Below are 144,179 nucleotides of genomic sequence, written 5' to 3'. Positions count from 1 at the left end.
CATCCACCTGCCATCATGAATTGTAAAGCATTGGCTCTATCGACTTCGTTCTTTGGTGTTTAATAAAATACCTCGCCCTGCGAGCCTCCTTTAGACTTTCCAGCTATTCAGTAGGGGAAACATAGTCACAGAATAAATAAAAACTACAATTCTTTTATTCTCCTGAATTGATCTTGTGAAGATTTAACATCCTGTTGTCTCACCGATGAGTTGGCCAGCAGCTGCAAGCTGGAGAACAATGCTGCCATTTCACTCTGTGGTGACTGGGATTTCTTTTTCTGAATATCCCAGGCTGTCACACTGCCTTTTGTGCCAACACTGAGAAAAATCCAGCCATCAAAGGGCAGAATCCCTTGAATCTATTCTACCCATTCCCCATTTACATTGATCCAAGGGGAACAGATATCAGGAGCTGTGTGTTCACCTTCTCCATGAGATGATTTTTCTGAACCTCAAAGCCCATCAGTTCTTCTAACCCACACTGCATCCCAAAGGAAAGTCAATGTACGTGTTCACACCTGGATCTTTGAACTCTTCCTCTGTAAAAAAAAAAAAAATTAACTCTCCCTAGGACTGCTGTGGTCACCTGGCACAGCCATTCTACCCCCAAGGTGTCCATGAATCCTGCATCGTGTTAGTATCTGTAAGCCTAACACCTCTTCCTCCCAAAATACCACCGAATGCTTTACTCCCAGTTGTCTTGAGTCTGTTTTGAGTATTGATGCTCCAAATCCTCACACTGTCCCAAAGGGATAACTCACCAAGCATACCATTTGTGTTTAGGTTCCTATTACCTGCTAATGCATACCCACTGCCATCATTGCAGTTAGCAGAGGTCCTTCCCATTCCATCCCATCTCTTACTCATGCTCTCCTTCTCCCAGATGCCCTGAGTGCTTTATGACATATGTTATTTTCAAAGAGTGTTAATAGTGCTTGTCAGCTTGCAGACAGGCTTGTTTAGCATCCCAGAGTGGAGCACTGCCCAGGTCATATTCACCAACTTCCTGGCCACATGGAAACACACACCAGCTTCCCTCTCTGTCTCAGCCTCGTGAGGGAAAAGCTGGGATATACTCGTCCTATCAACTCACCTTACACCACTGCTACCACAGAGCTTGTTTTCAGAAGACATTTTCTGAGTTGTTTCTGAATGAAGCAGCCCTTCCCCCAAAACAGTTTTGAAAATATGAGGGCTACAGAAGCCTCTATGGGGACCAGGGAGGTGATCATGCAAAGAATATCAAAGAGGGCACCGGAGGACAGAACACCATGCCACTCCAGGACAATAGGTGGTGTTGCTGCTCACCATGCATCCTGGCAGCTGGTGGCCTGCTGCCCCAGCACAGGCCAGAGCCAATGGGGGCAGGCACTATGGGAGAGGCTTTCAGACTCACACCTTCAAAACGGAAATCTTGTCATCCTAGGACAGTTCGGACCATTTTGATTTCACTGGTACAGGATGACTTTGAGGACTAAGCCATTGCAGGTATCGGTCTGAGAAGTGATAGAAGAAAGTGGGTGGTGTCATTGTGAAGGCCAAGCCCAGAAATGGAGCTGAATTGACAATAGCTGAATGCCTTTAAGAATTTTTCTTTGACCTGTGATTCCAATCTCACATTAAATTTTAAAAAGAAGTGTTTGTGTCCTATAATCTTACTCCTGAGATAAAATATTGGTCATTAAAAGAAAAAAAAAGTTGGAAAGAAGAAATAGCACCAGGTCAGTCCTGCCAGGGTCATGGCTGTCACATCAAACACAAGCCATGAACCGTCAACAAGCCAGGGCCCCCACTGTCTCAGGTTTCTTTTCAATAAACTGGAATCCTGACCCCTGAGCTCCCTACAGGACTTTTATGAGGATCAATTGAGATAGCAAGTCAACAATGCTTTGGTGACAATAAGGAAATAAAACATGGTAGTATCATCAAGCATGGAGAACTTACACATTACCACATTACACCCACCAACATTATACGTTTGCAGTATCAGGTCCTCTCAAAGCTGCCATGCACCTAGGACAGGAGGTGATGTCTGATGACAATGATTACTCTTCCAGTTTATTTAAAGGAAGCTAGACTAATACTCAAAATCACCTGGTCCCAAATTAATCAAACCTTTAATCAGTAAAAAGTTAGGAAACAGACACACTCCTCATATAATTTGCCTCATATAAGTTCTGAGTATGTATAATGAAACTGGTGTTCATTACCTTATAAGGGTGTTGGGAACCGAAATTGCAAATGAGAACCCAGGCTTTGCTCACTGCAAAAACATTACTCCCTAAAATACTAACAATAATAATAATAACCACTATAATAACCACGCATTGAGGACTTATATGGACTAGACCCTGAGCCCAATACTTGGTGTTAACCTAAGATTCTCACTACGTAAGAGATTGCAGTGATGGTGGTGGTGAGCACAGTGATGTGTGATCTTTCAGAGAGCCAGATTCACAGCAGATGCTGGTTAATGTCTCCATTTTTCTTTTTTATGTTTAAATGTACAGAAGTACATTAATATTATCAATAGTGGTATTCATATGCTAACTATATTAACAAATCCATGCTTTGGAGAAAACCATTTTGAATAATGGAATCCTGGGACTGAGCTATTACCCTGTGGAATCTGGCACTATTTCTAGGTAAGATAGTGTCAGGATTGAGTTGAATTATAGGACACCCAGCTAGTGTGCCAGAATTGTTTGATGTGTGCTAGAATTAGTTGGAATCATAGGGCCCACTCTAATGACCTCATTTTAACTTAACTAATTACATATTCAATGACCCTATTTCTAAATAAGGTCACAGTCTGAAGTACTGAGGGGTTGGAACTTCAACATATGAATTTTGCAGTGGACACATTTCAACCCATAGCACCCAGGAAAGTCACAGCTATGAGCCCTGAGCGGGTGACATGCCCAGCAACTGAGTCGTGGAGTGTGTTGGCTCCAAAGAAGGCATCACAGTATCCACCTCCACAGCTTTCCCAAAAGCTTAGAAAATTCCTGACTAGTCAAAATTCAGTTTTCATTACATGACTGAAAGCTCTAAGCTTCCGTGAATTAAATAAACTATGTCCAGCCAATATTTCTATGTTATTGACATTTATCCTGCTGTCCAAAATAGATATACCATATAAGGGCATATTAAATCAGTCCATTTCATACTTACTTCAGTTTTAGAATTTTCCTTTTTTCCCTCCCTGCTTTGGGCTTTTAGAATAATTTTTGTTCTCATACCTTATAATATAAAATTTCATGTCATTTATGTTATAGTTCTTTTCAAACACACAAAACATAATTATGATCTGACCTTTAAAAATGACTTTTACATTTAAAAAGAGCTTTTTACTTTATTAAAGGTTCAGGTTACTGTTATTACATTATGCTCAAATCACTATTACATAAAAGTTTCTGAGAAAATCCTCTTATAACCAAGTTATTCTAGGACCTTGTTAACCAGATCATTGGCTGAGGATGAAGACAGAATCCCTTCTGTCCAATTTCACCCAATCCTAGGCAGCAATAAGCCATAATCAAATGAAATGGCAAGAGCACTAGGCGAGGAGTCACAAGGCTTGGGTTCAGGTATGGCCAGGCACCCACTGAGGACCCAGTGGAAGTTCTCTTCCCTCTTTGGTCTCTGTTTGCACATTTCAGGCCAATGGTAGGAATAAGGGTGGCTGCTTTGTCAAGAGTAGAGTTGGAAGTCCATACTCACCCTGGGAAACTTCCACACATGGTCACCCAGCATGTGGTCACCCAGGGGCACATGGGAAAAGACAGTCCAGACAGCCAGTGCCATTCATTCCAGTGTGTTCCTCAAAGTGTTTTAACAATGCTGGTTCCACTTACTGTGGCCGAGCTCTTTTCACTCTAACTCATCAGGACTGCTACACTGGGGTGATGTTCACGGGGGAGTCACTGCAGTTTACTGAGGGGCATTAGCAGGTTTTCATGCACCCATGTCCCCTCTTCTTCCCTGTCAGAGACCTGATTTCTCTTACCTGGACAGAGTTTGCCTTTTAGAACATCCCATTTACTCAGCAAATACCTGATTCAAAGAAATGAGTTCATGGGGGCCCCAAGTCAGATAGAATATATGCATGCATCAAGGTATGGGGCAAGAACTTGAAGCTTTCATGTCACTCTCCCCAAATCTCCGTGCACTCACCAACCCAGCCTTTGCTCACTGGGAAAACGTCCTCTTGGATTTTTAAGTAGGCATGATTGATTAAATCATTTGCCATTGTTGATTCAACCTGAAGTCACTCACCTCCCAGGATGTCAGGATATTCTAAACCTTTAAACACGTGGTTGCTACAGACCAGGAAGTTGCAGTTTTATTCTGGTCAGGGCACATGCCTGGGTTGCAGGCTCAATCCCCAGTAGTGGGGTGCAGGAGGAAGCCGATCAATGATTCTCTGTCTTCATTGATGCTTCTATCTCTCTTGCCCTCTCCTTTCTTCTCTGAAATCAATAAAAATTTATATTAAATAAATAAACAAACAAACAAACACATGGTTGCTTCTCCTGCCAATCAGCCCCCAATCCTTTAGGTGCTTTCCAAAATTCACCTGGTTAACATTACAAAAGACATCCTTATTTAACCAATTCTAATGAAGATCTATACCAGAACCAGGGACAAAGACAAAATGTATATTTTTTATAAATCCCAGTATTCATAGCCCTAATCCAGTAAGATTGGTTACCTTATAAACAGAGAAATTTGGACACAGAGACAGACAAGAATAGAGGGAAGACACTGTGAGGAAACACAGAAGACAGCCATCTGTAAGCCAAGCAGAGACCTGGAACAGATCCTCCCCTCACAAGGGACCAACCCTGCTCTCACCTTGACCTTGGACTTCCAGCCTTCAGACTGTGAGGCAGTACATGGCTATTGGTCAAGCCCCACAGCCTGTGGTAGTTTGTTACAGCAGCACTAGCAACCTAACACAGGGCATAGTCCTTTGACTCAGAGAACAGCTGCTCTACCCAAGGTTAATGCCCCCCAGGGGCAGTCATCGGTAATAATTGGCTACTGCAAGGATGCAAAGGCCCATCCACTGGCCTCCATCAGTGAGAACATGGAAGGATCATCCAGGGCAAGAGTTCCCATGGCTCCACATCTCGCCCAAGCCACCTTCACTCCTGTAGGGTCTCACTCCCAGGCAGACAGCTCTGCAGACCTGTCTCCCTCATAGAGTCTGTCTCCCAGGAACCCTCTCTTGACGGCTGACAGTAACTTGATTATGATGATGTCAGTCTCTATCAGGAGTTGGTTTTATCAAATTTATGTAGACACAACTGTCCTGGGTCAACATTACAAGACAATGGATCTGAACCCAGTGAGGATAATCCTCAAAGCTGTCTGGATACCCTCCCAGAGGGTGTGGCTGTGACTGGTGCCCTAAGGACAGCGGTGAGTCAGTAGCTCAAGGACCTGAAACGTGAAGGACCAATATGTCTGGTGACTAATAGGGAGGGAGGTACCTCTGTGCTGCCCAGCCCTGACGGATGGCTTCTCATTAGCGAAGGCTCCTTCAGAGCAGGAGGCTCACTGTTGCTTTAACCTAATATCAGGACACAGGTGGAACTGAACTCCACTTGTGCTGGCACTGAGGGGCACTGGGAAGTGCAAGGGTCTGCTTGGAGCCCCAGGGTGAGCTCCTCCCTCCTGAGGCTTCACCAGCTGGACACTCAGAGGAGGGCCTCTCAGGACAGAGACCGGGTCATTGCTCTGAGTACTCACACGCTAATAGCTGGTCAGGTCTCTAGGAAAGATACACAAGAGGGACTGACAGAGGGAGGTTGATCTGAACTCAAGCCCAGAGATCAGTCTCCTCACGCTCTTCTTTCCACACTAGACCTCCCTGAACATAGCCCCGTGGTTCCCCAGTTCAAAGACCAATGTAGAAAGAAGAAATTTGTATAGAGAGGAGTGTAGAAGGATAGTTACCTTCATGGTAATAATGGTTTTCCTTGGGGTGGTAACATTTCAAATGATTCTACCTTTCAAAGCAATGTTAATTAAAGCTATTGTTTAACTTTTTTGCAACTATACACTGAGAAAAGCAAAAGAAAGCTATTTTTATCAGTGGGAGAAGGAAGCATTTAGGGACCTCCAAAGCTACCCTCTGGTCACTGCACAAAAGCATTGGTTCCCCTATGTGTCACTATGTGGGCTTTGCCTCCAAAGCCTGCCTCATGTTCCTGGGGCAGAATGCAACGTGGAAGGGGGCCTGTAATGAGGGCACTACCTGATGCTTTAGGAGGCAGGCACTGCACAAAGTGCTTCCTGGCAGGAGGAATGTTCAGTGTCAGGAAGAGGGGAGGCAAAGCACTCTAGCAACATGCACCCCCTAGGATTTGAAAACAGACCCCAAGCACACTACAGGCACAGCACACTTTAGGCAGTGGTTCTCAACCTTTTGGCCCTTTAAATACAGTTCCTCATATTGTGACCCAACCATAAAATTATTTTTGTTGCTACTTCATAACTGTAATGTTGCTACTGTTATGAATCGTAATGTAAATATCTGATATGCAGGATGGTCTTAGGCAACCCCTATGAAAGGGTCGTTCGACCGCCAAAGGAGTCGCGACCCACAGGTTGAGAACCGCTGCCTTAGAGGGTTGTTGAGAAGTGTCACCCATGGCCCACCACCAGGAGTTGATGTCCCAGCACTTCTGTCCACTGTAGGTGGACATCAGGGTCTCCAAGGAAAACAAGGCAGCCAAACCCAGGATGGAAGAATGCTCTGCTTACATGGAGGTGAACAGAGCAAGGTCAGCTTCCCCAAAGAGCATTGGCCCCCAGGGCCAGCAGGAACCTCCTGCAGCTGATGCAGGATCATTGATCTGCACACAACCCTCTTGTGCTGTAGCAGAAGGACCCACCCTTCCCCCTAGGGGGCAGGTAGAGCAGTGGGGTTGGTCAAGCATCATATGCACACACTTAAGAAGAACCAAGGAGCCCACACTGAGTCTGAAATAGGGAATGATGTTTCTGCATAAGGTGGCAAGTCCAGCACTGATGTGAGGGCTCTATCCCTGAGTGAGGAAGTGCTCCAGGCCCAAGGCCCACTCTTACTTTCCCACAAGGAATCAAAAGACTGAGTGCATGAGACTGCCTCTCCCACTTTGTCTCAGTGCCATTCACCCCACCCAGGACTGTACACGATAGCCCTGCAAATACTCCCTCTGAGCAGGGAATGTACCGTTGGTCCAGTCCCCATGGATAGGAGCTTGGTGGGTGTTGTGCTGCTGATGGGCTGGAGTGCAGGAACAGGAAGCATTGATCAGAGCCTGCACAGAGCTGAGCTCAGTAGCATTTAGAGGTGAGGTAGGTGCAGCCACACCCAAGAAGATGGTGTGGTGGACCTGGGCTACCCAGAAAACAGCTGCCTGTTCAAAGGATCCAAACATCCAATGTTTGTGAGGACTGGCTCACAGCTGGGAGGGTACAGGATGGCAGCTGCTCCTGAGAGGTACAGAAATGAAGACCCCCGTGCCCACCTTCCCAGGCCTCAGGGCTCTACATGCATGATACCCCTCTACATGCATCACATGGTCATGGGAGGGTCATGTCACCTGCAGAAAGGCTTCCTGGAGGCCACCTGCCTGTCTGTAGCCTCCTAGCCTTAGCCCTGACCCTGGCCCTGGCTTTGCATCCACAGAAGGAACTGACCCCTGCCCTTCCTGGCCCCTCTGTGACCAACTGCAGCCCATCACTGGAGGCTGCATATGCCACCCTCACTTCCTCTGAGTGAGGCGGGAGGAAGGTTTGCTAAAGTCTCAGTCAGGAAGATAGATGGGGAAGGATATTAGAAAGGCTTCCAGGCGGGTTTTCTATGCTGACAGTGCTACCACTGAGAATGTGGTATGGATGGTAGGAAAGAGTCACTAAGGATCCAGTGAGCCCAGCTGGCGCTCCAAGTGGTGGCAGCTAGCAGGCATCTCTACAGTTCCTACTGTCACCGTGGTTGAGCCTGCTGCTGTAAGCCATTCCTGGTAGCACAGAGAGAAACAGCACGGAAGGGAAGAGCAAGTCAGCTCTGACACCCAGGGGATGGATGATAAATTGAAATGATGAATTTGTGATGCCAGGGTGACATCCAATAGGAGGGACCATTAATCACATTCACAGCACAGCCTATAATGGAAAGATCTTTAAGGTTTTCGGTTGGTTGATGGAGAAATGGAAACTTTGAGGATTTAGATAAAAATCTAGTGTGAGATGTTAATTTAGTAACCCATGCTTAGGAAGCAATTGAGCTGACTTATTTTATCCACGTATATCCTTTCACATTTATGGTGCCACATAAACGATTTATCTCATGTCCTGGTACACACTGACATGTCATTTAGTACAGCACACACTGGCTCCCTGGGAAGAGGCATTTGTTGTAAAATTTAAAAGCCTGTCTCCACGGTGCTTCTGTTCCCACTGCAGGTGAATCCACAGCGAGATTCTGGAAATGGTGGGATTGTGAGCGCACCAGGTGACCTGCCGCCCCACTCAGATTTCAGCCCCCTCTCCATCCCACACCTGTCAACAGGCTCTGGTGACTGTGCCTTGGGCTGCTGGACTTGTGTATTAGGGCACAGCCAAAGTGCTGTGCTGCTGTTTCCCCCAGCCCCAAGCCTGCCTCTTGACCACCCCATCCTGGCTGGAGGACAGCCTGCCCTGCTCCTGCAAGACTGTTATTATTTCCTACCCGCTCAAGACCCTTGGTCTTCTGTTCACTTTTAATTGGTATCTGGAGACACAAAGGCGTGTCTCCTGGTTGTGCTCTCATCCCTATGACAGAAAAAAAAAAACCCACAGGGTTTGTTCCTTCCCAGGTTATGAGGGAGAATCTGTCTCAAGCCCTCCCTTAGCTTCTGGGGGTTTGCTGGTCATCCTCGACTTCCCTTGGCTTGTAGAAGCATCACCCCAATATATTCTTCCATCTTTGAGTGGTGTTTTCTATGTGTATGTGTCTGTGTACAAATCTCCCCTTTTTATAAAAACACCCATCGTATTGGATTAGGGCCACCTTAGTGACCTTGCTTAGCTGGATCACCTCTGTAAGACCTTCTTCCAAATAAGTCCACACTCTGAGGCACTGGAAGGTAAGAATTCAATATGTCTTTTTTGGAGGGACACAATTGAACCCATAACAGCTGGTGTTAGGATAATGCAAGTGAGACCCCCTACTCTCAGGGTGGTGCCAGTGCAGGTTGGCCCTGAGAAAGAAGCTTCCCCATATGTTTGGCCTCTGGTTCCCTCATTACCTCACTTTAAGAACAGCCTTGCTGCTGGTTTTAATAAAAGAGCTTGCGCCACCCTCTTTGGACCCAGTCCATGGGGAACCAGGCCCGGGCCTTCTCAGAGTGACCAAACCTGAGCTGGACTCAGATGCCCTCATCCCCCAAGGGACTGAGACCTTCCTCCTCAAACCTTGGGTTTCCTCATCTCCTTCCTTCAAGGTCAGTTATCTCTCAGGAGTCTCCTCAGTTATGTGGGAAGCCCCTAATGACCACTCAACTGGCCAGATCAGTGGTCACACAGACATCTCTGAGTCCAGGTTGTGGTGGTTTGGTCCAGGTGGACCACCACCACACTGGAAAGGTGTAAGGAGAAGAAAGTGTGAGATTGATTCAGGGTCACCCCAAATGCATCCGTGTTCCTTAATGTGAAGAATGGAGGAGGGATGTCTACATGGTGGGAGGAGACCAAGACATTCTCTGAGCAGCCAAGGAGAGTTTTCATGGTGGCATGTCATAGTGCACATGACCAAGAGAAGAAAAAACTAAAGACAAAGAAGTGTTGGGATATTTTAGCTGAGTCTTGTCCTAGAAACCACCATAGAAAGATTGAGTAGGGAAATCAGAATGAGCTCGAGAAGAAAGTTTATGTTAACCACTGAGGTTAAGGGATGATCTCAACCTCGCCCTCCATCGGCACAAACAGGCTGCACTGAGGTGTTAAGGAGCAGGGCTCTGGAGCCATATGGCTCTGGAACATCTGCTCTGCCAATTACTCATTCCTCATGGCCTGGTTCACATTCTTTTGCTGCTCCATGCCTCCATTTTCTTATCTCTAAGATAGGAATAATAATAGCCCCTTCCTCAGTGGTTGATCAGGTTTCAATGATGTAATAGATATAAGTGACTTATAACAGCTCTCCACCATAGAAATGCCCAATAGCTCTTAGCTGTAGCGATTACTGTACACCCTTCTTTACCCTCAAAGAACGTTAAATGAGTAGATTTATTTTATTTTTAATGTCAAATACTGTACAACCAAGATTTGACTCTTTATGGAAAAGAATCCAAGGCAGGGCATCTTGTAGGGACATAGAATTATGCACAGAGACCTCCTGTAGACCTTACACTGGTTATAGGCAGGGAGAACCCTGTCTCTGATGTTGGGATGTTGCTTGCGCTGACACCCTTGTTTCTCTGAAGAGCAGGCCCAGAAAGCGCAGCGTTGTCCTGACCAAGGCTAGGGCAGCTGGGGCCTCCTCCCAACCCATTCAAATCTTCAGTTTTCCTCATTGCATTCTCCTGGATTGTTTTTTCTTAAAGCAAACACCTAAATGCAAAACTTCCTATGAGAATACCATGAAGATTTTCCACTTGGTTCTGAGTTTTACATTTAGTTTCTTTCGTGAAGGTTCAAGAAGTCTTTGGGGCACTGTTTTGCTTTTCATCTCATCCAATTCAATTCACTCCAATCCAATTCAATCTACTAGAGAGATGGAGTTATAACCCTTGATTCCACTTTGCTTTTACCGTTCTCATGGGGCAGACTGATGAGTTCTTTGCTGAAAGCATTTGAAGAAAGCAGCTTCTGACTACCTTGTGTCTGTATCTGCATGGCTCTCCACTACATGCCCCACAGTATTCACAGAGAGGAGCCTTTATGGTGCATACTTAGAAATGGAAATTATATTGCATAGATAAGAACTACATCAAGAAAAGAAAATACAAACAATGCACAGAGAGAAAATTGCTTTTGGAGACAGGCTAAGAAAACCAGATTAGACAAAGGCAGGCTGAGGCGGGGAGGAACCCTAAGAACCTGGAGCCACAGGTAAAGAGTCACATGGAGTCACATGCATGTGGCATACATGAGAGGTCGGTGCCATGGAAGTTCTTAACAACTAGATTTGCTCCATGTGCCCCAGGAGCCTCCAGGATAAAATAGGAGACACTTGCCCAGAGAAAGCAATGCTCATGTTTTGTTTTAGTCTGCTCAGGCTGCCCCAACAAATACCACGGACCAGGTGGCTTAAACAACACACATGTATTTTCTCACAGTTCTGCAAGCTCGACATCCAAGATGAGGGTATCAACATGGTGGTGTCTGGTGAGGGCCCTCTTCCTGGCTTGAAGACCTTCTCAATGTGTCCTCATGTGGATTCTTCTTTGTGTAGAGGCATCTTTCTTCCTCTTTTTAAAGGCCACCGGTCCTATTGGATTGTCACCTGTTGGAGTAAGTTTCTCCTTGATCCTGCTTGCTGCAGCAATTGTGGGAGTACTTATTCATTGATCCTGCTCACAGAGCCAATTGTGGGGCCTCAGTTCCCCTGTCAGGAATTGGATCTTTGTGGACGTTAGGTATTAGACAGAGAAGATACTAGCAGTCATAGGCATGAGTAGAAGAGAGTCTTTATTGCAGTTCAAGTAGATGTTGCTACCAAGGAGCCATTAGACAAAGCAGTTCTTCAAGGTAGCCTCACAAAGTAGCAGCCTCCAACACAGGAGCCATACAAAGTAGCCCTTGCTAATACAGTAGCAAACACAGGAACCATACCAAGCAGCCATGCCCTACATAAAAGCAGCCTTAGTAAACATAGGAGCTATCACGCAAAGTAGTCTGACCAGGCAGCCTCATACTGGCTAGTCAGTAACATTTTTTAAAAAATATATTTTACTGATTTTTTACAGAGAGGAAGGGAGAGGGATAGAGAGTTAGAAACATCCATGAGAGAGAAACATGGATCAGCTGCCTCCTGCACACCCCCTACTGGCGATGTGCCCGTAACCAAGGTACATGCCCTTGACAGGAATCAAACCTGGGACTCTTCAGTCCACAGGCCGACGCTCTAGCCACTGAGCCAAACTGGTCAGGGCAAGTAGCATATTTTATACTAACTTAGACAAAAGAGGTTTTTAGTCAAATAGTGACATCAATTTTTGGGCTACAGAAAGGCACGCCTGTGTAGTGTATACAGTGCCATCACTGTGTACTCGCATTTTCACTTGTGGATGGCAAATTGGCCTTGACCAAATGGTGTACTCTGGACAGGGCCCCCACACTCCAATTCCCCTTAAATATCTGGCGTACTTTGGACAGGGCTCCCACCGGACCCTACTCCTTATGAAATCATTATCCTATCTAATAAAAGAGTGATATGCAAATTAACCATCACCCCCTCACTCCGTCACAAAGATGGCGGTGGCCATGGAGCTGGAGCGAGCAGGAGTCTTGGGTTGCCCCGGCAATGGAGGAAGCCAAGCTTCCCGCCTGCCCTGGCCACCCTGAGCTCCTCTCAAGGCTACAAAGTTTCAATAAAAGAAGATAAATAAATCCCAGATACCTGCTTCGAGCCCGCAGGCATGGCCAGCCTGAAAACGGCCATCAGCCCCTCATCCAGGCTGGCCAGGCACCCCAGCGGGACCTCTCCCACCCTGAAAGGGCTGTGGCCAGCTGGAAAATGGCCCTCAGCCCCTCACCCAGGCTGGCCAGGCTGCTCAGAGGGACCCCCACACTGATCCAGGACACCCTTCAGGGAAAACCAGCTGGCTCCCATCCATGCACCAGCCCTCTGTCCTATATAATAAAAGGGTAATATGCAAATTGACCCTAAAAGCAGAACGACTGGGAATGACTGGTCACTATGTCACCCCCTGACCACCAGGGGCAGACGCTCAATGCAGGAGCTTTCCCCTGGTGGACAGTGTGCTCCCACAGGGAGAGCTCTGCTCAGCCACAAGCCAGGCTGACGGCTGCCAGTACAGCGGTGGTGGTGGGAGCCTCTCCCGCCTCCTCAGCAGCACTAAGGATGTCCAACTACAGCTTAGGCCTGCTCCATGCTGGCAAGTGGACATCCCCCGAGGGCTCCCGGGCTGCCAGAGGGATGTCTGACTGCCAGGGTAGGCCCGATCCCCCTGAGAGTGGGCCTAAGCCAGCAGGTGGACATCCCCCAAGGGGTCCCAGACTGCAAGAGGGTACAGGCCAGGCTGAGGGAACCCCCCCCCCCGAGTGCACAAACTTTTGTGCACCGGGACTCTAGTACCTTAACCTCCTAAAGGCCCTTTCTCCAAACATGTTGGGGATTAAGTCTTCAACATATAAATTTTGGAGGACATATTCAATCCACCAGGTGCTTAAGACAAGAAGGGAGATAAAAGAAGAATGAATGAATTTATTTATATACTAGAGGCCCAGTGCATGAAATTTGTGCACAGCGGGAGGGGGGGTGCCTTAGCCCAACCTGAACCCTCTCCAATCTGGGAGCCCTCAGGGGATGTCCTACTGATGTCTTTGGCCTGCTCCCCATGGTTCTCTGCTCTCTGTGGGGCCTGCCTGCTCCATACCAAGGCAACAGCCAAGCGGGCCCTGCTGGGTGCTGCCTGCTAGCTGCGCTTGCCTGCTCGTGGGTCGCCCCGGCGATGGCCAAGGGGACCCTGCTGGGTGCTGCCTGTGGGCACACTTGCCTGCTGGGCTCACGTTGCCAGGGTGACACCGCCAGCATCCTGCCCCAGCCACTATGGGCGCCGCCATCTTTGTCGCAGAGTGATGGAGTGATGGTTAATTTGCATATTACTCTTTTATTAGATAGGATATGAAACAATTAAGCCTGAAGATAATCAATAATGAGTGGTTAGATGTCATTTACCTGTTTCTGTTTCAATTTGCTTTCTTGGAAGAAACTTGTAAACATGAACTATGTATAAATCCCCTTTCTCAAAATTGTGTGCAACTCTTTTCCTGGACATTTAAAAGAGAAGACAAGCTTTCCAGTAGAATATGCATGTATGACTTTGGAAAGTTTTAGAGCAGAATCATAAAAATGAACACACTGCATTTGCTGCACACAGGCTTTTGGCCCAGTTTGTACAACCTGGGGTTTCCATGCATCCTCTCCTCCTGCCATTCAGCTCTGCAGGCTGGCTTGAGGGAAAGGAATCTTCACTTGTTCTCCCAAAACAGATAAAAGATCTCTGCCATATGCCAAGATTTAAACCTCCCAGACCAAGTTAGGGACTCAAATCAATCCGTCTGGAAAATGCAATAGAACTAACAATCTCAGTCAGCACGTGGTGGTCTGTGGGGAGTTTTTGCCTTGCTCAATATATTGGTTTTGACAAAAACATGGAGCATCTGCTGGGGAAGGCACCTTGTCATCTTGCTGCTCACCTCCACCGCCCTGCTCCTGACCTGGACCAGGTGTGTCTGTTAGCACTTCACCCAGCTCTTACTTTGGGAAGGACAGTGGCATGTGGCTACAAGTTGGCTGTAATTGAGGACACTGTCTACAATCTCCTGGTTTCCAGCACCCACAGGAGGTGGAGACTCTGCTGGGCTTCAGAGGGCAGCTTAGCATCTTTACCTCTGCTCTGTTTTTCCCAGCATCCTCTGCATAGTGCCCAACCTGGTTCATGGAAGCATGTCCTTTACAGATGCTTTTCCATGAAAAGCAATGCTCAATGTGATTTTTGCTTTACAAAACGTTTTATGGTCTCTCCCCACCCTTCCCTTGTGCCAATTCAGATTCCTAATTAGTGGTGGTACTTCTGGGTAGGTGTGTTTAGGTGTTATGTTTGTTTTGTTTTGTTTTTTCATTTCTTACCCTTAACTAGCAAATTGTAATCAGACCACTGAATCAAATTGTGCCTTTTGCATAAGTATGATTGTCATACATGAAAGTCATGCTTTATTCTTCTATAGAACAGATATTTAAGGTTCTGTAATTGTCAGTGCATTTTACATTAAGTTATGGTTTGGTCTTGTCTGCACTGAATCTCATTGCATCAGTTGCATCCCCACTATGATTTTTTTAAAAATATATTTTATTGATTTTTTACAGAGAGGAAGGGAGAGGGATAGAGAGTTAGAAACATCGATCAGCTGCCTCTTGCACGCCCCTACTGGAGATGTGCCCACAACCAAGGTACATGCCCCTGACCAGAATCGAACCTGGGACCCTTCATTCCACAGGCCAACAATCCATCCACTGAGCCAAACCTGTCAGGGCCCCACTATGATTTTTTTTCTGTTATTAAAAACCTGTTTGCTTATGTCTGGAAATTGGTTAGGTAACTCAATGAATATTTTAATTTAATTTGTAAAGGTCTCTTCTAGCATTTTATTGACCTGTGTGAAGAGAATGCCCTCTCTTTCTCATTCTCCAGCCCCATTTGTGTTGTCCTTCGCTTAATTGGTTTCTGCGTTTGGTTTTGTCACCAAGATTGTGCTGTCATGGGTGTTAGCCATGCATTCCTCCCAGCACCTCTCCTCTGGGAAGGATGACTCCCAAAGTGTCATTTCAAAATTTGCCCCAGGGAATCTTCTATTCTGTGTAAACACTCCAGGTCCAGGACAAACTCTCCTTTCCCACACGCACACACACAACACAGCAAAGCATCATTTCTCTAAATCTCAGTCTCCTCAAGAAAGAAGGATGAGATTTATTAAGTGCAGGACTCATCCATTTTTTAAATTGCTCTAACCCACTAACTAAAAGTTTGTTGAATAATGACTCCAAACAAAACAAAGAAGTTAGCTTTTGAAATTATTTCCCAAACTTATCTTTCTGGGGAATACATTTCAAAATATTTCTAAATAATCTTTTCCAACTCAAACACAATTTCTTAGATTAATGCAATTAATCCCTACACAAAAAGTTAAACATTTTGAATATATAATAACTGGTTTGTGGTTTGGAAAAAGCAAAATGGAGAAAAAGTTAAGACTGCTAAATTTTAGTCTGTGCTTTACGGGAAGCCAGCACTCATTCATTCTCACTCATTTATTCAACACTCTTTTGCTCTAAGCCAGCGGTTCTCAACCTGTGGGTCATGACCCCTTTGGGGGTCAAACGACCCTTTCACAGGGGTTGCCTAAGACCATTGGAAAACACATATATAATTACATATTGTTTTTGTGATTAATCACTATGCTTTAATTATGTTCAATTTGTAACAATGAAAATACATCCTGCCTATCAAATATTTGCATTATGATTCATAACAGTAGCAAAATTACAGTTATGAAGTAGCAATGAAAATAATTTTATGGTTGGGAGTTACCACAACATGAGGAACTGTATTAAAGGGTCGGAGCATTAGGAAGGTTGAGAACCACTGCTCTAAGCCATCAACAGATAAAAATTTCTAAACTAGGTGCTACCAAACATTCTTTTTGCATTAAAGATTTTTTCTGAGTACAATGAATGGACACTCAATTATGCTAAGGGGACATAAGAGAGGTTATGATCATATCAGGCATCAGCTACAGGATCTGTTATTGTTCTGTGTGAATCACGTGGCTGCATATATTCAGTCCTTTGCTACGCTGTGCTGCCCTGAGTTTCTTTTGAGTGATTTCCTGAGCATACATTCCCATGTGATGCTCACGGCTTCTTCCAGGGCCTGGCTGTGGCCTCTGCAGCCTCAGGAACCCTGTGCTCTTCATTCCAGAAAGTGCCCTCCTTGCAGGAACAGCCATGATTTAGACAAAAGGCCAGTAGCAGCACCTGAAAACAGAGTCTGAGCTCCTTGCTTGAGTGGTGAGGGCATTTCCAAGGTACCAGTGGCATTTGCATCCCATGATCCTCATTGTGGACATTTCCAGAAGCCATGATAAGGAATGTCCCCATGAATCCCCCACCCACGGCGGTGCCTCACTGAGACCCCGTTGTAGGGGAAACGGGTGTTTCATCCTTGCACTGCGGGCAGGAGCAGTGCCTCCCAGAGACATGACCGTGCTGCCTGGCTCGCTGGCCAGCAGAACACTGAAGGAACCAATGCATATTGATGAGTGGATGAATTAATGAATGGACACAACTATTCTGTCTTGAAAATGATAGGATTTTCTACCACCCCTTCTCTCAGCCTTTACAATGGTTTTCTAAGGACAGTTAAAAACTCAAATTCTCACATTCACCAAATTTTAATCATATAGTCTGTCTAACTCTGGCCATTTTAGTGGAACATGCAGACAGACACAGAACACGCATGAGGACAAAGGTGATGTTGGGGACAAGTACACAAGTATTGAGGGAAACCAGTTACTGTGATGGCTATTCGGCATCCCCTCTCACCCACCATGGACCCCTCCTCTATCCAGCTCTGCCCAGCTCTGTGCCCTGGTGGTGACATCCTTGTACTAGACTGCCTCAAAGTCTGGCTTGAGATTAGATTCAGCCAGGGAATCCCTAAGAAATGTGGGGCGAGGAAAAGAGAAAGATCCCAGCATTTTTTTTTCTCTCCTCTCCCCCTGCTCTGGCCACATTGTTCTGTCCCTTCCATAGCTCTGTCTATCATTAAAATGGAGTGGTGGCTGGGATCAGTTCCTATTGTGGGCCCTCCCTAAGGGCCTCCAGGGTAGGTGCGATTGTCATTACCCTAACCCCGTGATCGGCAAACTGTGGCTCGCGAGCCACATGCGGCTCTTTGGCCCCTTGAGTGTGGCTCTTCCTAAGCCTTAGGAGTACCCTAATTAAGTTAATAACAATGTACCTACCTATATAGTTTCAGTTTAAAAAATTTGGCTCTCAAAAGAAATTTCAATCGTTGTACTGTTGATATTTGGCTCTGTTGACTAATGAGTTTGCCTACCACTGCCGTAAGCCCATCTCCACAGTCCACTTACTAGGGGTCCAGATGGACACAGACCCCTATCTCTCCCCCATATCCAAATGAATTCAAGATTTGCTTATGAAAATTTAGACCTCATAAGCAGTAAAATAAAGTATAAAATAAACTAATGAACAAAATAGATCCAGAGATGTAGAAACATGAACAGACTGATGAATCTCAGAGGGAAGCCAAGGGTAGGTGGGTAGAAAGAGATGAACCAAAGAACTTATATGCATATATACATAACCCATGGCCACAGACAATAGTGTGGTGAAGGCCTAGGGTAGGGGGAGAGGGTGGGCTAGGTCAGTGGGGGAAAATAGGGTACATCTGTATAACTTTCAATAGCAAAAATAAATGACACATATATGTAACTCTTTGGGGATTTCAGGCATCAAGAAGGCTCTCTTATGCTAGAACTGGAAACTGTAAAAGAACACAAGAGAACTATATCCAAAAATTTCTGTACTCTGGAAACACCTTATATGGCAAATATAACAAAGAGCCTGTAGCAGACACATTTAGCTTTTACCCAGTATCTTGGGCCCATGCCTCATGATTCTGGATTCCTAACAGAATCTGGTTGTGTTCATGAATTCATTCAGCCAGAGTTTCTGGGAAAGTGGCTCACCCCAGCCCTGGCCAATTGGGGCATCCCCCAGCACCCTGATCTGTGGCCCTGGCCAGTGCTTTGTGTGACAAGGTAATGCACTCAGCCGATGGGAGCTGTTGGGAAGTCAGACCTCTCCTCACCCTCAAAATTAGGTTTCTCTTTCTCCTTTTTCTCAAAATGAAGACCATTCATTCATTTACCACTCACTTATTTATTGATTCCATCTCAACTACTTTGAATATTACCAATAAAGCCTTCAGTGTCTGCATCCAGGAGACATTTACTTATAACTGTTTGAGAGCAGACTTAACTTGAGACAAAGAGCTTCTCCACTAACGGAAATCAATCCTTTACAAGGAAAGCAGCCTGAAACATCAGTGAAAACCCCCAGCATCTCTCTTGACAGTGGTCATCTGGGCCGGGGGCTGCTTGAAATTATTTAACAAGATCAAAATATAAAGAAAGGAGAAAAAGAAAGCAATGGGCGGCAGCTCAGATTCTGGGGAACTCTGTGATATCTAATATGATAAGAAGAAAGAGGCAGAAGAGAGATGTTTTCTATTATTTATTAGCATCCCTCAGGCAGTGGAATCAAAGCTCCAGCTTCCTTAACAAGAGCAGATGTGTTGGAAGCGAACTTTCTGACCCACAGAAACGGATGTGGCCACTTGACTGCCAAACAAGTTTTTGCCCGTGGTCGGTATGGAGACCTTGCTTTTCCTGCCTTGGTGGAAACACACAGTTCCTTACAGTGCAGATTGTCCCTAGCTTTCAGGCAATAGAAACAAATAAAACTAAACAAAACAAAAACCCGAGTGCCCTGTTGATGCCAGATGATGCCATCCTGGACCCCCGGAGAGGATGAAACTGCCAAACACACCTGGTTCCTGCAGGAAAACATGGGGTTTCTTTAGATCAGAATTTCAGTCCCACCCTTATACTCACCTTGTCCTGCCCTTCTTCAGGTTTATTTCTGAGGGTAGGGCCCTCATCACCACCTTTCTGGTCACTGCCTTCTTTCTGGTCACTGCCCCATGGTCACCAGACACTTTAGCTCATTCTGGACTTACCCAAACTCCTGCTTTCAGTCTAGGCAACTTGAAAGCTGTGGCATCATCCAAATAGTTAAAAAGAATTTATATTTAGTACACAACTTTTTTAAAGCCATAAATAATTCAAATAGATATATTCTCATACATTATGGATATGTGTGTGTTCTCTACAACATAATTATTACTCATTTATCTTTGTTATTAACATGTGTAGATATTCTAATATACATTTTAGACTCTTTCATCTATCAAAGAGTTGATATTTGTAGCATTCAGCTAATGTCTACGGTTTTGCTTATCTCTTTTTTGGAATAGAATCCCCCCCTTTTTGGAAAACTGATCCCAGCTTCCATGTGGTTCCACTGGAGACAGAGAGAGGCAGAACACAGCAGGCTGGTGAAGAGTTTGGGCTCTGGAATAAACCCTATAAGGTGATAGTACTGTTATTCTCATGAAATAGGTGATGAAAGTGAGACATGAAGAGGTTATATAAGTCTCCTTATGTTAGGCAGGTTTTACTTTATTGGCAAGAAATGAATACAGACCCTGCTTCTCCCAGTTTTTAGCTATCAGGATCTATTCAAACCATACCTCTCCATGTTCATTCAGAGAGAAAGGTGGGGTGTGGGAGAGCTTTACTCCTTTATAATGCTGAATCATTTCCCCAGGGTTGTCATAACAAATTAAGACAAAATTGGTGTCAGCATCAAGGTGTCAGCAGGGTCACACTCCCTGCGAAGGCTCCAGGGGAGGATCTATTCCATGCTTCTTCTATTTCCAACAGCTCCGGGAAATACTTGACATTTCTGGGCTTGTCTACATCACCCAAATCTCTGCCATATTCATCCATCTTCTCTGCCTCTCTGTGTGTCCTCTCCTATCATAAGAACACGTCATTGGATTTAGGGCCCATCCTAAATTCAGAATGATCTCATCACAAGATCCTTAAGTTATTTACGTCTGTGAAGACCCTATTTCCAGTAAGATCATATTCTGAGGTTCCAAGTGGGCATATATTCTGGGAAAACACTATTCAACCCACTCTAAATGCTCACAGCTAAAAGATAGACTTCACTCTACTTGTCTCATCACACCAAACTCAAGTACAGCAACATGCCACTTCCTTAAACCCATGTCCACTTCTTTGGGGGCCCTTCTCTGACCCACTTTGTTGCACATTCACTCCCACGCTTGTTGAATGTGATCACCAGTGGAGGAGAGGAAGAGGGAGGGAAGAGCTGGTTTGGGGTGGGAGGTAATGGGAGCCTTTTCAGGCATGTTGCATCAAAACATCTCTCAGGAACACAAATGGAAATTGCCAGTGTACAGGCACATTGGCTGTCTGGAGCTCAGGGGAAAATGGGGCTGGTGATAATTTGGGGGAGTCACCAGTATATAATAGTATTTAAAGCAAAGGTATTGGACAAGAGCACTTTGGAATGAGGATAGATGAGGACTGAGCCATGAGGCTGAAAGAAGAGGAAGACCAAGAAAACAGTTCAAGGACTGAGCCATGGGGCTGAAAGAAGAGGAAGATTAAGTAAATAGTCTGAAAGAAAACACAGGGCAGAGGGTCAGAATCCTATCAATGGAAAGTTGAAGCTTTTGCTCTAGTGGAAAGCAAAGAACTATAGATGAAAGGGATATGCAAGATCCAAGAGGTTTATGTTTTATCTTTGTTTTTCTTAGGAATGACATTGAGCACAGTATGGCTTTTGGCTGATAGGAATGAGTCAGGGCAAGAGGAGATATTGATGCAGAAGAGACAAAGTATTATTAGGAGCTCAAAATTAGCAGTTAAGACCCACACAAGTGGAATTACAGGGAAGATGAAATGGGTACTTAAGTCCACAGGCTGACAAGTACTAAGATGGAGAGACAAATAAAAAGACTTAATGGATAAGAAAGAATGCATTGGTGAAAGAGGAGAACAACAACATACCCAAACTATGAATATGCACTATCCATAAGTACCTGCAGTTTTCTTAGGTACAAGTGTTTCTCCAGAAGGCATTCGTCCTACACAATTGTCTTTAAAATGCAAAGCCAAGACCCTGCTTCTTTGGATAAGCACCACACATTATGACATAGACAAGCAGCCGCTAGTTTGCAAATGTGTGACTCATGCAACAGGAAGTAGCCCGAGAATGAGCACACTTGTGACTGGATGGCTCTAATGGCCCTTCTGTTATGACACCCAGGGAAGCTTCTGGTGGCTGGGTGCAAGACTACCAGCAATGTTCATGCGAACTATATATTTATCAGTTGTTTGCAGCTTTTATGTCTCAGGAAGATATGTGTCCCATGGCAGAGTATGTAATTACTAACTGTCTTATAATGAGTTTCCTTGAATCTTTATTTCTTCTGGAACTAATATTCTTCTGTTTCTGGCTAGATAAGATGCACTCTCAGAAGACCGGGAGTGGAAAATGGCCCATCCACTCCCCAGCTCCGTGCCCCTGCATGTGTCCCTTCACCTCTCTTAGCTCTGTTTGTTCCTCTATAAATAGGTGCAATTGCACCTGCCTCTTGAAGTTGTCATTTAGATTAAGTGAGACAGCATGTTTGAAAACACCTGATGGAGTGCAAAAAAAATATAGGAGTTGCCGAATAAGGAAGATCTTTGTTTCTTAAAAGAGCTATCAAAGCTGGAGCAGGCTGGGTACCTGTGTTGTTCATACCAGCCATTCCAGAATTATTCCCAAGAACATTCACACAACAGTTAATTTTTTAGTACAGTCTTTTTTCTTGTGCGTGTCTTATACCTTCATAATTCAACACTCTGATGATCATCACATCACTCATATACATATTATGTCTGAGTATTTGGATTTTGAATGGCATTAAGTTCCCCTAGATATTAGTTGGAAAGCTGATTCTCTTTATTTTAGGTTTTTAATATAAAAAAAACTGATTTGATGTCAGCCTTTAGACCTTTACATTCTAATAAAAATGCACCAAGGAGGAATATGAATTTGGCATAGTACTGTTTGGTTTGGTTTGTTGACATTTACCTCTTCACCCAGAAGGATTTCTCAGCCCAGCACAGGCAGCATATAGGACTGGGAATCTGTGTCTTTTACTGGAACCCAAGAAAGGTGTGTGGGAGTGGCAGAAAGCAGTGGTCAGGAACCTGGGTCCTAGAAACCCTAGGAGAGGATTGAATTCCCAGTTCTTCCATTTGCTCTATTCTGTCATGTTCCAACATGAAATAGAAGGCACATTGGAAATTGGGGCATTTAAAGAGAATTTGTTACCCAGGGATTATTTACAAAGGTTCAGTGCAGGAGAACCACAAAGCAGGAAACTAGGGCTGGCAGCAAAAAGAGCTATAGTCAAGTTGAGACTGAAAAGATGAGGGGAAAGGGCAGGAACCAGGCCAAAGGAGGCAAATCCTGTAGATTTGGTCCCTTGAGAGAAACTGGCCCAAAGGGATCTCCCAGAAAGGATATCAGGAGAATATCTTACTTTCTGCTGAAGCTTTCTATTGGGCAACCCCAAATGGAAGCCGAGGACAGAAAACAGGGAACAGTGAGGACACAGGGCAGCAAATGGAAGGGACCAGCACACTCCCTGTGTGAAAGTACTAATTCCCAGCCTGGACTCGTTGGCCATAAAATTAGAATGGTGATAATGTCTGTTTTATAGGGTTAAGGTAACATTACATAAAATATAGACCTTAGCACATAAAAATACATCATTAAATTCTTCTTGATGATGTCTTCATCTACCTCCTCAAAGAAAGAAGATGATGCTATTGATGCAATGTTATAGGACAAGACTTGAAAAGCCAGGTCATGAAGCAGGGAAAGAGATATTATTCTTGTAAGCTACTGCCTGATCATGTCTCACATTCTTTACTCTGACTCTAGACTTCTTAAATGTAGCAACAGCAAGATGAAGCCTCTAGGAACTGAAACAAATAAGGGGAAATGTGGGGATGAATGTTGGCAGGCAGAGGAAGCGGTGTGTCCAAGGCTCAAAGTAGGAGACACACAGGGGTTTCTGTACTGCAAGTATTTCCAGAATGCTGGCAATGGTGAGGGAGGCTGATGAAAGGTAAGGCTAGCAAGAAAGGCAGCGGTGAGGTTGGGAAGTGTCCTGGATGCCATGCATGAAATTGGAGTTCTGTCTTATAGGAAATAGAAATCTTTGCATTATTTTAAGCAGGAGAATTTTTTAAATGTAATCAATAATATTAAGAATGAAATGGGAGATATCACTATAGATCCTGCAGCCATTAACAAGATAATCAGGAAATATTATAAACAACTTTATGCTCATAAATTTAACAACTTAGAAGAAATGAACCAATTGCTCAAAACTATGAATGACTAAAATGCAAACAAGATGAAATAGATAATCTAAAATGCCCTATTAAGCACATTTAAACTTCCAGCAACTTCTAGGAACCTCATCCTCCCCTGCATTCATCTGATGAATGGGGACAGTGAGCAGGTGAAGAAGGCACACCCACATTGAATGCCTGAAGCTGGATAATTTACATGTCACTTTGCCTCACATCCCACTAGTGATAATTAATCATATGGCCCTACTTATATGCAAGACCTGGAAATTAGAGTTTACTTGTAGACCTAGAAAGAGGAGAACATGGATGCTGGCAGTGCACAGGGAGAGCCTTAAAGAGTGTCTTCTCCCAATATTTGAAAGCTAATTAATACTATATAATCATGCCATCACCATCATCATCATCATCATCATCATTTTCATTGTCATCACCATCACCATTATCATTACCATCATCATTGACATTATTGTTTTCTTCTTCTTCTTTCTCCTCCTTCTTCTTCTCTTCCTCCTCCTCCTCCTCCTCCTTTTTCTTTTTCTTCTTCTTCTTCTTCTTCTTCTTCTTCTTCTTCTTCTTCTTCTTCTTCTTCTTCTTCTTCATCACCATCATCACCACCATTAATATCATTGCAGCCAATTGGCAATAACTAGGTATGTGGCCTGTATTGGGTTGAATAGTATCCCTTCAAAATTCATGTCTTCCTGGAATTTGTGCATATGACCTTATTTGGAAGTAGGGTCTTGTCCTATGTACAATTTTGGTGAAAATAAACAAGATAAAGAATAATTTTCTCCGTTTTGCTTGCATTATATGGTAGTTCTACTTTTAGTATTTTAAAGAATCTCTGCTGATTTCCATAAAGACTGCACCATTTTACATTCTAATCAACAGTATACAAGGGTTTTAATTTCTCTACATCCTCATCAATATTGTTTATTTAATAATAGCTATCATAACATGTATGAGGTAATATCTCATTGTGATTTTGATTTATACTTCCTTAATGTTTAGTACTGATGAGCATCTTTTCATATACCTGATGGTTTGTTATATGTCTTATTTGGAGGATGTTTATTCAAGTCCTTTGCCCATTTTAAATAAAAATCAGGTTTTGTTTGCTTGGTTTTTGCTATTGACTTGTAGGAGTTCCTTGTGTGTTTTGAATGTTAATTCTTTTCATGTGTGGTTTTTAAATAAGTTCTCCCATTATGTGGGTATGTAGGTTGCTTTTTTCCTTTGCTGTCTAGAAGCTTTTAGTTTGATGTAGTTGCACTTGTTAATCTACTTTTGTTGTTTGTGCTTTTTGTGTCATACCCAAAAAATCAATACCAAGCCCAATGTCATGAAGCTTTTCTCCTTTATTTTCTTCTAAGAATTTTACAGTTTCAGGTCTTGCATTTAAATCTTTAATCCATTTGAATTGATTGTTTTGTATAGTGTAAAATAAGAGTCCAATTTTATTCTTTTACATGTGGATATCCAGGTTTCCCAGCACAATTTTTTAAGAGACTATGCTTGCCTCACCGTGTATTCTGTCACCATTGTTGAAAATCAGTTGACTGTATATGTGTGGGTTTTATCTGGGGTCTCTATTCTGTTCCATTGGCCTTCTGGATATAAACCCCCAAAAATTGAAATCAAGATCTTAAAGAGATATCCACACTTTCATGTTCATTGCAGCACTATTCGCAGTAGCCAAGATATGGAAACAACTTAAGTGTCCATTAACAGATAAATGAAAAGAAAATGCGGTAGATACATATAATGGGATTATTGGGCCCTATAAGAAGAAGTTCTGTTATTTGTGACAACATGGATGAGCCTGAGGGATATTATGCTAAGTGAAATAAGCTAGTAACAGGACAAACGCTGCACAATCTCACTTATGTGAGATATATAAAGTAGTCAAACTTACAAAGCAGAGACTATAACAGTTATCAGGGGTTGGGAAATGGGAAGCTGTTCAATTGATTTAATTTCAGTTACACAAAATGAGTAAGTTCTAGATCGGCTGTACAACAAAGCACCTAAAGTTAGCAACAAGATATTGTGCACGTAAAACATTTGTTAAGAGAGTAGATTTTATGTTAAGTGTTACTACAAAAAAATAGGTAGAACACAAGAAAAATTTTGGAGGTGGTGGATATGTCTATTACTTTGATTTGTGTGATGATAACAAGGATATTTGTATATGTCCAAACTCATGAAAATGTGTATTGTGTACGTTAAATACGTGCAGCTTGTTGTATATCAGTTGCACCTCAATAAAGCTGTTAACATTTTTTTGGCTTGGAGTCCTACAATTTCAACCTATAGCAGGGATAGGATCCGAGGGTAATAGTAGATGTATCAATGGGAGGGCGAGGTCATTGAAATCAAGTTAAGATGAGGTCATAGTGGATTAAAGTAGGCCCTAACTCAATGACTTATTTCTCTATAAGAAACTTGGACACACAAACATACACTGAGAACACAATGTGAAGACTCAGGCAGAGACTGGAGCTTTGCTGCCATAGTAAAGAATGCCAAGGATCACCAGTAAACACCAGAAGTTGAAGAGGCAAGGAAGAATAGTCTTCCCTAGAGCTTCGGAGACTCTTCCCCATTGACTCCTGAATTTTGGATTTCCAGCCTTCAGAACTTGAGACAATAGCTTTCTATTGTATTACTGTGTATAGCAGCCACCGGAAACTAATCCATGACTTATAGGAATTCAATAGGCTTGGATGGGCCACATGCATGAAAGTGCTTTACCAGTTACCACCAACATTACTCTTCTGTTGCACTCTTGGGTCTACCCTAGCAATCTTGCTATCTCCTTCTTCCTGAACTCACTGTTGTTCACCAAAATTCCCCTTTACGTTCACCGGTGCACATCTGTGTAGTTTGGGTGTGTGTTCTAGAGTTCAGACTAGTGATCGTAGGAGATGTAGCTCGTCCCCATGGAGACAAGAGCATCACAAGGGTGTCATGGAAACTGCAGAGTCAAAAATTAAACATGAATCACAGGCTTGTCATACATAGGACATGCGACCAGGCATGCACACACACATGCTCACCCACCTCCACCAGTTGTCACATAGAGTTCAACTGCATTACATAGGACATGGCCATCATGTGGGTGAACATCCCCCTGAGCCAGGTTCAGCAAGCATGTCATGAGCTGGTGACCTGGCCCAAGGGCTACTACAGTCAACAGGTTGTCTGCAACTTTGGGCTTTGGAATCACTGGGTCCATATAGTGCCCACCTAATTCACACCTTGCTGCAGCAAACTATTTTGAATTGATGGTAAGTATAAAGGCTTTTATGATTGCAATCCATATTTCATTTCCTGCCATAAAATAATAACTTGAGAAATGCAGAGGAATACACCATTAACAATTTAACATTCACTTTCAATAAATAGGAAGCATTTTACAGGGAACTGCAGCCTATTATTGAGATCATAATTTGTGCTCTGTGCCAGAAAAATGTATTCTCAATTTCACTGCACCCTCTGCCCAGCTACAAAACCCAAAACCCCCTTTGCATTATAGATTCTCATTATGATAGATTAGCAAATCTAGTGTAAAAACTCCTGTTGAACACAGCTTGCACCATTTTAAATGAAGATGCCAAAACATGTCAGCCTTTCTTGCAGTGATGGCAGAATTGAAATTGCCCCTCATTTATATGAGACAACTATAAATGCTGAAATACAGATTACCATACTTTCAAAATGGTCCTGCCTGTGCACTTCCCCTGATAATTTATGCTTTCTGCAGTCTCCTGTGCAGCACGCCTCTTCTTCTGAACTTTTCAGAAAATACCAGTATTTGAATCTTGAAATTAAATTGCATCAAAGCAACACCACAAATCCTGCCCCGTTAAGATCTTTTCCTGTGCACTTATGACTTGCATTTATGATCATCTGCACCCATCTGTCATCTAATCTGGAATTCAGATCTAATAAGACATAAGGTTTCCATGGTACAAAGGCAGCAATCTTGTTCATCTTATGAGTAAAGAGTAATAAAAAGATGTCAGGTAATGTAAATACCATGATTTCAATGAATTAGAATTAGAGGTGAGGAATGATTCAGCTCTTTATTTTGCTGGTTAAAGAAAGGGCTTTTTTCTTACATCCAAATAAGAAGTGACATTCAGATACCAGATAGTCACCCACAGGGGGTGGGGGTGGGGGGAGTAAATTAAACCTTTAAATGTATCATTGCACCTACAAAGAAATTCCCAGATCAAGTCACACTCTATGTGAATGAGGAATCTCAAGCAGATATGACTTTCTTTCCTATATTCCAGAGCTGTTTTGTGAAATAAAATAAAAATATATCTAAAAAACAACAACGATGAATTCCCTAATAAAAATATAATTATTTCACATTTCTTCACAGTTTAGAGGTAAATGGGGTAGAGTGAGAGAAAATGGGAGAGATTTAATTTATTTAATTCCCAACACAATAAACACAGTATTTCTGTACCTTGATATTATAGTGGAAATACTATGTAATTTGTTGAATTCCCTTAAAAATGTGGAATTGAGCATAAGGTACTTTTTTACATTTTTGCTGTCTTCATGAACTGTCATCCTGTGCACTTACTTCCTATCAAGGTTGCAAGTGTGAAGTATTTCCCAGTGGGATACAAAGGGCAGGGATAGGAAGCAAAACATGAAGCTGGCCTCGAACTTAGGAGGGTCTGGGCCAATGGGACAAACCAGCAGAGGAAGCCAGGGTAACTTCATAGTTTAAAGATGACCTTGAATTTGGCTCTGCCCCCTTGAATCTGTGCTTTCCTCTTATCCATACTGTAAATCAAAATGGCAGGACTCCAAGCAAACTTTACAAAGGGTACTTAGGTTTGTCCATGTTCACCAAAATTCTGTTAATTCAAGGCTTGGAGAGGATGGTGGTATGTTCACCTCAGTCTATGGGTAATAGCTAAAAAGCCTGACGAGGGGCTCTCAAACCCCATCACCCAAATCTATCAGCTGCTATGTCATGAGAGCAGCAGTGTTCTGTGTGATTATAAAAGCAGAAGAGCCACTGACAAGAGGAAATTACAGGTAGGAGAGTTTTAGCTGACCCTTGGAAGAACTTCTCCAAACTCAGAGCTGCTGACCAGACCGTGGGCTGTTGAGGGATGAATTCTATTCTTTGGCTTCAGAAGAGTGGAATGGAGCCTGTGCAATGGAGGTCCCATGTTTGGAGTGAGGGTGGGGAGAGCGAAGTTCTGCATGTTGGCAAGTATTGTGGGGGTTGTTAGAATCCCAAGATGTCCTGAATTGGAAATTGGATGCACCAAGAAATGGAGCAAGAATAAGCACTGGCACCACGTGGAGCCTCTTGGGTGAAAGAGACTTGACTCCCACTTTTGGCTCCATCCAACTTGTGTCATCACCACAGAGACTTCTCAACGCTAAAGCAGGCCATTCTGGAGGATGGTCATTGAAATCGGCCAGGTGGCTTAAAGAATGCGGGGGAGCTGAGCTGGAATGCCCCGGGCTGAGTCAGAACAGGATGAATAGCACATGAGGCGCGCTGAAAATAACATCAGCCTTGGAGTTACCCAAACGAAAGCTGGAATCTCACTGTACATGAGACCTTGGGAAAGTCACTTAACCACTTTGAGCCTCCCTTCCTCATGTGTGAGTGAGGATGAAACTTTCCCCCAGACTTAGTATAAAAATGAAGTATCCCTGGCACACATGAAGCACTCAATAATAGCCTTTATAATAATGTTAATTGAGAATGCCACATATTGGATGTAATTGAAATCTTTGCAAAGGAAAAGCTTCCTAAGCACTTCCTGTGTGTCCCTTGGTTTATCATTAGCTGCTCACACCAGTCACAGGAGAAACCATTCAATACCCACGACAAAAGACGTCCCAGATGCACTCCCCTCTTAGAGTTTGAAGTTTCACAGTAATCTCTCTCTAAAATCCTGCTGACCAGCAGAACCCAAGAACACGTGAGCACTCTGTCATGATCCGACCGGAGTACGCAGCCAGCATTCTCATTTTTCCCAGCAGCCTCACAAGAAGATGAAAAGGCTGGCTCCCCAGTTCAGTCCTCACCTATATGTACATCCATCTTACACAATTAGTCAAAGCCTTGGTCAGCTGTTTGCAAAGAGCCACCAATTTGCAGCTACACATTAGTAAAGCAGATGACTCTCCAGTAATCTTGAAGTGTCCCTTGTATTTTTTGCTCAGTTGCATGCCTTTTCTCTGTATATTATATTTTTTAATTAATAAACTTTGTTTTTAAGAGCATTTTTAGGTTCACAGAAAAATTGTGTGGAAAGTACAAAGATTTCCCATATACCCCTTCCCTCACATATGCACAGCCTTTCCCGCCATCAACATCCTACCAGGGTACATTTATTACAATAATGAAGTTACAATAACTCATCATTATCACCCAGAGGCCATAGTTTACATTAGGGTTCACTCATGATATTGTACCTTTCATGGGTTTGGAAAAATATATAATGGCATGTAAAAATGTGTAATGACATGTAATTACATGTCATATATTGTAGTTTCCCTGTCCTAAAAACCCTCTGTGCTCACCCTATTCATCTCTCCCTGCACCAAACACCTGGAAACCACTGTCTCCATAAATTTGCCTTTTCCTGGATGTCATGTAGATGGAATTACACAGTATGCAACCCTTTGGACTGGCTTCTCTCACTTAGTAACATGGGCACTGACGTTTCCTCCCTGTTTTCATGGCTTGATAGCCTATGTCTTTTTAGTGCTGAGTAATATTCCATTGTCTGGGTAGACCACAGTTTATCTATCATCTACCGAAGGACACCATGGTTGCTTCCAACTTTTCACAATTATGAATAAGATTGCTATAAACGCCGAAACCGGTTTGGCTCAGTGGATAGAGCGTCGGCCTGCAGACTGAAAGGTCCCGGGTTCGATTCCGGTCAAGGGCATGTACCTGGGTTTCGGGCACATCCCCAGTGGGAGATGTGCAGGAGGCAGCTGATCGATGTTTCTCTCTCATCAATGTTTCTAACTCTTTATCTCTTTCCCTTCCTCTCTGTAAAAAATCAATAAAATATATTTTAAAAAAAAGATTGCTATAAACGTTTGTGTGCAGGTTTTTGTGTAAACATAAATTTTCAGATTCTTTGGGTGCATACCAAGGACCTCAACTGCTGGAGTGTAGGATAAGAGTATGTTTAGTTTTGTAAAAAACTGCCAATCTTCCAAAGTGGCTGCACTATTTCTCATCCCCACCAACAAAGAATGATTGCTCCTGTTGCTCCACCCCTTCTCAGCATTTGGTGTTGTCAGTGTTCTAGGTTTGGGGTATCTCATAGGTTGTAGGGATATCTCATTGTGTTTTCAGTTTACATTTCCCTGATAATATAGGATGTGGAGCACCTTTTCACATGCTTGTTAGCCATATCTTCTTTGGTTAGGTCCAAGTCTTTTGTACATTTTTAAATCAAGATGTTAATTTTCTTACTTTTGAATTTTAAGAGTTCTTTGTTTATTTTGAAAACCAGTTATCAGCTGTGTCTTCTGCAAGTATTTTATCCCAGTGTGTGGCTTGTCTTCTCATTTTCTTCATGGTTTCTTTCACAGAACAGAAGTTTTAAAATTTTTTAGACCTCTCCTTCAAGCACTGGAAATTTTAAAATATGGCTTTGGTTTTTCTACTCCCTGTAGTATTGACCAACTGAGAGCTAGCTTTGACTGTGACATTCACTGTCAAAGCTAGATGGTACCGAGACTGGCTTTGCCCCTGTGACCTGCAGAGATGAACAATAAGAATGGCCCCGGCTGGTATCCTGCTGACACCAGCCCACATTCATCTGGATTTGGAGGTTCAGCGTGCTGATGGGTATGCAGCCTCCAGGTATTGGACCACATCCGACTGAGAGGAAAACAATAATGTGTATTACTAGCACAGAACCTCAGTGATTATGACTGTCCTCTAAATGACAGCACTGATTAAATAGTAATTAATTCCTCAACAGACTGAATTAAATAATCTAGTAAGCTGCAGGTAATACACTTACAATAGCTATTTAATATTTAATGAAATACTTTTGTACGTACCAATATGACAAGTCTTCCCTCTATCTTGAAGCAGCCCCATTATTATGGAATGAGTTTCCAACAAGGATCCAAGTAAGGATCCGATGATCAACCCATGGTCCCCTTATAGGATTAAATCATTAGGGGGAAATGAGTCCTGCTTCTCGCCCTCTGGCTCAGACTGCAATATGCACCAGCCCAGGCCTGCCAACCAGCAATGAGACCAAGCACACCTGATGGGCTTCTGGGCAACCAAGACCTGAGTGACCAGAAGAGGAGGAAAGGGACCAAAACCAGAGCACTGTTGTTTCTATAGAAATCTGACCACCAGATGAACACAAGACCCTGAAGAGGTCAGGCCCAGTTGAAGTGGTAAAAGGGAAGAAAGAAAAGGTGAGTACCAGAAAGAGATGTTATCTTAAGCAACAATCTCTCTAGCTCCTGGGAACTCAGACTTCTGGGGTCAAGCTCCTGGGGAACAGTGCCCAAGACAACATTCAGGTTTTACTTGAAGTTGCCTGTGCCTGTACCCATTTCTTCTTTTGTGGAACTCTCCAAAGGATGAGTGCCTCAGAGGGCAGACATCTGTGTCATAGACAGAGCATCTCAGGTTGGCTCATCCGAATGTGTCTCACAGGAAGGTAGAAGCATGTTATGAGACCAGGGGCTCTAAGGCTACTCAGAAGACTATTAATTACACATTGACTGTCTCAGGTTTTAATCCCATTTCCTTGTGACCCAGTATTATTAAACAAATGGACTGGACAAGGTGATAATACGGTAACATTACCTGTTAATAAAGATATCCCTATATTCCTTCTACTTCCATGGAAAAATTGGACATTAATGAAGTCAAAACTCAACTGTGAGGAGTGTGCACACTTCCCAGGGAATTTTCTAGAGTTTGATACTTTAGCTCCCCTGTTTTAGCCTTAAGACAAACAAGTTTCCCTTTTCCACCCCCAGCAGCGTAATGCTGACCGTGAATAATAAAACCCATTGACAATGCAGTTTCTAACCTCACGGTCTTATCATGAATATTTACTATCTGGCTGGGAGCTGGCACTGGGATGCCCGCCTCTCTGCTTCTCTCCATGCAGCAGCCTAAGCCATTGTTAGGAGAGTGTTGCCATGGCAACAGAGGGCCACAGAATGCAAAGAAACCGACAGTCACCCACACAGAATGTACTGTATCTGTGGGCTAATTAAAAGGTTCTGTGCTCAGGGGTCACCTTGTAAACGAGAAATGTCAGTAGGAAACCCATGGCCACAAACAGCACCTCCCAGAAGCCCCAGGAACTCCCAGCCACACTCCAGGTGCTGGCTGTTCCTGAGCCCAGTCTGCTGCTCACTGGGTGAGGCGGTCACAGATCATCCTAACTCATTGGCCAGGACATCTTATTAAATGGACTGAATCTATTTTTTGCTAGTAGGCACATAAAGCAGTGAACTGGAGTGATTGATTATAAGGAAGCTGCTTTCCTCAGATCCTGATTTAGATCTGATGTCATTTGTAATTAAAATTGTTTTCCAAAGCCTATTGGCTGAAAGATGGTGAGGGTGTGGGTGGAGAGGGGCATTGGGAAATTTAAGGCTAGCTTTCAGGGTGTAGAAATATGGTAGAATACTGTCAGTCTGAATAAGGCTGAGCTGGGACAAGCACTTTCCTTGGGCCTTAATCAGTAGATGTCATATTATAGTATTTTTTTCTGGGACAGCTGGACAATTAAGTATCTCTAATATATCAAGTAACTTCAAGAACATAGGGTCAAGATCTTGTCCCAAAATGGCATAGCTGCTCATTGGCCAATCGGTTCTCCATTATCCAGCTCCAACAGAACTCTGCAGCCATCCTCTACACTACACCTCATATGGTATGCTCACCTGCAAATAAGTAGCTCCATGACCAATGTAGAGGAGCCTGGATTCCCACACTGAAGCTGAACTCTGGCCCTTCAGTAATCCACAGATGTTATGCAAAAACAGAAAGTGAAGTTCTCAGAGAAACCAAGGTAGCCACAAGGAGGGACCAGATTTCATACAAGAGTTCAACACTTACAAAGCAAATCCCATAGACACAGGAAGCAGCAGCTTCTGAATTCTAAAACCTTCACTGCGACCTGCCTTGGGCTCCCAAAAGACTGATCCATGAACTCCTAGTCCACCCACTGATGATGCCACCCTGGTATTGGAATCTCCCTGCGACCTCCCAAATCAAAATAGTCCCACATCTGAAGTCATCTGGGGAGTGCTTGGCGGGGCTAAGATTCCCAGAGACAGACTCATCCATTGTTCCTGTTCTTCCCAATGGCCAAGGCTTCTTTTTTGGGAAATGAAATAGACTCAAGCTGGGGTTTAGATTTGGACTTGCCCATACACCCAGTCACCCTAGCCTCTGTGTAGCCTGTAACAATTTCTCTCCTATTTCTACATGCCTATTTCATCATCTTATGAAGCAAAAACAGCAGTACTTCCTTCATAAAGTTACTGTGATAATTAAATAAGGTAATCTGTGTAGAGGCTTGGAAAGATGCTTACAATGTTTACAATAAGTCCTCAGTAAACACTGATGTGCATTATGGTTTGAATTGTGTCTCCCAAAAAGGTATATTGAAGTCCCAACCTCCAGTACCTCAAAATGTAACCTTATTTGAAAATGGCCTCTTTACAGAGGGAATGAAACTAAGATGAAATCATTAGCGTAGGCCCCAAACCAGTAAGACTGGTGTCCTTATAGAAAGGGGAATTTGGACAAAGAGGCAGACATATTTAGAGGAAAGACACACCATGTGAAAATGGAAGATTGGTGATGCAGCTACAAGCCAAGGAGTGCCAGAGATTGCCAGCAGACCACCAGAAACCGTAAAGAGGCAAGGAAGATTCTCCTACAGGCTTCAGAAGGTCATGGCCATGCTGATACCTTGATTTCAGACTTTTAGCCTCCAGACCAATGAGATAATAAGTTTCTGTTTGTATAAGCCACCCAGTTTGTTATGGAAGCTTTAGGAACGAATACAGTGTGATCATTAGAGTGCATGTTAATAAGTTCTCACTTTCAAATGCAGTGCCTTTACAAAGAAGTTTCTCATTAGCCAGTCACATACATTGTGTTCGGTCCTGGGCAGGTAGAAATGCTCTGCTCCACAAGCTCATGCAGGGACCCAGAGTCTTTGCATCTTGAGGCTTCACCAGCTGCAATCCAGTCAGTGGGGAAATGAGTCACTCTGGGGCATGTGATATTGGAGCTTAGGAGTTCAGGATGAGGTTCGGTAATAACTTCCACCCACTTCCCATCAGCACTAAGTGACATGTGACACCAGTGCTTCCTGTTGTAACTTTTCTATTGTTATTACCACGTGTACCTATTAATAATGTGGATTTTGTAATCAAAGAAAACATGATAATTTCAAGAGAAACATCGAAAGTGTTTTATTCAAAGTAATGTCCATTGCTAGCTACACATTTCCCCCATCTTTCAGGTAGTTTGTGGATACCGTCCCAATAGAACTTTTCTTGTTTTGAGGCAAACCATTCAGAGACTCAATTTTCCACTTCTTCATACGTTTTGAAGTGCTGTTCAGAAAGTGTGTGTGCCATCAATCGGAACAAGTGGTAATCTGAAGGAGCTAGGTCTGGTGAATACAGCAGGTGGGTTAATACTTCCCAGGCAAGATCTTTTAACATGTCTTTAACTGGTTTTGAAGTGTGTGATGGTGTGCTATCATGAAGCAAAATTACTTTGCCGTGTTTTCTGGCCCATTCTGGTCATTTTATGATCAAAGTGTGGTTCAAATTGATTATTTTTTGTTGATAGAGATCAATATTAATGGTTTCACCTGGTTTTAGAAGCTCATAATACACCACACCTTCCTGATCCCACCAAATGCAGAGCATTGTCTTCCTTCCGAAGCGATTTTGCCTTGCAGTCCATGTTGATGGTTGACCTGGATCAAACCATGATTTTGTGCATTTGGGAATCTCAAAATAAATCCACTTTTCATAGGCAGTCACAATTCAATGCAAAAAAGACTTTTTTTCGTGCCATTGAAGCAACATTTTACTGATGACTTTTCGGTTTTCCATTTGTCTTTCGTTTAGTTGATGCGGCACCCATTTTCCTTCCTTAAAATCTTTCCCATTGCTTGTAAAGGATCAAAAATTGTTTGCAGAGCAACCCTTAATCTTTCTTCAAGTTGTTTTTGAGTTTGACACACATCTTCATCCAATAATGCTTGTAATTGTTGGTCTTCAAACTTTTTCAGTTGACCTGGACGTTCTTTGTCTTTCACATCAAAATCACCACTTTCATTTTTTTATTATTTTTTTTAATTTCTTTTCTTTATTGATTAGGGTATTATATATGTGTCTTTATTCCCCCCCTCCCATGTTCCCCCAAACCCCCCACTCATGCCCTCAACCCCCTAGTGTCTGTGTCCATTGGTTAGGCTTATATGCATGCATACAAGTCTTTTGGTTGATCTCTCCCTCTTACCCCTCCCCTCCCCTACCTTCCCTCTGAGGTTTGACTGTCTGATCAATGCTTCTCTGTCGCTGGATCAGTTTTTGTTCATCAGTTTATGTTGTTCATTATTTTCCACAAATGAGTGAGATCATGTGATATTTATCTTTCTCTTTTAAAACATTTAAACCAGCATTCACAAGTATCTTGAGATGGAGCATGTTCACCATAAGCTTCCCGAAGTATATGATAACTTTCAGCAGCACTTGTCTTCAAAATAAAGTAATGCATTAAAACTTACCGCAAATGCTCTTTTTTTGGCAAGAAATTCAACATTTTTCAGCGCAAAAATATCTTCAGAAAAATTGACATATGAAGTTTTAAAGCTTGCTGTCAAATACAACAAAATAGCATACATATCAAATCGCATATACAGTATATCAACATAAGTGTAAGTCCATCTATTGAAAAAAATCTGCATTATTAACTGACACACCTGATATTTAGTGAATAAGAAAGCAATGTAGGATTAGTTCATGTTAAAACCAAGAACACAGACATGTATGACACAATGATTAAGGTCAGACAGAATCAGCCCATTCAGAGCAAGGGGTCTTCCTAAAGTAGCTGAGCAGAATGTCCCAGGAGACTTGCTGGGAATGCTCACAACTGAGCAGGCCATGCATTGCACCTCGGGCTCTTTATTAAGAATTAGGCCTCCCAGGGACCAGTTTAATTGCTGCCTGCAGCCTCTGGCAGCTAAATTGTCATTTCTTTAGCTGCTGCAAGGATTGGGTCATCTCTCTGTCTAGCAGGTATATTAATATCTATTTTTTACTCACAACTGAGAGATAAATAGGCAAGGAATTCATGATTGATGTAAACCTTTTCGTTAAAAATAGCCATTCATCATGGACTGCCTTAGAAATTACAGACAAACCATGCACCATCTGAAATAATTTGAAATGTAAAGATGCAGTGGTTTATCAATTAATTTAAACTCCAGTGGACATTCTGTATGTACAGGGACTTTAGGGTATGCTCTAAAGGATTGAATTTAGACTACTCCACAAATGATTTCCCAGATCTGAGTTATATATACTCACAGAGCTGAGACTTTGCAAAGTTTCCTTGGCAGAGTGAAGGAATATATTAAAATCTGGCCTCCTTATGTGTTTCCCAGAAGAAATCGGCAGTCAGTTTCTTCTACCATAAAATTAATCCAGAAATTAAATGAACATAATGTAAAAAAAAACAAAAAACATTCTGTTGGGACAGTCAGGTACTTTAATGACAACAGTACCTAACAAGGCTTTGGCCCTGTTATTCTGAGGCTCTTTGAAAAAATACGTCAAATCTTATCAAATTGATTTTGAAACAGAACATAAAAGATTTCCAGGAAGCCCTTGAGGGAATCAAAATTAAGATTTATAGCAATGGAAATAAATTTGATTTCTAAAACGACTTTTGGTAACATTGTGTTAATGACCTTTAGGGAAATTCTTCCCGGGAGGAATTCAGTCACAGAGTATTCAATCAGCAAAGCAATGTTGAAGTAGGGAACTTACAAATTAAAGATTACACCATTGGTTTCAAATCGATAAGAGGTAAGATTACAGGGGCAATGCTCCCCAAATATAAAGCAGAAATCAAGACTGATTTGGTTTATGTTGCCTAGCCTCCTGGTGATCTAAATACCACAAGACCTTATTCCAAAAAAGGTATAGATTAATTAGTGGTCAGATAAATTAGTTAGATGATTCCACAGAAGGAGGAGGAAAAAGAGAAAGGGAAAAAGAGGAGTGGGAGGGGAAGGAGTGAAATGCCTGAATGTTTCCCCAAAAAGTGGTTATAAACAGTCCAATGACTTGGAATTGTGTTTAGATCAAAACTAGAAACTGGCAGAAATACCCCATCTTATCCTGATTTGTATGTTAACAATCCTCAACCTGGATGCTGCACAGGGCCCTGGACATCTGGGCCAAGAGCAAAGCTAGTGACTCACTCTCCCCTTCTTCAGTGGCCTTGGGCTGCTGGACACCCACATGGCAGACCCAAAGAGAGGGGGGGCTCCACCCAGAGGCAATCAGAGAACATCCAGCCCAGAGACCCATGACTGCAGACTCCTCGGGTCCTGGAGGGACCAGTGCCTACCTTGATACCTGCACTCAAGGTTTGCCCCAGACGCCCTGCCCCAGCCACACCTAAGCAATGGGGCACCCTACCCTGGCCACCCATGGAAGACTCTTATAGGCTGTATGTGCCAGTCTCATGGCTGTCATTTCATTTCTAAATAGGAGAGAGATATGTAATTTGGGCTCATCCCCCCTGGAAAGGTTACAGAACTGGAAATTGTCAATCATTTTTGGGTAACAGATACATTCTAATACATTTTTGTTTAATGTACAACAAACCCAGCCTGGCTCCCTGGGAAAGGGTCAAGGCAGCCGGGCCTCTGGGAAGGTTACATCACAACATGAGAGAAATCTAACATCTAGCAACCCAACCATTAAAACTTGGCCAACAGCTGACCAGGGAGGTAACAGGCTGCTCCTGCCATCTCTATATCTCAGTTGTCCTGACAGCTAAGACATCTCTTACAGAAAATATGGGTTGCAAGTGACTACATTTGTACCCAGCACAGAAAACCCCTTGATCCAGAAAGGAGATCAAGGCTGAACATGTGCAGTAAGTGCCTTGAAAACAGAAGAGAAACAGCTTAGGGAACATTCTGGCTACCTCCATGAATTTTCCCCAGAGCCTCCCTCCCCCCCATGGATCCTGAGGCCAAAATCCAGAGGTCTCTGGACAGAATCAAACAGGTTGTCAAGACAATATGAGTAGGTGAGTGGGTGGTCCATAGAATATTTCTTGAGATAATGTCAAAAAAGCTCCTTGGCAAAGCCAGTGGCCATGGCAGCCAACAAGCAGCATGTTAAAAGCATGAAAAGAAAGTCATCTGGACTGCATCTTAACCAGCTCCAGAATTTTCAAAGCTCAAACAGCTCCTTTAACAGCTGAATAAGGAGGCAGGGCCATGGCACAGAGAAAGCAGTTTCCATTCCCTCTTGTGCTGATGATAAAGACAAGGCCAGTCCTCTCCTCATTCTTACCCCTCCCTCTCAGATGCTATAAAAGGCAAAGGACAGAGGGACTAACAGGCTTCATGGAAACATTTGAGTCTCCTTTGCAGTCATTTCAACCTCAGTTTAAATGAATAATCCTGTGTGTGTGCAGTCAGGAAGAAGTGAGAGAGAAATACAACCTGCGACCCAGTGTTCTCTCCCTGTCCCGAAGGTGGCTTCAGCTCCTATGTACCAATGTTTGGCACCCTCTCCTTCCCTCAGATGCCTTCTATGTCCTAAGCTTCCCAAGGACTCTATCCTTCATCCTTAGCAACAGAGTCCAGTAGCTAACCCTCTCCTTGACATCTCCACTTGAGGGAGAGAGGGGCATCTCATGTTCTATTAGGAACCTCAAGCATGGCACACATTCCCCCCCTCCAAAATCTGATGCTCCTCTAGTATCCCCCACTTTGTACATTGGAACACCATAGTTCCAGTTGCTCAGACAAAGACATTAAGAATTATTATTGATTTCTACCTTTTTATCATATTCCACATCCAACTCTTCAGCAAATCTCATTAGCTCCACCTGCAAGACATAACCCAAAGCCATCCCCCTTCTCACAATTGCCACTTTTTCCAAGAGGCCCAACTTACCCCATCTCTCACCTGAATTATCAAAAGAGAATCATCCAATTTCTATGCTCCACTGACACCCCTCAATCTACTCACCACAAAGCAGTCAGAGTGGCCTTTAAGAAATACAAATTGACCACTTCACTCTTCTCCTTAGGGTCTCATTCACAGAAATTCTGGATCCAATAGAACTAGTAACTAAAAACATTAATATGTTGATGATAAGATGATGCAGACTCTCTCTGTAGGCAACTTTTGCATGGCAGTGTCATCCCCCAAAGATCCTCAGGTGTATTTTTAGGTGCAGACCTCCTACAGAGCTTTAGACATTCATATCCAAGGGCTTACTCAATATCTTCACTTGGATGTCTCAACACAATCTCAAGCTCTTCACAGCAGATGCTCAACTCATCATCTCCATCCATATCTCTCCACCACAAATGTGGTCCCCAAATGTTCCCTCCCACCCACTGCCAAAGTATAGCCTTGACATGATCCTTGCATCCTCCTCTCCTCTCCCAGTATCAACTCAGCACCAACTCCTGTCTGTCTCACCTCCTAAATATTTCTTAAATAAACTAATATTGCTCACCATTGCCACACACCCCACTGGTCCAGGAGAGCCTTATCTTTTACCTAATTGGTCTTCCTGAATCCAGTGTGGCCTCTCAGGCCAATCCATTTCCTGAGACATCTCAACAAGTGACCTTCTCCTCATGCTCCATGTTCTTTGTGCAGTGTCTTCTGTTTCTTCAAAGAACGTATCTAACATATTCATCAGTGTGATTCTTTGATTAATGACTGTCTTCACATCAAAGTGATCTCCAAGATGTCAGGGACCACCCCTGATTTGCTTATCATTCTATTCAAGGGCCCTGTGTCATATCTGTCTCAATGACTAATTTTTGAATAAATGTCTTCTAATTGGCAGCATATTTTCCTAGAGAATCAAAAGTTTGAACCTAAGAACTCTCACTAACCCTAAGGGCTAGGGCAGCTTAGAAAGTAATTATTTTGGTGCAGGTAAGCTTTCTCTTTATGAGAAGAAGCTTTTGGTTCTGATATCAACAACATCTGAAACAATTCCCTGATGTCCAGAATTAGTTAAAATAATAGTAATAATGCCCTCGCAGGGTGGTTCAGTTCATTGGAACATTGTTCCATACACCAAAGGGTTACATACACCAAAAGGGTTGATCCCTAGTTGGAGCACATATGGGAGGCAATCTATGAATGTTTCTCTCTCACATCCATATCTCTCTCTCTCTCTCTCTCTCTCTCTCTCTCTCTCTCTCTCTCTCTCTCCCTTATAGTAATAATAATTATCACTAGTATTATTCTACTAGAGGCCTGGTGCATGAAATTTGTGCATGGGAGGGGGTGTCCCTCAGCCTGGCCTGCCCCCTCTCACAGTCTGGGAGCCCTCAGGGGCAGGAGGCGACCCAGCAATCAGGGGAAAGTGATGCCTTCATCACACCTCTGCAGCTGGCCCTGGTTACCTGAGCCTCAGGTGGCCCTGGGTGGCTGGGAAGCTGCCATCCGAGGCTTGCCTGCACCTCAGTCTGGCCCTGGGCAGCTGCGGGGCTGAGGGGACTGGGGGACTCCGGATGCAGGCACACGAAATGGCTGGGCCCACCGGGATGTGGGCCCGGCCTTGCTGCACACCTGCCATCCAGGCGGGGCTGAGGGGACTGGGCGCCACCATCTTGTGGCTGTGGGAACCACCATCTTTGAGGGCAGGGCAGTCAATTAGCATATTCCCTCCTTAGTTGCTGTGAGCACCATCTTTGCGATAGTGTGAGGGTCAATTAGCATATTCCCTCTTTATTAGATAGGATAGCTTCAGAGCACCCATTACTAAATGCTGCAAAGATGTCTGAGGGAAGTCACAGCCACCAGGCAAAGTTGATGCAGCCCACTCCCTAACCTATTTGCAATATTGGTTGGATGAGGAGTGGAAATGGTCCAAGGAATGCACTGAGCTGATACATGCTCAACACACAGCCGCAGACAAGCAGAATGTGGATTGAAAGCAGTTTCTGGTTCAGTGAAAGATGACACCGCCCTCCAAAGATGGATGAGAGCCAGTCTAGAGAATGGCAATAGCTTCTCCTTTACACATTCTCACCTGCCTTGTAGTGCTCTCGTGTCCTATATCATCAAGATGTCACTGCCAGGACCCTCCTTACATCATTGCCCAAGTTCTGATCACTTCTCCTTTATAGAGAGCCGTGGGTTAGAACATAAATTATGAATGCATGTGCCTCATGTCTGTGTAAGGAAGAAAAGCCCATCAGGTGATCTATTGTTCAGCACCACATCATCCTATGTGTCATGAATGACTCGCTCTGTACCCTCATCAACCTTCATGCAAACATTGTCACATAAACAGGAGGCCTGACAGTGAGTGCTGCATCCAAGCAAAGTCAGATGAAGTGTTCTCATTCCACCTGAAAGACCTATCTATCTGCCTCTCTTACAGGATTAGAAAAGGGCCCTAAAATGTGGTCTTGCATACCAGATTTTAACGTCAGAGAGCTACAAATTCACCTTGCTGAAATGTGTTGTAATCCAAACTGCTCTGCTATTCTTATTATTTTATTTGAGCTGATTGTTTTTGTTTCATTTTTCTCTCCCCATGAATCAGTGTTGTTTTCATGTAGCAGTTCAAGGGTTTCATAGCAAACAGTCTTAAGCACGTGCATGCATGCATACTTCCTATAGTTATGGACTATAATCCAAATCTAATCCTGCCTTGTAAAATAGCCCAGACATTGTTCTGCTTGGAAAAATGGTCAAAAGCAATAAAGAATGAAAAAGAGTTAGGGCAGCTTCTAAGTTACTCTCTGTCAGATACCTGATCAATAATTCTTAATCCCCACTGTGCCTCCAAATTGCTAGGGGAGCTTGTGAAAAATTTAGATTCCTGGATCCCACCCCAAAAAGTCTGACTTAGTAGGTGATGTGTGGTTATAAATCTGATATTTAGCCAGCACCTTGTTTGATTCAGCTCTTGATCCAAGGAGCTAACTGAAATCTGACCTTGAATGTGCTGTTCTCCTACGCAGTGCCCTTTAATCATCCTCTGAAAAGAGAGATGAAACACCCAGGCCAGGCCTGGGGTGCTCTGGCCCTGCCTCATTTCTTCACTCCCCTCCACTCTGCACGTGCATCTCCTGTTCCAGTCACAGGGAACTGTCTCCTTGACAACATATGCTGAATGCATTCCTCCTGGTCCTTAGCTTGTGGCTAAAACACCTCTCCCTCTAGGAAGTCATCCCCACTTCTCAGGAGACCAAGTTGTGATCAGCTCAGCAGCTTCCCTTACTTCTGGCCCTTTCCCTGTCTCCAGAATGGCCCTTCCAAATCATTCACATGGTTACCCCAGCACAGCTAACTTGGCCCAAGGTAAGCCAATTCAAGTCCTGCCTAGGGAATTTTAAAACTTAAACTGAGTCAAGGATATCAGTGTTTTCTCTGGGTGACTGAAGGCCCACCCTATAAAACATAGGGTGTTTAGGACTAGTGGGTCAGAAGCATGGATTCAAGCATACCTGGAGTAGAGTGGTCCCAGCTGCCCAGAGGTAGGGAGCTAAATGGAGAGTCAGGGTCCAGGCTCCCAGGAAGTGGAGAGTAAGTGAGTCACCTGTAAATGCATAGTTCAGTCATGGTATGAGCAATCAACAAGGCTTGGTAAGTAAATCTATCAAAGTTCTAAAAAAAATTGGGCATTCAATAGACATGTTTCCACTGTGTGGACTAGAGAAGACGAGAAAGGGGCTGGAGGTAAGAAACAAAGTAGATTGGTACCAGCGGACTCTCCTGCTTCCATACCCATACGGTCACTGCAAGTCTTCCCTAAGGTCAGTTAATTCTTGTCTTCATGTCCCTCAATGATAGACCGTGTATTCATTTCCAAGGGGTGCCATAATGAAGAACCAAAGACTGGGCACTTCAACAACAGAAATTTATTTTCTAACAATTTTGGAGGCTGGACACCCAAAATCAAGATGTCAGCAGGATTGGTTCCTTATGAAGGTTTGCTCCTTGACTAATAGATTAATGTCTTCTCCCCGTGTCTCCACACCACCTGTCCTCTTCACATTCTGTGTCCTAATCTCTTCAGTATGACCCCAGTTGTATTATTTTAGGACCCACCCTATTTTAATTATCTCTGCAAAGATTCTATCTCCAAATACAGTCACATTCTGAGGTGCTGGAGGTTGGAAAAAAAACATATAAATTTTGGAGAGACATAGTTTAGCCTTTTACATACCTCAATATTGTCATATTAAGTTCTGCTTTTAGGTTTAAGCTTCTCTAAGTTGGAAGTTCTCCTGCAAACCATAGTCATTCTCACCTTCTCTGTTTCCTAGGCAGATCCCTAGGGAGGACAGCTTGGGTACTGCTGATTAGGTGTCCTTCACCCCTGGACTAGGAGTGTCTCTTCTACTGGACTGAGTCTCCCCAGAAAAGAACACAGCACCGGCAGATGCTTGGTAACATTTGTAAAACCCGTGAATGGACATCACCCCTCCCATCCTCCTGTCACAGGAAATCCAGAGAAGAGAGCCCTTGTAGAAATCCTTGCTGAGATATGCAAAACATTACCTTGCATCAGGCCCTATTCCTGGTGTCCCTCAGTCAAAAAAAGAAAAGTACTGTTAAGAATGATTGCTTAGATATTTAGAGTTTTTATTGGAGTTATAGGAAGCCAGGGATTTCTGAGTAGTGTATGAATCACAAGAAAGAACTCTGGTTCTTTTTTACGCAGAAACTGGCAGTATTTTGTGATGAATCATTGTTATAGCTCATGATCTGCAACTTCTTTTGATACTATTTCAATGTTATTCAGGAGCACCCTTGCCAGAGATGGACATGGTTAGGGAGGAGCAGCCCCTGAGCTGTCTCTCTGTCTGGCCCCGATCCTGTATGCGCTATTTCCAGCAGCCCCTTTACCTGGAAGCACTCTTGCTTGGAATTGTGCCCTTGACTGGAATTGAACTCAGAACCCTTCAGTCCTCAGACCAATGTCTATTTGTTAAACATAGGGAAAAAAAGTAAGCATTTAACTTCATTGGCCAACTTTATACGAGATACGAAAACTGAGTCCAAAGGCAGCATTCAAAATATAGTGTCAGGAATAGTATAAAGGACTTTGAAATGAGTAAATATAATTACTGTCTAGGGCACTCTTCCAGGCAATCTCTGCCTTTCATTGTCTTTGAGCTATTACACTGGGTAAGTTGTAGAATACTGACAAAATTCGAATGATTCTTGCCCAAAGAAAAGCAGATTGTGTCTGGTGGAGATGCACTTGATTATTCCTCTGTGGCTATTGATCAATTTTATATTTATTTTAAAATGTGTTTCTAGCCCTAGCTGGTTTGACTCAGTCGATAGAGCATCAGCCTGCAGACTGAAGGGTCCCGAGTTCAATTCTGATCAAAGGCACATGCCCAGGTTGCAGGCTCAATCCCCAGTAGGGGGCATGCAGGAGGCAGCCGATCATGATTCTCTCATCATTGATGTTTCTATCTCTTTCTACCTCTCTCTTCCTCTCTGAAATAAATAAAAAATATATTTTAAAAATAATAAAGAAATAAATAATAATATGTGTTTCTATATTCCTATATTCCTGATAGTCTATATGTATGTGTTTATTTGTTTGAATTTTCCTTTGAACCAGTTATAACAATGTACTGGTTCCCCCATTAATTAAAGAATTAAATAAAATATTTGATGTGTGTTTGTTAAAATCAACTCAAATAAAATGATATCAAAGGTGTCTTGTGACTTTAACCATTCAAAATTAATTCTATGGTTATATATAAATGGCCATGGTCATGTACATTTTATTAATCTGAAAAAAAATGCCTGATGAGAACCAGAATTAATCCATTTCATTGCAAAGTACAAATTCTTTCTAACAAGTAGTTTAAAAATGTACCCTTGCATGGAAGCTGCATGAAATAGTTTTCAATCTGAAGTCATTTTTGAGAATATTTTTATGGAAATAGAAGGTTAACCTAAGGTAATGAAATTCAGAGGATGGGAGTAATAATACTTCTGATTGGCATCTCCATGGAGCTTCATGGCTCCTGGGAGGCAGGTACACTTTTCTTTCATTCCCATGTTTAAAGGTTGTAAATGTCACTCATTCAGATGGAGGCAACAAGAAGTTGACAGCAGAAGTTCCCTGAGAGCTGGCAAAGATAATGACTGTCTCAAATTGTGTTTATATATAGAGTCGGCTCTGTGTTTAAACAATTAGGGTGTCATTTTGACCTCCCTTGAAATCTTATTGATAAGTTTTATTTGGAATATGAAAAGACTTTCTAGTTTTACCATAGTCTCTTTGAGTGTGACTTGATGTGCTAAGCAAAAGGAATCAAGTCTGACAGCAAATTGCTTATTTGAATCTGAAGGAGGCTGGGGCTTCTGCTCTGAGACAGCTATCTCAAGGATGTGGCTTCCAAGACACTTACTCTTGGGGTTCCGACCTGGAATGTTTAAGATTATTAAAAAGACCCCAAGACCACTTAACATTTAAACATATCTAATCCCCTTATAAGGGCCTGAAACTCAGAGCCACCAGAAGGTACTGACCTACCAAAGTCATTTTGTTTAATCAGGGGTGGCTCAGGCTGTTCAGAACTTCCTCACCCAAAATCATGCCTTTTCAGGGGCGGTTTACATTCAATGCCTGCCTGAAACAAGAGTATAAAGGACCGGCTATTTCAGCTAATTTAGAACAATTCTGATGGGCTATTCTAGCTCCAGTGGTCTCATGGAGACAGCCACGGCATCACAGTCCATCTTCTCCCTCTTCCAATCCTGCTTATCTGCCCTCCCTTCTGCAGCTGATGATCCAGTGAGCTTAAGGAACCTCCATAACAAATGTCCTGCATCCTAAACTCCATTTGAGAGCCTGCTTCCTGGAGAATTCAACCTGCAAAGGAGCAGCAGACATGGGAGTGAACATACTCAGACCTCAAACCTCAGAGCACTGGGGAAATCACCATGAATAAGAGCCAGGCAAAGCCTTTATTTCTTGCAAACCACCCAACATTTTACCAGTCCAGGAATAAAGGGGACATGAAACAGCTTTCCTCTTAGTGTAGGATCTAGCATACAAAGGTACTCTTTTGACAGAAAATCATCCTGCATTACTATTTGCTTCCCAATAAGAGTGCTGAGCAAGGAGAGGTGTCTCTCAAAACTTGTGGCCCCCAAATGGGGTAAACACTGTGGTGGCTGGCACTTCTCAGCTCTCACTCATGCTCTCCAACAGATGGCCCTAATGTGACAACTTAGGCAGTTTCTCTGGGTATTTTATTTTATTCTTTATAAAAAAGATGTGGAGAAAAAAATAAATCTTTAATTTCAATAATATTAGCAAATCACATAAAGGGAAAACCAATTTCTCATGTGTTAAAGATCACAGTATAAAAGCTCATTAATCTCTAAAGCTGTGTTATTCATTGAATAACATCAATAAATGGAAGTCATAGGCTTCTCCCATCTCAATTGCAAAGGGCTGAGGTCAAAGACAACCATTCTAGGGAAGACATATATTTGTTGATAAAGGCTCCTGCACCATTACATCACACACACACACACACACACACACACACACACACACACACACACACATATGTAGACCTGTTAGCCATGGTTGGGAAGAAACAAATGGTGAGCATCCATGATATTGAATGCTTTTTGTGTTACTAACGATACATGATTAGAAAGACTTTGTGAGCATTCCTGTGTTCCAGGCTTTGCATAGTACGTCTTTTGTGACATCATTTTTCTTTCTGAAATGGTGGAATATGTGTCTGGTGTTTATTTCCCTCTTCTCTTTTGCCACTGTTTTCAGGAAAGTTTAACTGTGTTTCTAACAGTTCAACCTGCATCTTCAGCAATTTCTTGTCTGTTCCACAAAACAGAAGGTTAACAAGATTTGCTAGAGTTCAGTATCGTCCTTTGTTTATCTTCTTTTAGCTCCCTAGCCTTTGACATTTGTTTCTCTAGCTTATCCCACTAGATTTTGTCCTGTAAAGTATCCCATAGTGAGAGATGTAATAGGAAATTTCTAAAGATGCCAAAGGCATCCACTGTTCAAAGTGGTAATGCCTTTATGTCTCTAACTGATAATCTTTCCCAGGCATGGTCCTTTATCAGAGCCAATCTAATCCATTCCTAAACTCATGTTATACATCCTGGCTCACTTGGAATATTTCATCTTTCATGTGCCCTCTCTTGAGGTCCTAATTCCATAATTGCCTTGGTATGCTATTTTTGGGCAAAAATATCGAGCTAACTGGGTCCTACATTGCTCAGACAACCTTTGAATACTTTATGCTAACTTTTCCCCTAAAGTCCCCAGTTTCTGGCCTGCCAGGTTGACCCAGTCCACAGAAGGCAGTTGGTCTCCAGGTTCTCTTCCCAGGTCACCAGGTGGCCCAGACCCCAACTCCCTCCTGAGGAGTCACCCCATAATGTTTTCAGAGACCTCCCTTCTCCTCTGTTAGATATCTCTGGTCTCATCACCACCGCTGATCTAACAAAAACAAAGAAATCTTCTCATTTAAAATATCCTCCTTAAGAGAAGTTAGACTGAGTGTAGCTCATATTCACTTTTATATCTGAAGGCCCCGAGCTTTCCCAGCTTCACTACCCTGCCTCACGAAATGCAGCTTCTGCTCCCCGCAGCTCCTGCCCTGATTCTGAACCTAAAACAGGTTAAGTATCACTGCAGTGCCTCCCTGATTCTGAGACAACCAACTATGGGCAGGTCAGCAGTTCCCTAACTCTTGTTTTGCACTAGCTTTATTTTATTTTTTTTTCTCCATCTTCACCCAGGTAGGTAGCACATGATGATAATGGTGGAGAGGAGCCAGAGAACCAAGGAGACAATGCAGAAAGAAACCAGATTGCTCTCCCCAAAACAGCCCAGAGGAAGAGAGCTGAGAGCTTTCTAATAAAATTGCTGCTAGAAGCTGAAAAACAAGAAGGATGCAAAGCCTCCTCTGTGTTTCCAGTCCCATGAACTACACATCCACCTGTCATCTCAGAAATCTGCACACCACATCCAACCCCTCCTTCTTCTCCAAACAGAAGAACCACGGATCCTACTTCTTTAAATACCTACCTGTTCTCCCCTTCTCCGTCCCTGCCACCACAGCCTTGGTTCCTGTGTCAACATCTCCAATTTGATCAGTGCAGCAGTGCCCCTCTACACACCCATGCACTCTCCACAAAGTGGATTTTTCCAAATATATCTCTTTAAAAACAAGGTTAGTTAGGAGCAGGGAGCATAATCTGGTGCAACAAAGTAAGAAATTGCCCCCAAAAATAAAATAAAAAATAGAAAGAAGGAGGAAAGGAAGGACACAGGAGCCAACCTAAAACAGCTCTCAATGGCCAAAGCTAAAGGGATTTGAGTAACAAAATGCATAATAATGATAGTATTGTATTGTAACCCAAAGAATCAAATATTCACAAATGCATACTGATATAAATAAATAAAGTGGTAAATATTCCTTACAGATTATTCTAATTAATAAATGTAGAAGGAATGAGGGAAATAGAAAATCACCATTAGAACATTAAGTATAAATTCTTGCAGGAAAGGTCAACCAATGAATGCCAACATCAATGGATAGAAAACATTAATGTGCAAGAAAAATGAAGAAAATTATATTTACATAGCTTCAAAGTATCTCCCCCCCCCCCCGATTAAAAAGGGGAAAATACAATAGAAAAAAACACACAACACCAAACAACTTAGCCAAATGACCAAGGTTCACATCAGCAGTTGAATACCCCCTGATTTCCCAGGCTGAGAATGGCCTGTGTGGTACTCTTCCAATGATATATATATATATATATATATATATATATATATATATATATATATATATCTTATTTATTTTTTACAAAGAGGGATAGAGAGTTAGAAACATCGATGAGAGAGAAACATTGATCAGCTGCCTTCTGCACAACCCCCACTAGGGATATGCCTGCAACCAAGGTACATGCCCTTGACCAGAATCGAACCTGGGACCCCCTTAGTCCGCAGGCCGACGCTCTATACACTGAGCCAAACCGGTCAGGGCAAAACCAATTATCTTAACCTATCATGAGAAAACATTGCACAAACCCCACTTGAGAGACATTTCACAAACTATTTGACCAATAGTCTTCAAACTTTTCTGGGCAATGAAATGTTTAGAAAATACTGAGGAACAGATTGGCGGAGATAGAAGAGACCTGAGGATTTAATGCATCATGGAACCTGGATTGGCTCCTAAAATAGAAAAGGGCATTATTGGAAAAACTGTTGATATCTTAATAGTCTGTGGTTTAGCTAATAATACTATACCAGTGTTAATTTCCTACTTTTGACCAATGCACCATAGTAATATAAGATGCTACTATTAAAGAAAGTTGGATGAAAAGGTATACAGGAACTGTCTGTGCTATCCTTGCAACTTTTCTGTAAATCAAATATTATTTCAAAATAAAAAGTAAAAAGAGCCCTAACCGGTTTGGCTCAGTGGATAGAGCGTTGGCCTGCGGACTCAAGGGTCCCAGGTTCGATTCTGGTCAAGGGCGTGTACCTTGGTTGCGGGCACATCCCCAGTAGGGAGTGTGCAGGAGGCAGCTGATCGATGTTTCTAACTTTCTATCCCTCTCCCTTCCTCTCTGTAAAAAATCAATAAAATATATTTTTTTAAAAAGTAAAAAGAAAAGCAAAAGTCCATTAGCTAGCTCCCCATAGTCACTAAAGTAAAACCTAAACTCTTTGCTGTGGCATTGAGACCACTCCTGAGCTTAGCTCCTTTTGCTATCTGTCAGTTCCATCTGACTGGATCCATGATGAAAGGTCTCCCTCTGCCCCCCACACATACACTCAAACGCCATCCTATCCAACCACACAAAGTTATTCACAGGCCCCCCAAAGGCAGCACACACCTCATTCCCATGGTGCCGGGCCTTCATTGCTCCTTCATGTTAAACTTTCTTTCTCAGTTAAACCCTTTTTCAAAACTTAAACAAAATGCCATTTCTGCATAACTTTCCTAATCCCCCACTTTCACCACACACTGAATCAGCTACTCCCTCCCGATGTCCCCAATCCCTACACACCCTGTGCTCACTCTTCTTCATGGCCCCACCCACCAACTGGACTCTGATGCACAAAGACTGGTGTATATTTATCTCCATAGTCCTCACTCAATACAAACTCTGGGTAGCTTAATTGGGAAGGAGGGTGTTCTGGAGTGGGATAAACCTGTCTGGTTAATCAGAATCTGCAGACGGAGCCTTCAGAGGGGGCTGGCAGTGTGAGTCCTGGGAGGTGTTGCTCATCCATCACTGTCCAGGGCGTGGGACCTGCCAGCAGCCACCGGCAGAGTGCCGGCACCACAGATCACATATTTGGGTTCTGTGAAAAACCAGTGTCTGAGCTAAAATGTATAACAATTATTAAGAAGAGTATATTACTCCAGAGAATTAATTGTTTTTAAATCTATCTAAATTAACTGTTAATGAAAGCAGGGTTACTGAACCATGAACAGGAACTAGCATTATTCCTCATTAAATCAAGCCCTTGAATAGGGAGCACTTTCAATGGCCAGCTTGACTTAGTCCATGTATCTAAAAGTAATAAATGTGCATTATTTTATAAAAGTCTAAACATCACATTTTTCAATATTTTGCTCCTTCGTGCTCCCCTGCACCCAGCGACAGCAGGCTCTAGGCCGCCACTACTGCCCGCACACGAGAAAAAAAGATGTTCATCTTGTGACTTAGAGCATCCTCCCTCTTACGTGATATCAGTACTTTTCCCAGACCCGGAATTAACCGATGTGAGCACTTTTTGAGTCTTGCTTTTTTAAGTCAGTGGAGACTTTTTTTAAAAAAGATGTTCCTGGTATGTATGTTTTCATATTGATTTCTCACAATTCCCAAATAGAGTTCAAACAGTACTCCCTTGATAGGGAATCCCCCCTCACCCCCGCTCTCAATGTGCAGCACTTAATGTTTCATTCCTGTGGCTCTCACATAACTCCGCACCTCTACCTTGGTATCGATTTCCCCACATTCACCTTCAGTGTTTGATCACAGAGATGAGAACAACCAAATACATAATGGCAGCTTTTGGAGCTAGACTCCAAGTTAATTCTCTTTCCTGTTAGTGCAGACAAAAAAAAAAAAAAAAAAAGGAAGAAAGAAAATAGCATTTATTTTTCAGAAGAGAATCTTACTGGATTTTTTAAAATAATGATTTTATTGAGTTTCTTTTCACAGGGAAACACTGAAGGGAGATCTATGATCAACCCTCAAACCCTCACTGTCTCCTTCCAGCTCCTTCTCTGTCTCAGGGAAGGCTAATGGATCAGCAGCACCTGGCCATCCCCTCTGGTTCTCGGTCAAGGAGAAGTGAGACAAAAGAAGCCTTGAATATTTCTGCCCCCAAATCTCCCAGTGGCCTGCAATAATGAGTTCTTTTTTAAAAAGGAGACATATGTAATACTCTTTGTAATACTTTAAGCAATAAAACAAAATTTAAAAAAAAATAGATTCCATAATGAAAAAAATAAATAAATAATGAGTCCTTTTTTTCTACCCTCCTGAGCACACACTATAAAGTGCAAACATGACCACAGCAGTACTATTTTAGCTTCAGTGGCCCCCTTGATTTTCCCATCATCATAAAAAGCTATATCAGTTTTTCAGGTATGTTCAGGACATAATTAACCAATAACTCATCCAGACAATCAACTTCTCTTCCTGGAACTTGAACACTGGGAAGCCTGGTGTGGGGCTGGGACCCCTCGCTCCTGAGTGAGGAACTCTGCAGCTGAGATATCCCTCCCGACTTTTAGCCTCCACACTTGGGCATGGGGCAGCCCATTCACAGTGTCTGCCTCTCCTCCCAGCCTCCACATGGCTTCTTCTAGATCTTTAATTACAGGACTTCTGTTCAGCTTGACCTCAGGTGGTTCTTACTGATGGTTATTCTGTAGTTCAGTTGTAATTTTGATGTGCTCATTGGGAGAGGCGAATAGAACATTTACCTACTCTGCCATCTTGGTGGGAAGCTCTTAGTTAATTCTTAATTAACTGAATTTCTTAAGTTTTTTTTTAACTTGTTCAATTCTGAAATATTATACAGAAAAGCCAAAGTGACATAATGTTGCTCAATCTACTAAAATCCCTCTTCAGTTGAGACTGTATCATGATTCACAATGGACAAACAAGTGATACAATCATTAATGCATAATCTTCTTCATAGTCATGTAAGCATTTTTGATCCCTGGTTCTATGTTTTTAAATTGTATTAGAATGTCACCTTTAGTGCATAGTTCACAGAAACAAAATCTACCTCTCTCTAAAAATAAAGTTCAAACTATTTTAATCCTAAGGGCAAAACACCTAAATTTAGATTTGGCTTTTTGTCAGCTTTTTGCTATGTATTATTAGCATGTAATAGTTCATACTGAATTTCACATTAATTTAATCTGTGTGCTGAATGCCATACTAACTTTTGATTTGGAGAGCCTCTTCTGTTTCACTTGACTCTTCTAGTGAATTTTTTACTTTGTATAAACCAAATCTAATTTATCTAACGGCATCTACTTGGTATTCCCTTTTATGTGTTCAAGAATAGTTTAAAGGTCACATTTGATAAGAGGTTCTGTCTTTGGAAATAGCATATGTAGTTACTGCATTTGTTGCTCTAAAATTGTTACCACTATAGGTATAATTGAGTCGTGACTCCTAGTAACAAATGGATTTTCAGCCAAAATCTGGCTTTTACATTTTTCTCTTTACCAACATTTTTAATGCCTTTACCATAGGCACTCAACTGTCTTTTAAATCAATGTCAAAACTGAAAGTTGTTCACCCTATCTTTTATTTAAGTCAAAACCAATACACTTTATAATAGATTTAAAACTAATAACATAAACACTTATTTTGATGTCCCTGTGCTCTTTATTCTGGTAGTTAGCACTGCATACCATAAATATTAGTTGTTCAACATAATATTTGACCTTGGTGCAATCTGATTGAAATGAGTAATAGCCACTTTTTTAAACATTTAGTATAATTTCTTTAGTATTTATTAAAATCTGGGTCTCATCTGAACATTACATCCTTGATAATGTTCTTATGCTTCAATTTTGTCTATATTCCAAGTTCAGTCATTCTATAATCTAATTTTGAAATCATTTCTCTAAAACATGGAGATTTATATTGTTTTTTCTAAATATTGTGCTAGTGGCATCACACACACAAAAAGAACACATCATTATGTTTGCTAAATATTGGACATCATTTTACTCTTTGATAAAGACATCTTTATTGAACACTATTGATTGTTTGCTATTCATTCAGACTTTTTTCCATGGTGATAATTACATGTGTGTTATGTTCAAGGGATGTTTTATGTTCTAATAATTAAGAACTTGAATGTTTCCAGCCATAGATACCATCGTAGCCAAAACTGAGTTATAAAATATGGGGGAAAAGTTACCAAATACTTTGCCTTTAAACCTAAAATATAATAGTTGGTTTCCATACCCTTTTTCCACTTGAAATAATTTTTATGTAGAATACTAAATTTTCTGTCAGGCTTACCAAAGGAAAGTCAGAATCATCCATTTAAATCAGTGAGTTTGCAAGAAACAGTCACACACTACCAAAACAATGTGACGAGGTTTCATCTTTCTTGCCCAATTTCATGAATATCATTTCTTTCACCTTCTGATAGCAGGCTGGAGCTGAGTGTGTTGCTTCTAGTTGTGGATTTGATAAGAATTACTCTTTCAATTCTTATTGTTTGATCAAAAATTCAGTCTCCCTTTAGTGCTGAATGGGAAGTACTGGTAATTATATCTGATCTGTTTACATTTTATATTTGGTGAGAATAATTTTCTTACTCATTGTCATTATTTTTTCAATAATTTAATCTATAATATTTATAATATACTATTTGTAAAGTTCATGTAATTCACACTTGACAGAAGGCTGCTCAATTTTATTGTTTCCAGATTATCTTTTAATTTAAGCAGAGCTCCCTCTTTGAAGACTTTTCTATTTTCTTTTCAGCTTTTCACATGAGTCCCGCTTCCATATTTTCTATTTTTACTGAAAAAAAATTGACTTATATTTATTCTCTATGATCAAAGACAATCCTTTAGTTTATAATACATATTTCAAATTAAAATTTGTAATGAAGCATATTTTAAATACATAACTCTGAATATTTCTATCAAAAATATAAATTATGTACATGAAATATAAAAGTCTATAAACATATAAATGAAAATAATAGTTAAAAATTGACCATTTAAAAATACTTTTTATGATTTTCTTTAAACAGTTATTTTTTTCTTCTAAAATTTTTTAAAGTTAAATTAAACATAAATTGTAATTTATAAACTCAAAAACTTTAAATCAAAGTTGTATTTAAAGAGCTGTAATTATGTACATTGTTAAAACTATAATTCAATCATATTAAATGATTTATAGAAATAAAACTCTTCATCATTCTTGTGCTTAAAAACCTTCTAGATGCCAATGTGAAGAATTACCATCTTGTTTCACATTATGGCCTAGTATAGCTAGACCTTCCCAAGCAGCTTCTCCCTCACAGCTTCCACACTACAAACTCCAGGGTGACTTGCACCTCTCCCAGAATACAGAGGCAGATGGAAAGGAGCCTGAATGGTGTCAGCCATAGGGTGGGAGGTCAGGGTTTAAGGGTCATCCTGTGCTCATGCCAAGGGATAGGTGCTGAGTTGGAGAGGTGTCCCCATGTCCCTAAATAAAGGTGTGCTTGTCTATGTTGGTTCTATGCACAGTGCAGCATAGGGACCTCCTGCCGAGGTCCAGGGGCAGCACTGCCTATGGGTAGTCTCCTACAGAAGCAGAAGCACAGGTGTTAAGGGCCCATGTGTGGTGCTGCTCACGGAGCATGCCCACAGCCCAGATATCCATTAAGAGTAAGATAGTCAGCCCTAGCTGGTTTGGCTCAGTGGATAGAGCATCGGCCTGCAGACCAAAGGGTCCCAGGTTTGATTCCAGTCAAGAGCACGTACCTTGGTTGCAGGCTCCTCAGCCTGGCCCTGGTCAGAGGCAACCAATCAATGTGTTTCTCTAACATCAATGTTTCTGTCTTTTCCCCCTCTTCCACTCTCCCTAAAAAAATCAATGGAAAAATATCCTCAGATGAGGATTAACAAAACAAAAAAAAAGAGTAAGATAGTCAAATAAAGTATTGTTCATTCATACAACATAATGCTAAACCACCAAGACAATTAAAGAACTACAACAACATGCAACAATGCAAGTGAACATCACACACATAAAATAATCAAGGAAGCCAAACCCAAAAGGAAACATACTGATTAATTTTATTTAGAAAAACCAGCTCTGGCAGAGATGTTGTCTGCCAGGTATAATTGTAAAGAGAACCCAGGAGGGGGTCACTACCAAAGTTGGGATGCTGGGAGCCTTTCAGAAGAGGAAGGGGCATGATTGGAAGGGAGCATAGGGGGTTTCTAGAGCGCTGGAGATGCTCTTGTTATTGTCTGCATGTTTGTTTGTATCCCTGAAAATTCACATGTTGAAAATCTAATGCCCAAGGTGATGGCATTAAGAGCTAGGGTCTTTGGGGGGTGATTAGGTCATAAGGGTGGAACCCTCATGAATGAGATGAGCAACCTTATAAAAAGTGGCCCCAGAGAGCTCCCACACCCCTTCAACCATGTGAGGACACAGAGAAATCTGACACCCAAAAGATGGCTCTTTCCTGACATGTTGGCTCTCTGATCTCAGACTTCCAGCCTCCAGAACTATGATAAATAAATCTCTGTTTTTTAAGCAACCCAGTCTTTGGTACTTTGTTTTAGCACTCTGAGTAAGCCAAGATAGTTCTCTTTCTGAATTTGAAGGGAGGTTACGTGGTGTTTCATTGGTATGTTTCACTATATAATTTATTAAACTTTACATTTATGCTTGTACACTTTTCTCTATGTGTTATACTTCATGAGAAAAAAAAATGAGTGAATGGGGGTTAAAAAGTAAAGAGAGCAACTCTAGACTATTTAATCACTCAGCAAATATTTATCAGCCCTGTAAACCAGGCTCCTCACAAACTTTTTAGAAGTAAATTCAATATCTGAGCCTCTGCTTTGTCCTCTAAGCTGATGTTCATAAATGGTCCTGTCACTTCCTCTCATCTTGTGGTTCAAAGTACTGCAAAGAATAAGACATGGAAGTCGACTCTTGTAACCTGGACCTTTGCCCTTCCTAAGAGCCAGATTCAGGGATCTTTTGTAATGATAACTGTGGACAGAAAATATTGGCATGTGTCACACACATCCATTAGCATCCTTTATTAAGTAACCTTCAAACTCCCTTCCCTTCACTTTCCATAGAGGCAGGGAGAGCTGGGACTATAGAGTCCCACCCTAGAGCTGGCCTTGGTGCTGAACAGCCCAGAGGAAGGAACACTGATCTTTCAAATCTCCTTTGTTCTTAAAAATCTATCAGCTTAAATGTAAGACCCGACACCATAAAACTCCTAGAGAAAAACATAGGCAGTAAACTCTTTGACAAGGGTGTTAGCAATATTTTTTTGGATATGTCTCCCTGGGCAACAGCAACAAAAGCAAAAATAAACAATGACATTCTGGCAAACTTAAAAGCTTTTGCACAATGAAGGGAGCCATCAACAAAACAAAAATAAAATTACTGAATGGGAGAAGCTATTTGCAAATGACATATCCAATAAGGGGGTTATATCCAAAATATATAAAAACTCATATAACTTAATATGAAAAATTGAATAAAAATTGGGCAACATAAAATATTGAATAAAAATAAAAATCAATAGATATTTCTTCCAAAGAAGACCTGAAGATGGTCAATAGACATGTGAAAAGTTGATCAACATAATTAACCTTCAGGGAAAAGCAAATATAAACCACAATTAGCACACACCTGTCAGAATGACAATAAACCAAAAAGAAAACAAATAACAAGTGTTGATGAAGATGTGAAGAAAAGGCAACCCTAGTATACTGTTGGTAGGAACATAAATTAGTGCAGCCACTATGGAAAACAGTATGGAAATTCCTCAAAAAGTTAAAAATAAAACTACCATACAACCCATCAATTACACTTCTGGATATTTATCCAAAGAAAACAAAAACACGAATTCAAAAAGATATTGGCACCCCTATGTTCATTGTAGCATTATTGACAATAGCCAAAATATGGAACCAACCTAGGTGTCTACCAATAAATGGATAAAGAACATGAGAAGGTGTGAGATTATATATATTTCTCAACAACAACAAAGAATGAAATCTTGCCATTTGCAAGATGGTCTTAGATGGTATTATGCTACATGAAGTAAGTCAGACAGAAAAAGACAACTACCATATGGTTTCACTTACATGTGAAATCTTAAAAAACACAGAAAACAAACTCATGGCTGCCAGAGGGGAGAACGTGGGGAGATGGGTGAAAAAGCTAAAGGGGAATAAGAGATATAAACTTCCAATTATAAAATACAGAAGCCATGGGCATGTAATGTAGTCACAGCTAATATAGTCAATAACGTCATAATAATTTTGTATGGTGACAGGTGGTTACTAAACTTATCATGGTGATTGCATCATAATATATATAATTGTCAAATTCTTTTTGTGTACATCTGAAACTAATGTAATGTTGTATGTCAACTACCCTATATAATAAAAGCCTAGGTTTCATCATGCCCTCGCACAACACCCTCGCACAATGTTGTCACAAGATGACCGCCACAAGATGGCCACCACAACATGGCCACACGCACAGCAGAGACGGGCCCGGTAGCCGCTCTGCATGGTGAGGCCTGGGGGTCCCTCTGTGTGGCACAGAGGAGGCCAGTCCTGGCGTCTCCACTGCCTCACGCGGAGGAGGCGGGTCGTGGCAGGAAAGGGCAGTTGGAGTCAATCAGGCCAGCTGGGGAGCAGTTAGGCTTCAATCAGGTCAGCAGGGGAGCGGTTAGGGGGCAATCAGGCTGGCAGGCAGAAGCAGTTAGGAGCCAGCGGTTCCAGATTGTGAGAGGGATGTCTGACTGCCAATTTAGGCTTGATACCACAGGATCAGTCCTAAACTGGCAGTTGGACATCCCCTGAGGGGTCCCAGATTGGAGACGGCGCAGGCCAGGTTGAGGCACACCCTCCACCAATGCACAAATTTCATACACCGGGCCTCTAGCACTTTAATAAAAATATCCATCAGCTTTTGGTGTGTTTTCTACCATATTACTTTTGAATTTATTGTAAATAGGTAATCATAGTGAAAAAAAATTAAAGCACAAATATAAAAAATTCTTACTTATATTTCTAGTAGGATAAAGCACCACACATCAATTATGAGGAAAGGCAGGGGAGGGTGGATGGGAAGAGATCAACCAATGAACTTGTATGCATATATGCATAACCTATGGACACAGACAATGGGGTGGTGAGAGCCTGGTGTGGGGGGTAAGTGTGGGCTGGAAGAAGTCAACGGAGGGGGAAAGGGGACTTACATAATACTTTCAATAATAAAGATTTTTTAAAAATAAATAAATAATCAATATGGTGGCCAGCTTTCTAATGGACCAAGTGCCCTGATAATCCCAAGTGGATACCAATAATGAGGCTCAAAGGAGTGTTTAGCTCAAAATCTCACAGTCAGGATACATAGTCAAAATCATAGTCAGGATACATAGATAGTGTTTTTAGAATGTGTGTAGCTGAAATTAATAGACCAACATCCCAGCAGAGGTGGTCAATCTGGCCTCTGCCAGAAAAGCACAACAGATGAATTCAAATTCTCCAAAGGGCCATGAGCTGATAAGCTCCACATTCCTGATAAATGAGTAGGGTGAACAACCACCTTTGGATGGCAGCGGTGAAATCGTGTATTATATTTCCACTCAGAAAATTTCTAGTAAGTAGAAAACTTAACATAAACAAACCACATTTCAATCTTAGTAGACTATCTAGCATTATTGATTTTTTTATTGTAATTCTCACTATCTTTCTTGATTTCTCAATATCTGTTCATGACATTTGGAGAACATTTCCAAAGCCCCCTTGTAGCTCATTTAATACCTATGAATTCCCCATGGATATTACAGAAAGGCTGTGCAGTGTAGGGGATTAAGTACTTTACATTTTATTACAAAGGTATGGGCTCAAAAAATATAAAGGTCTTATTATCTGAAGAATACTTACCCTATTTAAAACTCAGAAGATATAATGAATTCTTTTAGAGGACAAAATTATTATGTTAAACATGTCCCATCAATAAAATAATGTGTTTAAATACAATTCAAAGATTTAAAAATCAAGAAAATTGAGAAAAACGTTCTACTTTCAGTATAATACTTTCTGTATTTATAGAAAACCCCTTTTAATGGAATTTATTATTCACATAATTTTGTATTTCTTTCATTACTGTTCACTAACATTTTCATAATTACAAGTACTGTTCTTGCTCTTTCGTATTAGTTAAAAACCACCCCTCAGAGGAACTCAAAGTAAATAAGTTTAATTAAAATTAACCTTTACCATCCCCACTGAGGTAAAAATAAGGTGGGCATTGTGCTCCATTTGTATGCAAGAATGCATATCCACTAGAAAAACCCCAGGTGAAAACTGTGGTGTTAGCAAGATGGAAGTGTCAAGGTCTTTGTGTTCCTGGATATTTATTAGTTGCTGTGTCAGTGCTTCTTGCTTACATGTTTTCAGTTTATTGGCAAGTATACATTAACCCCAGGGGTGACATTCAGATCAATACTTACTCTCACACATCACCTCCAGAGCCATGCACTGGACCAACCTTGCTCATTGGCATCAAGGTGAGGTCAGGAGAAAGGGAAGGAAAACAGATAGATGGAGGAGGAAGAGGAGGGAGGAGGGAGGAGGGAGGAGGGAGGAGGGAGGAGGGAGGAGGGAGGAGGGAGGAGGAGGAGGGAGGAGGGAGGAGGGAGGAGGGAGAGGTGAGGAGAAAAAAACCAGAAGAGGAGGAGATGGGGAAGACCAAGAGGAGGAGGAGGAGGAGGAGGGGCAGGAGGAGAGGGAGAGCTACAATTTCATCCTGCCCATTTTCAGCACAGTTCCAAAAGCCCAATCCAAGAAAATAGTTTTCTTAAAGGGCTGTTGTCTCAATGGAAATGGAGAAATGTTTTATATCAGTGTTTTTTACTTCTTCATCAAGTCATCATTTACTTAAGTGACAATGACAAGCAAGATCAATTTTTAAGAGCCAGGAACGTTTAGAGCTTTCAAAGGCTAATGTGGCCACTCTTGGTATCTTGTGTCATCTCTTTTTAAAATCCTTTTTATGGTATAATACACCTAGAGAGAGTGTACAAACAAAAAGCAAAACCTTAATAAAATGTCATAAATTAAATATCAATGTAACCACCATCTAGGTTAAGAAATAACTCCAGGAACTCCTTCATAGCCTTTGTAAAGTTGAATATTCAAAGGAAAAAATGTTTACACCTTCTTCTTTTTCAAGAATGTCTCAGCACAGTTTCCATATAAATTTTAGAATCAGCTTCTCAAGTTACACACACACACACACACACACCATGTGGGCATTTCAACTGGGATTGCATTGAACCCACAGATCAGTTTGGAAGAGCTGATATGTATATAATATTGAGTCATTGCATCTATAAACATGGAAACCCTTCTATCTTTTACTTTAAATTCCTCTCATTATTATTAACCAATGTCATAAATTTAGCCTACAAAATAGTCTTCTGCATACAGTTTTATACATGGTTTCTTTTTTATTTTTCTTATATATTTGCTGTTTCTGATGCTATTTTTAAAAAATATATTTTTAATTTAATTTTCTAACTGCATATTGCTTGTATAAATCAATGTTTTTTAATTTGTATACATTAATTTAACATTCTGGCTATCCTTATTGTAAATTCCAACAATCTATTTATTTACATTGTAATACATTATCTGTGGGGAAAGACTTTCTTACTTTCTAATCTTCATACTTTCAAAATTCTTATTATTATACTACTTTTAATATCGTTACTAAAATTCAAATGCAATAGTGTATATAAAATCTCTAATGCATCACCTTGATAAGAAGGCATGCAATAATGTTCATGAATGAATATCAGTGAGTAGCAGGCTCACTTGGCCAGTCCTCTTTTCATTTGGCCAGTCATGTATTGGCTGGTACCATCCCCATAAAGTCCAGTGAGCTTCACACTGCTCCAGAGGCAGCAGCTATTCTGCCAACCCCAGGAAACTACAATGCAAAAAAAATGATCCCCACCTTTTGCATTGTAATAATGAGAAGCACCCCCCTAACATTATACGGTTACCTGGTACATTATAATTTGAGAAGGCTACATGATGTGACCAACCTTGTCACCCAAAGGAAGTGCCATCTCACACCAACAGCATGACTTGGGGGCCATATAAAATAGAGTTTATTGGAAAAACTAAGAAAATGGGAGTGGTGTACTCCAAGCTCTCATTACCGCAGGGAGGTGTGCCCTTACCACGAAGTAGGCAGGGACCTCACCCCTAGAACACTCCAGGTACTTGCCAGCAAGTTAAGAGGATAGAGCATGGAGACAGGAAATGCCTTCCTTCCTGTGCAGTACAGCTTGCCCTTCTTTTGTCTCATCTTTGTCTTTTCTGGCTGAATAGTATTTGCCTTGACTTTATGCCGACTTGAATCTTCAAGCTGCATATACTGAAAATGCAATGCCACGGCTGATTTCACACCAAGTGAAATTTCTCTATAACTCTGTCTGACTGTGCTGCTGAATTGGAGAGCTGTGCAGCTTTCCTAATTAAGAAATTTACCCCATAAAGGCCTTATTTATAACTTTTCTAGAATCCCTCAAAGTTAACTTCAAGCACAATGTTAGAATCCAATTCTTCAATGTTGAAATATTAGAATAATAATGAAGTTTTGAAACCTCTGTTGACCCAAAGGTGGATTTCCTCATAGTGGTACGTGTGGAGGATGATCCCAAATTGTTAAAATAAACAATGTAGTTCCGGAACCTCAAGAACATTCCTTGGCTCAGGAAGCTTATGCTTCAGGGAGCTGAAATCATCCAAACAGATCGATGGGGCTCAGTGCCAGAGTCCCAAACCCTCAGTGCTCACTTAGAAGCAAACCCAAGCTCCAATAATAATGCTGACATGTGAGCCTCAGGACTAAATCACAGGAAAGCTTCTGGGCAGCTTTTCCAGCTGCCCTTCCCTGCAAGCAGGCCATCCTTGAAGGCTGGCTTCAATCTGGCTTCTCAGCCAGCACACATTTAAATCTTCCAGTTTTCCCAAGCATATCTTAAGAAGAATTTCAAAAAATTGGATTATTTTCTAGCATTACTTTTTATTCATTAAGTATAAATAAATGTATGGTCATAATTAGAAATTAATGATGATGCAGTGTTATCAAACTAAGCATATTAGGGGGAAATGTTTTCAAAGCCTTCTGTTAAGAGGCCTCTGCCTTTCTGAGATGAAAGTGACTTGGTGCCTCATGTTGAAAGCAAAAGTTGAATGGAATTGTTATTTCAAGCTAAAAGGGAGGGTGTTCTTTAAAAATAAGGTAGCTCAGACTGTTCCCTGCACCTTTCAGACTAGTTGTAGCTGAATAAAAATAGTATAATTTGGATAGCTTTCAGAAGACTGTTTTAGAAAAAAAGAGAATTGTGTTTAGAAAAACATTCTGATAAGCTACTTGGAAGAAATGTAAGATTTTGAGGAGAAAAGTCATTAGGGGGTGCAGTAGATATGAGCAGGAAGTTGGTGCCAACAGCAGGAGAATGACAGAAAATAAATAAGGAAAAGTGGACTGTGGAGACAATATGGCAGATGACGGGAATAAATTGAAGAAATGGAGAGGAGCTTTGGTGAATAGAACAATCTAAAATGAAGTTTTCATTGATATAATATGAACTCTATCATGTTTCTAAAAGTTACCATAAAGTGTTCCTCATATTTAAATGTGTGGGTGAGCGATGTCAGGATTAAAGTCATGTAGATTGAGAGTCACACATGCTGACTGGTAAGATAATTGCTGCACTTAACCAAGTCAGTAGAAGCAGGTTCTAACTAGTCCAAAGGCCACCCTGAGACTATACACCAATAGAAAACTTACCAAAATTTAGGAGAAAGCACTACAGTTCCACATGGATGAAATAAGGATTTAAACCAGGTATTAAGGGGGCAAAATCAACCTAGCAGATAGATTGGGTAAAATAATGATGATGGTAGGAATGAGGATTACTATTTTGACAATGATGATAATAATGATGGAGATGTTGGTGATTATGGCAGAAATAGTACGATGATGATAATAATGATGGTGATGGTGATGATGATGATTATGGTGGTAGTGACAGTGATTGTGGTAGTGATGGTGACAATGATGATAATGGTGGTGATAGTGATGATGATGATGATGATAGAATGATGGTGATGGAGATGCTGGTAATAATAATGATAGTGATAATGATGATGGTAGTGATAACAGTGATATTGATGATGATGACAAAGAGGCTACTCAAAAAGACAGAGAATACTTAAAGCCAACTTGATCTTGAGTCTAGAGCAGCCGTGGGCAAACTATGGGCCCGCGGGCCAGATCCGGCCCCTTTGAAATGAATAAAACTATTGAAAAAAAAGACCATACCCTTTTATGTAATGATGTTTACTTTGAATTTATATTAGTTCACACAAACACTCCATCCATGCTTTTGTTCCAGCCCTCCAGTCCAGTTTAAGAACCCATTGTGGCCCTCGAGTCAAAAAGTTTGCCCACCCCTGGTCTAGGGAATTTACAGTATTCTTATGAAGAATGAGAATTGAGTTCCTAGTGGAAACATGCCTAGGAAGTCATAGAGTGAGTCTTGGGCCTCAGATGTGGGGCCAGTTGCCTGTAGAAAGAGACTGGAGCAGAAAACACCACACCTGTTAATGCAGTACTTAGTGTAAGCACTGTGTGGGAACATACTACTCACGTCTAAGGAAGACTACTGTCTTAAAGAAAGCAAAGAATAGGGAGAAAGAAAGGAAATGGTATAGGAGGAGAGGGGCAGATGGCAAGTGGAGAGGTACTCTGGAGCTGTTTGAACCTAAGTCGGGGGAGACAAAAAGATGGAAAATAGCCACATTACATTTATCTGGAGCTCTGCCTTCCTCTCCTCTCCCCACTCAGAGTCCTCATCAGCCTGCCTCCTCCTCTTCAATCTCCAGAGAAGTCTGCCTGCAACTTTCAATAGACCAGTGCATAACCAAGGTGCCAACCACTCTTGAGTTTCTAGACAAAATACAGGGCATCCAGTTAAATTTGGATTTCTGATAAATAACCAATATTTTTATAAGTATGTCCCATTCAATTCTTGGGAAATTTACATTTATAATGTAAATTATAATGGGCATTCTATATTTTTCATTTGCTAAATCTGTAAACCTTCCCTTTTCCAAGGCAAAACTCTATCAACTATTCATTAATCTAGGAGAGGGAAGAGAAGATCAAATTCACTTTTTTTCCCCGACAAACTCAGATTCTCAAATATTGGTACTGGAAAAGAAAGACAGGACAGATTGGATGATCTGCCTGATTCTTGTGTGGTTAGGGCCATTTCAAGATATCTGTGGACAGTTGTTATTTATAGGTTGCTACATGTGCATGGGAGCAAGGGAGGGTGAACTAATCTTAGATAAACAACTTTTATTCATTCATTCATTCACTCAACAATAGCTATTAGGCACTCCCTCTGGTCAGACAGCATGCTAGGCTCAGGGGCTACCCCTGAAAATAACAACAAACTCTAACTTCATGGATGTGGCACCTATAAGCTGACATGTGTCCCCTAAAAATGTATTTGTTGACATTCAAACCCCCAATACCTCAGAATGCAACCTTATTTGGAAACAAGGTCTTTCTGAGGTAATCTAAACGAATTAGTTATGGTTAGGTCCTAATCTACACTAATAAAAGACAAACATGCAAATTGACTGTACCCTCACTACACCTTAAGCCACGCCCACCAGCCCATCAGAGTGACTATATGCAAATTAACCCAACCAAGATGGCGGCCGGCAGCCATGAGCTGAAGCGAGCAGGAGACTTGGTTACTCCAGTGATGGAGGAAGCCAAGCTTCCTGGCTGGCTCTGAGCTCCACTCAAAGCAACGAAGTTTCAATTATAGAAGGTAAATAAACCCAAGATACCTGCTTTCAGCCAGCCGTGGCCACGGGGCTGGAGCGAGCAGGAGCCAGCTCTGAGATCCACTAAAGGCAACAAAGTTTCAATTATAGAAGGTAAATAAATCCCAGAATAAGAAAAAAAGGAAAGGCTGGGAGCTTCCATTGCCAGGGGGCTTGGCCAGCCTGAAAACGGCCCTCAGCCCCTCACCCATACTGACCAGGCATGCCAGTGGGGATCCCCCAACCTAAAGGGGGTGTGGCCAGCCTGAAAACAGCCATCGGCCCCTCACCCAGGCTGGCCAAACTTCCATGGTGTGAGGGTCCCCACTGGGGGTGGGGGACTTTGACAAACCTGCAAACAGCCATCAGCCCCTCACCCAGGCTGGCCAGGCACCCCAGTGGGGACCCCCACCCTGAAGGGGTGTGACCAGCCTGAAAACACCCATCAGCCCTTCACTCAGGCTGGCCAGGCACCCCAGAGGGACCCCCACCCTTATCTGGGACACCCTTCAGGGCAAACCAGCCAGCCCCCATCTGTGCACCAGGCCTCTATCCTATATAATAAAAGGGTAATATGCAAATGGTCCCTAACAGCAGAACCACTGGGAATGACTGGTGACTATGACACCCCCTGACCATCAGGGGGCAGATGCTCAATGCAGGAGCTTCCCCCTGGTGGTCAGTGCACTCCCACAGGGGGAACTCTGCTCAGTCACAAGCCAGGCTGATGGCTGCCAGTACAGCAGTGGTGGTGGTGGGAGCCTCTCCTGCCTCCTCAGCAGCGCTAAGGATGTCTGACTGCAGCTTAAGCCTGCTCCCTGATGGCAAGTGGACATCCCTCAAGGGTTCCCGGGCTGCCAGAGTGATGACTGACTGCCAGCTTAGGCCCAATTTCCCAGGGAGTGGGCCTAAACCAGCAGGTGGTCGTCACCCAAGGGGTCCCAGGCTGTGGGAGGGCACAGGCCAGGCTGAGGGACACGCCCCCCCAAGTGCACAAATTTCTGTGCACCAGGCCTCTAGTCCTATATAATAAAAGCCTAATATGCAAATTGACTGAAAGCAGAACAACTGGCAGAATGACCAGTCGGTATAATGCACACTGACCACCAGGGGGCAGATGCTCAACACAGGAGCTTCTCCCAGCTTGCAGGCCCCTGATCGCCCTGCTGGTCACCCCACAGAGGGAGGTGGCCAGTGGCACTGGTGGGGGCATGGCCGGCGAGTGAGTGGCACCAGGCCAGCCAAGGCAGGTACCAACAGGGGTCCCCTGATCACCCTGCTGATTGCCCCACAGATCGGCCCTGATCGCCGACCAGGCCTACTGACCCTACCCATGCACGAATTCGTGCACTGGGTCTCTAGTTCAATATAACTGGTGTCCTTATAAAAAGGGGGGAAATGGGTAAAAGAGACATACAAAGCACAAAGAGAAGACCATGTGGAGACACAGGGAATGCTATGTGAAGACAAGGAGTGCAGTGACACATCTACAAGTCCCAGGGAACACCTGATTCTGCTAGAAGCCAGGAGAGAAGCCTGGAGCAGACCTCTCCCTAGAGCCTGGTTTGGCTCAGTGGATAGAGCATCAGCCTGCGGACTGAAGGGTCCCAGGTTCGATTCTGGTCAAGTAAGAGAATGGCTGCTTCCAGACAAATCACGACTGCATTTTTGCTTTATGTGTAGGTATGAGGGGAAGGAGGGGGAAAGAAAAAGGATTCTTCAGAGAAAGGGGTGAGTTATGAAGGGTATTTTCAACGAGAAGTTTAACAATCCACCTACTTATGTCCAGCAAAACGATTAACAAAATCAACATATCTATAATCCAACTCAGAACCTTTCTTTCCAAGCTGTCCATCCACCCTATTTCTGTTAAGAGAACCCCCATATTCTCAGAATCTAAGGGCTGACTTTTTCACAGGAAGGACATAATGTCCCCTTCCTCTCCCTTTCCACATGATTTCCCTCCCCTACTGGCAGGTCTAAGCAGTCTTCTCCCTCCCACCCCACCGTCAGTGTTTCATAAAGTCTTAGTCGATTATCATTTCAGAAGGGAAGCTCATTCTTACAGGTGAGAGAAGATCCCAGTTCCTTCTCATTCAACCAATCACACTGGAGTTGCAACAGGTGGGTCATTCCAAAAAGAAAAAGGAAAAGAACAAGAGAAAGATCCATTCTTTTAAGGTTTTGTTTCTCCAATTGCTTACCCATTCCCACTGAACCCTCTACCATCCATCTACCCTGTTGTTTGTCTTTGACCATCGGTGAGAGAGTCCATGTAGAAGGAGTACCTTAGGGGAGGGGGCATTGCACCGTTTATTTCTATTAGTGACACCGTGCTTTGAACACATGACAGTCCCTGTAGAGTGGGTGCAGTCCATGGTGAAGTACAGGGGCAGGTAAAACTTCAGAGAAAAGCGCAGCAAACTACTAGGGTTGTGGAAGAACTGCAATAATAAATTGGAGATTAGGATGAGATACTACGTAGTCAATATACCCATCTCTCTCCCAATATTCTCTCTTGATGTTCTCACCATCTTTTAATGTACATAAACATGTACACATGGTTATGCTAGGGTGAGGTTAGAGTAGGATACAGGTGTGACAACTCATCCAAGAGGTTTTTGAGCCTGAGTCTGAGATATAATTGTTTAATTGGCTTTGCGGAGAAGAAATCTAAGAGGATGAGGTCAGTGGAATGGGATGGAAAACATACACACGGTGCAACTTCTTCACCAAGTTAGGCAACCTGCTCTCTGGAAAAGTTCTATTAAGCCAAGACTTTCTTCAAGACTGAGGCTGACCAGAGATGACTTTTAGTTCACAGGGAGTTATCCTGTTATTCTTTCAGAGTTTGAGAAGGCTTATCAGCAGCTAGGCACCCATAAACTTATTCCCTGTCTGTTCTCCCCAATTTTCTCGGGGGAATGTTTCTGAATATTAGAGACATGGAAAAAAACTACATATTCTCCTTTTCTCTCTCCTATGTAGGGATTTCACAATGTAACTCTAGGGGCCCTGCCGAATTCTTTGTCTCTGAGTGATCAACAAGAGGCAAATGTGAGTGCTTTAAGCTCAACAAGTGGTCTTAGTTGAATCTACCAAAAAAAGAAGTTGATTGAAACCCTCTACTTTAGGCCCTAAAAAAAAGAGAGGAGGAGGGTGCAGATTGGTTTGCCTCAGTGGATAGAGCATTGGTCTGGGGATTCAAGGACCTGAGGTTCGATCCTAGCCGAGAGAGAGAGAGAGAGAGAGAGAGAGAGAGAGAGAGAGAGAGAGGGAGAGGGAGGGGGAGGGGGAGGGGGAGGGGGAGGGGGAGGGGGAGGGGGGGGGGGGGGGGGGGGGGGGGGGGGGGGGGGGGGGGGGGGGGGGGGGAGGGGGGGGGGGAGGGGGAGGGGAGGGGGGGGGGGGGGGGGGGGGGGGGGGGGGGGGGGGGGGGGGGGGGGGGGGGGGGGGGGGGGGGGAGGGGGAGGGGGAGGGGGAGGGGGAGGGGGAGGGGGAGGGGGCGGGCGAGGGAGAGATTTGCCTTTTCCTCCCCAGAGAGAAGGGGGAGTGCCGCTTGGCGCTCTTGGCACCTTGATTTCAGACTTCCAGCCTCCATAACCTTGAGACAACAAATGTCTGTAGTTCTTAGCCACCAGTTTATGGACCTTTATTATGACAACCCTAGGAATTAATATGCACATTAATAAAATAAAACTCAAAATGAGGGTCAAATTATCCTCCTAGTGTCAAGCACTAAGAAGGGGGCTGTGCAGTGCTGTGAAGGACAATGCCAGAAGGTCTTTCCTGGTCAGAAGACTCAAAGACACCTCCCTGAGGAAGCCACACTTATCTCTGGATGACCTGTCCCCCTCCACACTGTGAAAGTGGGTCAGCAGGTGTCATTCTCCATCTGAAAATCCAGGACTTGACATGGTGGGGGGAGGGGTGGGGGAGGCAGTCAGATTCACTCATCAGCAAAAATCTTCCCAGAAGCAATCTGCTCGGTGATAAGATCTGTAAATACATCACTGCTGAGATTAAGGCATCCCCTCAAAATCTCATCAGGAAGCAAGTGATGCAAATGGAGCTAATAAAGATGAAATGCAATCTTAAAACCTAACGCATGGTACTGTAATTGCAGCAGCCGTTGGTGAATGATGGCAATAGTTTAAAAGAAGTGGGAGGGAGGTGTGCTCTTTCAGCCCTGTTGAGGGGATGGATGCTGGGATTTCAAATGTCCCCTCCCAGGTCTTTTTCTGAAAATAGCCCCAGAGTTGAAAAGGACACTGTATCTTGCTACCACAGCACATTAGAAACATCCCTTAAGAATATCCAGCCCTCCTTGCTCCAATTTTATGCTCACTAAGCAACCTTCTGAGTTATAATTTGCTGTTCTGACTAGGTGACTTTTTTCTAGGCCCTGAGCCAGGACTATTCTCAGAACCAGGGTTCAGGCTGCAAAGATACAGAGCCGATGGGGCCAGCACTCTGACACCAGGAAGGGCCATGTAAGCCAAAGGTGAGAAGTAAGGACTGAGTCAATTATGAAGAGCAGTGAAGTCAGAGTATCACCTAGGACACAAGGTCCAGGAAGCACAGCTGGCAGCCATGGGGAGGTTCAGCTGGTATTCCCCGGGCATGTGAAGGGGCCCATGGAGTCTGGAAAAGCAGGGGAGCAGCCCTAGGAGATGGGGAAGGCTGAAAGGAGGCAAGGCCATTGTCTTTTGTCTAGAAGGCTGTGGCCCTGTGGTTAGTGGTGTCTGTGGAGAGCTGCCAGGCTGCTTCCAGAAGACTCATGGATGTCTCCGCTGCCAAAGACCCTCCTCCTTTGGTGCCAAGACTTCCGGTTCTAACACCGGCACAGTGCATTTCTTACAGTTTGGGTATGTTGCACAACCATTGATAATTGGGTGAAAAGTGAGACCAGTTTCAAGTTACTTTCCTCTGCCTGTGTTTTCTTTTCCATAAACCAAGCACCATTGATGTTGACAGTAAGTACAGTTGGTGGAAAGTATTTCATAAGTCAAAACTAATCAAGAACTATCCTGCAACACCCAGTGGAAACTCTGACTTATTGAAAATCTTGTCCAATGATAGATAAGGTAGTTGTGTCAATTAGCAACATGCTGAGTTCGAAATGTGTGGTCACAAACTTGGAAGCCCAAAAATTGAGGGTTCTAGTTCTATGATGGACATCCATTGAATTTAAACTTCTTTCAGACCAATTTATGTAGCCCCTTCCACCCACTTCATTCACCCACATTGTCTTCCTTCATGGTGTCAAAGAAGAGGGGCAGTTTGGTCTGTGGCTGTTCTGTGTCTTGCTGGCGTCCATGGAAGAGTATCTGATCCCATGTGTGCCTTCTGCAACAAGGACAGACGTGTCCAGAGCTGCTCCCACCCAACTGAGTCTCCCTCTTCAGAGCTCCCATAGCCTCTGCTGCTCCTGCTTGACCTACATGCTCTCCTCTCGATACAGGCCATTCTCCATCAGCACCTGTGTCTCCCTGGGGTGGGGTATATTGTTGGTGAACTTTCAGGTGCTCCTCTGTGCCAATATGAGGTCTTAAGAGCTGATTGGTTGATGGTGTGACTTCCCTGTTCAATGGTGGTTGCCCACATAGATAAAGGACCCCTCCATCTCTCTATGGGCTCTCTGTCTCCCATCTCCACGGAGGCTTCTCCTTCAGAAGGTGCCCCATTCAGGTCTGGTTCCCTTCATTTAGTCCCCTCCAGTCTGTCTTCAGTCCTAGAGGACTCCTGCCCTCTCTCCGTGAAGGGAAACTGCTCTTGCCCCCTCTACACTCCTCCCTTTTACGGCTTATAGTGTAGCCTTTATTGAAGACCAACATTGGGCATTCAAAAACCAAAATGCATGGATATGTGAATAAACACATAATATGTTTCCCTCTCCTGACAATCTCTTGCATTTAACACTAGAGCCCTCAAGACCATTTGGGGATACAAAGCCAAGAATGTAAATGTGTCCTTCATTCCTGAGGCAATGAGCATTCAGGTTAATGTAGAAGAGTTACTGGGTGAAAGGGAATGACAAGAACAAAACTTTATCAGGGTCTGAGGGTGGAAGCCCATGTTTGACAAGAATGAGGAACGGGGTTCAGGAAGATGTGGGTTTTATTCCTCAGGACAGGAGCTGGTGGGACGCCAGAATGTCTGAGCCAGAGATGGACAGACTGGAGCTGCTGCTGCTGCTGCTGGCATCACACCCATCCTCCACCTATTTTCCCCCCTCCCCAGGATGAGAAAAGGGGAGACTTAAAGAGAGTCCCCTAGGCAGGCTGGCTGCCACTGCCTCTCTCAGCCCAGAAATGCAACACCACCACCTCAGTCCCCCTCTTCTTCCCCCTCCCCCCGCCATGTGGACACAGCAGGACCACCCCTTAGCCTACACTTCCCTTTCATTTATTCCTTATTCCTTTGTGATATGCCCCCCAACTGACTGTAACAGCAGTGAGGAGACCAGATCCTCACACCTTGTGCTTTAAACCAAGATTCCCAGCAAGAGCAAACTCCTGACAGAAGGCCCCTTATCAGCCTCTCCCACTGCCTAACCCTTTGCATACTACTTCCAAAATACTGAGCTGCTATGTAGCTAAAAATATGGAGAAATTTTTGTATAGAAACAGAGAGGTGATTGGACAGTTCAATCTGAAATAATGAGACCACCAGAGCACTTTGCTGATCAAGACTAATGCAATCTCAATGGCCAGGAAGGTATTATGCTTGATAAAATGGCAGGGAGAAAAATGGCTTAGTGTTGTCCTCTCAGAGCCCACAGCAATCACCATGATGGGCTCACCCAGACCTCCGTGACCTAGGCGGACACTTTCTTAAATTAAAAGGTGACTGCTATGTGAAGAGTCACTTGGCAGCCATGTAGAACTCAGGTCTGGCTCTCTTGAATTATCTTCCCCTTTGGCTTGTGACCCACATATAGAAACTGGTGAAATGTGAGGAAATGCAAGATCAGCACTTCATGTTTATGTATGGACTTTTCACTGGGGGCTTAAAGAATCCATCCTGTGATGTGAGCATAAAACTCCATAATCTTGGAAAAACTGCCAGGTGCTACATTTCCCTGGCCTCCCCCAGACCCTCAGCTACACATCTCTGGAATCCCAGTAAATGACAGAGTTTGCCGTGGTGAAGTCATAGCTATTGACTTCATTATTGTTCTATATTTACAACCTCGTGATTTATTCCTCCCATATTCATAGAAAGAATAAAGCCATTTCAATATCGCTATAAATTCTTTTGCCTGCATAGAGGGGCCTATAATCTCATCACTTCCATCTGTTCTTTCTCCCAAGATACTAACAAAATAATTTTCTGCCTTAAAGAAATAACTTCAGAGGAAATGAAAGCCCTGAGTAAACTCAAAAGCCTATTTAATTATTTTGTATTTTTGCCAGAAAGATCTCAAAGTTGTGCTTAGTTGGTTTCAGGGATAGTGAGCGGTTCTTAATCCTAACATCATAAAAGAGGGGGCGGATGCCTGCTGAGGATCCATGCATCTCCATCCCTCACCAAGCTCAGGAGTTCATTCTGCACCGGAGTTCCTAAGTCCTCCAATGAGGGGCAGTGCCATGTCAGCTACTTCAGGGAGCTCTGGAAGAAAGTATATTCAAGAGAGAGAAGAACCAATGGAAGCACAGAAAACTGAACCTCTCATCCCTGGAGCTCTCCACCCATAGACCAAGGAGATGTTCTGAGCAAGAGGGTAATCCAAAGAGTGTCTTTTTTTCTTTCCTTTTAAAAAATAGCTTTATGTGGAGGTTTAGTTTGCATACAATAACTGCAAATTTTTTAATCCTCACCCAAGGATACATTTCACTGATCTTTTAGAGAGAAGGAGAGAGAGAGAGAGAGAGAGAGAGAGAGAGAGAGAGAGAGAGAGAGAGAGAGAGAAACATCCATGTGAGAGAGAAACATCGATTAGTTGCCTCCCATATGCACCCTGACCAGGATTGAATCTGCAACTTAGGTATGTGTCCTGGCCAAGAATCAAACCACAACCATTTGGTATACCAGACACACCCTAAAGAACTGAGCCACCCAGCCAGGGTTAAAATGTACATATTGTAAGCTTATAATTGGATGTTAGAATATGGACACACCCATGAAACTATCACCATAATCAAAATAATGAATATATCCATCATCCCATAGTTTATTTTCTTATTGAGTTTATTGGGGGGACATTGGTTAACAAAAACATGCAGGATTCAAGTGTACAACTCACACCATCTGCACACAGCATCATGCACCCACCATCAAAAGCAAAGTCTCTTTCCTTCCCCATTTATCCCTTTTGCCCACTTCCACCTGCCCAACCCCCCTATCCCTCTGGCTATCACCATACTGTTGTCTGTGTCCATGTGTGCCTTCACACTTCACCCTCAGTTCCTCAGCCAAGGGCATACAATCACCCAGATGCAGGAGTAATGAGGCAGGTCTTGGTAACTGTGCCTCAGTAGAAATTTAATGATTCTTCCAAACTCCAGCATGTGTTTGTGTCTTAATTAAAGTTGTTTCCATTTCTTATTTTCCTCTAACACGCTTATATTTCCTTTTCTATCTAACACATTGCCTGCATTTGCTTTTGTTCAGGAATATCTTAGTTCCACCCAGCCAGGTAGTTCAGTTGGTTGGGCATCATCCCATACACCAAAAGGGTTGTGGGTTCAATTCCTGCTCAGGGCACATACCTAGGTTGCAGGTTCGATCTCCAGTCAAGGTGCATACAAGAGGCAATCGATCCATGTTTCTCTTCTCTTCTCTTCTCTTCTCTTCTCTTCTCTTCTCTTCTCTTCTCTTTTCTTCTCTTTTTTCTCTCTCTCTCTCTCTCTCTCTCTCTCTCTCTCTCATTGCAGTAATGGAAGGGGGTGTTCTCTTCATTTAGGATGTTCCTTTTTGAGCCAAACCAGAGATGACAACTTTCTCAGCTCCTATGGAGTCCCAATAGACAAAAATAAAATATTTTAAATCTGGTACATGTCTTCCTTACAGATGGTAGCGTTGATCCAGGATGGAATTGATCAGGATGGGTAAGAGCAGTACAAAAATAGACATGCAAAAAGTGGAGAGCACTAACAGGAGACCAATATACAACTGCCACTCCACTTCATTCATGCAAGAGACAGCAGTGCACTCCAGGTGACAGGACAGCCTGTGTAGCCTGCACAGTTGCACTGGGCACCCCACTCCTCCTGCAACATGACTATTGCAGTTGCAGGGTCCCCCAATTTTTTATAAACATTTCCAGAATAATTTGCATTTCCCTTTCACTTCATCACACAGAAAGACAGTCAAGTACACACAACTGTCTCTTCAATGTAGAGAGGTGGTTCACACCTGGGGAAAGCAACACACCCCAAGGAAGTCCCTCACCCTGATTATTGATAGGTGATTGCCAAGTTTTCTGTCTTCAGAATAGATCAATTTCAGTTGACTCATGGGCATGCCTTTTCTGACAAATCTGTTTTTATTAATTAATATGTCTGTAAAGCATCCCAAGTGGGGGAGAGAGCATTACACCATCATGCACCCTATTAAAATAAGCCTTCGGCAGGAGAGAATGTCACATTATTGGCCTGAACACTTATAGTTTCCAATAGTGTTTCTTCAGTGACCAAAAGTTCCTCCCCTTTCTTTTCCTATCTTCCTCCCTCTCTTTTCTTATAAGCATAATAAAGTGTTTTATAACTTTCTGTTGCTTGGTTGGGGGGAAAACATGGCCCATTTACCAAGTTGATTTCTTCCAAGGTTGTACAATTTCTTTTTGTTTATGAACAATTTTTGTCCACAAGGATGGCAGCAAATATTGGTTACAATGTAATCAGATGGATAGAGCCAGGGGTAGAAAAATAAATCCTTTGAATTATCATCACAGCTTCCTCATAGGCCTTGTGATTGGGAGCAATTTGTGAGTGTGTCATGGCTAAAGGTCAAACTAATCTGCAGTAAAGAAAAATAAATGGAAAATTCAGCAACTGCATCTCTGCATTATTGTCGCCTCCCCAATCTAACTGTGGAAATAAATGACTTCTCCCCAAGTACACAGAGTCTTCCCTTGTTGAATGAATGTTGACTGATTTCACTACATACGGTGTATTAGTCAGCTCAGGCAGCCATAACAAATACCACAGACTGGATGACAGAAAGAACAGACATTTAGTTCTCACAAATCCAAAGGATGGAAAGACCAAGGTCAGGGACCAGCAGGGTGGAGTGGGGTCAGGGCCCTCTTCTTGGCTTGTACACAGCTGCCTCCCATGTCCTCACATAGCCTTTCCATGGTGTATGCTTGTGGAGAGGGACACTGTGCTTTCTCTTCTCTTCTTGTAAGGCCACCAATCCCATAGATTAGGACCCCACTCTTATGGCTTCATTTAAACTTAATTATCTCCTAAAAGCCTTATCTCCAAATATATTGACAGAGGGGTTAGAGCTTCAACCTATAAACTTTGGGGGAACACAATTCAGTTTATAGCATTTGGCCACTCTGTAAAATAACGTCCAGAGCTTTGAAGGCAATAGCTTAAAAAATGTATGATATATATATATATATTATGTATTATATATAATATATTTATAATTTATATGTATATATTATACATACATGTATACAAATGATATAGATATAGATAATATAGCCATATAGGTATAGATATATAGATACAGAGAACATAATTATAAAGAATATAGCTATAGATGTTTTAAATATAGATATATGACAAGAAGGTTAAACAAAAAAACAAAAACATAAAAAGCCATGAGGATTTCATGAAGGATGAGTTGGCATCATTGTAGCAAACAGAAGAAGGCATTGAGCCTTCTAAATGGCTCTCAGGGAATCAATAGGATTTCAAGAGGCAGGACTGAGGTGGGGTGGAGGTGAGCATCCAGGTGCTGGTCAAGGGACCCAGGTGGATGAGAACATACCCAGGTGTGAAAGGAAGTGCAGAGTCACTGAGTTAAGTCCTGAGATCAGATGGGTGGAAGCATTAGTTCTCTTGAGTTCAAAGCTAAGGATTTGAGGAACAACCATTTCAATGTAGAGAATTATCACAATCCTGGGGAAGGGGCCATATGTGGTCAAAGGGGTGCTTTGAGGTCATGGGTCTGCCAGATGTCAGGAGAATGGGCTGGAAGGGGGAACCTCAGAACTACTTTAGCAACCAGGTAAGAGGGAGGAGGTGGGCAAAGGCAAGGGTGACGTGGGCAAACACTTTCATTGATATATCTTTATGTTTGAGCTCAGAACTCACATTTCACACCAAGGTGGTGTCTGATTCATAATAAAAACATGTTTTTCATGCATTGATCTGCAGATCCATTCCAAAATCCTTCTGAAACTGATCACGTGAGTTTAGAAGAGCAAACAGAAATATAACTTAGGTATCTGAAGTTTTTCTTTGTGCTAAAAATCAGAGGTAATTAAATATTTAGTTGTAGCCAATCCATGAAATGGATTTTTGGACCAAATAAATGAAAAGTTATGAATCTACACAAAATAAATATCATTTGCTGTACTAATCAAAATGAGTGGCTGTGCAGGGAATGCTAAATGCTAAGTATAGCTACTAATGTACTATGGTATACTACTGTTTTCCCATCAAAAGTGAAAGAGTAAGAAGAGTTTTTACTCCTGTAATCACAATGTTTATAAAAGCCATGTTATAATCTTCTTAAATGTAGTAGGTAGGTAGATAGGCATGAGCAGAGGAGGAACGATAGGCCAGGTGCAGAGGGTCACCAGAGTGGAGACCCCCAGGTGCCTAGCCACAGGCAAAACTACAAGCCCTTGCATGATCACTCCCATAAGCATTAACCCCAGCAGGTGACATCTAGGCCTCAGCTGTGTTTCAGCTCCAGCCCCAGAACAGCAGCAAAATCAGGCAGAGAGACACCATGGCTGGCATCAGGACCAGCTTCCATGATGCCTGGTGCCAGCCAATCCATGGAGACCATGACACTGAGGGGGCACAATTGGAAAGCTGATGACTATTCTATTGAGATCTTCCCCTGAGACATCCAGATAAAAGCCCTAAGACACAGGCCTATGAATGCTCTTCCTCTCTTTTTCTGGAGCACGCCCACGATTTTCCTCCCTCTTTTGTCTCTCAAGGTGTTTATCTACCTCTCTCCTATCTCCAAGGACCCTTCTTTTGCTTCTGTAACTCGTTTCCTGAGCCCATTTCTTTTACAGCTCACTGCTTCTACCTCTGTGACTTTCTAAATGAACTTTCCCTTGCAATTTGAATCTTGGCTCTGAATTCTTTCTTTGCCAGAACTCAAGTACCGAGATTTCTGAATGGAAGACACACCTGGTGCTATTTTACTGCCAACATTAAATATTTCACAGTTCACCACAATAGAAACGAAAATAAAAATAGAAGTGCTTTCTTGGGACTTTTGGTATATATCAAAAGCTATTATTCAGATATAACTTCTACTGAAATTTTAGAAACACACAGGCTGGTTAAGAACGAGAGACCCCTACAATAATGGCAGCTTTATTGTTCATCCTACCACATGCAGAGTAAATAAAGCAGGCCACTATTATGAAGTTTTGTTTCATAATAAGGAGGGAATAGTCAGTGGAAGGGAAATTGATTTTTGCTAAGTTGAAAACAAAACCAATTTTATCAGTTAAGGCATGTGCTCATTAAAGTGTTTACAGAGCTGGTGCAAATGATTTAGAGAGAAACACTGAACTCCAAAAGTAAAAAAAGAATAAAAAGAAAAAGAACAGCAATGCCTAGCCTTGTTAATGCATTCCTTGGAAAGTGAAACATCATTCCATTTCTGTCATGGATGGAAAATGCTACAGATGTGGAAAAATCTAGCAGATCATCGTAAGTAACAATAATGGGGACAAGTGATATCATTTGAGGCCGCCATGTAGATACATCTCAGGTAATATTAAATAGAGACACTTCCCTTGGAGCATGGTGAGCAATTGGGAAGAGAAAAAAAAGCTGCGTGTGAGCCACTTCTTTTTTAAATTGAAAATGAAATTAGCTTTTTGAAGGCATCCAATGAAGGTAGAAATATCTTCCCTCAAAATCAGATTACCTAATCCAATAAGTGGCACACTATCAAAGAAAAAATTAAGAAGAGGAAGAAGAAAAAAAAAAGGTAAAGATACAAATTATGAACAACAAATATGCATCTATCAACAAGTGAATCTAAGAATCAAGTGAATAAATAATCTGGTGATCATAATAGAATCAGGGACATAGAAAGGGAATGGACTGACTATTCTTGGGGGGGAAAGGGGTCTGGGAGATGCGGGAAGAGACTGGACAAAAATCGTGCACCTATGGAAGAGGACAGTGGGTGGGGAGTGAGGGCGGAGGGAGGGGCGGGAGCTGGGAGGAGGGGAGTTACGGGGGGAGAAAAAAGAGGAACAAATGTAATAATCTGAACAATAAAGATTTAATTAAAAAAAAAAGATACTAAAAGAAAAGAAAAAATTAAAATGGGCTTCTAATTATAGAAAGTAAACATCTGAGCACATGTGAGAAGTCCCAACATACAGTCAACTTTCTTCAGGAGAAGCCCTGTCACCTGGGTTCACCTGACTGACACCCGGTGTCCTCCCTGATCCCTCACTCAGCCTTGGCCAGGACTGGGCAAGAAACACTGAGAGCTGCCTCCCAGGAGGACTTCCACTCTTCCTATGAAACAAACTTGTTCTTCTCCTCTGCAGTTCCTGTCTCGCCAGCTCTCTGGCACAGTAGGGAGCCCATTAATGTGCTACCAGTACTCATGAATATTTCCAAACAGCACTGCAAGGGAGGACTTTAAATCACTAGGGCATAATCCTGGGAGAGCAAATGTGTCAATGAATAACCAACACACACACACACACACACACACACACACACACACACACACACACAATGTTCAATGGAGAGTATTGTTTCATTATTCACACTTCATTACTGTGACTCCCAATCCTCAGGACTGGTTCACATTTTCTGAGAAAAAAGACTACCCCCAGACCCCTGTGAGAATTGTAAGTAAGAGAGCAAAGGGACTGGAATCACCCTGAAGAGTAGAGGCTCCTAGGCAGGGGACTGCTGGAGCTGACTCAGCAGATGTGAGCAGATGTGAGAAGGAACACAGCATGCCAACCAGAAGGGAGGTGGGACAGAAGGCTGAGGGAAAGAGACCCAGAGAGAAGCCAGTCCCACCAATGAAGGTCCTGGCAGGTTGTTTGGCCTTCCACCCCAGTGGTGAGAGGATCCTTAGTGTAAAATGGGTGCTAAGCCTGGCACTATTAAACCACTCAGCTCAACCAGCTTTGGATCCCACCACCTGTGGACAGAAAGCGTGTTGATCTCACCAAATCAAACTACCCATGTACTGGGCCAGCTGGGCCAGAGTTTTCACGGTGAATTAAACAAATCAGCCTGCTGGTTTTATACATCAGTCCTACTAGCTTGGCTAATGTGAGTCTACCCCTAAAAAATAGAACCACTCTCAGTGTGGCTGACCAAGCCATCTGATTGATCCTGCAAGGTTTCTTGGGAGACTGGCTGAGAGAAAGGCCAGTCAACCACATCCCCACATGGCTGCAGGGACAGGACCAGGGTGATTTCTCCTTGAGACATCTACCATAATTCTGCTCTCAGGTTTCAGACAAGAAGATATATAATAAACAGAACCTCCACCCTCCCTACTGAGCTTCTCCCCACCAATTGAAATACCCTCAACCATAATTTCACCAGAAAGCTCAAGACTCTGGAGATGCCATTCTGTATTCAAAGACTTAGGAGATGTCTCAAAGGTTGAACTACCTGCCTCAACCTATCCCTGCAGGAACAGGCTTCTACCAAATGGCCAAATCACAGCCTTGCAGCATCCCAATAAGAGACAGGTCTAAGATTATCATGTACACAAATCATTGCATTCTTCAGAAGATACAGGCCTAAGAGCATTCATCTGGGAGATTTAGACACTTTAGTATTTGAGATTGGTGTAGAGACCTGGGATCAGAGAAAATTTGAGGGGAGGGTTAAAAATGATATTCTGATTTAATAAAGCATGCCACATGTCAATCATAATATGGAGAAATAGGCAAGCAGGTAGGAGTATACATTTTTGCCAACTCTGAAAATACAACTTAGTAATATTGCTTAAACAATTAAAGTCATGTGCCTTTTGACCAACTCATTCTACCTCTAAGAATTTTTTGGAGACATTTTCAAGGTTTACAGAGAAATATATAACTTTAGCAATGTTTATAATAAGGAAAAATACAAACTGGAAACCACAAAAATATGCAATAATTAAATATGTTTCGCCACATCCGTACAATGCAACTTTATACAGCTTTTGAAAAGGGTAAGAAATGTCCTATGTTCTGGCATAAAAAGCTATCCCAGGGATATCAACTGACCAAGTGCAAGTTTCACAAACTGTGTGTATATTACATGTATGCTTGTACAACTGTGCAATGTTCTGGTTTGAGGCACTATCTAAAGAGGTTGTTCTGAGGGATGTTACTGCAGGACACCCTGTGACCTTGGGCAAGTGCAGATCATCAGCATGCAGCTGCATGCAGCAAGGACTCCTGAACTAATGTACATGAAGCATGTAAAACAATGCCTGGCACACAGTAGGCATGATATGAGTGCTTGCAATTTTCAATTATTACTATCAGAAAACATTTTACTATGAGTTTGAACTGCTATTATGACAAAAAAAATAATGTAAGACTCAACCATATTTCAGCAATCTTAGTAGGGCCTGTGGCTATACCCTTCCTGCACAATGTGTCTCTGCCAAGAGACTTCAGCTGGCATACCCTTTAGCATGAGGGTTCAACCTAGAAGCATAGATACTCTGCTGCTGGGATGAGATTACAACAGAATATCCCTTCTGACTGCAACAGCTTTTTCTCCCCCTCTTGCTCTTCTGCCTCCTGGCAACAATCTAATTCATCACCTATGGTCCAGAAGGGCTTGTCCCAGGTCACTCCTGGCTCTGGAAGGGAGGCAGCTGCAGCAGCTGGAGTGGGCCAGCAGCCTCTCCCCTCTCTGTCACCACCAGAGTCCCCACATGAGGGTTTTTACAATCTCAATTACCTTGGTGTTCTTTCAAAAAATAAAAATACCAAGACTCCAGTTAGGAATATAATTTTTAACTAGAAAAATGATGAGGTGAGCACTGGTTAGTTACATCAAATCCTGCAATACAAGAGGCCTGTGGTCCCCCTGAGGAAGACAGGAGATTTGGGGATAGGTCTCCAAAAGGAAGTGCCCCTTTGCCTGATGTGTGATCACCATAGAGAAATCACAACCCCAGACTTGGGTTTAAGCTAAAAACTCCAAACCAAGACAACTACAGACTCAGAGGCAGTGGGGAAGGGTTAGGGGTAATTTCACAGACTTTCAAGATGGTATCCAAAAAGGCAAGCAGGAGCTGCCCCCAGCCTGCAGGCCCCAGGCCAGCCAAGGCCAGTGCCAGCAGCCTCCCCACCCCCCACCCCCATCACCCCACCAGTGACCCCACAGATCAGCCCTGATCTCCGGCCAGGCCTAGAGACCGTACCCATGCACGAATTTCATGCATCAGGCCTCTAGTAATGATAATAATAACAGGCACGCTAAATTTGAAAGCACTTCATAGCTTTCAGAGGGCTTTTGAATGCATTAGCTGCTTTCTTTCTTGTCTCCAATGACCCTGAAAATACACAGGTAATCACTACTGTTGCCACATCTTTAAAAGTTCCTGTGATTTTAAAACAAGATTCAAGGGTGCAGGATAAAGGAAACTTTATCAGCAAATTGAAGAAGATTTATACAATCCACTCACTGGATTACTCCAGGAGGGGTAGGCAAGGGCCATCTTTGTGGCAAGGGCCCTGAGTGCAGGGATGGTGATCTGGCTTCCCACTCCTGCTGTCCACAACAGTCATGGGTGCTCAGTAAACAAATGGGTAGCAATTGCAATGTGAGCGCCTAGGGGTTCAGGATGCCAGGAAGAGAGTGACCTTCTAAGGCTGTGTCACAATCTTATTTATTTTCCTTCTCACTGGAATTTTAATCAGTCTGAGCATCAGTTAATGACTCTTTCGTATCCATTTGATTAAAATACAAAGTCACTGAGGCAGCAGTAAATTGGATTTTTTTCCCTTGGCCCTTAATGCACTGCAGAAATGAAATCTATGACTTCCAACCTCTGCTAGGGAAGAACCAACATGTGCAGTATGAGAGCCATGAAGGCTCATTTGTCTCCTGGCTGATTTCCCTTCCCAAGGAAGGCCCTCCAGGAGCCCTGCATCAATGGAATGGGGCACCTGTGCTGGTGCAGCTGAAGATTGAATGTCAAGTGCAATACAACTTCATTTCTTTAAAGCAGCTGCAGCTTTTATTACTTAAATGAAATCATATCCCACATACTAATTGAATAAACTCATTTAAGCTTACACAAAGTCCTTCTTGGAAAAGGATGCATTACTATCCCACTGGCCTGTGCACTGAACAATTTCCATCTACAACCCAAGGGAGAAAGAGGAGTCAAGATTAAAAATAAGGCAAAGCTACTCCAGTTCACATTCTGATTAAACTTTACAGAGTCAGATAATCACAAAATCAGATCATAAAAATGAAATAGCAAAGTGAGCATCCAAACCCTTATCATTCAAATATATAAAGCAAGTGGCTCCCCACTGCCCTTGTTTAGGACTTTTTAATGATCCTCTCTTGTCCCTTCTTGTATCTCATTGCCTCAGTTCCCAAGATCACCAACCCTAGGCAAAGACTCTTTTCAGAGCTCAGTACTAGTCCTACCAATGGAGTGGTCTAGAGTAGTTGCTTCCAGGTGGGCAGAAGAACTTGTGGTCCACCATTCACTCCCCATTTTTTCTTTCAAGGAGAAAAAAAACCAGGAACAAACTGTTGAAGTAGACTACTTCTTAGAAACATGAAACACCTTATTTCTTTTATAAAAGAACTAGAGGCCCACTGCATGAAATTCATGCACGGGGGCATTCCCCTCAGCCCAGCCTGCACCATCTCCAATCCAGGACCCCTCGGGGGGTGTCCAACTGCCAGTTTAGGCCTGATCCCCCTGCCATCCTGGTCACCCCTCAGGGCGCCCCACCGGCCTGGTCGCCCCACGCAACCTGCTGTTCACTCGTTTGTTAGTCCCTCACTAATCCCCCACCAGCCTGGTTGCCCCACACAACCTGCTTCTTCAGTCATTTTGTCGTTCCTCACTAACCTCCCTGCTGGCCTGGTCACCCCATGCAGCCTACTGTTCAGTCGTTTGGTCATCCCTCACTAACCCCTCTGCTATCCTGGTCATAGGCAGCCATTTTGTGAGGGTGTGAGGGTTAATTTGCATATTACATGTTTATTATATAGGATAATGTGAACCTATACACTTGATTTTATATTTATTCATTCAACAAAAATGTATTGTTTTCTTTTATATATCAGGCACTGAAAATATAGCCATAAAAAAATAGAAAAAAAACCTATGTCCTCACAGACATTTCCATTGTATTATAAAACTATGTCCTATAATTTTAAAAACAACCCAGTAGTTTTACTGCACTTATGTAGTAAGTAGATCCTTGGGATGAATAACACACAACATCCTCTCAATCCCTGCAACTTCAGTACCACTGAGGTGGACAGCTCCACTCACACTTGCAAGTGCTTCCAGGCCAAGCAGGGCCAAGTGTCTCTCCACATCCCCAAATTGCACAGTGCTGCGGAACTATATGCAGACATAATCTGGAAGTGGGGAAAGCAGGGCACCAGGACAACCGTTTGGAGATGGGAATCCATGGATAAATGTCCTAGCATCAACAACCTCCTGGGAGACAACTCTGAAGCATGGTTCCTCGGGTCTCCAGGGGATTAAGGTCTAGCCACACAGTAAGGGAACCCTTACTGATGTTTCTCTTTTTCCTGAAACACATTCCCACTCCTCACTTCTGATTCCCTGAGATAGTCCCCTTTATTAGTTATTCAGAGAAACTGAACCAACAAGATGCATAGATGTATAGTAGATATAGGTATAAGTACAGATAGATATAGACATAGACATGGATTCCATTATAAAAGGATAATATGAGAGAAATAAAGATAGAGATAGATAGATAGATAGATAGATAGATAATTATCAGCTTATGCAATTATGGATTCTGAGAAGTCCCAGGATCTGTAGTTGACAAGCTGGAGAACCAGGAAAGCCAATAGTGTAAAGGCCTGAGAATAAGGAGAACCTATGGTGTAAATTCTAATCCAGGGCAGGAGAAAACCAATGTGCAGCTCAGTCAGACAGCTGAAGGAAATGTTACTCAATAAGTTGTGCTCTTCAGGCCTTCAGGTGATTGGATGAGGGCCAGCAACATTGGGGAGGACAACCTGCTTAACTTAATATGCCTATACAATTGTTAATCTCACCCCAAAACACCTCCACTTACCCAATTTCAATAATGTTTGATGAAATGCCTTGGCACCCCTTGGTCAACAAAATAGTAGAAAATCATATTTAAACCATAGTGTATGTATCCTTAAGTTTTCATATTGGATTTGGGGGGGGATTATAATAGCTTAAATGCCAATACTACACACTGAAGGGTTAACAAAAACATGGGGAGACTATATTATAAAGTTAAATTAATAGTAGTTTATCATTAAAGTCAAAGGAAGCAGCCAGTAAAAATACTGAGCAACTCAAGAAAAGTGAAAGACAGCAGCAACTGCTGTAGGAGGTTGGCCATGGTGCCTGGTTCTGTGGGGCAGCGAGGCTTCTTAGCCTGAATTAATCCTCAACAAGCTAAGTTAAACATTCAATGTCTCCCCAGGTCTGCTATTTGACTGATATTTAGCCTTTGGAAGGAAATTAGCCAAGTTCCTATATCCATGTCATTGCAGGATCCCTAAACTTGTGAATGTTCAACAGTCATGTGATGCGTAGCCTACCATCATATCCAGGCAGCATAGAAGTGCCAGCATAATGCACCAATCATGTCACTTGAATTTATTGTCCTTATCTGAATGAATTTCAAAATCATGTATTAGAAGTTGAAGTGAAATCTTCTAAAGTTTTTCATGTATTAAAATTTTGTCAATCTGCTGAAGCATAAATTTACATTTATTATCACAAAACATAATGCTGCCAAAATCACCTTCCTGGGGCCACTAAACCACCTTCACTGCAGTGGCCTTGCTCAGCAGCATCCATGCTGGTCCTGCATCTGCTCTAATATCGTCAATGGAAAGAGAGCAAGTACCTTACACCCAAATGTTCACGGTAGGATGATCGCAGAGGCAATCTATCAAACTTAAAATCTGACCACCAAAATTAATAATGATCACATTTTTAACAAGATTCAAATTTATTCTTATATCCTAGCAATTTAGCCTATGATGGCAGAACTCAGCTGGCGGTTGAATTTTATCATTTGGCATGTTGTCATTTGGTACATCTCTGATTTAATGCCAGGTTTATTAGCCCTTAAACACTTGGCAGGGTAATAATAAGTAGGCCTTAATCACAGGTAAAAATAAAAGTCTATGAATTACTTTCCCTTCATCTATAACAGCAAAGGTATGTCTTGTGTTTGGGGATGAGTGTACAGCTCATGAAGGTGTCTTAAGTCCACTTTCAGGCCATGGACCACATGCTGGGCAGCACTGCTGTCTAGTCCTTCCCAAGTAACAGGGCACACACCTGCCTTTTGTTGCGAGACCATTCTCCATGGGTCTTTCATGTTTCCAAATGCCCCGTGAGCAGACGCACTAACTGACCTTTATTGTAAGAATGCCCTTTCTTTTCAAGGATATTTGAATAGAGAATACACGTACAAGTTCCAATCTGTAAATGAAATACATAACGGTGGTTCTCAACCAGGCATGATTTTGGCAATGTCTGGAGTCATTTTTGCTTGTCATAAGTGGGGTAGGGATGCTAATAGCGTTTGATGGTAGAGGCCTGAGATTCTGCCAAATATCTTACAATTCACAGAAACATCCCCAACAGTGAATAATTATTCATCCCAAAATGTTCCTGGTGCCTAGGTTGAGAAACCCTCTATACAAATAGTCTCTCCATCCAAAGCAAAGGGAAGGCTTGCTCCCTGCCCATTATGAAAATATTGAGGTCCCCTAAGCTTTAGTTGCCTCAGGTAAAATACACCTAATGTGTACACAGGCATCCATCCAGTCCTGCCTGCTTCATGCCTTGAGAGTTGGGGACAACTCAAGACCTGCTGTGCTGCATTTAATGAACTCCTTTGTCTCTGAGCCAGGAGTGTTGTGTCTTCTACCAGCCTCAAAGAAACTGACAGGCTAACTTGTGAACTTTCCAATAGGGTAAAAACTCTCACTCTTCACAATCTTGACACCTTTCTAGGGACAACTGTTGCCCTTTGTATCCAATATGTTGATGTCTGAAATCTGAAATGCTTTAAATTGCTAGAAAAGTGATTGTAGAACAGGCAAGTAGTCTGCAGGGTTAGCAGGAACAAAAGAAGAGCTTTGTGCCAGCATGCCTCCAGCCTGCCTGACATACTATTCGCCAGGGATGCAGAGAGTGGCCCAGGAGCAGCCCCTGGAGCAGGGAGGGACTCTGTTATAGCTCAACCCAAGGCTAGTATGCAGCCAGGCAAAGCTGTGGCTGTGGCTGCCAGGTGGGACTGTATTAGGCTGGGAGTCCATCAAAACAATTCAATAACTCATGTCGTATTACCGGTTTCAATTCATTTTTCCAACTGGCATCTGCTCCAATTTGAGCTGGGCAAAGGGGATTGGGCACAGCAAGCTCAGCATCCACACGCCCAGCAGCAGCCCCTAGGGAGGGGTTCACACAGAAAGGAAGGTGGGAGTGAGGAGGAAGAAAGCGACACTACATCTACATCAGAAGGTCAGGCACTGAAACTGCCTCCAAGCTAATCAATGCCCATCTATAATTTCCAGGACATTGGAACCAGAAGCTGTCACTTGGTGACCCCAGTCAGAGTCCTCACCTCTCGCTCACTGACTCCCAAGTGGGCCACCACTGACGGACAGTCCTAAGCCTTAGACAAGGTATTGATGATCTCTCTTCCATTCCCACTCACTGGCCCTGACTGGCCTGCCCAGAGTCAAGACCCTCTGCCTTGGGGTTTGGGTTCAAGTGCAAGTTCCAATATGTAAATGAAATAAAATGTAAATCAAGTTCTATAATTATTATCTAGCCTTGTGGCTGGAAGAAAAGATAATAATTTGTGAATGTTTCAGTGTTTTGAGGGAACATACTACAGTCACACCTTGCCACTGGCTGAGGAAGATGGAAGGCAAGCCGAGAGTGGACAGGCACATTCCTGCCTCCTCACCAACTGATGAGTGAGCCTGCCAGCTCAGAATGAGACTGGCTCCTAGATTTTTCCTCATGAGGTGTCTGATTCTCAAAGCGTCTGCTCACCTCACTGCAGCTAAGGTTTGTAAAACAGCTTGATGCGAACAAGAGTGCTTGGAGTTCAGGCCACTCAGGCCAGGAGGGCATTCGCCTCCAGCAGCCCAGGGAGGGGGAGGTAGGCCCCCTGCTGATTCCAGTCTCCGAGGCAGTGTCCCTATAAAAAACAAATCTAAGAACTTAAAGCCTGTGTTTTGCCCTAAGACCTGATCTTTTTGGAAATTCATTCAACTTTGGAAAGTGCATTTTTTTTTCTTCCACCTCTAGGCCACTTCTGTAAAAATATTTGTATTTCTGTTTCCTTTTGTTGAAACACAATTGATGTGTGTGCTTTTTAAATCCAAACTATGCAAAAGATGGTTTCTGGCCCTTCCCTGAACACTGGGTCTCCCTTTCCTCTTGCCTGGCAATTACTATCGCCAAGTTCTTATCTATCTAGATCACTTCTGAAAACAAACCAAAAGAATCCACCATCTCCTGGGGATAGAGAGGGGGGCAGCGGGGGAGAAAGAAACCCACCTTGTTGTGGGGTGCCCTCTGACAAGGAAATCGCTAGCCACGTTGCATATCTAACTTCATCCTCAAACATAAGCATAAGATGGACACTATTGTCTTACAGATAAGAAACCTGAGGCTTCTAACCTTTGATTGTATCTAACTACCAATATCATGGCGCTTTCACTCCAGTAACAAAAGATCTGGAAATAACTGTGGTTTACATCCTTCTATGTCATTATACTTGTTCATAAATGAGATTCAGTTATCTGTTACTGCAGAACAAATGACCCCAAAGCTCAGTAGCTTAAAACAACAACAAATTGATTTTGTTCACTATTTTGCTGAGCAGAACTCAGCAGGGAAGCTTGGCCCTGCCTCACTTGGCATCATTTGCCATGACTCACTGGAATCCACTTCGAGATGGCACATCACAGAACTGGCAAGTTGGTGCTGGCTACTAAGTCCTCTCCATGTGGGTATCTCCACAAGGTGGCTTAAGCTTCCTTCCAGAATGGTAGCTGGGGTTCTAGACCAAGGGTCCCAAGAGGCATAAAGTAGGAGTTACCCTTTTCTTAGCCTGGACTGAGAATCTGGACAGCCAGCCCACTGTGCTCTACTGTCCAAGCAACACAGAACCCACATTTAAGGGGCAGGGACATGGATCCCACCTCACAATGGTGGAGAATTTTGAGAATATGTTTCCAAGCTCCACAGTTACTCATTTTAAATATAATTAAAAATGCCATTCATTCCAGGCACTACACCTAATTAAGCCATGCTCAGATATCAGTAAAACCAGCCCAGAGTTTTGTATCAGAAGATAGATGCAAATTCTCCCAAAAGCCTGCCCCTGTGGCTTGCTATTCATCATAAGGAGGAAACCAAGCCTATAGAAAATAGTTTCTTTTTTGAAAAACAAGAAAAAGGGAGATTCATGTGCGGCTGTGGTCATGGCAGAGCTCACAGCTGCAACACATGTCCTAAGGCATCTCTTCCCTCTTTCCTACACATGATTGATTATTCACAGCTGAACCTCCATCTGATCAGCCAAGGCCTCTGCAGTGGGACACATGGCTCTCTGCTCATTTCTCCATGGTCTCTGTCCTTTCTGGGCACAAGGGAGTTGCCTTTAAGTCTTCTGGCCTACTTGATCTCCTGTCTGATGCTTTATTAACAGTTCTCTGTTTTCTTGGAGCTCTTACACACAGCTCAGCCTTTTTACCACTTCTTAAAAAATCTAACATGAAATAATGTAAACTGTGAGAACTGAGTCAACTGTGAGAGGACACAGGCATCCCCCCATAGGGGGACTGCACAGGGCCAGACTGCCCACACTCAAAATGCTCTGACTCATTAAGTAAACATTCAATGACTCATTGGGAGAGTCATAAATGTTTTCATCTACCTGTCACCCTGCAAAAGTAACATTTACCAACAGGTATGACTTTCACAGGATCACAGAATAATTATGCACAGATTGGCTGGAGGGAGCCCATGAAACCTTCAACCAGCTAAGCCTGAGTTACCCACAAGCATCCTCTGTTGAATCCCCCAGAGAAGGGAGGTTCTCACTTTCTCCCAGTCCAGGGGTGGGCAAACTTTTTGACTCGAGGGCCACAATGGGTTCTTAAACTGGACCGGAGGGCCGGAACAAAAGCATGGATGGAGTGTTAGTGTGAACTAATATAAATTCAAAGTAAACATCATTACATAAAAGGGTACGGTCTTTTTTTTTTTTAGTTTTATTCATTCCAAATGGGCTGAATCCGCCCGTGGGCCGTAGTTTGCCTACGGCTGTCCCAGTCACAGCCTTCTCACTCTGAATGCAGACATCTTATTCTTCACACATTCATTCACTCAACAATACACAAGCTCTTCTGAAGCATAGGTACCTATGACTTCCTGCACGTGTGTGCACACATACACAAAACAATGATGGGCCATGGGGAGTTGTGTCCTTGCTTCTCCAGGTCAGGTTTGGACTCTGCAAATGCTGGGAAGTAGGAAGCTTCGGGGTCCAACAGGGAGAAAGGACAACTCAACAGAACTGAGCTAGGAGAATAAGAAAGTCTGAAAATTTGTTTCTTGATGTTTCCTGATCCCCAGCCTCTATGTTCAGTACACACCCAGCCCATGTGCACAATTTAGCACTGCCCACACATGCATGTACTCCTATGTTCCTTTGAAGCACTGCTCTTAAAGAGTTTTTATTGTACACTATGACATGGTCTGAGCACTATGGAGGCGATGGAGAAATTCCAGACCTCTTATGTCTAGTGTGGGGCAGGGACTCAACGATGGCCATGAAGTAATTAAATAGTAGCCGATAAGCAGTTTCCAGGGCTGGGGCCAAATGATTCAGCCTCCCCTCATGCACCCCTTATCTCAGGCCTCCCAAGCTCCCGCCAGAGTATCAGCTCAGGTCTTGGTTCCCCTCACTAGACTTTTTCACAAATAGCGCACACACACACACACACACACACACACTCACATGCAGGCATGCATATGTGTGCACACACACATGAAAACATGCACACACAGGGACACATACATCCATGCACTCACAAACACTCTAGGTGGCTGCACACACACACACACACACACACACACACACACACACACACACACCAGCTCTGACTTTGAGCCTATTTCCCCTGCATATGAAATGTCCTTCCCTCAGACCTTGAAGCAAACCAACCTTCAAGATGAAGGCAAGACCCTACCTCCCCCAGGATGGCATCCTCCCGAGATGGCACCGAATCCTTCCTTTCCTCATTCTCCTGCATAGGCTTGTACAGAATCTCGATCACAAGGCTCATCACCAAAGTCAATCTCCCTCCGTACAGATGCCCTCTGCCCTCTTCCTTTCAGTGTTATTCATTCCCTGGGGAGGAGGGTGGTGCTCTTTCCAGCTTGGCAACCTCTCATGGTCCTTAGCAGAGAGCACCCCAAAAGGTGCTCCCACAGGCTGTTGCATTGCAAAAGGCAAGGAGAGCTTGGACTACAGAAAACAGGAAAGTCTGGTTGCTCGAGGAGTCTCAGGGTTGCCTGCCCCCCAAGTCCTGGCCCAGGCAGCACTAACTCCTCTCTCTCTCACACACTTTCCCTACACCAGCAGTTCTCAACCTTTGTTGCAACAGAGCATTCTCTCCAGCAGCCTGGTGAAGCTGTGAACCCTTGTGCACAAGAATGTTGTTTTAAAATGCATAAAATAAACAAATATTACAAAGGACCCAATAATACTGAAATCCAGGTCTGAGTGGACTTGAGTGGGAGACCCTCCCCCCCAACCAACTGCAGAGCTGTGTTAGAGCCCATCCCCCGCCTCCACATCTCTTATCTCCAACCCCCTCCAGGTGGATCCTCACTCTGATAGAAAATACCCTGAGGTGGTGAGGTGCAGAGACAAAAGGCGGGATAGCTGTTTCTAAAAGGCTGTGGCTGCTGTTTCATACAGCAAGATCCGAATCATGATTTATGGTTTGCAGAGCTTGGGGGGAGGAGGGAGGGGGAGAGAGAGAGAGAGAGAGAGAGAGAGAGAGAGAGAGAGAGAGAGAGAGAACACTGTTCTCATGGACAAAGCACAAGAAATAGCCAAAGCTGGTGCATAATTGTTCCCACTGCAGTGATGTCTTTGAACTGAAATCTGTGGACTTTAGAAGTATTTTCTGTGCTTTTATTGTTGACTCCACCGGGCACTGTATACATAAAGCATTAGGACCAGCAGGGACATAAGTCATATGAATTCAAGGATCACACAAGCTCAAAGTAGAAAAAGAGCTTGGGTTGTGTTTGTTTTTTTTCTTTTAACCAGTGGCAAAGCATAGGAAATGAAGTAATTTTTATATTAGATATTTGGGGTTTTTATACTGTCTATTTCCTTTTAATGACAGTTGTCAGAAGTCACTTTTAAGAAAGTACTTTGAATAGACAATGTCTCACACATTTACTTTTCTTATCTTTTTGTGAAAGTCAAATAAGATGTGAGGATAGGAACTGGGTGCTTCGTCCCTCCGCCCTCCCCGCCCCCTTATGCTGAGCAAATACAAGCTTTTTAAACGCCTCTCTTTTCAGAAGTGGGAGGGGAGACCAGGGGTCTATTAGGAGACACCTGGCTGGGTTCCTGCCTTAGTGGCTCAGCTCCCTCCAGAAACGCTGTATAGGGCATGGTAGACAGGAGGAGGACTCCCCCATGTTCACATCCTGATCCGGACCTGTGAATATGGTAGGATACACAGCAGAAAAGAATTGAGGTGGCAGATGGAATTAAGGCTGCTCACCACCTGGCCTTAAAATTAGGAGGTCATCCTGGATCACCTGGGTAGTCTTGGCATCATCACAAGGGTCCTTAAATATGCAAAAGGAAGGCAGAAAAGGGCTGGAGAGATGTGACCATGGAAAAAGGCACACAGAGGCCACGTGCTGGCTATGAAGATGGGGGAAGGGGCCACAAGCCAAGGAGTGCAGGTGGCCTCTAGACATTGGAAAAGGCAAGAGATGGATTCTCCCCTGGAACCTGTAGAAAGGACACAGCCTTGTGACACCCACATCAGACATCTGGCCTCCAGAACTGTAAGATAATAAATTTGTATTGTTACGCTGTTAAATTTGTGGTAATTTGCTGCAGCAACTAAATTAATATAGAGCAGGCCTCCCAGTGCCATCATGGGGAACCGAATTCCAAAGTCCAGAACTTGCACCTACAGCCACTTGAACACTGTGTGACTTGAGCAGCTTGCTCAACCTCTCTTCATCCCCATTATTTCATTTTAAAGTGTGTGCAATCAAGCCTCCAGTAGGATTGTTAGTACTACATGAAATTGGGCTAATCCTATCTAATAAAAGAGAAACATGGTAATTAGCTGTAACTTTGCTACCCTTCCCATTGGCTAATCAGGGAGATATGCAAATTAACTGCCAACCAAGATGGTGGCCGGCAGCCAGGCAGCTGAAGCAAACATGAACATAAGGCTTGCTTGCTCCAGTGATGGATGAAGTCAAAGTTCCCCACCTGCCGCAGCTCAGCTCTGAGCTCCGGATGAAACAATGTTGCAATTATAGAACCTAAACAAACCCCAGAAACCTGCTTTCAGCCGGCAACGGCCTCAGAGCTGGAGCCTGCTCTCAGCTCCAGTGACAGCTATAGAAGGTAAATTAATCCCAGAATAAAAAAAAGAAAAAGAAAAAAGGAGAGGCTGAGAGCTTCAGTCGCCCACCAGCCTGAAAACAGCCCTCAGCCCCTCACCCAGACTGGCCAGGCACCCCAGTGAGGACCCCCACCCTGAAGGGTGTGTGACCAGCTGCAAACAGCCATCATCCCATCATCCAGGCTGGCCAGGCACCCCAGCGGGGACCAGCTGCAAACAGCCATCATCCCCTCATCCAGGTTGGCCAGGCACCCAAGCAGGACCCCCACCCTGATCTGGGACGCCCTTCAGGGCAAACCAGCTGGCCCCCACCTGTGCACCAGGACTCTATCCTATATAGTAAATGGGTAATATGGAAACTGACCCTAAGAGCAGAAGGACTGGGAATGACTGATCACTATGACACACCCTGACCACCAGGGGGCAGACGCTCAGTGCAGAAGCTGCCCTCTGGTGGTCAGGGTACTCTCACATGGGAGGAGCTCTGCTCAGCCACAAGCCAGGCTGATGGCTGCCAGTACAGTGATGGTGGTGGGAGCCTCTCCTGCCTCTTAAGCAGCACTAAGGATGTCCGACTGCAGTTTAGACCTGCTCCCCGCTGGCAAGTGGACATCCCCTGAGGGCTGCCGGGCTGCCAGAGGGATGTCTGATTGCCAGTTTAGGCCCAATCCCCTGGGGAGTGGGCCTAAGCCAGCAGGTGGTCATCCCCTGAGGGGTCCCAGACTGCAAGAGGGCACAGGCCGGGCTGAGGGACCCCCCCATCCCCCCCGAGTGCACAAATTTTTGTGCACCAGACCTCTAGTCTATTTATATAAAACCCTAATATGCAAATCTACCGAACAGCGGAATGACTGGTTGCTATGATGCACACTGACCACCAGGGGGCAGACACTCAATGCAGGAGCTGCTGCCAGCTCACAGGCCCCAACCAGCAGTGGCAGCAGGGGGTGAGGCCAGCAAGTGGGCAGTGCCAGGCCAGCCAAGGCAGGTACAAGTGGGGGCCCCCAATTGCCCCACCAGTCACCTTACCAATCAGCCCTGATTGCCAGCTAGGCCTGGGGATCCTACCTGTGCATGAATTTTGTGCACCAGGCCTCTAGATAATTATAAACAAGAAAAGCAAGGATTAGTTTATTGACTTTTTTCAAGCAGCCTGGGGCGGGGGGAAGATTCAGATTTTTTAAAACCTGAGATAGAAATTCCTAATTGTCATTAGTTTTTCCCATTCATAGCAAAAAAAAACAAAACGGTTTGAATATATGTAAACATTTACTTTTTGATGATCACATATATGGCTTTAAATCAATATAATAAGCCCCCTTGGGAAAGGACCAGGAAGTCAGTAGGAGCTCCCCGTGGGGTAAAGGAACAGTCCTGGGCAGGCCTTCCCACGTCATAACACCAGAACTTTGGGACTGGCAAACAGATAACCGGGCAGGACCTGCCCCATTGGCCTCCCTCTGACAGAGCACAGGGTGACACCGGTGTCACCTGTATTGTGAGCTGTGGGAAACCAGCCCCTCACTCTCGGGCTGTGTAGCTATGACAGAAAGCCACATCTGCATGTCTTTGCCCCAGGGACCACATTAAATGTAACGAGTACTTCTGTGATTAGATTCCCTGTGGTGAATTCCTCCATGGAGAGGCATTTTTCTAATTTCAGAAATTACTCCTTTTTTATTTCTGGTTGTAGGGTTTTAGAGGTTGAATACATCACATTCTTACAAAGGCCAGCACAGAGAACTTGGCATAGATTTTGTAAGGGGCCATCACTTACTGAGCTTCTACATTGGGCCAGACCCCAATTATATATAATCTCTCACACTCAACTCCTTCCTTCATGAAATATGTATAACATCTACTTCATAAGGCTGTCAAGGATTAAGTTAAATCGAATAAAATAGCATAGCCAGGGACACAGCTGGGAAGAAATAGAACTGAAGCCATCCCATGGGCTCCCTGGTTTTCTCCCATGAGCTTTTTTTATTCCCCCCACTCTGCACACCTCGAATTATGGAAGTCCTTAGGTCTTTCCTTCCTGTGAATTTATTTCTCATTCTATCATGTGACCTGGCTTTTCATTCCATACCCTATCAACTATTGAACCAATATTCTACTCCCCACCTACACATTCACTTAAAGTAGTGCATTTTTTAAGTTTGTTAATAATAAAAGACAGTGTTGTGCCCTGACCTCCATTAGGAAACTTTAAAATTCATTCATCAATATCCACCAACTCCCTGTGGTTTGTAGGGACTCTTCTAGAAAACAGAGGTGCTAAGGGCCCAGCCCTCTTGAGCTGGCATTATGGGAGAGAGCGGGCATTATAGACAATGAACAATCAACAAATTAAAAAAGAACTCACCAGCTGTTCTGAGTGTCATGCAGAGAATGCTTTAGACTGATGTCCAATGAAAGTGTCTCCGTAAAGGTTGAGTTTTATTAAAAAGAAACCAGGAGGAGCCTGCTGCCCGCAGAGAGAACAGCTGGTGTGAAGGCCCTACAGCAAGAACAAGCTTATGTCCTGGAGGAAGGAAGGAGGATAGAGTGGCTGGAGAGTGTGGGAGGGGGAGCTGCCCGAGATGACTTCAGGATGCAGGCAGGAGCCAGATCCCATCAGGCTTTATGGTCAATGGCAGAAGAATGGATTTTTCTCTAAGGGTAATGAGAAGTCAAAGGGTAGTATTAGGCAAGAGAGTAACAAGGCCTGTTTTGCATTTTGTTGTGTGTTTTTAGATCTCTCCAGCTGCTGTATGCAGAATGGACCTGAGAGGTCCAGTGCAGAGTGAAAGCAGAGAGAGGGTTTCTCCCAGGGGAGGAAGATAGTGGCTTGTTATGGAGGGCAGTGGTGGAGGTGGAGAGAAGAGGGCAAAGGTGAGGTTTCTTCTGGATAGACAGGCAACAGAACTTGAACTAGGCAAGGGTTTCTCCAGTTAATCCTTCCTACCTGAACATGGCTCCTGAGGGGAGAGCACATGTCCCTCTCCATTCACTTTGGACTTGTCCACATGACTTTCTCCAGCCAATGAGATGTGCACAGGATGACAGTGTGCGGATACAGCAGAGGGTTTAGTGAGCACCTCTTGCTTCTGCTGCCCTTCCTGAGTTTCTACCTGCACCATGAGAAAAGCACGCCCCAGGCAGTGCCTGCTCTGCCAGCCTGGGTCTCCAATGAGAAGACACATGGACACTCACTGGGCCCCAGTGAGTTTACCCAAGAGCATCAGATCCCAGAAAGCTTCAGCCTACCTGCTGACCAATGAGCAAAAGCAAATATTCATGAATATAAGTTACAGAGATTCCAGGAGTATTTGTGTCTGTGGCAGAAGCTACCTTCTACAAGAACACTTTCTAGATGTTTGGCTTAAGCAGCTGTGTAAAGAGTGGTTCAGTTTACCAACTTGGGGAGGGTGGGGGGTTGACAAAGTGGGGCGGGACTACATTTTAGAACACATTTAACAAACAGGAATACCTGCTAGTTTATGGAGGATGAGATATAACTTTTACACACTTGGATATGTTGGAAAATCAAATTATTTCCATTTGGAGTTTAACATCCCAAATAAAATTTTAAAGCTTTTATACTCACTCTAATCATTGTCAAACATTTTATTCCCTGAAATTGTTTAATTCACATTTATTCAAAAAGAAAGTTCATCTAGAGTTAAAACTAGTTCGCCCCAAGAGTTTCTAAAGAGCTTAAAAATGGGATTACAAAGGATGACACCCACTAACTGTCATCATCTCATCCTTATCATTCAGCTGGGTGGGGCTGGGGAGCAAGCTATTGAGATCAAGGTGGGAAAGTGACTCCCCTTGAACTCACACCTGGGTCATTCAAAGAAATAATGATTACTGTGTTATGGATGGTCCACTGTGAAGACAGCCAAAGGAAGCTTTCCCAACAAAGCAGGAGTTTTAGTGTGGTTTTTAAATCAAAGCAGAGTCATCTTTTTTGAAATTTTATTAAATTTATTGAGGTGACATTGATTAATATAATTATATAGGTTTCAAGTGTACAATTCTATAATATACTAGAGGCCCAGTGCACGAAATTCGTGCACTGGGGCGGGGGGTGCCCCCTCAGCTCAGCCTGCACCCTCTTGCAGTCCAGGAGCTCTTGGGAGAAGTCAGCAGCCGGACTTCCTTAGCGCTGCCATGGAGGCAAGAGAGGCTCCCACCACCACCACTGTGCTCACCAGCTGTGAGGCTGGTTTCTGGGTGAGCGGTGCTCCCCCTGTGGGAGCACACTGACCACCAGAGGGAAGCTCCTGCCCCGAAGTGGTCAGTGTGCATCATAGTGTCCAGTCGTTCCACCGTTTGGTCAATTTGCATATTAGACTTTTATTATGTAGGATTATCTGTATATTACATTGTATATTCACCACCCGAAGTCAAGTCTCCTATCATCATATATTTGACCCCTATGCCCTCTTATACCTCCCCCCAACCCCCTTTTCTTCTGGTAACCACCCTACTATTGTCTGTGTCCATGAGTTTTAAGACAAAGTCATCTTAAATAAGATAAGATACATGGGGTTTGTGGGGAAAATTCTAACCTGATGTTTTATTCATGAATAACTTTATATCAATTTCATTCATTGAATATCATAGTTCCACTTAACAATGTATTATTTATTTTTTTAATAAATCTTTATAGTTCAGATTATTACAGTTCCTCTTTTTTCCCTCCATAGCTCCCCTCCACCCAGTTCCCACCCCACCCTCTGTCCTTACCCCCCCCCCAATGTCTTCATCATAGGTGTATGATTTTTGTCCAGTCTCTTCCCACACCCCCCACACCCCTTTCCCCCCTACAAGGTGTCCTATAGGGCCCAGTGGCTCAGCCTCCCCAATTACCTGAGGTGGACACTCTTGGTGCACCCCTTTGTGGGCTGTGTGCATAATCTTGTTGTAGTTAAGCCTTGATTGTTGTTGGTATCACTGGGAGGAATTGACCTCCAGGCCAATTGTCTGTGAGAATCAGCTGTGTCTACAGTGGGAGAACTTCTGTGCTGAAGACACCTTTATGGGGCAAGACTTGCTTCAGTGGGGCTTTGGTGCTCACCGAGTCTGCCCCCTGAGTGTGTCCCTTATGGATCTGAGAAGTTGTAATCTGGATGGTCCCAATCTGCCCACTGGGAACACGGGCTCTTGGATCTCTAAGGAGGTGCTAATTTAGCCTCTGCCTGAGGCTACCCAGCAGGAGCTATGGAGAGATCTACAGATTCCTCTCCCTTGTTTGAGGTTTGGAGGTGCCCAGATGAGGCCCAGCTGTGAAGCAATGCAAGCTTCTGTGGGGCCTTGGGCCTTCTTTTGGATGTTCTGGGTCTCTCTGACCCAGCTACAGTTTGTTAGGTAATTTTAGATCTCAAAGGGCCAGCCCATTCATATGCAAAAGCCTCTGCTAGCAGCTTGGGTGGGGCAGGGTCTCAGGAAATCAACAGAGTGGAGCAAGCAGCTATGGCTGATCCTCAGCCCTGTCCTAAGAGGCCCCTGGGTCTCCTCAGTGTCCTGTCTCAGTGTCCTGTGGTAATCGCTGCAAGCACCTCTGAGAGAAAGCTGCCCTCGAGTTCTGCCCGCTGCCAGACAGTCCAGTTTCTCCCCGTATGAGTCTGAGTCCCCAGAGACTCACCTGGAACTGGAGTTCAGAGCAGTCGGGAGCTTGAGACTCCCTCCCAATTGAAAAAGACACGGGCATCCTCTGTTGCCAGACCTTCCTGCGCACGTGCCTCCATACCTCTGCACTTCACTTCTGCACCTCCTCTGAGTCTCAGTGTGCTTTTCTCTTTCCTTCTAGTTGTAGAATTTCTACTCAGCCAGCCTTCCTGTGGTTCTGGATGATGTCTGTTTTGTCGTTTAGTTGTATTTTTGAAGTGGTTGTTCGAGGCAGCAATTTCAGGTGTTTACCTATGCCGCCATCTTGGTTTTTCTCAACAATGTATTATTTATAATTAATTTAATGCTGCCCAATGAATAGATACATATACCATAATGTATCTTTAGTTTATCTTTTTGTAACATAACTTTCTACCAAATAGTAACATACATTCATAGAAAGTAGTCAAATATGCATTAAGTGGAAAAAAAGAGATATAAAATAATAGCCTTTGTATGATATAACAAAATTAAATATAATAATAAATATTGTATACATATTTAATCCTATCTAATAATAAACAAACATGGTAATTAACCGTACCTTCATTACCATTGCCATTGGCTGATCGGTGTGATATGCAAATTAACCACCAACAAAGACGGCGGCTAATTTGCATACTGCAGAGAGGGCGGGACACCAGGAGCCGCTATCCAGGCCCCCATGTGCGACCCCAGGAAAGCCAGGCCACAGGCAAGACGGCCCCCTGGGACCCAGGAGCCCGTCAGCGAGGTCTGCAGGTGAAGCAGTGATCAAGCTATGAGGGGGAGGTCGGGGGGTGGAAGGAGCTACAGGAGCAGCTCTGGCCAGAGACTAAAGACTCCAGAGCAAGGAGCAAAGACTGAAGGCTCCAGCCACAGTGAAGACTGTGTCCAGAGTGAAGATGGAAGGCAGTGGCCAGAGTGAAGGTCTGGGTCTCTGGTGCCAGAGGAAAACTGGTGCTGGCAGCCAGGGGAAAGAAGGCCTATTGCACAAATCTTCGTGCAACGGGCCTCTAGTATCTATAATAATAAAAGTGTAATATGCTAATTAGACCGGACATCCTTCCAGACCACCTTCCAGATGAAGCGAGGGCTGTGAGGGTAGCTCAGGTCCCAGTTGCCTGCTGGTGGCTGGAGGAAAGCCCGGGTCCCGGGTGCCAGAGGGTAGCCAGTGCCAGCAGCTGGAGGAAGGAAGGCCTACTCTTGCACAAATTTTGTGCATTGGGCCTCTAGTATTACTTATTTATGTATATAAAGATCTCTGGATGGATTAATATTATATTATAAACCTATAACATTTTCTATTTTATGTTTTTTTGTTTCTACATCACTTAAATCCCATTAAGATGAATACACATTTTTTCTAGAATTTAAAAAAAATCAACAAAGATGTTTTTACCTAGAGGAAATACAGGAAGAAATCATTCAGACCAGAAAAGCCTGAGGGGAAGATCTTAACGCTAAAGCGTTGCAGCTAAAATGTTCTGAAACAGGCCTACAAGAGAATCACATCATTAGCAAGGCTTTCGGTCCGTGGGATAATGAAGACCCCAACTTACATTTCACATTCCATGCCTCCTGACAGCCTAACACATGCTTACTACTGCTTAGTGTACTTTAATAAGGATACAGTATTAATATTTTATGTCCACCGATTGTTTCTCTGTTTAAGGGTATCTACAGCCTGAACGAGCAAGTAGCAGCCTGGAGACATAAAAGCACACAGCTAAATGCACACTTCCCCTTATTGTCAGGAACGATGGATACATTAAAAGGGATGATCGGGAGAAAGGTACACTTTGGAGGTTTGATCTAACCCATTTTCACATTCAAAGGGTGCTTTGGGTATTTCTCAGAAATACATAATTGTGCTGAGAGCAGAAAGCACTTAGCATCAGCTGAACGCTTGCTCAAAATCTGAGTTGGAGATTTACAGTAACGTGTCAGCCCACACAGCAATGGGCTGCTGAGCTCCGAAGGGCTGGCCAGGCGCCGGCTGCTGGGAGTGGGCTCTGAGGGGGTCTGTTATGCCTCCTATGCACCAGGGAGGTCCACCTTTTCCTGAACCCTCGCTGCCCTCCCTCTCCTTCCTGCCTCACCGCCCCCCCCCCCCCTTGGGAAAGGAAAGCCAAGAGGCAAACAAGATGCAATTCAGTCCTGCAGCAGATGAGTTGATTTCAGACTCCTGGTTGTACAATCTTCACAAGAGTTTGTCATCCACCTTCCCTTTGCCCTTGGTATTTGAACTTGAATGAAACCCAAAGGTGACCTAAAGCTTCAGGAGAAAATTGCTGAAGTTCACTGATTGGCTGAGTCAAAATCTCCAAATTAGGCCAGATCTGTCTTCAAATGCTGATTCACCAGGCTTTGAAGCTGGATGCTTCCAACAAGGCTGGCTGGCCAGGGGAAAACTGAACAGACTCTTAAACCTTGCAAGTTTCAGACTACTTAAGCCCTTCGCTCCTGATCCCTCTGCTTAATAACCAAATAGAAGTGTTAGTATTGGATAAGGGCCATCATCCTAATTTGAGCTATCTCCAAGACCAGCGTCACACTCAAAATAGCCCACGTGGATGTGCCAGCCAGTCAGCCTGGGACTGATGCTCTGCAGGTTTCTTTCAAAGTCCTGTCTCTTATAAGACTGTGGTCATCTCCTGAATTGCTGTTTTTTTAAAAAACAGGAATCTCTTTTTTTTAAGGTTGATTCAAAAAATCGATCTTCTATTTCTAGCTGTAACACTTCAAAGTCAATACATGCAGGAACTTTCCTATAACTCTCTCTTTTAGATCATGAGTCAACCCAGAGAGGTGTTTTTATTAAAAAGTACCAGAAAGAGATGGACACCATAATACACTGCTTCCTCTGTGGCAGGCCACCCCTCCTGGTTCTGAGCGCGATGAAGGTGAGCTGCTATCACCATGGAGCCAGCTGTCCACAGCCTTGACAGAGGTGTGTTTGTAACCACCACAGAAGCTCATGATCTCCGTGGAAGATCATGAGCTTCTTTAAGAGCTGAGGCTCTTAATAAAATACCCACATGGAGGCCAAACCCGGTTCACTACATCAGACGCTCTGCAGGTGACGGCATTGGGCAGGACACTGAGTCTGTGGTAACTTCACTGTCCCATCCATCAGTGCCATGTTTTCCTGGGTGTGACCCACAGGGGCCTCCAGGAAAGGAGGCGGGCAGGTGGGGCAAGAAAGCAGGAGTTGGACCTCGGCATCATAGACTTGGCAACCTCATTAAAGAGACAACACTCATACTATTTAAAGAAAACACGGTATGAAATGAATGCCAAAGTGTAGGCTTCAGAGAGTTAGAGGCTGAGACAAACCAAGTGACAGGAGGGTGATTATGCAACTAAAACCAGCTCTGCTCAGCCTTCAGCCCCTTCAGTCACAGAGGAAAACCAGAGCACGAAGAAGCCACATGGGATCCCAGAATTCGATGGCCAGTCTGGCACACGAACCTCCGACTCCAGCTCCCTCTGACCCACCCAAAGTGGAATGGAACACTTGGGCCAATTAGGTTTTTTCTCTCTCATCTGATAAATCCATATAATTGACCCCCCCAAACTGATTTTTTGCTTTTTGAATTATCCATACAATTGCTTTGATTTCCACTTCATGTTGCTTTTGTAACTATAACCTCACTTTCTCCTTTTGTATAATCAGTGTGAAGCAAATTTTTCCTTGATAATCCACATATACTGAGTTATTATTATATATAAGGCAGTATAATTGGTATGATGAGGAACTGTGAACACAAATTATAAATAAACATATACAAGTGTCATGCCTTCCTAAGCTCACAGCCTGTCTCATACATAGTCTCAGGAGAAGGTAACTCACAAGGTAAGCAAGGTGTGCTGGGTGCAGGGGGTGGGCAGAGCTGGATGGAGGATAAGGGGAAAGGGGAGAGATGAGAGAGCATGAAAATGGTCAGAGCAGAGATGCGGAGATGGAAAGTTAGTTAGGCTGTATTGGGAGGGTCCTATGGGTGCTCGGCTGAGAGAGGAAGTGGAACATGTCAATCTGAAGACATTGAGCGTCTGATTGCTTAAAACCAGACCTGACTGGGCTCAACCAGTTAAGAAGCTGGGTCATTTGTACAAGTCACTTCACCTCTCTGGGCCTCAGTTTCCTATTTGTAAGTGGGTATAATAATAACTTTCCTTATTAGGTTATTGTCTTAGTTTGGACTGCTATCACAAAAATAAATCATAAGCTAAGTGCTTAAACATTTATTTCTCACAGTTCTGAAAGTGGGGAAGTCCAAGATCAAAAATCTGGTGGGTCTAGTGTCCAGTGAGGGCCTACTTCCCAGCTTCTAAACAGCTGCCTTCTGGTTGTAGCCACCATGGCTGATAGAGAAAGTTCTGGTCCTTTTGTCTCCTAAATGGCACTAATTCCATCATGGGGGCCCCAACCTCATGACTCCATCTAACTCTGATAACCTCCCAAAGTCCTTACTTTCAAAGCCCATCACACTGGGGATTAGGATTTCATATGGATTTGAGGAGAAGAGAGACATTTAGTCCAAAGCAGTTATTTTGATGATTAAATGAGTTGATATATCTGTAAATCATTCCAGAAGTGTCAGGAGCATTATAAGCACCACAATATTGTTGTTAGTTAACTATTCTACAGATCCCAGGGGCTAGAAGGTGTCACTCTGGGCTCTGAGCAGGGGTGTGGTATGACAGTTCCATTATCCCTTTGCAGAATGGGTAGATGAGCAGCCACACTGTGCCAGGGGAGAACCACAGAGCCCTGAACTGGCACTGGAAACATCACCAAGTCCCAAATAAAAAGGATGTGGGAATGAAGGAACAGGATGCCCTGGTTGACGGTGCTGCCAAAGTGTGTTGAGGCAGGGCACACAGGTGGCCTTAGTGTCCTTCACAGCTGGCTCCAGGTGGAGAAAAGGGAGCACCCCTCATCCCTGCTGCAGTGAGGCCTCTCATGGTCCTCAGCTAGGAAATCCAGTGGCCTGTTGGAGAGGAGAGATCAGATGTGGTTGCGACTTTGTGCAGGAGGTGGTGCTCCAAGGAGAGAATCTAGGGAAAGGTGAGAGATGTGCTGAGGCCTACAGAGCCAGGAAAGAGGCTTTGTAACACTATAGAGGACAGTGGTTCTGGAGATGGTGGGTTGACAACCAGATGGAATCAGGGCTCTGTATGGAGCCCACATATATGCCTGCATGCCTATCACTTTGTGGGAAATACCTAAAACCAGGATACAGTTCAAGTGGCTTGCACTTTGGAGGATTTCCAAATCCCATGGTCTCAAAGCGGCAAAGACCCTGGGTTAATACTGGGAATCAGTAAGGACACAGGGGGATCGTCTGATGCTGGCTGGCCTTGTGGGCATCTTTGAATGGTTTCAATGCCTTCAGCTTTGACCATGTATTCAATGTTTAAATCCATAGAAAGGACCATGACTTTGTAGATCTATTAGGAACTCTGAACTGAATACATGTTAAAATATATCAGTTATATCAAAAATGATACTTCCGACAGATATATGAAGGCCCTGAAGATAAAGAATGAAAAGAGCCAGGCTATATATAGAGAAACACAACGCCAGCAGGAACCTAAACAGGTTGGCATTCTGAACAGAAGCTGCTAGTCCTCTCAGGTGACACACTGGGGCCCTGAGTCTTTTTTTGTTTTACTTCAAAAACCACAGCAAACCCTCTAAATGTTCTGGCTAGTTTTCCAGTAATTATGAAAGAGGATGGATGGAGGCATGGAGGGGAAGAATGAAGAATGGAAGGAAGGATAGAAAGAAGAATGGAAGGTTGGATGGGTAGGTGGGTGGGTGGATGGATGGATGGATGGATGGATGGATGGAGAGACAGTCTACAAAATAAATCTTCCACCCAAATTGAGCCTAAAACTTACAATAACTTTTCTTTCCCATCTGTGAAATGAAACTGCTTCTTTCTAGCCTTTGTCTTACAGAATCTGGCTCCAATAAATGAAGTGACACTTCTTATGTTGTATGCCTACACAAAGCTCTTCCAAACTCCCTTTGACCCACCACTTGTCCCCTGCCCTTTATTTCCAGTTGAACTCCAGAGTCCCTGCCCTCTTCACATCCTTCAGCACTCAGCACACAGTCACCTGTATTTAGCATCTCACCCTGATTCTGAGTGATGTCAGGACATGTGAAGAGCACTTGTATGTTTGTTTCTGAACATGTCTCTCATCTTTGAAGGTGCTAAGTAATTCCACAGGGATGGAGTCAGGTCATTGCTTGAAGCTGTCTGCACATGACCACTTGTATTTATTATTATTATTGATGGTAGAGAGGAAGGAAAGAAGGAAGGAAGGAACCAATCAATGGGTTTCTCCTACACCAGTGATGGCGAACCTTTTGAGCTCGGCGTGTCAGCATTTTGAAAAACCCTAACGTAACTCTGGTGCCGTGTCACATATAGAAATTTTTTGATATTTGCAACCATAGTAAAACAAAGATTTATATTTTTGATATTTATTTTATATATTTAAATGCCACTTAACAAAGAAAAATCAACCAAAAAAATGAGTTCGCGTGTCATAGGTTCGCCATCACAGTCCTACACCATCAGAAGACAGGCCCCCAGCACTTAATGCTAACTCTCTTCAAACCCTGGAAAAATAAACACCAGAAAATATGGAAATGAGACTGAAAATAAAACCCCCTAAAGTCTGGGAAAATGTAATCTCACTTTCCTAAATTTAGCACATATCCCCGCACAAACTAGAGAAATCATCTCAAAATATATGAGAATTATTATTCTGCCCAAAACATTAACTGCATCACTGTAAGCAAAATAATATAGAATGCATATTAATACTAAGGTGTATTTTAAGTAGTGTTCATTATAATGGAAATCTGATTACTAAAATTAAGTTTATTTTTTCATATCTAATCTTATCAACATTAATTTTAATATCATTTAAGTGGGTTTTCTAGCTAGTGGACAAGACAATTCTGGAGCAATTACCTTTATAATATTGTTATAAAAGCTTTTTTTATAAACATAAGTAAGTGGCACCAATTTAATTTTTCCTTTGAGTTCTAACCAGCATCATTCAAAAGAAAGAGAAAAAAAGCTAAACTTAAAAGTCACTAATTTATTTTTATGAAAGTCATCGAACATACAGCATGATACGATGATGAGCTGATGCTCATGTGATCTGAACCAGTGTTCTGGGTGGAAATCACTCACGTGGCTAACCAAACATCCAGCACAAACATTTACCAAGAAGCAAACATCTACTGAGAAGGCCATCTGTCAACCACTCCAGAGGCTATGGCGACTATGGCAGGGGCACAAACATCTATGCCCAGGGCAGGTGGATGGAGACAAGGGGACTACGTTACCTCTAGTATCAGATGGAGGCAGGAACTTCTTTGCAGAGCAAGGAAGGGGGCCTTCTGGAGCATCTAAACTTGGCAGACGTGTGCAAGCAAGACAGGGAGACAGCAGCTTCCTGATACTGAAACAGCAGCCCTGCAGAACGGAGACCCCTGACACAGGGACTGAGGAACTGGAGATGACAGAGGAGGCTCTCAAATGGCAGGTGGCTGCACTGAGCCATGTCTACTGAGCTGCACTGCTGGGCCATCTGAGGATTGCTGAGCAGAGGGGAAAGGATGCAAGACTGGCAAAGCCACTCTGCAGGGCCAAGGGGGATGGATTTGAGTGGGGGTGGGGATGGAGCTGGGGGAGGTGTAGAGACCAATCAGGGGACTGCTGCAATCCCTGTCTGGACAGCGGAGCAGAAGCAGTAAGTGTCGGGGAAGCTGGGAGCAGACTCCAAGGACCGTGTATCAGTCTGCTGGGCTGCATAAAAGTGGCAGGGGAGGGCTCTGGCCAATGGCCAGGCTGGTAGGCAGGAGACTAAGGTTTTAGTCGCTGAGAGGGGCCCAGAGCAGGAGCGCAGCTTCATGTAGCTTTGGGGCTTCTGAGCACCAGGAGGTGCCCAAGGCCACCTCTGGCCTCAGGTGACTGCTGAGCTCTACTTGCTGCTGTTGCTACTTCCTTGTGTTCATGGAAATTCCCCACTACCTCCACACAAACCTGAGCCACAAGAGCCTGGGGTGGTGGCCTAGGCCTGAGGCTTGTGACAGGCTAGACCCCAGACCCTGAGAGAGGGAACCAGTCCCTATCTCTTCAGAAAAGAAAGGCCAGCTAGTGTCTTGGGAAAACCCTAGGGCTGGGCCCCAGGGGTCTGGATTCCAGAGCCAGCTCTGTGCCTCCTGAGCCTGCTTAATCTCAACAGGCTCCTGTCTTCTTATCCAGAAAAAAAAAGGGGCTTTGCTTGCAAATCTCTAAGGTGATTTCAGCTTTAAACCGCTCTGAATCCCATCTTCCTGCTGACTGACATTATAATTTTACAGAGGCCTTATCTTCCCTGTAAATGATCGTTAGCGGCAGCAGCCTTTCATCCCAGCTTAAGTCGCCCTGACCTTTTTATCTAGTGGTTAATGAACACCCTGGTGCTGAAGGCGCTGTCCTGGCTGCGTGTGTGTGGTCCTGGAGGGTTCTTCCAGGCGTGGGAAAGCCGCTTACACGATTAACACCAAGAACACAAATCTCCCTTTGGCTCCTCATGTGGTTCCCCCAAGCGCAGTGCAGGAGAAGGTGGTCTGCAGCGGGGCCCTGGATCAAGAATGGCGGCTCATGTTTCCTGCCTCATTTTTATCATCAGAAGGGCTTGTCTCGTGAGAAGCCACATGGTACTGTCTGTCACCCATGGAGGAGGCTGCAGACATGGCCAGAAAGGCCCCACATCAGAAGGTCAGTCTCATCTTGGTTCCAGGAGAACCTCCCACACTGGACACCTGTCCTCATCCCGCTGACAGGAGGGGGCAGGCATGAGTGTGTCCCTGACAGACCAGGGAACAGTGCACAGAAGCTCTAAGACATGATAGGTTCTGTGGTTCCCAGTCAGATTTTCTAAAATAGAGGGGCACGTGCAGCAAAATAGATCTTCAGGCGAATTCTTACGTCTCTATTTGCCTTGCATTCATATTTTGGGACATCATATTATCAATTGGCCATTAATAAATACGAATTTATGAGATAAGAAGTGGTAATGCATATGTTCTCATCACACTCAGAAAATGTTGTAACTATGTATGGTAATAAATGTTAACTAGACTACTTGTGGGGATCATCCCACAACATAAACAGTATGGAATCATTAAGCTGTACACCTGAAACTAATATAATGTTATGTCAATGATAGCACAGTTAAATACACACACACACACACACACACACACACACACACTAGGAAAAGTATTTCATGTAACTAGCCAGTCTGATATCATTGATCTGGCATCTATCCATACTTGTCTTATTAAAGGTACTAGGAAAATGCATGTGGGTTGTTATTTTTTCACACATTATGCAATGATATATGGGATATTGCCTCTATATGTAGCTTTAAAATAATTTCACTTGTCAAACTGCGCAAGTAATAAAAGTGGAATACTATTTTTAATTAGTTACGAGACATTTGTGAACTATTTAATAACAAGCTTCTTTTAATTGAATTTCATTTTTTGTCTCAGGGTAATTCTGACAATATTATGTGCCACCCCAAAAAGCAATAACTGTACTGAAAAGCAATAATCTTTGGACTGGATATCTGTCTATAAAATATTTTCCTCTTATAGCTGGAACCCCAATATAATATCAGCGACTAGTGGAGCGGTGGGAGCGGGGGTAGAAGAGACACGGGGTTTGAAAGCTGCTGACACAAAGGGGGCTGGCTGCAGCGGCTGCTGCTGTTTGTTCTACCCGAGCTTCATTTTATAAGGTCCACGTAAGGGCATCACTTGTAAATACCAGGGAGCTCTCTCTGCAGGACTCCTGGGCTCGGTAAACACACTCAGGCACGATGCTCATAAACTGGCCGTCAATCATACAGGCTCCTGGCAGGGAAGGACATCCCAGCAGGTGCCATCTGGCCTTGGGTGTCTTTGGCTGAGCAGTGTTGGGGAGTTGCCTCTGGGCAGTGCAGACCCCACCCCTTCTCTTCAGGACCTAAACTGCTGCCCTCAGCATTGGCTACATCACAGCTCCTCTCCTCTCTTCCCACAGAGCAGGGACAGACACCAACAGTGGCAAGAGGCCAAACAGAGGGTGCCAGTACCAGTTTCGAATGAAATCAGGACCTGCCCCCCTACCCTGCCTGGAGCAAGGGTCAGCAGGAGCTTACTGCCCCTCAGCACCTAAACCCATACCTGGCTGGAGCCCTTTCATTTCCTCCAAAACCATGGAAGGAGTGTTGTGGGTAAGCCAGTGGCCACTTGAGCCAGCCCACAAACACCTGGTAACTTCAGTAATTGACAATCACACTTCCCAACAGTTTTACAATGCACTCGAGGATCTAATTTAAGCTTCAGGTCCAAATTACAAAACATCCACATTTTCCTGGGCTGTACTGAAGAGTATTCGAGTTCCATGCAATTCAGTAGACAGTGATGCCCTGAGGAAAAGGCCTAGCTCTTACCCTGGAAAGGCTCCTGGACACTGTAAGGAAAGCACTACAGTGTGAGGCACTGAGCAACCTCATGAAGGGGCGGAGGCGGCATGGCTGTTCCACTAGAACTGGCAAGCAGGGCAGCCAGCATCTGACCTGGGTCTGGGAGGATGAGAGACAGAAGTGAGTTGCACTCCAGAAAGAGCTGGCAAGGTGGAGGGGGGAGGCAGGAAGGTGGCCTGTGGATGTGACTAGATATAAGCAGAGGAGGGGCTTTGGAAAATGAAGAGCAGGTGGGGCCCCAAGGTGAGAAATAAGGGGTTGGTAGGGGTCAGATGCACTCACTGCCCAGACCAGAGGGGGGCAGGAGACAGGGGGCCACAGGAGAGTCAATCACACGGGCTCCTGGCAGGGGAGGACATCCCAGCAGGTGCCCTCTGGCCTTGGGCATCTTTGGCTAAGCAGTGTCGAGGGAGGAGCAAAGCTACTGGAACTTGTCGCCTCCCCATCTCTCTCTGCCCTGTCACCACCACCCACACAAAATGAGCCCTAGAAAATACAAAGAAGAAGAATCCCCAGATTTAAGACAAGAAGACAGAGAAAGTGGGAAACCTCAAATGGTTGATTCAAACATTAGAGGGCAATCCACACATATATGATCCTTACCTCATGCCTTTCAGAATTTAATTCCAAATAGATTATAAATCTCAATGTGAAAGGCAAAACAATAAAGCTTTAAGAAAAACATAAGGGAAAAGAAAAAAAAAAAAAACAGCACTAACCATAAAAAGGAAAAAATTATAAAATTGGGCCACATTAAAACTAAGAACTTTTGTTCATCAAAAAACACAATTGAGAGAGGAAAAAACCAACCTACAGAGGAAAAAGACATTTACAAAACGTATATGCAAAAAAGGTCATATGTCCAGCGTAAAACAAAAACACCTACAATTCAATAAAAAATTAAAAAATACAGACAGTCAAATTCAAAGAACTGGACAAAGGGACCAGCGCTTCACAAGAGGATAGACACATTGTCTATGAACAGATGAAAAGATGGTCAACATCACCTACCAGTATATCACAACATGGCATGGTCAACACACTCGCCAGAGCTGCTGAAAAGAGAACGAGGCGATGCCAGCTCTGGGCAGAGTGAGTGGCGGGCTCTGGTCGTCCCCTGGGGAAGCGGACTCATGTCCTTGGGAACAGCATATATGGATGCTGAGACTATGCCTCCCTCTGGTCAGCTTTCACACTGCTGGGTGTTCACACACAGCAGTGAGTGTGTGTGTGTGTGTGTGTGTGTGTGTGTGTGTGTGCGCACCAAGAGACGTGATCCGACAGTAGTCACAGCAGCACACTTGTAGTGGCCAAAAAGCAGAACCGATCCACTGCCCACTCAGGGCCGAATGGATTAACAACGTTGGTGAGGTCACACACAGGAGGACACCAGAATAACAATGAAGGCGCTACAACCACACGAGGGTCAAATTCACACCAGATGGCAAGTGAGAGAAGCAGACACAGAACACACACAAAACTCCATGAATGTGTAATTCAAACTCAGGCTGTTCAGAGGTGGGGTAGAGGGTCCCTGGAGTGGGGAGCAATGACTGACGGGAGGCACAGGGGGTTCTGTTACTTTATCTGTACCCTATTTGCCTGCATGTGTTCAGTTTGCAGCAATTTGCTGATTTATGCCCTCAGGATTGGTCCATTTTCCTGTATATCTGTGTATAGTGGGCTGCATGGTGACCGCCAAAAAAATATGCCCATGTCCTTGTTCCCGGAATTGTATATGACAAAAGAGTTAATATTCCCTTATTTAGCAAAAGAAGTCATTAAATTGAGGCTCTTGAGAGGAGGCGCGCATCCTGGATTGCCCTCGTGGGCTCTCAGTCTGAAATGAGATTGTCCTAAGGGACAGAAGGACACACAGAGACACAGAGAGAGCCAGGTGAAGACAGAGGCAGAGATTGGAGTGATGTTGACATGAGCCAGAAGCTGGAAGAGGCAGGCAGGGCCCTCCCCCAGCTCGGCCCTGCTGACACCTCAATTTCAGACTTCCGGCCCCCAGAACTGTGAGAGAATACTTTTCTGTTGTTTTATGCCACTACCTGTGTGCCAATTTGTCACAGCAGCCACAGGAAACTAATACTCTTATACGTCAATGAAATAGGAAAGAAAGAATAAATAAGACCTAAGGAGGCCTGGGCCCCATCCTAGACCAAACAAGAGAGAACAGTTAAAAGATGGGGCCTTAGCAGCCTTACAAGGACAGATTTAAGAATCTCACACACACACACACACACACACACACACACACACACACACACACACACACAGCTGCCTAAGGCTCCATGGAAAGGCCCTCAGAGGGGAGCCGAGGCCTTGCCAGGAAAACACAGGCGATTTTGGGCTGCATGGCGGCCCTTCAAGGCCGGCTGTCGTGAATCTAAAGTGAGCGCATAGCCCAGTCGTGTAATTTTCTCCTGCAGTGTTCAGACACTCGGGGCAGATGGATGGGTTTAATCAGAGCTGGAATGTTTCCAAGTGAATTATAAAATAGAGGGAAGAGGGCAAGGGAATTGAGGGTGCATAAAAGGAGTGAGTATAGGGAAAACTGCAGAATCTTAGCTGGATGAGGAGGGAAATGAGGAGCGGGGAGCTATGGAGTGGACATGGGTAAGACGGAAGAATCAGAGGCCTCCAGGTGGGTAAGAGAGCGCGGCAGTCGGGGAACACCGGGAGACCAGGCAGCCGAGGAGGCAGTCCAAGGGAGAAGGCTTGCAAGAGATTTTGGAGGAGGCAAGGACTCTGTGGGAATGGCAGGCTCAGGTATGTCCGTGGGAGTAGGTGGCTGAGGTGAGCAGGGGGAAAGATAGTTGGAGCTCTGAGGAGGTCACAGAACAGTGACCAGGCACTGAAGATAATCCCCTGGATTATCTTCAAAGGGACCCATGACATAAAAATGGTGATTGGAGAGAAAATGGAGGGAACACCCTGATCTGGAGCCACAGTCTCAGGGAATGAGGGAGAGGACCCAAAGGCCAGGCGTGACAGCATGGAACCTGTGCCTGAGAGGGGCTGCGGGTGTGAGGGAGGAGGAAGGAGAAGGCTCAGGGAAGAGGTGGGGGGGAGCCAGGAGGGCCCCTGCTCCACGGGGACCACAGACAGTGAGAGGTAGAACACCGTCCCTTTGGAGGGCCTCGGAAGATGGCCGATTTCTGCAAAGGGAGCTTTCAGAGAAGAGGCTGAGGATCAGCGAGGGTTTCTGCACACAGGTCTCTGGAGTTGACGGAAGAGAAATACATCAGGAAGAAAGTGGATGGACAGTGGTATTCTACTATCCATGGGAATCCTACTAACCGGACAGATTGATGAAAACGCATGAGACAGGCATCTTCCTAACCTTCCAGTCCTGAGAGTTCACAGAACAGTTCCACGCTACTTTGCTGCAGCCTTTAAACCCTCCCCAGGCAGGTTGTTTTATCACGCCCCCTTATAGATGTGGAAAGCAGGTGAACTGGGAGCAAAATGAGTCTGTCCCATTCCAAGGGACATTCCCTGGTCCCTGTGTGTGACATCAGCTGGGAGGCAAGTGAGGCTCAGAGAGCTTCCGTGGGAGATACCTCTCCTGTGGTTGTTCTCTGCTGGGGCTGAGCAGGTTGGGGACTGTGTTGCCTTGACTCACACCCTCCCTCCAGTATCGGTGGGGTTTCTCATGCTGCTTCTTGCTGGGCTGCTCATGGAGAGGGTTGCCTTAGTGCGTAGAAGTCCTGTTTCAACCTCAGTCCCTGCAATGGCAGGTCCCTCCTGCTGCCCTTGCCGGACGCTCTTCCATACTTTCTGGAGGGAACCTCTTGTGTTCTTCCAGCCAATGGAGATTTCTACAAAGGACCCTCTCTGTGTCCAGATGCACACTGCTGCTTTGTATGTGCTCGAGGGTACCACAGAATGAGACCCTACCCCCTGCAGAATCCAAGAAGACCCTGGCCAGCGGAAAGTGAATGACCTCAGGGTCGGGAGACTTTCAGGAAATCTCATGTATTAGTTTTCTGCTGATGCTGGAACAGCTTACCACTACCTTAGTGGCTTAAAAGAGCACAAATGTATCTCCGTGCTGTAGAGGTGAGAAGTCCAAAAACATTTTCACTGGGCTAACCTCAGGGTGTTGCCAGGGCTGCATTCCTCCTGGAGGCTTGGGGGAGAATCCGTTTCCTTGCCTTTTCCAGTTTCTAGAGCAGCAGTTCTCAACCTGTGTGTCGTGACCCCTTTGGAGGTAGAACGACCCTTTCACAGGGGTCGCCTAAGACCATCCTGCATATCAGATATTTACATTATGATTCATAACAGTAGCAACATTACAGTTATGAAGTAGCAATGAAAATAATTTATGGTTGGGTCACAACATGAGGAACTGTATTTAAAGGCCAGAAGGTTGAGAACCACTGTTCTAAAGGCTCATGGCCTTCCCTCCATCTTCAGAGCAGCAGCATTCTCTCTGCTCTTTCCCTTCTGTACTCACATCGCCCTCTGATTCTCTTCTTCAGGCTCCCTCTTCCACTTTCAAGAACTCTTGTGATGGCATTGGGCCCAGATAACCCAGGGTAACCTCCCTGCGTGAAGGCCAGCCTATTAGCAACCTTGATTCCCCTTCCTCATCACTAACATATCCTCAGGCCCCACAGAGTAGGATGTGGACAGCCTCGGAGGCCATTATTCAGCCTATCTCACCTCAGAGGCAAGCTCTCCTCTTGCCCCGGCTTACATTATTCCACTGGGTTCCGGACATGGCAGGGAAAAGACGACGGGCTCCCTTGGCACCACCCTGAATAAGGCTGAAGCATCCTGATGAAGAGGCCCCCTCCAGCAACTACACAACCTGTACGGGATCCAACAGCATCGATAAGTAGAGAGAGCTCTAAGTCACAGCTGCCAGAGAGCCTGAAATTCTAAAGTTTACCATTGAAGACTGGAGAGTTTTTGCAATTTGTGCTTTGTTCCCAAGTTAAGTGACCACCAGGGAGCAAGAACCCACCAGGGCTGAAGTGACATGGGCTCCAAGCTGAGAGACTGAGGCAAAGCAGAGACTATGTGAACAGACCCCAGAGAGAAGCAGGATGGAGACAGGGCCCCAGCCTTCCTTCTTAAGGGCTTTACTTGGGAGAGAGGGAAACAGCTGGTACCCACCTACATTGCATCTAGAGCAGGGGTGGGCAAACTTTTTGACTTGAGGGCCACATGGGTTCTTAAACTGGACCGGAGGGCCGGAACAAAAGCATGGATGGAGTGTTTGTGTGAACTAATATAAATTCAAAGTAAACATCATTACATAAAAGGGTACGGTCTTTTTTTTTTTTTTTTTTTTAGTTTTATTCATTTCAAACTGGCCGGATCCTGCCCGCTGGCCGTAGTTTGCCCATGGCTGATCTAGAGCCATACAGGACAATTGCTTAGAGGTGATTTAATTGTTTAATAATGGTACCTTTTTGTTCTGTTCTCAACCAAACCTCTTGTGTTCTTCCCAGCAGAGGGGAAGGAACAATATATATTGAGCACCTAATTATTAACAGATCAGACCCTGATCAGAGCTTTCTCTACTTTGCCTACAGGCATTGCTGAGAATGCAGACATAGGTCTCAAGAACCAACTGGTAACTAGGTTTCAAATTCTAGCAGTCAATCCTTTCACAGTTCTACCCCCTCACCGCCATGGGGGCCCGAAGGTAGAAAAGTAACAGGATAAACAAAGAGAGATTTTCGGGCCAACAATTTTGCACAATGCAAATAATTTTAACTTATTTTATTTATTTATTTTTATTATTGTCAACACTACTTTATTTAAAACAAATACCAGCCTATAAAGCCATAGATAAGAAATACTTTTTTAAAAGTCTGCTGAGGCAGGTTTTTTGTTTGTTTGTTTGTTTGTTTGTTTGTGTGTGTGTGTGTGTGTGTGTGTGTGTGTGTATGCTTTCAAACTGTATGAATCCAGGCAGAAGTCCTTTTCCTCTGATATGAGGGGATGCTTTTCTGGAAAGGTTTGACGATAACTGACTGTCAGAGCATCTGCTCACCCTCCTCGTCTGCCCAGCTGTGAGGCCCAGCATGTTAAAATCCTTGTCCACCTCTTGGCCCTATTGTTCCTCCCAGAGCCTCATACCAATAGAAATGTCTGCAGAACTGGGCGCAGGTTGTGTATGACTGTTTAACTTCCTCTCAGAGTAAAGTAGAGTATTTATGCTCCTGGAGCCCTCAGGCCTGCTCTAGAAGTCTTCCTTTGTGACACTGGGGTTAGACTCAGTGGGGCAGTTCTCCTGGTCTTGGCTGGGCTCACTCATGGATCTGTGTTCAGTTGCCGGGTTGGCTGCGGGCTGGCTGGTCCAGGGGACTGGGGTTTGGACATCTTGGGGTCCATCATTCCGCCCACCACAGCAGCAATACCTCGATCCACCAGTGAGGGAGCTGGAGCAGTTGCAAAGGATGAGTGAGAACCTTACAGGGCATCCTGGCGCCAACCAGCTTGAGTTAGTCCTGCACATGCTGACCAGGGAGGATCTCCAGAGATATTTTAAGAAAAAAAAAAGTGAAATGCTAAACAGTGCATATCATAAGATCCATTTTTATCTGTATACGCATAAATATACTTAGAGGATTTCTGGTTTGCCCAGAAGAAAGGATATACTAGTATATAGTTAATAAGGAGGCTAGGGCCTGGAAGGTGCCATCCACACTGCACCATTTGCATTTCACACCATGGAAAACAGCATATGAAATAACAGTAGTAAGTGTACTATCTGGTTTTGCTTGCCGTATAAGATAACATTTGTACAAACAAAGGACTACTGAAGCCTAACAAGAGATGCAATAAAAAACTGATCCAAATCAATACCGTTTAAGCCCTGTTATATATATGGGGAGGCTGCTGAGCTCTGAGCTGAGTAAGATTTCTGAATGCACAATGAAGACAGCGAATACACGGTTATTAATAATAGTAATGATAATGGCCTTCATTTGCTCCTGCAATGCAATTAGTTTCACAGTGGGGCATGATATACATCTGAGGACTAGCATTCGGTTTTCACTCGCACCCCCAACTTAAAGGCGTCAGACAACAGTTTACATAAAAGGCCCATCCTGTGTTTTGTTTTGTGCCTTTATTTCATAACTCAACCTCTCCCAGAGCCCCAGCTGCTTCTTTTGATTAAATCAGTGGACAACTGTGTTAGCAGCCCCTTGGGACGCAGATGCTGCAGCCTGCGCACGCTCGAGAATTAATAAACACCACAGCACAAACGGGCTACCCAGAGGGCACCTTAAAATATGTGCATCTCCCCCCAGTACACTGTCAGGGACACATGAGGGTCCCTGCAGGCTTGACTGGGGGAGGTGAATGGAGAGCATGTGAAAGAGAGGGCAGGACCAACCTCCTCTTCATCCTGAGCAATCACAAACTCAGCCCCTTTGTGGGAGGGAGGGCGACTGAGAAGGACACAGATCAGAGCTCAGGGCATTTTCAGGGGAAGAGTGGGAGGGAGAGGGAGGAGGGAGGTGGAGGGAAAACAGATAGAAAGAGGAGGCGGGAGACCCGTAAACTCTGGAACCGTCTATTCATCCATCACCTTCCCCAGCCTCGGGAAGGCAAAGGCACCAGGAATAGCAAGGTCGAAAGAGATGATCACAGATAAAGGAGAAAAGATGAGAAGTGGAAAATAAACTGGGGACGAAGCTTTAAAGAGGTTGCTGCTGCTGATACAGACACTGGCACTGTCGCCAAGGCAGGAAGACAAGGACCACTGTCCTCCTAGACCCCTGGCCCCCATCACCCATCACAGGAAGCGTTTTAGAGCCACTGTGCTTCCAAGTTCTTCCAGCTCTACGCACAGGGGCCGGCCACCTCAGGGACCAGGGCCGACACCTTCCGGCTTCTTTAACAGTTTGTGCATCTCAGCTGCGGCATCTGGACACTGATTTGGGACACACAGACAGGGGCAGAGGTGAATCCAGCCTGGGAGACATTGGCGTGGACATGGGGCAGGACGGTGTCACTCACCTGCAGCTCATAATGCAAGGAGAAATGGCCATGGACCCCAACGCTGCTCTAGCATCTTTACCATCGATGTTATTACCCAGCATTCCCAGAGTGAGCCTGTGGAGGACCCGCGTCCTGGTCCTTCTCATTCCAGACTCTGTAGACAGTGCAATGTGACACAGCCTTCCTTGTATCTTGTACCTTTGGTTCCTAATATAACAGTCCCCATATATTTGCCAAATAACAAAATTTTAAAAATTCGTAACACTGCATCTGGGATCTAAACTTACTTATATAAAATTTAAAGTTCAAGCTTTAAGTTACCCCTACCAGTAAGTTTCTGTAGAAAAGAACCAACATCAGCACCCGGTGTGTGGGGATCGAGGTCTCTCTCTGTTCTGTATGTGCCAGAGCCAGCCCTGAAGGTTGCCTGACAACTCCCGTTCCCAGTCCCCTCCCCACCTGCCTGCCTCTGCTCTATAAGTTGTAAAACCTAACCTCCCTTGCAACTAGGCGTGACCATGAGATACCATTGTGATCAATGACATGTGGGCAAAAGTCTCTGAGAGGGAGAGCCCTTCTAGGATAAAATGGCAATGCCTCCACAGGAGAAGGCTTTTTGCTCATCACCGTTTGCCTTTCTCTTCTATGTTCTCCCTCTGTGGAATGCAGAGATGATGCCTGGAGGTGCAGCAGCCTTCTTGTGATGTGAAGACAAAGCCACTTATTAAAAATGGCAGAGGAGAAAGGCAGACCCTGTGAGGGCTTCAGCTGTTTTGGACAGACAACTTGGAACTGCTTGTCACAAGAGAAAAACTAACCTCTATCATTTTAATTCCTTGTTAGTTGAACCCTCCCTAATTTGAAGTCGACCTACATAAAACAGTAGGTAAAGGCCAATAATGATTGTAATAAAATAGAACTGTAATAAAATGAGTATAATAAAATTATACACATATATACATATACATTATTTTCAGTTATCCAATTTATTCCGTTTTAAATTATCCAGTGAGGTCTAGTATGTAAAATTGTTTTTAAATTTTAAAGTATTGCCTTGGTTAGGGTAGCTCAGTTAGTTGCAGCAAAAGATTGCCAGTTCCATTTCTGGTCAGGGCATGTGCCTGGGTTGGGGGCTCGGTATGCAGTAGAGGGTGTACAGGAGGTAGCCAATTGATGTTTCGCTCTCACATGGATGTTTTTCTCTCCTTCCCTCTCCTTTTCCCCCTCTCTAAAAATCAATAAAATATCTGTTTAAAATATCATCAAATAAATAAATAAATAACTTTTAAAGAATTGTTGATGTTATATAAGATTGCTCACTCCTAAAAGCCTTTGAAACTTCAAAATTAGTGAAAACAAAAATAAATGTTTCTGGAGACGGAAGATGGCGGCGATATAGGCAGACGTGTCCCAGGTCGTGTCCCGGAGCAAATGGAGTGAGCAGCTGAAACTAATAACACCCTCCCCGAATTGGCGAAATTGCTCAGCTGGTGAGACGGTTTGCAGCCGGGAAGAGCAGAACTCCCCTGGAAAGCAGATTCAAGCAACAGCAACCTCCTGAGCACCACACCCTCTGCTGAGGAACAGCAGCTGTATGTGAAACCTCGCCCAAGCAGCCAGAAGAGCCACCACAGCTGTGAACAGCACCCATCAGAGGAGTTGCTGCCAACTGAAGAGCAGCTGCTACCGCAACCGCCCGAAGAGCAACCACAGACCAAGGAGTCACTGCCACCAAGGGAGCAACCACTGAACGACTCAACGTCTAGATATGTCAGTGAGATCACACATGGGTAGACAAAGAAACCCCCAAAGGAAAGAGAAGGAGGACTCTCCAGAAAAGCAGCTAAGTAATACAGAGGCATGCAACATGACAGAAAAAGAATTCAGAATAAGGGTCCTAGAGTGCATAAACAGGATGGAGGAAAAAATCGACAACCCCTGCAAGAAGCAAGAAGAAACAGATGAAAAAATCGATAACATATGGAAGAAGCTAGAAGAAACAGATGAAAAAATCAACAACTTAAGTAAGACCCAAGAAGAAATGAAGAGTGATATAGCTGCATTGAAAAACTCCATTGAAAGTATCAACAGTAGACTAGGAGAAGCGGAGGACCAAATTAGTGAATTAGAAGACAAGGAAGCAAAACACACCCAAAATGTACTGCAATTGGAGAAAAAAATTAAAAGACAGGAGGAGAGCCAAAGGGAGCTTTGGGACAACATGAAACGAAACAACATTCGAATAATAGGGATACCAGAACAACAGAAAGAGGAACAAGGATTAGAAAACCTATTAGAAGAAATAATATCAGAAAACTTTCCTGAGGTGGGGAAGAAAAAAGTCACACAAGCCCAGAGAGTCCCAAACAAGGTGAACCTGAAAAGACCCACACCAAGACACATCATAATTACCATGGCAAATGTTCAGGACAAAGAGAGAATCTTACAGGCTGCAAGAGAGAGACGGAAAGTTACATACAAGGGATCTCCCATTAGATTGTCAAATGATTTCTCAACAGAAACACATCAGGCCAGAAAAGAATGGACAGAAATTTACAAAGTGATGCAAAGCAAAGGACTGAATCCAAGAATACTCTATCCAGCAAGGCTATCATTCAAACTTGAAGGGGAAATAAGAAGCTTCACAGACAAAAAAAGGCTAAGGGAGTTTATCACCACCAAGCCAGCAATGCAAGGAATGCTAAAGGGACTGGTATAAAAATAAGAAATAAAAAGCTCAGAAAGAAAACAGCCACACAAAAAAAGAAATGGCTACAAACAAATACCTTTCAATAATAACTTTAAACGTAAATGGACTAAATGCTCCAAACAAAAGACATCGAGTGGCTGAATGGATAAAAAAACATGACCCATACATCTGCTGTCTACAAGAAACCCACCTCATTAGAAGGGACTCACACAGACTGAAAGTGAAAGGATGGAAAAATATCTTTCAGGAAAATGGAAAGGAAAAGAAAGCTGGGGTAGCAATACTTATACCGGACAAAATAGACCTCAAAGTGAAGGCCATAACAACAGATAAGGAAGGCCACTTCATAATACTAAAGGGATCAATACAACAAGATATATAACCCTGGTAAACATATATGCACCCAATGCAGGAGCACCCAAATTCATAAAAAATCTCCTGGAAGATATCAAAGGAGAGATCGACAAAAATACAATCATAGTAGGGGACTTTAATACACCACTGACAGCACTGGATAAGTCCTCTAGACAAACAATCAGCAAAGATACAGCAATCCTAAATGACTCACTAGATCAGATGGACTTAATAGACATCTTCAGAACACTTCACCCCAATGCTACGGAATATACATTCTACTCAAGTGCTCATAACACATATTCAAAAATAGACCATATATTGGGTCACAAGCAAAGTATCCCCAAATTCAAGAAGATTGAAATCATAAAAAGCATCTTCGCAGACCACGATGGCATAATATTAGAAATAAACTACAATAAAAACAACCCAAAATACTCAAACACCTGGAAGCTGAATAGCATGCTATTAAATATTGATTGGGTTACCAATGAGATCAAAGAAGAAATTAAAAACATCCTAGAAACTAATGACAATGAAAACACAACAATCCAAAACCTATGGGACACAATGAAAGCAGTCCTGAGAGGGAAGTTTATAGCTCTACAGGCCTATCTCAAAAAACAAGAAAAAATGGTAGTAAATCATCTAACTCTACAACTCAAAGAATTAGAAAGAGAGCAACAAGAAAACCCCAGAGTGAGCAGAAGGAAGGAGATAATAAAGATTAGAGCAGAAATAAATGATATAGAGACCAAAAAAACAATACAGAAAATCAATGAAACCAAGAGCTGGTTCTTTGAAAGGATAAACAAGATTGACAAACCTCTAGCCAGACTCACCAAGAAGCAAAGAGAGAGGACCCAAATAAACAAACTCAGAAACGATAGAGGCGAAATAACAACAGACCCCACAGAAATACAAATGATTGTTAAAAAATGCTATGGACAGCTCTACTCCAACAAACTAGACAACCTGGAGGAAATGGACAAATTCCTAGAAAAATACAACATTCCAAAACTCAATCAGGAAGAATCTAAAAATCTCAACAGGCCAATAACTATGGAAGAAATTGAAGCACTCATCAAAAAGCTTCAGCAAACAAAAGCCCAGGACCAAACGGCTTCACAGGGGAGTTTTACCAAACATTCAAGGAAGAACTAAAACCTATCCTCCTCAGACTACTACAAAAAATTCAAGAGGAAGGAACACTTCCAAGCTCATTCTATGAAGCCAGCATCACCCTAATACCAAAACCAGGTAAAGACAACACAATGAAAGAGAATTACAGGCCAATATCGCTCATGAACATAGATGCCAAAATCTTAGCAAATCGGATCCAGCAGTACATCAGAAAGATCATACACCATGACCAAGTAGGATTTATCCCAGGGATGCAAGGATGGTACAATATCCGCAAATCAATAAACGTGATACATCACATAAACAAATTGAAAGAAAAAAACCACATGGTCATATCAATTGATGCAGAAAACGCATTTGACAAAATTCAACACCCATTTTTGATAAAAGCTCTCAGCAAGGTGGGAGTAGAAGGATCATACCTCAACATAATAAAAGCCATATATGACAGGCCCACAGCCAGCATCATACTCAATGGACAAAAACTAACACCATTTCCCCTAAGAAGAGGAACAAGACAGGGATGCCCCCTCTCACCACTCCTGTTCAACATAGTACTGGAAGTGTTAGCCATTGTAATTCGGCAAGAAGAAGAAATAAAAGGCATCCAAATTGGAAAAGAGGAAGTAAAACTGTCCTTATTTGCAGATGACATGATATTATACATACAAAACCCTAGAGACTCCATCAAAAAGCTACTAGACTTAATACATGAATTTGGCAATGTAGCAGGATACAAAATTAACCCCAAGAAATCTGAGGCATTTGTATACACCAATAGTGAACTTTCAGAAAGAGAGATTATAAAAACAATCCCGTTTACCATCGCACCAAAAAAACTAAGCTACCTAGGAATAAACTTAACTAAAGAGGTAAAAGACCTCTACTCAGAAAACTACAGGACATTGAGAAAAGATATAGAGGAAGACATAAACAGATGGAAGAACATACCGTGTTCATGGATTGGTAGAATCAACATCATTAAAATGTCCATACTACCCAAAGCAATCTATAAATTCAACGCACTTCCCATTAAAATACCAACAGCATACTTCAGAGATCTAGAACGAACTCTCCAAAAACTCATCTGGAATAAAAAAAGACCCCGAATAGCTGCAGCAATCCTGAAAAAGAACAAAGTAGGTGGGATCTCAATACCAGATATCAAGATGTATTACAAAGCCACTGTTCTCAAAACTGCCTGGTACTGGCACAACAATAGGCATATAGATCAATGGAATAGAATAGAGAGCCCAGAAATCGGCCCGAACCAATATGCTCAATTAATATTTGACAAAGGAGGCAAGAACATGCAATGGAGCCAAGATAGTCTCTTCAATAAATGGTGTTGGGAAAATTGGACAGATATATGCAAGAAAATGAAACTAGACCACCAACTTACACCATACACAAAAATAAACTCAAAATGGATAAAGGACTTAAATATACGACAGGAAACCATAAAAATTCTAGAAGAATCCAAAGGCAACAAAATCTCAGACATATGCCGAAGCAATTTCTTCACTGATACAGCTCCTAGGGCACTTGAAACGAAAGAAAAAATGAACAAATGGGACTACATCAAAATAAAAAGCTTCTGCACAGCAAAAGAAACCATCAACAAAACAACGAGAAAACCCACTGTGTGGGAAAACATATTTGCCAATGTCATATCCGATAAGGGCCTAATCTCCAAAATTTATAGGGAACTCATACAACTTAACAAAAGGAAGATAAACAATCCAATCAAAAAATGGGCAAAGGACCTAAATAGACACCTTTCAAAAGAGGACATTCAGAAAGCCAAGAGACATATGAAAACATGCTCAAAGTCACTAATCATCCGAGAGATGCAAATCAAAACAACAATGAGGTACCATCTCACACCTGTCAGACTGGCTATCATCAACAAATCAACAAACGACAAGTGCTGGAGAGGATGTGGAAAAAAAGGAACACTTGTGCACTGCTAGTGGGAATGCAGACTGGTGCAGCCACTATGGAAGACAGTATGGAGTTTCCTTAAAAAACTGAAAATGGAACTCCCATTTGACCCTGTGATCCCACTTCTAGGAATATATCCCAAGAAACCAGAAACACCAATCAGAAAGGATATATGCACCCCTATGTTCATAGCAGCACAATTCACCATAGCTAAGATCTGGAAACAGCCTAAGTGCCCATCAGCAGATGAATGGATTAGAAAACTGTGGTACATCTACACGATGGAATACTATGCTGCTCTAAAAAGGAAGGAACTCTTACCATTTGCAACTTCATGGATGGAACTGGAGAGCATTATGCTAAGTGAAATAAGCCAGTCAATGAAGGAAAAATACCACATGATCTCACTCATTCATGGATAATAGAGACCATTATAAACTTATGAACAATAATAGATACAGAGGCAGAGCTACCTCAAGCAGATTGTCAAACTGCAGCGGGAAGGCCGGGGAGGGTTGGGGGGCAGGAGGTAGGGGGGTAAGAGATCAACTAAAGGACTTGTATGCATTCATATAAGCATAACCAATGGACATAAGACACTGGGGGATAGGGGAGGCTAGGGGACTGTCTAGGGCGGGGGGATAAAATGGACACATATGTAATACCCTTTGTAATACTTTAAGCAATAAATAAAAAAATAAATAAATGTTTCTGAACCTTTGTGAAAAATCCTAGTCTAATGGGGACTCACAAAAATAAAAAGTCGGAAAAGCCCTGCTGAAAGCAAGATTCCAGCAATCCTGCTTGTCTCGCACATGAGTCCCCTAATTACCGGGCAGTAAAAGGCCTTGTGAAATGGAACTCAGTCACAGAACTCCACGGAGCCCGGGTAAACTGATACAGTGCAGAGCTGGACGTGGACTGGGACATGAAAGAAAACAAAGGGACAAGTCTGACAGCCTGAGTACCATGTGAGGGCGGTCCCACCTATCTGCTGCTTTGCTGATTTTGGATTCTGCACCAGACGATGCTATAAATAAAGTCAGAAATAAATATTCCGTCAGCGCATCCCTTGTTCTTGCAGCCTGTGTGTGTTCAGCTGCAGAGCAGTCCTGGCCTCCCTTCAGCTCTCATTATCCTAATGGCTCTGCCATAAAAGTGGCAAAAAAGACTGCTCCTGTGACCCCACTTGTCTGTGCCCACATCACAGGAGCGGCCAATCTGTCTTATTCCATGTCTTGGCAGGAAAAGTTTAGAAGGAAATAACAAAGGGCCTGAGCACTGTCTTACCAAGCATGTCGTTGCCCACCATGGGGACATCACAGCATCTCCATCTTCCTCCTCACCCTCCTCCAACCGGTGCTAAGTGTCCCGCTGGGCCAATGTGTTAGCAGCCAAGAAAACCAAACAGCTGCTCTGGGAACCAAGACTAGCAATGGGACTCAGTAGAATTAAGAGAGAATTAATGAAAGGAAGTGACTCCTATTGACTGGTCACTATTTACTGAGAGCTAAAATGTTCCAAGCATGGTAGCGAGTAAACATGGTTGTGTTTGGACGCCATAAAATCTGCACGTGGGAACGTGAACCTGCAGCACGGGCTCTGGGTAACATAAGTAACTGTAGCCAGCGATGGCCACGAATCAGCACTGGCCTGCTCCTGTATCTCCGAGGTGCTTTAAAACTAAATGGATGTGTGCATCGCATTTCTGTGTGTTCACCAAATGAAGCGAGCCATTTTCAATGTTTGTTTTTAAAATGGTTCTCACAGAAATGCTTAGTGAGAGCCTGTGGATGGTGTGCTACCTGAGGGAGCCTGTACTCACCAGCTCAACAGAAAGATACAAACATCCCCCTCCGTAGGCTCATATCAAACGAGGACGAGGATGTGCACTGCATGTGTCAGATATCCTCTCCCAGAGCATCCACATGAGCATCACCCAGCACTGCCCCACACGGGGCCCGGGATCCCCTCCGTGAACCTCGGCCCCAGAGCTCCCGAAGCTCCCACAGTGGCTATTACCTGTGTCAGAGCTGCCTGGGCAGCACACACCTTTCCCGCACTGCTGAGTTTTCCTGCTGCATGGAAGCCAGTCCCACCCTCAGCACATCTGCAATAATGAGGATTTTCTGAAGTGTGTGTGTGTGTCAAGGCCGTCTGCAAAGATTCCTGCTTTCTCAGCTTTAGAACTTTCACTGTCACCCACATTTCTTCCTTATTACCGAGCCAGAGGCCTGTGTCTTTTTTTTCTTTTTGTATAATTCCATTTCTTCCTTTCAAAAAGCAAAAAAAAAAAAATCATATGGGACAAGGAAGACAAATGGTGCCGTTTTCTCATGGACACACACTAGATTAGTGTTTTCACAAGTCCTCTGTCTTAAACTCTGAACGTATGGCCTGTGTCCACTGGGAAAAGGGGCACAGATATGTACTGCTGGGCAGTGGCTGGGCTCTGGGCCAGAGGCACCTGTCTCTTGCCATGTGGGCCTCTCCATAGGGCAGCTCCCAAAAGGCAGTCAATTAATGGTCTTGTTTAATACAGCTGCCCCGCCGACCGAGACCAGTCAGGCTGCAAGTAAGAGAAACAATCTTCTATTTTACCTTTATTTTTGGTCTCCTTGTTATAGTGATTTCACCTTCACCTTAATACAAAACTATTTGACTTTTCATTTTTACCTAAGAAATGCAAGTACATGCATTAAAATTTTTATGTTAAAAAAAATCAATGAAATCTAAAGTTGGGGTGCAACAATTCAATGATAATGAATGCTATGTAATAAAGTTATTTGTATTTGGTATAGCCCTGGACAAAAAATGGTATTACAATAGATTCTTAAAAACTATAATAAATTGGATATGAAGTCATTTTAGAGTCAAATAAACATATGGCTGTGCCCTTTAAGACAAGCAACATTCTTTCTATAATAATAGGAATAGTTATCACATATCCGGATGTTTTTGTCAACAACCAAAATTTGGCCAAAGGCTGTGTGAGGGTCCCAAAAAGGAAAGAGGCAAACATGAGAAAGACCTACGTCGCTGATCCAGGGACAGCAGCTCAGGTGGGCAAAGGCAAAGTTAATGGACCAGAAGTCCCTGCAAACAGCCTGCCCTCAACAGATTCTAAATGGGCCAGGATGAAGGGAGTGAAGGAGAATGTGAAGCCATTGTGAACCAGGTCTTTTTTTTTGTGCAGAAACACACATGGTGGTCCGGAAAGATCATTTAAAAACCGTCTCCATTCAGTTTCAGCTACAGAGTCCTCAGCCAGCCACCAGAACTGCTTTTGATGGAGTCTAGCCATTTTCTTCACATCATGAGCTCTGCTCCCTGTTATGTCATAGTGTAGATGTATGGTCTGGGCAACACCCAGAACTTTCCTCCTGTGGGAATAGAACAGTCCTTTCCAGGGTCTAATGCAATTGTGACACTTCACTTCCGCTCTGTCACACAACTGCTTTGTGCAGTTTCACTTGGCCACTGCTGGATCCATGCATGATTCCCCAAATACCTAGACTGACTGGTTTGTATCAGACACATTGTTAAGTCCCAGAGCAAGCATGTCAAACTCGCGGCCCACAGTGAATATTTTTGTGGCCCAGCCAATATAATAGTATGTAAGAAACATTGAATAAAAATTTCATAACTTAATTTTTACAGTATCCCGTTACACATAATCCTATATAATAAAAGGCTAATATGCAAATCAACCGAACAGCAGAACAATCTGTTGCCATGACACACACTGACAACCAGGGGACAGATGCTCAACGCAGGAGCTGTCCCCTGGTGGTCAGTGCGCTCCCACAGGGGGAGTGCTGCTCAGGCAGAAGCCGGGCTCACGGCTGGCGTGTGCAGCAGTGGTGGCAGGAGCCTCTCCTGCCTCTGCAGCAGCGCTAAGGATGTCCCGACTGCCAGCCCCCAAGGGCTTCCAGACTGCGAGAGGGAGCAGGCTGGGCTGAGGGACCCCCGAGTGCACGAATTTCATGCACCAGGCCTCTAGTTATTAATAACGAACTACAAAGTTTACTAATGACTGATTACTATAATCATGTTGCATTAATTTCCCTTGTATGCCTTACAAGCAGGCGCACCATTTCTCTCCACTAATACTAGCAGTGAATATTTTAGCAGCCGTTTGCCATGTCATTAATCTTGGACTAACTTGTTTGGTGTGTGGAACAGGAAGTATTCCGCTTTCAGAGAACAAGAAAAATAGGTTTATTTGCATTACGCTTATTAATTTGTGCAGTTATTCAATGTCTGGTAAGTTAATGTTCAAGAAAAAATATTTTTATTAAAATGTTCCATTATTTTATGTTAACGATTACTCATTTATTTCAGCCCTTTGTATCCCGCATGTCTCTATCGAAATAAACCTATGTTTTTATGAAAATTGAAGCTTTTGTTTTTAGGCGGCCCACATGAACTTAAACCTTATTTGGCCCATGTTAGCCTTTGAGTTTGACATGCTTGTCCTAGAGCAAAGGAACGAGTAAGGCTGGCATGATCCAGGCTCTTAGGGAGATTACAGTTTCTGCTGTAACTTTCAGTGCCTTTGATACTGTGTCAAAGGAAAGATTAACAAATAGACCAGCTCTGCTCCAAGGTCTCAGAGAAGGTGAGCTAATGCAGTTGCTTTTACACTGCAACCTGGAATATGAGTGAAGTAGCCAGGTAGGGAGATGAAGCAGGAAGGAAGGGAAGTGCTATGTTGGGAGAACTAAATACTAGCATCACTGGAGTAAAAATAGCAAGGAAATGGGGCATTTAGGAGACTTAGTGACACCTCCATACAAAGGCAGAAGTGGTGAGGGAGAAAAAGGAGGCAAGAATGATGGACCTGGACACAAAGCAGGGCAACTTTCTGAGAGGGAGACATCAAGGAGATGTTTGGGTGGGAAAGATGCTGAGTCCAGCTTTAGGGACACTGAGCTGGAAGCACCTGGAAGACAGCCAAGTGGAGAGGAACAGAAAGTTGGGTTAAGGATGTGTAGGACTCCCTTAGCAGGGATGTATACAAACCTGGGGATCTTGGCACAGAGTGTAACTGGAGCCATGAGATGGATGAACTTGCCCAGGGAGAAGGTGTACAATGAAAGAGAACCTGAGAAACCCAACACTGAATTCACAGGCAGAGTATGTTGGTTAGAAGTCAAGGGAGGAAAGGACTCGAGTGCAGCAGCCCTGGAGGAGTGGGGCCTAGAATCAGCATTTTTAATAAGCTCCCCAGTGGTCCCACCAGTGGGCAGATCACCTTGGAGAAACACTCCAATTTGCATATAGCTTAGACTACCGTAGGTAGACTCTAAATTAATGCTTGTTGAACAAACTTGTTTTTTAATAACAATATATATTGGCAATCTCTCATCATTGCATATATTCTTTATTCTTTCATTCTTTTAATCACTGTGTAGTACTCCATCAAATGGATAAACCATAATTTAATCTAGCTACTGTTTATGGACATTCAACTTACTGCTTTTCCTTCTCCTTTTTTTCCTATTATAAACAATGTAACAATGAACATCTGCCTATTCTTCTATAAGTTTATCTTATTATTATTAGTGTAAGAGCTTTATATACAATCGATATTTAGCCCTTTGTCATACACAGTCACATTTTTCCTTAGCATTTTGTCTTTGAAGTTTATTTTGTTTTTTTAACTTCATGTTTTTGCCCCGTGTTAGTTTGGAGTGTTTTTTAACATTTATATAGCCAAATGTATTCATTTTTTCCTTTGTAACTTCTTGGGTTTGTGGATCTCTTAAAAAGGACAGCTGCCCCCTAACATGTCTGGGTCTTTAAAGGATCAAGCATTGTATACCCTGTCACTCCTTGGATCAATGGTACCTGTCACTTGGGTGGAAAGGTTACTTCTGTCCACGTGAGTGGCAACAGAGCAGGCTATCTGGTTATTCAGGGTTACCATGTGACAACAGCAGTAGTCAGCATCTGGGTTGTCATTGACCACAATACTTCAACAAGCCATTCACATATTTTTTATTTGATAATAACATAATAAACTACCCAGGGACATTACTCATGTTCCCCATAGATGAACATTTGCCTTTGAAACTAATACCTCGTTATTTCAGAGCTTAAGGGGACTAGAAAATGAGTATGGCAACCTTGAACAAGAGTAAATCCCATGATCCACTTCCAGAAGAACAAATTTTATGAATAATATTCACACTTTAGGGAAGTAATAACTGTTTACAAGATGCACTGCACTATACTGTAAAAATCTTATAAAATAATTACATGGAGTAAGTCATATAAGTACTTAAAAGACTTTATTATATGCTTATGTCTAACTGAAATCCACGTAAACAGTCACATTAAACACATTCTTTATGTATTATACTTGAAAATATAAAATACAAAACCAATTCCAGTATTTCTCATATTAAACCTTTTCTTTGATTGTTTTAGCTTTCTTTGACATCATAATAAAATGAAAAGGAGAAGTACACAAACAGAAAAGTCTTAGGTAATATTTTTAAACCCTTTACTTTACCTACTGTATTTAATATTTCCAAGATAATTCTGCCATACAGGATCAAATGCATCGCACTAAAAAATGTGCGCTCACCAGCCCTCTGCAAAGAGGGGGCTGCTGGCAGCACAGCTCTACAAAGTCCTCTAGGCCTCCTGTCTCTGAGGCCGCTCAGTCACAAGCTGCCTGAAGGTTACGGCGATTCACACAGGACTAGATGTTCGAAGAGAAAGTTACGACGGGGGATGGTCCTCCCCTCGGATGCTTCGGTACTTAGCCATATCTTCTGGAAAGACTTTAGAAAGCTCTTGAATCAACAGGCTTTTAAATTTCTAAGAAGAAAAATGTACACTGTCAAAACAGCTTTGTTTGTGACCAATCACCCAAGTTAAAGACTACCCCCACCCCTAGAGCCCTCTGAACGAACAGAATCTGCTTTGCCCTCACGCAAACCCATGTTCCAGTGCTGCCTGCTCATTGCCCACGGATGCCCACCGATGCAATACTTGGTGAACCAGCAGCAAAAAACACTTGCAACTATGTTACAGGTACATTAAGAACTACCTGAAAGAGAAATTCACCTTTCAAATACAACTTCTTCCCTCCTGCTTCAAAATGAAAGCAGGCCAACCTATAGGGAGCCAGCCACACAGGTTGAAATGATTTTTGCACACAGCACACGTAACAGGAATCTTCAAATAATACTTAATTAAGCAATTAATGATTTGAACCACATCACACACACTGTGTGCAAATAGCTCAATCAAAGCTTTCAGAGCACCTGGAAACCTGTCTACACCAAATGCCATGGTTTCCTGACCCTTATCGGCTTAACATTCGTTGTACGCCAGTCTTAAAGGCAGCAAAGTACCTACCAGCACCTCAAAATCTTTCTTATAAGCTACACTAAGAAGAAGCTGTATGGATATAAACAAAGATGTAATACACAAGTAAGAATACTCTCAAAGGAGACTGCACTCCAACAGGATAATAAACACGCACTGCGTAAAGGAAGGCCATGGAACGGCACAGTGACCTTCACAGGTCTCACACAGAATGAGGCCAAGCAACAACAGAGGCAAACTGAAGATAAATCACACAGTCCCCGTGCAGTACCACCAACAGGAAACCTCTGCATCACCCACAGAAGCGTGGTGGGACCTAGCAGAACACATCTGGACCACACCCTGTCCATATAGAGATTTCGGCTTGACGATGCAACTCACTCACACAGCAGTCCGAAGACTCACTACTGATTAACACTGTTCTATGCCCCAAGGGTGACACTGAGTTCAACAGCAACTCAGTCCCAAGCTGACAAAATAGAAATGAAGCCACACTAACAGTGACAGCAAAGCCACCTCCAGGCACGCTGCCTACCATCAGTACAGATACCCTGGGGGGACACTGGAAGCCCTGCGACCTCACCCGTGACGCCTGTCACTGTCATCCTGAGTGTCTCTCTGCTTGCTCCTCACACTGTCTGACCCTAAGAGGTCACAACAGAAACGGAAACAATGCGGCTGGGCCAGAATCAGGAATGGGGATGGAGAGGCAGAGGGCTCACTGTATGAGGCCAACAGAAACGGGAAACCAGAAAAGGGACGGCACCATCCAATTAGAGGAAAAACAAACCACACAGGCTCCAATTTGGGACCATATTTGAGTGAATTTAAGTAAGAAAAAACAACGTATTTCCTGCTGTAGATGCCTCATCACAGCAAAGGAACAGAGCAGGCTCTCTGTGGAGAACTCTGTGGCAGGGGATATGGTTTAAGTCTGGAGTCTGAAGCTAGAGACCAGCACCCATGAAGAAAAACAGAATGAGGATTCAAGACTCCTCCAAACCAAAGAACCACAATTACCGGAAAAGGCCCAACAGAAGGCATCACTGACATTTAACTTTGTTTACTACCTGGCATACAATTCAGAAATCTCAATTGTGTAATGTAATAAAACAGGTGATGTTTTACCAAGTATGGAAAAGAACGACAGTCGATTAGCCAAATTTGCTTTTTAAGGCTTTCTGTCCTGACGTTTTCTGTTTACAAGAGCCTTACCTTCATTGTATCAATCTTCCCTTTAACTTGTTCATTTTTCGCCAGAGCTCTTTCCAGGCACTCTTTGGTGTAGAGTTGTGGGTTTCGACCTTGATCTATGTATCTGGAAACAGGAAACATGTAATTAACACTCTCTTGGCTGATATCTATTCTCAGTTTTCTTATGGGAGAAAAAAAAATTAGTTGTCTATAACTTCACACGGTCTGTTCAGAAGAAATGGTGTCCGGGAACCAGGTACGTTAGGATTCCTTCATTTATACAAGGATAGATGATGTGCTCTCATATCACTTGTAATAACATGAACAACTCATAAAATCAAGTAATGATCACTTAATAACCTGGCAAGCTCCACAGCCACACCACTTCACACATGCAGCATCCATGCCTCCCAAAGGCTTCATAGCCACTACCATCTGATCCTCACAACCTGCGAGGGTAGGAAGCTCTTGATGAGAGAGAACTAAAAGTGGGCCAGGGCTTCAGGACCAGCAACATGGGGGAGCCAGGGAGAGCCCTCCAAGATACAGCCTACTCTCCAGGTCCCCGTCCCCTTGGGGATCCTCTATGGAGGGAGCTTGGGCTGCTGGAAGAAGAAGGGGGGAGAGCTGCAAGTGGATAGCCGGGCCCTGCTAACCCCAAGATTACTTTAAAAACTGTTCCACTCTTTCAGTTCCATTAAATAACCTCAGTAACTTGAATCTAACAGAGAGAGGGATTCTCTCCAATAACTTAACAGTATAAAACTGTTTCTTGAAATTTTCAACACTTGTCTCCAAAATGTATTCATTATCCCAAAGATTTCACTAAGCATACTGCCTAGACAAATATGTACATTTTATCAGCTGTACGCCACCTGCCTACTTCTGTACCCTGAAGACCTTTATATCACTCAATTAAATCGAGTTATTCATTACAAAGAAACAAAAATTACCACCACCACATTGCCAAGTCTGATTTATGTATTTTAATGCTTCAGTTAAAAAAAAAAAATCTCTTCAGATCAAAGGCACTGTTAAGTTTCTGTTAATGGCATAAAAACTGGACTCTAATCATGGCAGACAGCAAAAATTAACAAATCACAAGTTCTAGAAATTCCATTGTATTGCAATGTTTTTTGAAATGATGGAATGAAGGAAGCAGAATTATGGTTAACTCTAAACAAAATCCATCCATTTCCAGAGAAAAAAAACCTTACAGATTCAAGTGTCCTAAATAGACAACCATTCAACAGCAATATTATTCAGATTGGGCCCCACTTCTGCCAACACACCACCCTGTGAGGTCAGGAAGTGCTGGACAGAAGGGCCCAGACTTACATCTTTATCTTTGTTACAGACACAATGTGTCTGCCAAGTATGTGAAGGCCACCGTGAGCCTGGAAACTCCTTCTACTTCATGCAAAAATGACTAACAGTTTGCATCACTGCTTATTAGAGGCCAGAGGCCACCCATTCCCAATACCCCAAGTGAGTCTCCCCTGCCCCTCTGCCCACCGGCTGGGGCTGGGACTGGGGCTTAGCTGGCTGAGGCCCCACTCCCCCTGTCCTTTAGCAACCTCTCCCCATCATCTTGCTCTCATTTGTCCCTCTTTAATGACTCAAATAGTTACTGGCATCTGTCAATACACACATCCTGCACAGTCATGACCAGAAGAGCACTAATGAGGAAGGCAAAGTAGCCTCCACCTTCCCACACTTCACAAGCCGGCATCATCACCAAGAGTCCAGAGCTTAGCACATGCACATGACCTTCACCCACCTGAAGCCAGAGAACTCAGTGGGGCTGAGAAAACATGACACCATGGCCAAAAGGCAAGGACGGAGCCAAGCCTGTGAAAACTGCAGCCCGAGTGTCCTATCTTTGTGGACAGCTGCTGAGTCTCTAACTTCTGGGGATGTAAAATAACAACAGCTCTTCCTTTACTGTTCAAGGAAATTGGTGGTTTACATTTGCAGTTATACCACAAAAAGGGCTAGCATGCTTCTGTAGATCAGAGCCAGTTTCAGGAGGAAGAGGCTGTCAGGAAAACAGCACCGGCTGAGGAAGGACAAGTCCAGGATTTTACTCTTAACTCTGACACTGACTAGTAAATAGCCCACTGTAGTTACTTATCAGTTCCTTCACCAGTGAAATCAGGGGTGTGATAACCAAACCAGTGTGATAAAGCTTGGATTAAAAAAAGTAAGAAGTTTATTTCCTGGATGCATTCTCTGGGCCATGACTGTGGTAGGCACATATAAACTCCTGTAGAAAACTGTGAACAGCCTTCCCAAACTTACTTGGCCTAAGAAACTTTTTTTTCAACAGAGTGTGTGTGTGTGTGTGTGTGTGTGTGTGTGTGTGTGTGTGTATATCTCCACCTCCCAGAAGTAGCAGTCCCAGGGCAGTATCAGAGATACTAGACCAGATTACTTTTCAGGTTGTTTCTGGCTATAATTTTTTTAAAAATACAACCCACTTAAGACTTTCTACTTTTTTTTTTCTCTCTTTTTTTTTTTAAAGTTAAAAAGGAAAGTTATATGGCTGTCCTTCTAGCTAAGCAAAACTTTGAGGGTCTATGATGTTTTTCCTATTTCATACGCCTCTATTCACAAGTAACTCTTTTCCAACAATATTGAGATTTTTAATTTTTTATTTTTTTTTAAATATATTTTATTGGTTTTTGACAGAGAGGAAGGGAGAGGGATGGAGAGTTAGAAACATCAATGAGAGAGAAACATCGATCAGCTGGCTCCTACACAATCCCCACTGGGGATGTGCCCGTAACCAAGGTACATGCCCTTGACTGGAATCGAACCCGGAACCCTTGAGTCCAAAGGCCAATGCTCTATCCACTGAGCCAAACCGGTTAGGGCAATATTGAGATTTTTAAATTGCTAATACCATCAGAACAGGAAACTCCATGTGGGCAGGTGTATTTGCCTATTTTCTTCACTGGCATATCTCCAGGCACCTAGGCTGTGCCTACAACATAGCGACAGGCGACAGGCACTAAAACACCGGTGACTGAAGCAGTCATTACACTACAATTAAACAAGAATTATACTTGAATGAATATCAGAAATGGTACTTACTCAAAAACTTCTAAAGGTACAGTAATATCATGAAGCTGCTGTCTGCACTTATCAATATCCTGTAAGCCGGTCACAATAAAATTCCTGGGGGAAAAGGCAAAAATGGGGGCATTTGGTTAGCTCTCCATGACACCATGGGCACCACCCACAAAAGTGCTCCTTCCACATGCAGGGGTTACACGCAGCTCATAACTTTTTGGTTACCTACAGAATTCGAAGGAAGGATTTGGAATTACAGACTATCCTCAGATCTTTGTTGATTTGCTTCCTAAACTAGCAATTGCCAATACTGGGGGGCAGGAACCAATCCCCTAGAGAACCTAATGAAAAACATGAACCTTCTCTCAAAAACAATAACCGTGATGTGCATGCGATTTTGTGTGTGGGTTTCAGAGAACACATGGGGTAGTGGACTCCAGCTTAAGAACCCATCCTCCAGGTCTGGGGGTAGGAATGCCATCACTACCTGGTTGAATTTTAGTTCCCCTGGTGGGGAGCCCTCCTACGTCACTGTCACGGGGCTAGTCCCACAGCACTGGGCATGTAACACAGGGTTGCAATCATGTCTGTATGCCTATCCTCCCTGTAACGCTGGGAGCTCTTCTCCAGAGCATTCTCTTCGCGTGTTTGCCTCGGTCCATGCCAGGGCCTAACGCTACGGCCAGCACAACGCTGTTGCCAAAAAATATTACTTAATAAACGGTCTGCGGCCTTTCTCACGCCCCCACCCCCACCCCGCCTTCAATTCCTCCGCAGGCAGGCCTCTGCAGCAGGTGGTGTCAGAGCACTCCCAGCGAAGCCCGCCTCCCCTCTGGAGAGAGGCAGGCTCCGAATTCCCCAGAGTCCAGGAGGAAACCCTGGGAGTCACAAGTGCGCAGGGAGAGGCTGAGATAATGAAGCGTGGCTCCCTCGCATGTGGCCCCAGTACAGACACTGTATTGTCCGGCACGATAACGTCTCCGCCTGGGCCCTCCAGGTCCCAGCGAGGCCAAGCGGGGAGGAGGCGGGCGGGCAACCGGCGGCAGCTGCGGCCCGCCCTAGCGCACAGCCTGGAGCGGGGGGAGTCCGGGAGGGACCAGGCCCAGAGGAAGCAGGGAGAGAGGACGAGGCTCTCCGCCCGGCCCTCGCTCTCCGCCCCCCGCTCCCGGCTCTCGGGTCCCGGTTCCCCATCCCTGAACCCCCATTCCGGCTCCCCGAGCGGACGCCGCCCGGCCGGCCCCGGGAAACGCCGGCGGACTCGGGCCGCCACTTACAGTTTCTGGTTGAGCCCGGCCTGGCTGCTGGGCTGGAAGTCGCTGACGATGATGCCGAGCTGCCGGATGTTCTCCACGAACTTCTCCAGATGCTCCTCCAGGTGGTCGAACTTCTCCGCCATGGCCCCACGGTCCGCCACAACACCACTCTCGTCGTCCGGCTCCGCCGCTTCCTGCTTCCGCCCGAGCCCACCGCCACTTCCGTTTCCTCTAGGGGCGGGAGGAGGGGGCTGGATCTGGATCCCGGAGCGCCTTGGGGGCGGGAGGGGCGGGCTTTATCTAGGCCCCGCCCCAGAAGCCCTAAGCGGCACCGGTGAGCGGACAACCAGGTGTCAGTCATCAGGACTCCCCAGCGTGCTGCAAGGGCCACAAAGGGTCTGTAGTGAGGAGCACAAGACCCCGCTCTACTTCCACTGGCCCTGAACAAGTTCCCTTGTCTCTGAGCCTCTGTTCACGTCAGGAAATCAGGAAAATGAGACCTGACAGTTACCTGAGGTTATTTTGAAAGTTTGGAAGATATGGAAAAGTTTCTAGGAAACTACCAAAAATTAACTTAAGAAATGCTAGGAAGTCAGAATAGACCCTAACCTTTCAATAAACTGGTCAGTGGGCAAATTCTCTCTTAAAGAAATGAAAGGCATCAATCTCTGACAGCTTCTTGCATTAGACTGTCTAAACAGACGCACACATCCCAGCTCATTTTTAAAGGGTTGTATAACTTTGATAGGAAAAATCAGATAGCAAGATGGGGAGAAGGAAGTAAAGAAAATACAGTCCAATCTTCCTTCTGAGAGTGGGTGGAAAAAAATCCTAAGTAAAACATAAGCAAATTGAATCAACTATCATGTGTCAGGTACCTATTGTTACATAGCAAACCTTCCTACAACTTAGTGGCTTAAAACAACCACCATCCTCCTATTTGCTCCCAAATCTGTAATGTGGGCTGTGCATGGCATTCACAGCTCCTTGTCACTTTGGTGGAGGTGGCCTCACTGGGGCTAGAGGTTCTGCTTTCAAGGTGGCTGGCTCACTTGGCTGCCATGTTGATAGTGGATGCCAGCTGGGAGCTCAGCTGACCTGTAGACGAAAGACCAGGGTCCCCCTCCATGTTAATCTCTCTGCAGGCTTTTGGGGGTTTCTCACCTCATCGTGGCTGGATTCCAGAAGCACATAGCTCAAGAGAAGCAGGCAGAAGCTGTACTGCCTTTTATGGCCTAGCCTTAGAAGTCCCATCATGTCACTTCTACCAGAGCCTTGGCACATTTAGATTTCCGGAGAGGGAACCTAAACCCAACCTGTCCATGGAAGAAGCAAATCACATTGTTGGAAGAACAATTAACATGGAAAATCTTATTGAAGCCATTTTCAGATAATACAACCTGTCACACTTCATATTGCAAAGAATAACAATGATCTACCGGCCTTTTCCTAGGACTGCACAAATGGTTAAACATCTTCAAATCTTTTCTATAACTAAGTCCATGAAAGAGTTTGGAAGAAAAATACCCCTGGTAGATTTAAAAAGTAGACATTTGATAAAATGCAACCTAAATTCATGATTAATTAAAAAAAGAAACCTCTGAGAAAATTAAGAATAGAAAGAAACGTCCTGAATCTAATAAAGGATAAATAGTAAACTCTTGCAGAAGGCAGCAGACTTAATGATGAAACTGTCATTCCAACTATTCAGTATTACTTTACACTGGAGTTCCAGTCACCTTAGAGACAGTCATGGAAGTAAGTAGCACGTGGCTATTCCTTATGTCCTTGCTATTGTCTGCCCTTATTTAGACATTGAATCTCCTGAATTGTCATTAAAATTTATTTTTCATACCTAAGCTTCCCCATTATATTTTAGACATTTTGAGGACAGGAATCTAAACTTAAATATTCCTCAGAGTCCCAAGTATATGCCAACTAGCTCAATAAATGATTTTTTATTATTTAAAGGCTACAGGAAAAGGAGACAAAGGAAGAAGCAAAAAGAAACCAAACGCCTACTTTTCCACTATGAATGTAACTCCTCAGGAAGTTATTCTTGTATGTGGGGATAGAACCTGGCAGCAACTTGCTTTCCAAATAATTAAGAGAAATGGGTTCTTCTGCAGTTTTTTTTTTAAATTGTTTTATTGCTTAAAGTATTACAAAGAGTATTACATATGTCTCCTTTTTTCCCCACCCTTGACAATTCCCTGGCCTCCCCTACCCCCCAGTGTCTTATGTCCATTGGTTATGCTTATATGCATGCATACAAGTCTTACCCCACCCCTCCTGCCCTGCAACCCTCCCCGGCCTTCCCACTATAGTTTGACAGTCTGTTTGAGGCTGCTCTGCCTCTGTATCTATTTTTGTTCATAAGTTTATAATGGTCTTTATTATCCATAAATGAATGGGATCATGTGGTATTTTTCCTTCATTGACAGGTTTATTTCACTTTGCATAATGCTCTCCAGTTCCATCCATGCTGTTGCAAATGGTAAGAATTCCTTCTTTTTTACAGCAGCATAGTATTCCATCATGTAGATGTACCACAGTTTTCTAATCCATTCATCTACTGATGGGCACTTAGGCTGTTTCCAGATCTTAGCTATGGTGAATTGTGCTGCTATGAACATAGGGGTGCATATATCCTTTCTGATTGGTGTTTCTGTTTTCTTGGGATATATTCCTAGAAGAGGGATCACTGGGTCAAATGGGAGTTCCATTTTCAGTTTTTTGAGGAAACTCCATACTGTCTTCCATAGTGGCTGCACCAGTCTGCATTCCCACCAGCAGTGCACGAGTGTTCCTTTTCTTCTGCAGTTTTGACTGATGGCTCATCTGCGGTGCCCCTTTCCTATGTTTTTTTGTTTGTTTCAGCATTTACTGAGTTGTTTCTCTCTACTCCTGTACTTGCCTGTATCGCCTGCAAGGGCCAGTTTCTGACAGAAGTGGAGATATCTGCACTGCTGCTTTTGCTTGCCTAATAACAGTCATCCTGGTCTGTTACGCTACCCTTGTATTAATTCCCTGGGGCTGCTGCAAGAAATATCACAGACCAGGTGGCCTTAACCAACAGAAATGTATTCTCTCACATGTCTAGAGGCCAGAACTTTGAGTTCAAGGTGTTGGCAGGGTTGGTTCCTTCTAAGACTATGGCAGAATCTGTTCCAGGCCTCTCCCTTGGATTCTGGGGGTTTGATGGCAATCTTCGGGGTTCCTTGGCTTGTGAAAGCATCACCCTGATCTCTGCCTGCATGCCCTCATGGCCTTCTCCCTACCTGTCTGTCTCAGAATTTTCCCCTTTCCCCCAGTCATTTTGGATTAGAGCCCGCCCTGATGATCTGATTTTAACTCGATCATATCTACAAAGACCCTATTTCCAAAAAAGGTCACATTCTGAGGTACTGGGAGTTAGGATTCCAACATATCTTTTTTCCAGGACACAATTCAACCTTCCTCTTCTGTTCAGAAACACTAGTCCCAGCTCTACATTGTGACTGCGATATTCAATATTAGTGTCAGGTCATAATGAGTGCAATTATGGTATCAGTACCTACATTTCAGCTCCAATTTTCGTTTCTATAAACTTTCTACTTCCCCTTGCCTCTTATTTGCATTGGCTAGAGAGAGAACAAAAATTGAGGTTTTAAAGTCTGACTTTTGAAACCATCCCAAATGGAGCCATTGAGATCCACTGAATACACAAGACTTTAAAAGCATTTCTAAAGCACTTATCTCACAGTTGTCCAAAATTATTGCTCCATTGACTATTCTCTACTGAAACAAAAGGCATTCAAAAGCCACTGAAATCTACATTTGAAATTCACCCTTTGCCTCCTCAAACATCTAAGTAGTGACTGTTTTCCCTTAACATCCTAAATACTGTTGCTTTGTTTGCAAGAACCATTTTAAAATTTTAACACCCCAGGCTCCAAATGTAGATGAAATTAGGCTGAAAAATTCCAGCAAGTCAGGTGTACCTGGTAGGATGCTGCATGCAGAAAGCCCTCTGAGCTCCGCTGACTGGAGAGCTGGCTGCCTTGTTTTCCCTCTGTCAACATGATCGGCCGCTGGGAAATTTCCTTACTGCTAAATCTTTGTGACCTTGGAATCTGGAGGCTGGTTTTGGGTGGTGTGTGTGTTTTCATTCACATTATTGCTGCTCCATCAGCACTCATGGCCCTTGGTGATGGCATTTGGAGCATCTTTTTGCCATTCATTCTAATTTATTCTGAGAACTAGATTCAGCTTAATTTTTTTTTAATGCAGCTATCCTGCCAAGAGGGCAAAACAGCTGGTTTCTGCTTTACACTTTGTGGATTTTCAGCACATTAGCCATTCTAGCAGGGGGAAGATGTGTAACTCTGTTGTTTTAATGATAGTGATGATGATGATGATGATGATCATGATCATGATCATACTGATGACAATAGCAATTTATATAGATTTTCTTATTTATTCTTCATAACCCTAAGAGAAAGCTACTATAATTTGCACCATGGATGGTCAGCTATGGGCCAAAAAATTTCCCTAAATAGACAATTGGGAGGCAGAATAATTCTAGCTGGTAGAGGATGCTGATATTGTTTTCTCCCCAAGAGCCACACTGACACATGAATGTTCAAATAAATTAGATTTACCACTCATTCTAGTAGGTTCACATATCAATGAGAGGGCATGACTTATGCAACAAAAAATATAAATTGTGTCTTGTTTTTAAATTATTAAGTACTAAGAAACAGTAAGATTTTCCTTCATTTTCTTTTACATACAACATTTGTGGTTCTACCTTGGAATTCTGGGTAGTGAAAGTGTAACAATATTTTAAAAACTACAAAACGAGATTACACTTATAAAGCCTACAGATTGGCAAGTGACCCAATCAGGTAACAGAAGTGTGCAGTTGACTTTCACTATCAAATTTCTATGAAAAATTTGTCATAAATTCAAGAGAGGACATGGAAAATCACAGAAATGGAATAAGAAAAGATATCTAACTCTTTCAACAATTATACATCCAGACACACAAACACAGACATATAAACTTTTTAGACTTCATACCCATTTTCACCGTACGAGTTCCTTCAGTACACTGCTTAAGTCCTGATACCACATAGTTTTCTGTAAAAATTAATGACCTTCAGCTGAAATCTAAGTCTGTCTTAAACACGCCAAAGAGAAATGAGTTGTGCTCAAGTATGCTCTTCTATGTGTGATGATCCAGAAAACAACATCTTACCTTGCAGAAAATCAGCACACACATGGACCTTTAACACCTGCTTCTGGTTCTGACCAAGAAAGACAGATAATCAGGACCCTACCCAACAAAGAGCACCTGAAATAAGCAAAATGAAGCAGATTTTGTCATAAAACTAAGTAAAAATCTATTAAGACTCTCCAGTATGAAAGATGGAAACTAAGAAGGGACACAATCAAGGTCTACACAACTTTGAACAGACATGCTTGTTAGTGCCTAGGACACAAGAACTAGTGTTAATCTCCTTAACCTTCTAGCAAATGGTTTTAGTTGTGCTAGTTCAGGTCCTCTGGAGTCAGATCCCAAGATGGGATTAAATATGTAAGGAAGTTTTAGGGAAACTGTTACATAAAATGGGGAAGAAAACAGAAATATCTAGAAGAACTATCAGACCAAGATGTAGGTCTGACCCCAAGAGCAGGAGAGAAGGGAGGAAGCAGGGAGGGAAGGAGGAGAAGGGAGAAGGAAAGAAAGGGGGAAGGAAGGAAGGAAGGAAGGAAGGAAGGAAGGAAGGAAGGAAGGAAGGAAGGAAGGAAGGAAGGAAAGCTAGAAGCATTAGAGACTTCAGTGCATTTCTAAGGAGAGTTCAGTAAGACCTCTACAGAGTCCTCAAACCCAAATCCCTCATCAGCAAGTCCCAGGTCTCTCGGGATGAATAAGCTTTAGCCTCCCTGCTTTATTCAGTCATTGGCTGGAAGCAGCCCACTGGAGTACTAGTCAAAGCTGCCATAGATCTCAGAGTGGAGCATCACAGCCCTTGGTCAATTACAGGCCCTGTAATCAGAGATCTGAGAGATACATTTCCATGAGCACCACATTAGGACAAATAACAATCATAATAATGGCCATCTGTTGATAGCCAAGTATTGCACTAGATATCTTATTATATTAAACATAATTGTCAAAACAACCTTCCAGGATAGGTATGGTTAGTCCCCAATTTCAATGTGGCAATCGAAGCTTAAATGGGTAGGTGCTCTGCCAAGACCACACAACTGGTTGGTGCAGAGGTAAAATTGCATCCTGGTCCACTGAACTTCAAAGTCCATATTCTTACCTCCACAAACATATGAGAGGACTTTTGCTTCTACAGTAATAAATACTGAATATATTAAGCTTGTTAAGCCAAAAGGTTGAATATTTTAAAAATATAAACAAATGGTGTATGTGTTCTACATAATTCATAAGTGATGTGCTTTGAGACCTATACCATCACACCTTCACACCAATGACTCATCATCGCACTGAAACCTCAATGATCCCAAATGGTATTCCTTATGTTCTTTTGACTCTCTAAAAATGGAATTTAGGCCCAGCCAGTGTGGA

At 43.5% G+C, this 144,179-nt stretch overlaps 1 protein-coding gene across 5 annotated transcripts; it reads right to left on the bottom strand.

Annotated features, from left to right (window-relative positions):
- Positions 1-43,648: 43,648 nt before the first annotated feature.
- Positions 43,649-137,824, bottom strand: MED10 (mediator complex subunit 10). 5 transcript variants are annotated; one of them, XM_036308977.1, is made up of 4 exons: positions 137,615-137,823; positions 136,362-136,445; positions 133,287-133,389; positions 43,649-43,705 (listed from the first exon to the last, which is right to left on the bottom strand). In XM_036308977.1, exons 1-4 carry the CDS (start codon positions 137,734-137,736, stop codon positions 43,664-43,666), a joined length of 351 nt encoding a protein of 116 aa, XP_036164870.1. In that variant the 5' UTR covers positions 137,737-137,823; the 3' UTR covers positions 43,649-43,663. The 5 variants fall into 5 exon arrangements, with proteins under 5 accessions (XP_036164870.1, XP_036164869.1, XP_036164868.1 ...); XM_036308976.1 differs by lacking the exon at positions 43,649-43,705 and adding an exon at positions 75,100-75,283; XM_036308975.1 differs by lacking the exon at positions 43,649-43,705 and adding an exon at positions 102,168-105,109 and having other exon boundaries at positions 137,615-137,824.
- Between the last annotated feature and the right edge of the window lie 6,355 nt (positions 137,825-144,179).

The sequence above is a fragment of the Myotis myotis genome, unplaced genomic scaffold (genome assembly GCF_014108235.1).
Source record: "Myotis myotis isolate mMyoMyo1 unplaced genomic scaffold, mMyoMyo1.p scaffold_m19_p_5, whole genome shotgun sequence".
NCBI lineage: Eukaryota > Metazoa > Chordata > Mammalia > Chiroptera > Vespertilionidae > Myotis > Myotis myotis.
The sequence above is the reverse complement of the archived record's forward strand: the minus strand, read 5'-3'. Positions and strand labels throughout refer to the sequence as shown.

Coding starts and splice junctions, on each gene's coding strand:
- MED10 (XM_036308973.1), bottom strand. CDS start 137,736: ATGGCGGAGAAGTTCGACCACCTGGAGGAGCATCTGGAGAAGTTCGTG. Junction 133,390..136,361: donor GTACCTTTAGAAGTTTTTGA/GTAAGTACCATT, acceptor TCCTGTTTCCAG/ATACATAGATCAAGGTCGAA. Junction 131,559..133,286: donor GGAAGATTGATACAATGAAG/GTAAGGCTCTTG, acceptor TTTTCTTCTTAG/AAATTTAAAAGCCTGTTGAT.